The sequence below is a fragment of the Stegostoma tigrinum genome, chromosome 20 (genome assembly GCF_030684315.1).
Source record: "Stegostoma tigrinum isolate sSteTig4 chromosome 20, sSteTig4.hap1, whole genome shotgun sequence".
NCBI classification, from domain to species: domain Eukaryota; kingdom Metazoa; phylum Chordata; class Chondrichthyes; order Orectolobiformes; family Stegostomatidae; genus Stegostoma; species Stegostoma tigrinum.
In genome coordinates this window covers 2,820,310-2,964,488 of record NC_081373.1, presented here as the reverse complement: position 1 = coordinate 2,964,488, position 144,179 = coordinate 2,820,310, and the positions used below count along the sequence as shown (strand labels likewise).

Sequence of the window (144,179 nt, the reverse complement as noted above, 5' to 3'; positions counted from 1 at the left end):
GTCTATTTGACCTTACTGTGGGCTGATAAATCAATCGTATTTGAAAAGAAACTTTCTTGAGTCAAAGGACTGCCTTTGGTACCACATTGACAAGTCAGACCCAGGTGAGAGCAGAGTTGGGTTTTGCAGATTATGTGGAGACAGACAAGGCAGCACCAGGATATGTGTCATTTACTTTAAATCTGCATGACAATAATCTGTGTTGAGGATCTAACCACTGAACAGATCTCTTGCTGTGTGATGCAGTTGAGTAATGCATATACAATCTGCATGACTTGCTGTTTGCACAACTTGCTACATCTGCAAAGCTGCCACCATCTGTACTCATTGTTTCATTTACAACCAGCTGGTACAGTATGCTTAGCTGAATTTCCAAGCTTTTCACTTGGTGCTTGCCCCTCTGAAGAATCCCAGGTCTCATTCTGTTTCAAAGTACTTTTCAAATATGCCAATCATTTCCTTTGAGTGCAGTGAAGTGTCAAAAGAGGTACCCATAAAAATCCAAGATTTTTTTATTTCGCTCAGATGTAGTGGTCTATATCCTGTGAAAGATTTAAAGAGTTAACTTCAGGGTTTGACCAGCATTGTTTCCATGATGTTTCACTGTTAAACTGTGCAAATATAGCCAAGTGTGACATGGCATCTCTCCTTTGCTCCCGTTAATGCTCTTCCCCTGATAGAACAGGGAGCCAAATCCAAACTGCAGCTTGTACCCTAACCCCACACTCTTTACGAAGCTACAAATGCTAAATCCAGCAGGCTGATCAGATTGAAAGGTGTGACAGAGCAAAATCTGGTCTAGCATTTTGGATCTGTAGAAAAAGCAATTAAACCCTGCTTATTTTTAAAACATACTGCTCAGTCCAAGGGTACTGGAACATCAGGTGGAGTACAATGCACGGTTTAAAAGGGAACTTGCTGGATGCATTGCTGATATCTTTGGCTGGTGCCTCCTTTATAATCCTGGCCTCAGCACGAGAGGAACAAGTAATAACTTCATCTCCTGTTACAGTCCTCACTTCCCTAACTTAGCCGTGGTCTACAAACAGCAGCAGCAACGTGCTGATCGGTGGGACATTCTTCCTAGTTTCACTGCTGCTGTGGTTGTTAGAATTGTGCAGGTTGAAGATGGCAATGTAGAGTCCCATTTGCTGGTGAAGAATCCTCTCAGGCCCGGAGAGGAAACGAAAAACCAACATCTTGGGAATGAACATAACAACGTTCCTTTTGAGGTGCACAGATTAGATTTCTATCACAAATGCCCTGGTCTTTTTTTCCATGGGATCCCATTCTATACCCAAGATGAACCCTGGCCTGGAGTGTGGTGTTGGGACAAGGTCAGTGTGGTAGCTTGAAGGCCAGTCAGGGAGCAGCACCTTACAGGAAGTACACAGGACTTAGAGCTCTTGAATAATAATTACTGAAAGTCCCCTCAAACTTTTTTGATCACCTGGAAATTTACCAGAGCCTTTTTTTTCTAAGTTTTTGTTTGCCTCCTGTAGAGATTGTATGAACTGGCAGTGGAGCTGGAATAGCAGTGGTTGTATCACATTCGTACAGGGAATTTAATGAATTGACCAAAGGGTCTTTCCCTGCACTTTTTTCTACGCTCAACCAATTTGGTCGTGAGAATATCGCGAAGTGTAGTGACACAGGACCCAAAAAAAAAGTCTATTGTAAGTTCTGTTCGGCACCATGTGTACACTGACTGGTCTAGAAAGCACTGTTTGACAGTGTGCAAGTGTCCATTATGTAAGCAGCTACATATACATGGGTACAGACATATACACATATTCAAACACACATGCAAACACATCAGGCCTGTTAGAAAAAGTGCTGCAAATATCTCACATGATTTGATGGCTTATTGAAAAGTGAAACTATTTTCCAAGGGCAAACAAGGAAACAAAGTTTAAATATGTACTTCCATCGCAATAACTACCCTAAACACTGCATCACACACGTTGCCACATTCATCCTGGCACCCTAGACCCTTAGAGTGGAGTACAGTAATTTGCTAAGTGTGGGATTTAGGTAAGTGGAAGAGGAAGTCTTTCCTTTTCTCTGCTGTCTTGACTTTCCTAACTACTGTTGCAGGGGTAGAAGAAAAGCAAAGACCCAAGAACTGGGAGACGACTAAGGGATTAACTAAGAAGTAGCAGGGATAAGTAAAGATCAGAAAATAATAGGAGCCCACAATTAAGGTGAAGGGAGTGTTAAGACTTAGAGTAATTAGAAAAATTGTGAAGTAAGTTCAAGTTTTAATCTTGGCAGGTCAGGTCAAGCAAGTAGAATGTGTAAGCAATCATAGATGGGAAGTGCTGGACCCTACTGACATCCTAGAAGAGCATGACAGCAGGAAATGCTTACAGCTGCAGAAACTTGAGTTCACATGTTTTGGAGTTTGTGCAGCAGCTGTAGACATGGTGGCACATCCACGAGACTGATAGTTACAAGGATAGCACGTTTGGAGAGGTATCCAGTGCAGTGAAGGAAAGAAGGGAATGTGTGACCACCAGGTCGTCCAAGAAAATCAGGCAGGTAGTGCAAGAGTCCCCCGGGTTTCTGCTCATAACTCAACATTGCACTTGGGAAGTTGAAGGTGGTACAGGTGCCTCAGTGGAGTACAGACAGAGCCAGGTGTCTGACACCACAAGCATCCCAACTGTACATGATGGGAAGAAGAAGAAAGCAGGAGCGATGATGATTTAGTTTTCATTACTTAGGGAAACTGACAGGTATTTCTGCAGCTGCAGACATGACTTAAGGATGGTATACCACCTCACTATGTCAGGGTTGTCACTAAGCGGCTGGAGGGCAGCCTGCAGGATGAACGTGATGAAGCAAAAGCAAAGCTTTATATCGGTCCCAACAATTTAAAGAGATTGAAAGCGGAGGTTTTGCATCAGGAATTTAGATGCCAGGCAATAAATTAAAGAGTAGGACTTCAAAGGTTGTAATCTTAGGATTACTCCCGGTGGTATGCATTAGCGAGTGCAGAAATAGGAGAATAGGACAGATGAATGCATTGCTCAAGTACTGGTGCAGGAGGGAGGGTTTTAGATTCTTGGATCACTCCAACGATGGGTGAGACGGTGGCTCAGTGGCTAGGACTGCTGCCTCAGAGCACCAGGGACCTGGGTTTGATTCGACCCTCAGGCGACTGTCTGTGTGGAGTTTTCACGTTTTCTCCTGTGTCGGCATGGGTTTCTTCCCACTGTCCAATGATGTGCAAGCTGGTGGATTGGCCATGCTAAAATTGTCCATTGTGTTCAGGGATGTGTAGATTAGGTGGGTTATAGAGGGATGGGTCTGGATGGGATGCTCTGAGGGTCAGTATGGACTTGTTGGGCTGGAGGGCCTGTTTCCACACTGTAGGGATTCTATGATTTCTATGATGATATTCATGATGATGTGGACCAGGTGAAAACATTGAAAAACCCCAATCGAGCTACTGATTGGAGTTCTGAAGATGTAATAGGGCTGGGTGTGTTACTACTGACCAATCTGATTTTCAGCTAAATATTCTGTTGAATTTTACATTGTTCATGTTTGTTTTAAACAGCTGTAGAAGAAGCTATCATTCTTAATAGTCAGAAATATGAACGAAAGGATGAGATACTGCTTACACATCCTTCTAAATGTCTTCTTGCAGTTTGTTTGCAATTGGAAGTTGTGTACAGCCTGTGTGACAGTCTCAAATATGTACCCAGTGGTTGCTAGGAGAGACAGTAATCCCAACAGGTAAATCCTCAAATGATCACATGATGACAAATCATGGTCAGGTGTCTGATCACACCACTATTTACCAGAGCTTGTGCATAACAGGTACTTCAAACATTTCTGTGTATAACAGCAAGTGCTGACAAGTATGCTTGATGCTGTAATCCCATCCCTGGGGCCCACAGGCAATCGTAAGACGTCCTTGTAATTTTCTGATGTCATCCAAATCCCTGACTGAATTGTTGCACCATTACATACTGTCCTTCTGTTGCTGGCCTGTGTTTCCCGCTGGAAACTGGAGGGGGATCTTCATTCCTCCAAGAATAATACTGTGACAAACCTCTCCAAGCTACATTTTCTCAGGTTTGATATTAAACATAGCAATAATGTGCAATTGCACAAAATACTGGGATTTATGGATTCTCTCTCCAAACCTTTCACGCTGGACCTCTCTGTCCTCCTCTAAAGAAAGTCCTCAAAAGTTTTGACCTAGCTTTCTGTTACCTATCCTGATATTTATGGGCAGCACGGTGGCTCAGTGGTTAGCACTGTTGCATCACAGCACCAGGGACTCAGTCACCTGAGGCTAGAATTGAACCTGTCTGTGTGGAATTTGCATATTCTCCCCGTGTCTGCATGGGTTTCCTCTCACAGTCCAGAGTAGTGCTGGATAGGTGGATTGGCCCTGCTAAATTGCCAATGGAGTCCAGAGATGTGCAGGTTAAGTGGGTTAGCCATGGGAAATGCAGGGTTACAGGGATAGAGTAGAGGGTTGTTGAGACTCGATGGATTGAATGACCTGCTTCCACACTGTAGGGATTCTCTGATTCCCTTTGTTCAGTTTAAATGTTGTGTGGGATGTAGATACTGTTTAAAAGGTGCTGTACTAAATCATTATTATAAATGCATTCCAATGCAAGAGATTCTACAGGACCTGAATGAGGTCAAGAATAGTTTCAATTATTATAATTTGTTAAAAATTTCTAACAGTGGACTGTTCTGGACTGAGAAGACTAATGTAGACCACATGATGCCAGTGGGCTACAATTCTGGAATGTAACAACAGTGAGGACAAAGGGCAGAATGCAGAACCGAGCATTCTGGAAACTCACACCTTTCATTCTGTGGCCAACAAACACTAAAGGACAGCAGATAATGTCCACCCAGCAGGGCTGGTAACAAAGTGAACGGCAAACTCATTACATCTGCAAAAGGCCTGCCATCTATCTCACATCACAGTGTTTTTGGAGCAAAGCATAGAGCTTTACCTTGCTAACTGACCTGACTCATCCAGAGACCATGTTACTTGGGCAGGAGTCCTCTGGTCTCTAAAAAGGTTTAATTATAATTTCTGGACCCCTGTCTCAATTTAAGAATCTAAACACAAGAATTAAAATTCTCTAATACTACTCTCTGATCTCTCCTCTCTAGCTCATACTGTTCCCCTTGTTCAGCACAAGTAGGCCATCAGCTCTCAAAGCCTGATTGTAAATAAAACTCCAAGAAGCTTCATGGCTGAAATAAACCTGTGTACTCAAAACAGCAAATTGCAATATTAACTGAATAAACTTAGCAGTTAATAATACAGTAAGTATAGTACAAATTACTCTATTTTAAAAAATAGCCTCTGCATTTTTCATAGTTCTGCTAAATCTGGCTTAGCTGTTAAAGGCAGTGAGCAGTACATTCTCAGGTCCAAGTCCCTATCTCTGCAGCTTTAATTGCTCCATTCGAGATCAGCCATAAAGGGTCACTGCTTTTGATTTAATTCTTGCAGAGAGAGAGAGAGAGGACATTTTTGCCAGCAATCCTGTTCACTATCCAGCAACCCTGTGTGTGCACACGTTGATGGCAGGATTATGTGCAATCAGAATACTTATCATTGTTCAATAATTTGTTGGTGTTAAACTAGATTTCCAGTTCGCTTTGTTTTAGTGATGTCCAGAAAACCAAGCCTTCACTATGGGGGTTGTGTCTAATCCAGTCTTTCACGCACAGCTGCTTTATCATTAGAAGGTGCTGAGAGTTATTCTGAGCTAGTATCGGTTCCAGCCAAGCCTCGATTCCACTGATCAGAACACTTGTATATACAGGCAGACACAGATTTTCCCTCCTTTCTGATACATTAAAAATTTTTGAGAGTGTGCGCAGGCAAGTATATGTGCATCTTTTAATTATTAATAATTTTTGACACCTTTGAAAAGTGGTTAGAACTCTCAGCACAGTTTTTAAACCAGCTCTGACTGAAGTGGCTCAGGTAGACTTGTACACATGGCCAAATCCAAATTTGAGACCATCTCCTGAAAATGCTTTTAAGCTACACTTCTGTAGCTATTCTGTAATGTCGGCATTGCTGCTTCAGAAACTGTTACAAATGTACTTTGTCCTTCGATAATTACATACAAACAGCAGATTCGTTTTAAGGCAGCCTTCTGTACAATCATACAGTATCATAGTTGTATAGCATGGAAACAGACCCTCCAGTCCAACTTCTCCATGCCGAACAGATGCTCTAAATAAATCTAGTCCTGTTTGCCAGTATTTGGCCATATCCCTCTAAGCCCTTCCTATGCATGTACCCATTCAAATGCCTTTTAAATGCTGTAATTGTACCAGCCTCCACCACTTCCACTGGCAGCTCATTCCAAACACGCACCACTCTGTGAAAAACATTGCCCCTTATGTCCCTTTTAAATCTTCTCCTCTCATTTATTTCAAACCTATACCCTCTAGTTTTGAATTGAATGGAATCGACTTAGCCTTAATGTCACACATACTCAAATAAGTACAGCAAAATGTTTGTAGATCACCACTTGGGAGATCGCTGTGGAGCCACATGGAGACTGGGTGATGCTGCGGAGGCCACACTGGGCCAAGAGGATGCCATGTCATGCCTTGCCGCCATCCTAGGGAAAAGACCTTATCTATTCAGCCTATCTATGCCCCTCATCACTCTATAAACCTCCATAAGGTTATCCCTCAGCCTCTGATGCTCCAGGGAAAAAACGTTCCCAGCCTATTTAACTTCTTCCTATAGGTCAAACCCTCCAGCCCCAGCAATATCTTTGTACATTCCCAGCTGGCAGTAGCTCCAATAATGAGGCCTCTCCAAGGTCAGATGTGAAATTTCACTGTTTGTTTTTCTTGGTTGGAAATCCAACTTCCAGAGAATGCTCAAACTTTCACAGTCAGTCATCCGTGAAAGTTCATTGCTTGGTTTTTTTTGATGAACTCTCAGACCTGCCAAAACTCCTCTCTCTCTGTTTCCTCCCATTTAAAGTATCATTGATTTTGATCTTTTTTAAAAAAAGTTAAAACATCAAAGGAAAAAATACTGCTCCAATAATTTTGAGGAAATCAGCTCTAGCACTGAAAAACATAAAAAAAAAACAGCAGTCCTTACAGCCATTCTCTCCTGTCCACCACCTCGGCTGATCACTTAACCCGCTAAAACACTCTCCAATCTCTAAAGGTGTAGCCTGGACTTTCATCGGTCCCTTAGTTTGGCTACATCAGAATGTAAAAGAAAACCAGGAATAGGTCAGTCAGCCCCTCAAACCTGCTCCAGATTCAACAAAATTGTAACCAATCTGTCCCTGGCCTCAACTTCTTTCTCATGCCAACCAGGGGGAGGCAATGGCCGAGTGGTATTATCGCTGGGCATTAATCTGGAGGCCCAGACAACGTTCTGGGGACCCTAGTGAGCATCCCACCACAGCAGATGGTGGAATTTGAATTCAATAAAAAATTAAGAATCTAATGATGACCATGACAATTGTCGGGAAAAACCCACCTGCTTCACCAACGTACTTTAGGAAAGGAAACCGCCATCCTTACCTGGTCTGGCCTACTTGTGACTCCAGACCCACAGCAATGTGGTTGACCCTCACCTGCCCTCTGGGCAATAAATGCCGCCTAGCCAGTGACACCCTCACCCCATTAATGAATTAAAACAACTCCTGCACATATCAAATTTTTACCTCCTCTTTAAATATTCCTCGTATTCGAGTCTCTACAACTCTGAGGTAGGGAACTCTAGACATTCACTACTCTCAAAGAAGAAATTCCTTTGCATCTCATTTTTAAATAAATATCCCCTATTCTTATAACCATGGTCCTCAGTTTGAGATGCCCTCACCTTTGGGAACTTCTTTGTAACATGTACCCTGTGAAGCCTCTCAACCTTGTATGTATCAATCACCTGACTTCACCTGACAAAGGAGCAGCGCGCCGAAAGCTTGTGATTTCAAATAAACCTGTTGGACTATAACCTGGTGTCATCTGATTTCTGACCCTGTCCACCCCAGTCCCACACCGGCATCTCCACATCATGTATCAAATCACATCACACTCTCATTCTTCTTTAAACAAGCGAATAAAAGCCTACTTGTTTAGCTGTTTGATAAGATAACCCTTTCGTATCACAAATCAGTGTTGCAAATTTAATTTGAACTGCCTCCAATGCCAGTATATCCCTTCTTAAATACTGGGACCAAAGCTGTATGCAGTACAACAAGGAAAGCACACTGGTAACAAGACTAAACATATTTTTAAAGATAACAAAGTGTGAAGCTGGATGAACACAGCAGGCCAAGCAGCATCTCAGGAGCACAAAGATGCTGCTTGGCCTGCTGTGTTCATCCAGCTTCACACTTTGTTACCTTGGATTCTCCAGCATCTGCAGTCCCCATTATCTCTAATATATTTTTAAACTTCAGTGCTCAAGTAATACGACCATAATCCTACTTGCCATTTTAATTACTTTCTGCGCCTGCATGCTAACTTTGTGTTTCATACACAAGTATACTCAACTCCAAACTGTAGGTTTTTGGAGACAGTCTCACTAATGCTCATCATCTTATACTGAACGACAGCTGCCTAGATTGAAAATGGGCAAAGCCAAAGGAGGCAGACCCTTGCACTCAAAAAGACCCTCTCCCCGATCCCATTCCTCTCCCTGTTAGATTTGTCACCCCATTGGGCTCTGCTGTGATAGAAAAACCAGATTACAAAAGGAGCACAGAATAACTACAGAAGTGTAGCTTAAAAGCAGTTTCAGGAGGTGGTCTCAAACTTGGATTTGGCAGCACATAAAAGTCTACCTGAGCCACTTCAGTCAGAAGTGGTTTAAAAAACTGTGCTGAGTCACACAGGACAGGCTTTTCAACCCACATGAAAAATGGAGCAGCTCTCTGAGTTTTCACTTGCATTGTTACCAGCCAAATAATCTTTGAAAAGTAGTTTCTTCCCTCCTCCTGCACAAGCACTACCCACTCACTTTGAGCTCGATTAGAAGCTATACTCAAAACTCCTTTTATCACAACAGCGACTACACCTCTTTGGCTATTACGCAGCTATCCCAGTGTTGCGAAAGATTCTAAAAAAAAGTAGAAATCTTTGTTGAATGAACAAATTATTTATTGTCACTTGCATTTTAGACTGAATAATGCAGTAAAATACACAGTAAAAAGCTTCAACAGTGGCTACAGTCAGGCACCATTTTGAATAGTTTAAGAATAAAAAAGGATAAAAGATACAACTGAGAGAGACTCCTGAGCCAGCTCACTAATGACACCAGTGCAACCACCCTTCCTCTATGACCACCCACACAGAATCCACTAATGCAGGAGACACCATTCTTTGGATGCCAAGAGAGAGAGAGAGACAGAGAGAGATAACTGTGGATGCTGGAGAATCTGAGATAACAAGGTGTAGAGCTGGATGAACACAGCAGGCCAAGCAGCATCATGGAAGCAGGAAAGCTGATGTTTCGGGTCTGGACTCTTCTTCAGGAAAAAGCCTTTAGGTGCCATTGGTTTGCCTCTGGGCCCACCCCACCGACATCGGATCAGGGTCCTATGCTGAACTCGCACTCATCCTGCTACCAGCAGTCCCAGCTCTGGGCATACCACACTGCCAGTGCTGAACTCACCAAATGTCAGGAGTCCCAGCTCTCAGTTACTACAACGAGAACAAGTGGCTGCAATCTTAGCAAGAGTCCAACACCAGCCGCCATCCTTTGAGGTGTGTTTTGGGAAATGAGATTCCAAAGTGACTGTTTATAAATCCCAGTGACTGCTGAAGTAATGATCACAGAATGTCACACCTGACGAGATGTCAAAGGGAGCTTCAAAAAGGATGAGCTTCAAAGGGAAAAAGGCAAACAAACTGAATTTTAAATTCCTGGGAATCTCAGACTGTGAACATGATGGGAGAAAAGACAAGAATATGGGCAACAGACAGTAATTGTGCTTTTATCCTTTCAGGGATACTCAACAGGATGGTTAAAAGCCTATTCAGTCCTGGTCCAGGAAGATGGTGTGCCACTGGGATGAACCACTCATCTGAAAAATGTCTAGGCCCAAAACATCAGCCTTCCTGCTCCTCTGATGCTGCTTGGCCGGCTGTGTTTATCCAGCTCTGCACCTTGTTACCATCTGAAAAATAGCCTGGTACAATGGAGACAAACTGATGAAGGGTCTAGGCCTGAAACGTCAGCTTTTGTGCTCCTGGGATGCTGCTGGGCCTGCTGTGTTCATCCAGCTTCACACTTTGTTAGCTTAGATGTTTTTTGTTTTAAAAACGTACCTTAATTTCACAGTAAGGAAGTGTAAATTACACAAGGTTTAGAAACAGAATAATTAAAGCAGGCTAGTAATAGCCAAACTGAATCAGGTGCACCTTACTACTGCACCACTTTACATTTTTTGATTGAAACTATGGAATTCCTCGTCCAGTGAAGTAGTTGATGCTACTTCAGTAAACATTTTTAAAGCCAAGGTAGATTTTTTTTGAACAATAAAGGAATTAAGGGATAAGGTGATAACGCGGTTAAGTGGATGTGACTCCACGAAAAGATCAGCCATGATCTCACTGAATGGCACAGCAGGCTCGAAGGGCCGAACGGCCTACTCCTGCTCCTAGTTCTTATGTTCTTATGGGAAATAATTGTGGAAGAATACACAATAGGTAGCAAACTGAACAATCAGAAGTTTTCTAGTGTGATGAAATTTGATTGTTGGAAGACATCACAAGATTCTGGTAAAACTATACGCTAACATCTTTTCAACAAGATATTAAAAGGTAGAAAACTCAGCACAACTTGGAATCTTAAAACGTATAACACACAATGATGCATTCAATCTATCACACACCTGCTGGAGATAGTTGTCCCAAGTCCCATATCTCTGTTTCTCATTCATAACTCTCCAGGTTTCCCATCCACAAATAACCATTCAGCTTTTTTAAAGTGATTTATGGAATGGGCATCTCCATCTATTCAAGTCGAGTGTTCCAGATTACCACAACTCTTTGCACCAGTGACATTCACCCATTCACCAGAGGGAGTATTTCTGGCCCAAAGACAAAGACACTAACGGCTCACCACAAGAACCCTTACTATTGAAACCTCATCTTGAAAGCTTCTACTAGGTCACCACAGTCACAGCCCACCCATTCTCTCCTACTATCAGGCGTCATTATTGTTTATTCAGATTCTCTTCTGTCCTGGCCTATTATCAATAATCCGCTTCTCTGTGTAATCCTTTCATATCTCTCTCTCTCTCTCTCGCTGGGCTCTTGCCCCACCTTTCCACTCAATACCCACACTTGTGACGTGAATTCTGCTGCCACACTCAAATGAAGTATTTAATGCAAAGACTGGTGCTCAAATCATCTACATGCTCAGTGTTTCACAGTGATAGCGAGTTTTGAGAAGATTTGTAGCTCAGGTTGAGTTTCTGGATGTGAGTTTGCTCGCTGAGCTGGAAGGTTAGTTTTCAGACGTTTCGTCACCATTCTAGGTAACATCATCAGTGACAAACACTACATTGGACAAACGGGCAGAAAGCTAGCCACCAGGATACATGAACATCAACTAGCCACAAAACGACATGACCCACTATCACTCGTATCCTTACATACAAATGAGGAAGGACACCACTTTGATTGGGACAACACATCCATACTAGGACAAGCCAAACAGAGACATGCACGAGAATTCCTAGAAGCATGGCATTCCAACTGGAACTCCATCAACAAACACATTGACTTGGAGCCAATCTACCACCCCCTGAGAAAAAGAACAGGAAATGACATCACCAACCCAAGGAAACCTAACCAGATAAATAGAAAGCGGGACATAACACCGGCGCTTCGTCGGAGGCTCACTGGTGATGTTACCTAGAATGGTGACGAAACGTCTGAAAACTAACCTTCCAGCTCAGCGAGCAAACTCACATCCAGAACCTCAACCTGAGCTACAAATCTTCTCAAAACTCACTAACAACCCTGGTAATTATAGACCAGTGAGCCTTACCTCAGTTGTTGGTAAAGTGTTGGAAAACGTTATAAGGGATAGATGAGAGTAAACCGGTTGATGTGGTGTATATGGATTTCAGCAAGGCGTTCAATAAGGTTCCCTACAATAGGCTATTGTACAAAATGCGGAGGAATGGAATTGTGGGAGATATAGCAGTTTGGATTGGAAATTGGCTTGCTGAAAGAAGACAGAGGGTGGTAGTTAATGGGAAATGTTCATCCTGGAGACTAGTTACTAGTGGTGTACCACAAGGGTCGGTGTTGGGTCCACTGCTGTTTGTCATTTTTATAAATGACCTGCATGAGGGCATAGAAAGATGGGTTAGTAAATTTGCAGACGACACTAAGGTCGGTGGAGTTGTGGATAGCGACAAAGGATGCTGTAGGTTGCAGACAGACATAGATAAGCTGCAGAGCTGGGCTGAGAGGTGGCAAATGGAGTTTAATGCAGACAAGTGTGAGGTGATGCACTTTGGTAGGAGTAACCAGAAGGCAAAGTACAGGGCTAATGGTAAGATTCTTAGCAGTGTAGATGAGCAGAGAGATCTCGGTGTCCATGTACACAGATCCTTGAAAGTTGCCACCCAGGTTGACAGGGCTGTTAAGAAGGCATGCAGTGTTTTAGCTTTCATTAATAGAGGGATCTAGTTCCGGAACCAAGAGGTTATGGTGAAGCTGTCCAAAACTCTGGTGCGGCCGCACTTGGAGTATTGTATACAGTTCTGGTCACCGCATTATAAGAAGAATGTGGAACCTTTGGAAAGGGTGCAGAGGAGATTTACTAGGAGGTTGCCTGGTGTGGAGGGAAGGTCTTACGAGGAAAGGCTGAGGGACTTGAGGCTGTTTTCATTAGAGAGAAGAAGGTTGAGAGGCGACTTAATTGAAACATATAAAATAATCAGAGGGTTAGATAGGGTGGATAAGGAGAGTCTTTTTCCTCGGATGGTGACGGCGAGCACGAGGGGACATAGCTTTAAATTGAGGGGTGAAAGATATAGGACAGATGTCAGAGATGTCAGTTTCTTTACTCAGAGAGTAGTAAGGGAATGGAACGCTTTGCCTGCAACAGTAGTAGATTCGCCAACTTTAGGTACATTTAAGTCATCATTGGACAAGCATATGGACATATATGGAATAGTGTAGGTTAGATGGGCTTGAGATCGGTATGACAGGTCAGCACAACATCGCGGGCCGAAGGGCCTGTACTGTGCTGTAATGTTCTATGTTCTATGTTCTAATTTTGGTACTTTGGCGAGGCTGAGGTAATTTACCATTGCTTTCCTCAAAATGATTACTAGAAACTATTACAATTCTAACAAGGAATACAGTTCAGTTTTTAAGATAATAAAATGTGAGGCTGGATGAACACAGCAGGCCAAGCAGCATCTCAGGAGCACAAAAGCTGACGTTTCGGGCCTAGACCCTTCATCAGAGAGGGGGATGGGGAGAGGAAACTGGAATAAATAGGGAGAGAGGGGGAGGCGGACCGAAGATGGAGAGTAAAGAAGATAGGTGGAGAGAGTGTAGGTGGGGAGGTAGGGAGGGGATAGGTCAGTCCAGGGAAGACGGACAGGTCAAGGAGGTGGGATGAGGTTAGTAAGTAGCTGGGGGTGCGGCTTGGGGTAGGAGGAAGGGATGGGTGAGAGGAAGAACAGGTTAGGGAGGCAGAGACAGGTTGGACTGGTTTTGGGATGCAGTGGGTGGGGGGGGAAGAGCTGGGCTGGTTGTGTGGTGCAGTGGGGGGAGGGGACGAACTGGGCTGGTTTAGGGATGCAGTAGGGGAAGGGGAGATTTTGAAACTGGTGAAGTCCACATTGATACCATATGGCTGCAGCGTTCCCAGGCGGAATATGAGTTGCTGTTCCTGCAACCTTCGGGTGGCATCATTGTGGCACTGCAGGAGGCCCATGTCATCTAGAGAATGGGAACAGTTCAGTTTTTCCTTTCTTGATTCATGGAATGAGTGTATTGCTGGCAACATTTCTCATACTTTGGGCTGAGTGTGTTGCTTATCCACCTCAGAGGCAGTTTAGTGTCAATCACATTGGAATGAGTCACGAGTCATGAGTCATGCCACACCAGGCAGGATTTCCTTCTCTAAAGGACATTAGTGAACCAGATAGGTTTTTACATCAATGATAGTTATCATTACAAAGACTAGGTTTGCATTCCATTGTTATTGGTTGAAAAAAAATTCCACCAGCTGCCTGGGTGGACCTGCAGAGCACTGGCTCTGTGCATCTAGATAACAAACATTAAAACCACACCATCATCTCGCTGTGAATGTAGCCTGAATACAAACTGGTTAAAATCTTCGGAGAAAGAGAAATAAAGAATTGTAGTGGGAAGAATATAAATAATGCAGTAACTTTAAGCACAAAAACTCAGGAAAAAAAATCCTGACAAAAAAATAGTTGACATTTTAAGCTGATGAACAAAATGATACACAAGTACAACAGTCTAGCAGGCAAGAAAGATCAGCATCTTCATTTGTGGAACTAGCATTTATTGACCATCCCTAATTTCCCTCAAAAGGTCTGCCTCTTGAACAGAACTGAATGTTTGCTAGACTACTTCAGAGGTTGGTAATGAAATGTGAGGCTGGATGAACACAGCAGGCCCAGCAGCATCTCAGGAGCACAAAAGCTGACGTTTCGGGCCTAGACCCTTCATCAGAGCTCTGATGAAGGGTCTAGGCCTGAAACGTCAGCTTTTGTGCTCCTGAGATGCTGCTGGGCCTGCTGTGTTCATCCAGCCTCACATTTCATTATCTTGGATTCTCCAGCATCTGCAGTTCCCATTATCACTACTTCAGAGGTTGGTCGCCTTTGGTGAGACTTCAGAGTGATAAGTATGTCTCACCAGAAAATGACGACAGATCATTGACCCTGAATAACATTAGTCAGCCGATCTTTGTCATTTCTTTTAAAGAAAATACTAATCTGGTAGTTTCATGGTAAGCATTCATAATATTAATTTATTATTTCAAATGTAATTTAAATGCCCTAGTTGCGACAAAATTGAGGCATGCTTCCAAGTCATTAATCAATACCTCAGGATTACTAGCCACAATCCCATCTCCAACTGTCCAAACCCATTACTTCCTAGTACATCACCACGTAGCTGGCTTGCATATCCAAGATCAAACAATAGGTAAGCACATCTTATTAAAATATCCTGATGTTGCAATGTTGGTAAGGTTTGACTGCCAACTTTGACTTTCATCATCCAAAATAACCAGGATATAATAAGCAGAATAACAAAGTGTGGAGCAGAATGAACACAGCAGGCCAAGCAGCATAATAAAATGTGAGGCTGGATGAACACAGCAGGCCAAGCAGCATCTCAGGAGCACAAAAGCTGACGTTTCGGGCCTAGACCCTTCAGCAGAGAGGGGGATGGGGAGAGGGAACTGGAATAAATAGGGAGAGGGGGGAGGCCGACCGAAGATGGAGAGAAAAGAAGATAGGTGGAGAGGAGAGTATAGGTGGGGAGGAAGGGAGGGGATAGGTCAGTCCAGGGAAGACGGACAGGTCAAGGAGGTGGGATGAGGTTAGTAGGTAAGAAATGGAGGTGCGGCTTGACGTGGGAGGAAGGGATGGGTGAGAGAAAGAACAGGTTAGGGAGGCAGAGACAGGCTGGGCTGGTTTTGGGATGCAGTGGGGGGAGGGGATGAGCTGGGCTGGTTGTGTGATGCGGTGGGGGGAGGGGGCGAACTGGGCTGGTTTTGGGATGCGGTGGGGGAAGGGGAGATTTTGAAGCTGGTGAAGTCCACATTGATACCATTGGGCTGCAGGATTCCCAGGCGGAATATGAGTTGCTGTTCCTGCAACCTACGGGTGGCATCATTGTGGCACTGCAGGAGGCCCATGATGGACATGTCGTCTGGAGAATGGGAGGGCGAGTTAAAATGGTTCGCGACTGGGAGGTGCAGTTGTTTATTGCGAACCGAGCGGAGGTGTTCTGCAAAGCTGTCCCCAAGCCTCCGCTTGGTTTCCCCAATGTAGAGGAAGCCACATCGGGTACAATGGATACACTATTCCACATTGGCAGATGTGCAGGTGAACCTCTGCTTAATGTGGAAAGTCATCTTGGGGCCTGGGATGGGGGTGAGGGAGGAGGTGTGGGGGCAAGTGTAGCACTTGCTGCGGTTGCAGGGGAAGGTGCTGGGTGTGGTGGGGTTGGAGGGCAGTGTGGAGCAAACAAGGGAGTCACAGAGAGAGTGGTCTCTCCAGAAGGCAGACAAGGGTGGGGATGGAAAAATGTCTTGGGTGGTGGGGTCGGATTGTAGATGGCAGAAGTGTCGGAGGATGATGCGTTGTATCCGGAGGTTGGTGGGGTGGTCTGTGAGAACAAGGGGGATCCTCTTAGGGCGGCTGTGGCGGGGGCGGGGTGTGAGGGATGTGTTGCGGGAATTGTGGGAGACGTGGTCAAGGGCGTTCTCGACCACTGTGGGGGGAAAGTTGCGGTCCTTGAAGAACTTGGACATCTGGGATGTGCGGGAGTGGAATGCGTCATCCTGGGAGCAGATGCGGCGGAGGCGGAGGAATTGGGAATAGGGGATGGAATTTTTGCAGGAGGTTGGGTGGGAGGAGATGTATTCTAGGTAGCTGTGGGAGTCGGTGGGCTTGAACTGGACATCAGTTACTAGCTGGTTGCCTGAGAGGTCCAGAAAGGTAAGGGATGTGTTGGAGATGGCCCAGGTGAACTTGAGGTTGGGGTGGAAAGTGTTGGTGAAGTGGATGAACTGTTCAAGTTCCTCTTGGGAGCAAGAGGCGGCGCCGATACAATCATCAATGTAACGGAGGAAGAGGTGGGGTTTGGGGCCTGTGTAGGTGCGGAAGAGGGACTGTTCCACGTAATCTACAAAAGAGGCAGGCATAGCTGGGGCCCATGCGGGTGCCCATGGCCACCCCCTTGGTCTGTAGGAAGTGGGAGGAATCGAAAGAGAAGTTGTTGAGGGTGAGGACAAGTTCGGCTAGGCGGATGAGGGTGTCGGTGGAGGGGGACTGGTCGGGCCTGCGGGACAGGAAGAAGTGGAGGGCCTTGAGGCCATCTGCATGCGGAATGCAGGTGTATAGGGACTGGACGTCCATGGTGAAAATGAGGTGTTGGGGGCCAAGGAATTGGAAGTCCTGGAGGAGTTGGAGGGCGTGGGTGGTGTCACGGACGTAGGTACGGAGTTCCTGGACCAAAGGGGAGAAAATGGAGTCCAGATAGGTGGAGATGAGTTCGGTGGGGCAAGAACAGGGTGAGACGATGGGTCGACCAGGGCAGGCAGGTTTGTGGATTTTGGGAAGGAGATAGAAACGGGCTGTGTGGGGTTGGGGAACAATGAGGTTGGAGGCTGTGGGTGGGAGGTCCCCTGAGGTGATGAGGTCATGGATGGTGCTGGAGATGATGGTTTGGTGCTCAGGGGTGAGGTCATGATCGAGGGGGCGGTAGGAGGTGGTGTCGGAGAGTTGGCGTCTGGCCTCGGCGATGTAGTGGTCAGTGCGCCATACTACCACTGCGCCACCCTTGTCTGCGGGTTTGATGGTGAGGTTGGGGTCGGAGCGGAGGGCTGCCCATTCTGTGGGGGAGAGGTTGGAGTGGGTGAGAGGGGTGGAGAGGTTGAGGCGGTTAATGCACCTTCCCCTGCAACCGCAGGAAGTGCTACACCTGCACCCACACCTCCTCCCTCACCCCCATCCCAGGCCCCAAGATGACTTTCTACATTAAGCAGAGGTTCACCTGCACATCTGCCAATGTGGTATAGTGTATCCATTGTACCCGGTGTGGCTTCCTCTACATTGGGGAAACCAAGCGGAGGCTTGGGGACAGCTTTGCAGAACACCTCCACTCGGTTCGCAATATACAACTGCACCTCCCAGTCGTGAACCATTTTAAATCCCCCTCCCATTCTTCAGAGGACATGTCCATCATGGGCCTCCTGCAGTGCCACAAGGATGCCACCCGAAGGTTGCAGGAACAGCAACTCATATTCCACTTGGGAACCCTGCAGCCCAATGGTACCAATGTGGACTTCACCAGCTTCAAAATCTCCCCTTCCCCCACCGCATCCCAAAACCAGCCCAGTTCGTCCCCTCCCCCCACTGCATCACAAAACCAGCCCAGCTCTTCCCCTCCCCCCACTGCATCGCAAAACCAGTCCAACCTGTCTCTGCCTCCCTAACCTGTTCTCCTCTCACCCATCCCTTCCTCCCACCTCAAGCCGCACCTTCATTTCCTACATACTAACCTCATCCCACCTCCTTGAACCATCCGTCTTCCCTGGACTGACCTATCCCCTCCCTACCTCCCCACCTATCTTCTTTTCTCTCTGTCTTGGGTCTGCCTCCCCCTCTCTCCCTATTTATTCCAGAACCCTCTCCCCATCCCCCTCTCGGATGAAGGGTCTAGGCCCGGAACGTCAGCTTTTGTGCTCCCGAGATGCTGCTTGGCCTGCTGTGTTCATCCAGCTCCACACTTTGTTATCTTGGATTCTCCAGCATCTGCAGTTCCCATTATCTAGGATATAATAACCAGGACATTTTATGGACTGACATAACACCATCTGGAGATGGTGGAACACAGCGGGCCAGGCAGCATCAGAGGAGCAGAAAAGCTGATGTTTTCGGTCGGGATACTTTTTCAGAAATAACAGACTGAAACGCTTTTGAAATGGTCATCTGGTAAGGTTGTGCCAAGCTCATGAAACTATCAATTAACATTGTTATAAAAAGCACTGAGACTCAAATTTCTCTCTCCTGGTTAATTCCTACATTTCTACAAATTTCATATATTGAGATTTAAATTACCTGCAGATTATCCGATTTGAAAAATCGGTGAAGCCAGGCATGGGAATATGCAAAAAGAACTATATTTTAGGTAACAATTTTTGAGGGCGAGGGAAGGAAATGGATTAATAATTGGGAGACTGTCAGTGTATTTTCTTTCACATTCTTGAAAAGCAATAGCCAGTGAAAATGGGACAGAAGAAAGACCCATTCGCCATGGAGTTAAGGATCCACAAATTGTGTCATGGCTGATGATACAAGACAGCAATTAACCAAAAGTGGTCTCAGGTCAAAAACTTAATACCTCGTGAGCACTGAAGGACTTTTTGAAACTGCCTATTCTCCCATCTTCTACTAGAAGGCACACTTCCCCCTTTTAAAGGTTTTATCTGTGCGTTTGATTTTGCATTGTTCTCCCCACAAAATATAAAACAAAATTCTTCGTTTCACTCAAAAAAACTTTTTGTAACTGGTTTCTTCATTTTGACTCATCCAACATTTTAATTGAAATGTAATATCTCTGCAAGTTAAAAAAAATCTTTTTTGAGGCCCAGCCAAGCGAGTTAAAAAGTGGGCAGCAGATTCAGCTCTTCTAGCCTAGTCATTACAAAGGACAGAGTTTACAGCAGGAGTAATAAAACAATAATCAAAAGCAGGAACCCTAGCTTATTTTTCCTCTTTCTAGTCTACGGTCACTGAGCAACCTAGCCTCCAAACAGCCTTGATTCATCCTGATAAGTGACCCACATGAACACAAGAAAATAATCTTTCATCAGACAGCAAAATCTCAGAATAAGGAGTCACACATTTAAGAGATAGAGGAAGAGGAATTATTTTTCCCAGACTAGTGAATCTATGGAATTTTTTTCTCCTTTATTTGATAACGGGATGAGGACATCACTGACCAGGCAGCATTTATTGTCCATCCCTAATTTGCCCAGGGGGCAGTTATGAGTAAACCACATTGCCATGGGTCTGGAGTCACATGCAGGCCAGGGCCAGGCCAGGTAAGGATGGCAGTTTTCTTCCCTAAAAGACATTCGTAAACCAGACGGGGTTTTCCAACAATCAACAATGGATTCATGGTCATCATTAGACTCTTAATTCCTGATTTTTATTGAATTCAAATTCCACCATCTGCTGTGGTGGAATTCGAACCTGGGTCCCCAGAATGTAATCTGGACCTCTGGATTAACAGTCCAGTGATAATACCACTAGGCTATTGCCTCTTCATCACCTTACCTCAGCCATTCAAGACAGAGAAAGTCAGATTATTAATTAGTAATAGAATGAAGGTTGTGGAGAGAAGACAGGAAAGTGGAGTTGATCATTTAATCAGATCAGCCACGATCATATTGAAGGGTGGAGCAGACTTGACAGGCAGGATGGCCTACCTCTGCTACTACATCCTATCGTCTTAACTCGAATGGGGTAAGCCATTCAGCCCATCAAGCCTACATTCAATAAGATCATGGCTGATAGGTCTCTTGGGCCCATGCGGATAATAGTAGCTGGCACCAAAAGATAGCCCAGAAATCCTATGGCAATGTAAAGAGTGAAAGGAAGTCTGTGTCAAGAAAGGGCAAATCTGTTTCATGGTTTACAGTAATATTGAGGCATTTTTAGGCTGAGATATAACCAGCAAGGCCACTATTGTGAATTCTAATAGCAACTTCTATCCCTGGTGTATTGATTTTAAAATTCCACAGCAACTGCAAATTAGATTTTAAAAGATGCCTGTGGTAAGTTAGCTTCTGCTTTTTCAAAATAGTCTTTTGAAATTTTCAATTTCCTGAAATGGTTAGTTTGCAATTTAAGAAAGCTTTGCAGTGGCAGTGACTAGGGTTGGCAGCCATTCCTACTCTCCCCCAGGGCAGACTGTGAGATGGCACACTGTACCAGGAATTTGGAAATTGCAGAAGACCAAAAATATTGGTGGAGAAAAATTATCTGGTATATAATATATATATGAAGAAGTAATTCTAAAACAGTAACTGTTACAATGTTAAGGCATTAGTTTGACTTTGAAACATGTTTGTGGACACTAAATTCCCCTTTAAACGAAACAAAAAGTCATAAAACGGCAATGTTACGAGATTTTCATACTGGGGGTGAACTTCATAGCCAGATCCTGGAATTATTTCTTTTAAACAAAAACAAGAAATATTGTAACCTTTCATTTGGGGCTCACTGCCTGGATTTCCAAGGGCCAGCAGATAGCCCTCGAAGCTTTGTGTATAAAAGCTTAATTCCAGAAATTCAAACATGGGAAATATTTCTGTTCTTACATGCTGCCTTCAAAAGGTGTCACCTTTTGAACGAGGCGTTGAGCCCAAAGTCATTTTCTATTCTAAAAGACATGCAAGAGCTCCTGTGGAACTATTCTGAGGAACAGGGAAGTTTCCCTGGTGTTATGGTTATTATTTATCCGCTAATGAGCAGAAAAGACAGATTTCCTGGTCATCATGACAGTGCTGTTTGCAGGAGCTGGTCGTGTACAAACTGGCTTTCATGCATTACCAACAGTAAATTTTACTTAATTGGCTCTAAAGTACTTTAGCAGATCCTGAGATCATGAAATTCACAGTTATACATCCTTCTTTATGATCAGTTGGGTGAACTTTTGGGTACACGAATATTAGGGTAACTGCGTGGAAAGTCCCATTGTCAAAAAAAGACAGAAACCAAATGTGCCGAATTATGTTTGGTACAGTCGTGTGGGTAATCGCGGTGCAGTCGCTGTGTCCTTACCTCTGAACCAGGAGGCCTGGGTTCAAGTCCTGCGTGCTCCGGAGGTGTGTCATAACATCCTGACCAAAATGATTACAAATATTTAATGTGGTCTATTTTCCGGACATGGTTTATTGGGGGGGGGGGGGGGGGAAATCAGTTGGCCATCCCCTGAAGTTGCTGCTGAGTTTGACCAGCGATTTCTGTTTTCGTCTCAGAACTCAAGCACTCTCAGTTCTTGCTATCATTACGTATCCCAGTGTCCCTATTCCTTGTCTGCGGCAGAAACAGCAATTTCAGCTGAAGGTTGGCAATAGGCTTCCATCTCCTTCTCCAGCAGGCAGGGCTTTAGAATATACGTGATACAAAAAGAACTTAAAAAAAAGAGAAATGGAGGGATTTGTTTTAAGGGTGGGGAGAGGAGAGAACAGAAGCTCCCGATACAAAAACGCTTTCTCTGGATTTACTTTATAATGCAGACACACGATACGAATAAAAAACGAAGTGATGAGCTTGCTACAATGTGTACAATAAAAAGCCTGTTGTCGACAAAATGTAGAAGGTGAAGTGAGAATGAAGACAGTGGGGGCAAATTTCTTGAAGTTGAAACAGGTGTGTTGAGGTAATAAAAATAAAATCACCAATCCATTGTTTCACTTTAATGTGGGGGGAAAAGATATCATAGATTGTTCCGAGATTTGATACTCTTAAAAAAAAGCAAGAAAGCTGAGGGCCGCAATGATCCGAAGTTTTAATCCCAAACAAAGCCAGTGAGTGGGATCAGTTATCTGTTTTGAGGACATATCGGCGCTGAAATGACACAAAGTGGCGCGCTGGGGTATCTCATTTAAAAACATACGGAGGATGGCGTCCTGGCAATTTTTTTTGTTGGTTTGGAGCGGACGCTGAGAGCCGCGGGAATCACTTCAAACATCTATTCATTCCCCGGCAGCAGAACATAGGGCACACGTTTTGGGGGGGCGGGGGGGGAGAATGGGACAACGCGGAACACCCGGGAAAGACGTACAGTTGTCTGTCATTTCTCCGCTGCCCGGCTTTCATCAACACTGGAGTCGTCTGCGTCCGGCTGCAGCTTGTAACAATGTCGCGGTTCCTTCTCAATAATAGCGTGCACACAAAGGAGGAGGCCGTGCATCAGGTCAACACTTCCCTTCATAATGTCCAAATGTTGCTGGAAGCGGCTAGTTACATAGAAAGGATCGAGACCGAAAACGAGAGTAAGTGTGGGCATTCCTGAATATATGCATGGAAAGATATAAGCGTTAGCCTCTAGGGCCTGGGTTTTTAAGTTGTAATTGGATTGTAGAAAACAATAGAAATTGAAGTTAACCGTTTAGTTATCGAACAAAACCCTAACCTCTCTGCAAGAGTCTTTTATTGTAAGACCTCCCAGAGGTGTTCTACAGAGCAACTGAATATTTTAAAATAGTTAAGAAAATATTGCATTGTACTTTGTTTATAATTGCGAACCATTTTCTGAAGAAAGGCTTAGGTTTAGAGGTAAGAGGTGTCGATAATTGATGGGTAATATACAGAACATGTATAGCGTTATGACGACGTTAGAATAAAATCAAGATACTGAGAAAGGAAAGACCAATTTCAGACGCTGGTGTATCTCGTTGTTGCGTTTAGTTTCGAACAACTCAAAAGGTGAACAGTGTTCTTTGTTTCATGATTACACTGGTCGAGGAAAGGGAGTAAAATCAGAGAAAAGGCATTCGCCTTAGACTCAGATGTGTTCCGAAGCGAGCAGCAAAAATATTCATAGTGCACAGTAAAATCCCTTTTGCTTTTGTAAATGCAAAATAAATCACAATGTATTGTTAATGCCCTGTATTCTTTCATCTCTGCAATGTATTGGAGATGATGTCTTCTCTTTCGCAGACAACTGTGTGACCAACCACACAGACGAAACTATGTAAAGTGCAGTTCTGCAAGTTATCAGTTTTTATTTTAACACGTTCAATGTCAAGTAATGTTTCAGTTCAACAGCCCATGATTTGTTACTCCGCCACGTGCTTTGAAAACTACAGAAAAAAGTGATGCATAAGCCCCAACCAGGCATGTGTTGTATCGTACAAATCACCAGATGTCTGGAACTCTCTGCCACATCACTTTCCCACCGCGCCCCCCCATCACTCTCCTTCCCCCCTCCAAAAAAACACCACGATAACAATGCCCCATAAACGCTTGCATTTATGTATAATCCAGCCGATTGTTTTTCCGGGAATAAAAATCTAATTTGATTTGTTGCTTCGCAGTAGGACGCTGTGTTTTTCAAACGTCATGCCCGAGAACAGGCATTAGCGCTTTTGTGCATCGTTTAAAAGTGATGCATGGGGACGTCTTTACCAGACTAACTAAACAGATCCAACCTAGTTATGAACAATCTGGGAATTAGCACTTTGTTTCAGTTAGCCTCTGAATACACAACAATACACAGGTCGCTATATACACCCAAGAGGAATATATCTTTCAAGATTTAACAGGAATGTACTGTGAATTCTGAAATAAAAACATAACGTGTTGTAAGTAAAAGAGAAACAACAGTTAACGTTTCGGGTCGATGACCTTTTGTCGTAATAGTTTAAATTCGACATCAGCCGAATCTACTTACAATTGGTCTCCGACTAAAGAGTTTTTACATAGTTTCAAAATGAGTCTGCATGACTTTAAAACGTCAATAAATTGACGAATTGTATTCATCCAGAGAAGAATTTTTTCAGGATTGTTAATGCAAATAAAGCAGTGATAAACACAGTTGTATGACGGCCAGTTGAGGGAAACCATCTTTTTCATATTTGCATTTAATTCTTACAAATGTTGCCTTCCCCACTTCATTCACACCAGGTACTTTGCAGTCATCTCGCCAAATCATATTTTTAGGTCTCTGGTAGTTTAGGTTATGAAGCCGCACAACTTGCAAATAAACAAACAGGCCAACGTTATATTTTTTTAAAAAAGAAAATGTATATTCCAACTGTTTTTCAAACAAATTCTGGCCAGCACAGAACTCACTTCGGCTTTACAGGTTTATAAAGGCTGATCTATGGCCACCTGATCACAAAAGAAAAATGGAACTAGGGCAGGGCATTTCTTACTCTCTTTCATTTGTCCCTACTGCCTCTGTCTGCCGTTACCCCCGCCCCATCTTCAATCTTGGTGTTCTCCTACACAAAAACACTTAGTTCTCATTCAGTTAATGAAAGTTTGCCATAGGTGAGGTGATTTTAAAAAATAAACTTGAACAATGCAAATCCAAAGTGAAGCATAGTGAAATTGTCTTTTAAGATTTGGGCCATATCTTTGCGTGGGCTGCATATTTACATCTGCAGTGCTGAATAAAACTGTAGTGTATTTGTAATGCAAGTTCATTTGGTTTTCTCAGTTATATATTCTCATTGGTGCCTGTGTAATAACTACTTCTGGTCTCCACTCAATAAATGTTGTTAAGATAATCACCCAAAGTAAAAACTGTCTCCCCACAGAACTAAGAAAATGGAACATATCAATCAAAACCACTTAAAAACACCTTAAAGTCACAGCTGAAGATCTATAGCTGATCCCCCCAACTGTCTGCATAATTTGAAAAAAAGCAATAAACATCTACTTTAAATGTGAGAAATAGGTTGAACTAGTGCTAATGAATCAGCATTAATTTTTATTTCTAAATTCTCCTCCCTCTTGTTTGAAATATCAGCAGATGGCCACATGGGGGTAATTGTGAATTCAGAAGCAGATAATTGCATTTTTAATGCACGTGTAACAGACAGACAATCTTCTGCATGTGATCTTAATTCCCATTTAGTGCACACGTGAGCATGAGGGGGAAGTTGTCCCAACCCCTGAACCAAGACCAATGGGTTCAAGCCACACCTGCCCCAGGGATGTGTAACAATGTTTGAACAGGGTGATTAGGAAAATATCTGTATGCTCTTGGAGGTAGGGCACTTGCTGAAAAGAGGTAGTGTCTGGTCTGTAGGCCAGAGGCCTAGGTTCAAGTCATACTTCCCTGGATACAGTGGGGGCCAGGGCTCTTGTAGTGCATTGGTAGATTCCCTACCTTAAACCAGGGTCTCCTTGCTCAAAGTCCCACCTGTTCCAGGAGTGTAATAAAGCCTCTGAACAGATTGATTAGAAGATAGTTGTGCACTTAAGGGAACTACTTCAAATACGAAGAGCTGGACCCTCAATTCTGAGCCAGTAGGTCTGCATTAAAGTCCCACCTGCACCAGAAGTGCATAATAACCCCAAACACATTTGTTGCAAAAGTATGCATGCACCCGGAAACTAGTGCTCGAGATGCAGTTGTAGAGCTCTCCGCTCTGGACCGAGATTCCTGGGTTCAAGTCCTGTGTGATCACATCTCTGAACAGGTTGGGAAGAAAATATTTTTGTATGCACTTGGAAAGGGTTGTTTGGTGCTATGGTACTGTCCCAATGTGGGACCAAGGGTGTGGATTGAGTCCCACCTCCTGCAGAGGTGTGTCAAAACTGTTTGGTTTATGGTGCTTATACTTGCTTTGTGGGGTTTGGGGGTGGTAATAGTCTAGCCACAAACTTAGGCTATTTTTGTAAATGTATTTACAGTAGGAGCTCTTTGGGCACAGTTGTAGTGTATCTACCACTGATCTAGGTGGTGTGGGCTCAAGTCCCACCTGTTCTAGCAGTGGGAAGTAAGATTTCTGGACTCGTTAGTACCATGAGGCCACACTTTCTATCATTAGACTATTCAGAGATCCAATAATGTTCTGGGTTTGAATTCCAGCATGGCAGACAATGAAATTTAAATTCCACAAAAAGCTGTATGCACTTCAGTCTTAGTTAATCCTAGTTCACCCATTTGCCAAAAAAAACAGAGCTATTTGCTAGGAATTTCTAATCAGACTACTTTATCCCCATAGTTAAATGATGGTGGTGGATGTTATTTATACAAGTTTTAGGTGTTTTGTACTAAAGTGAAATATGGCTAGATGGTGTTGCTATCATTTCAATCTTTGGTTAGCAAACAGTTTCTTTTGGACAACATTCCCCCAGGCTACATTCACAGGTGCTAGCAGTCACTCATTACTTCAGACAGTTGCTATTCCCTTCTGTCTGAAATGGGTCGTCTGGCACAAGTGGTAGTATTCCTAGCTCTGGGCCCAAAGGTGTAGATTCAGGTCCACACCTCCACAGCAGGTGGATAGAACATGTCCAAACAAGTTAACTTTCTTTTCCTTGTGATATGCTACCAGGTGAATTTGACTGAGTTTTGAGAAGATTTGTAGCTCAGGTTGAGGTTCTGGATGTGAGTTTGCTCGCTGAGCTGGAAGGTTAGTTTTCAGATGTTTTGTCACCATTCTAGGTAACATCATCAGTGAGCCTCCGACAAAGCGCCGGTGTTATGTCTCGCTTTCTATTTATCTGGTTATCTACCTATCCAGAATTTGACAGTGCATTTAACTGGAAGGCAAGTACAGCATATTCACACCCATTGTTCATTTACTTGTAACATTTAGAGTTTACTGGGTCTGTTTTCATCTTTCCCCACCCAAACCACCTCTCCTACGTGGAGGACTCAGTCCAGTCCAATCCAATTAGTATTCTGTTTAGTGGTCAGTTAAATTGTAACATTAACATGCAATCACTAAAGTGACACTTCAAAATTGGAATTAAGCACTTACTTTCACATCCTTTCAAACCGCTAGTGTAAGTGCTTATGAAGCAGCTCTGGAACTTTGTCTAACCCTGCAAATAGGTGGTCTCGATAGGAGCATTGCATTGTTTATGAGCAGCTAATTGGGGACCAAATTCTGTAGATAGCCCAGAGTGGAGAGTTTAAGCAAAGTCAATACAACCAAGGTGACTACAGCCATACTCATCTGAAAATGTCCAATCTCAAACTCAAGCTAGTTAGCATTTTGATGGGAAGAATGCCTGGGAACACCAAGTGCAGTCAGCCAAAGTCAAAGAGATGTCAGTAACTGCAGATACTGGAGAATCCAGCGATAACCAGGTGTACAGCTGAATGAACGCAGCAGGCCGAGCAGGAAGGCTGATGTTTCGGGCCTAGACCCTTCAAAATGGGTCAAAGTGAACTTCATTGGTTCTCAGTTTTGGTGTGAAAAATTGACACAGGCTTTACACCACAAAAAGAAACCAATCATCTTGGCCTGGGGTTGTCCCAGCGCAGAGGCATGGGTGTGGTCAAGGAAAAAACAAACAAACAAGTAGGCTATGCTCCTGAGAAGCCGCTGGGCCTGCTGTGTTCATCCAGCTCCACACTTTGTTATCTTGGATTCTCCAGCATCTGCAGTTCCCATTATCTCAAGCCATATTCACTTGTACTTTATAAAAGATCAGGGAGACAGAGGGGAGGGAGAAGTCCAGAATAATCAGATCAGCCACTCATTGAAAACTGCAGCAGACTCAGACTCAATGGGCCAAGTGGCTCTCTTCCATCTTCTGAATCTCATTACTAATATTTATCCTCCATTTTGCTTGAGCTGAAAAATTTACATGCTACTTTTGAAGAATACTATTTTAGTTATTCTTATAAACTAAGAATTGTGACAGTGTATTGGAATAGCACAAAAATTGAAAAATTGAACATCAATTAGTGATCCTACTGAAAAACATATGTATAGTGGACAGTCAAAGAACACACAAAAAAATTGAAAAATCATTTAATTCCAGCAAACAAAACATTCCATGTTATACTAGGTGAAATTAGGATCGACAGTTTAATTTCCAGCTGAAAACACTTTCAACAGATTTGACTTTCTAAATACTTCAGCTTAAGAGTTGAAAATATCTTTGTCTTGCACAAGGAGGAAATCAGTTTTCTTGAGGTATGAATAGGCATGGATTACATAGTTTAGTTTTTATAGCAAACAATGCTTGAAGTTGCCATACACTAGAACTATTGATATTGTTCTAAAATTAAATTTAACATTAAATATTGTAAAGTTTCTGCCTTTAAAATATTCACAACCATATTGTATGCGATGTTCTTTTTAAAGTCAAGTTATCAACTGCACAAAGAGCACTGAAGTTTCTTTTGTAGATATCTTGTACATCAGATCATGCATACAGCATAAAAGCAATAAGTTGCCCAACCAATTAGCATTTCTGAAGAAGGGCCTCAGCCTGAAACATCAGCCTTCCTGCTTGGCCTGCTGTGTTCATCCAGCTCTACATCTTGCTAGCTCAGATTCTCCAGCATCTGCAGTTCCTACTATCTCAACCAGTTAGCTTGTTTATTTGTGTACTGTTTGAAGATGGCATCTTGGTTTATAGCCAAAAAAAACAAGGATTTTTAAATATCTAACCTGAATCGCTGTAACAGGCAGGAGGGCCTCAGTTTCACAGCTCAAAATGCAAACTTTCTCTCTCAAAAACAAAAAAAAGATGAGTGCTACAACCCAGCCAAAGTACCAAGTAGGCACCACTTTTGCTTGACCCACGTTTGTGTGAAGTGGTAGATCTGACTAGGCATAAGTGGGGAATATTCAATTTTTAAATAACTTGCACATCGAGGATGACGCCAAAAAGCAATGGCTTGAGACTCAATTCTGAATGAAAACCAAAAGAACTGTGGATGCTGTAAACCAGGAACAAAAACAAGGGATGATGAAGGGTCCAGGCCCAAAACACCAGCTTTTGTGCTCCTGAGATGCTGCTTGGCCTGCTGTGTTCATCCAGTTCCACACTTTGTTATCTTGGATTCTCCAGCATCTGCAGTACCCATTATCACTGACACAAAAACAAGAGTTGCTGGAAAAAGCTCAGCAGGTCTGGCAGCATCTGTGAAGAGTAAATCAGAGTTAACGTTTCGGGTCCAGTTCTGAGGAAGGGTCACCGGCCCCGAAATGTTAACTCTGTTTTGTCCTCCACCGATGCTGCCAGACCTGCTGAGCTTTTCCAGCAACTTTGTTTTTGCCCACTTTGAATGGCGCTCCTATTGACGGAACTAAAACTGAAGCAATGCAACAAGGTCTTTTCGATATAACTCGATAGATTCTCTTGGGTAACACATTGTATTGAGACACGGATTTATAACGTAAGTGAAAGGAACACAGTTGAACTTACTACCAACAAAATGTTACACTCACCACTGCGCGCGCCCGTACGGGAACGTGCCCACAAGCCCGCCGCCTTCCCGACATGTGCATGTCTCACGGGGGTGTAACCACCCTTTGGCCAGCCCCCAACGTCTCTCCCCCAATAACCTTGCTAGTGGCGGACCTCCACCAACCAGAAGCCGGCAGATCTTCGTGACGTCACTTGTTACCGGGTCGTCTCCCCGTCCCCATCTCCGCCCACGACGGCCGGGAGCGCGTGGCCCGGCGGGAATTGTAGTCCGCTCTCTCTCTCGTTCATGTGGAGTGGGCGCTGGCAAGGACTCCGTCTCCCATCGATCGGTGCGCACGGACCTGGGGCTGCGGGGGAGGGAAGGGGGTGAAATTGGCGCAGGCGCAGTGGTGTGGTTGTGTCGGAGCCGTCCTCCTCGATCTATCCTGAGGTAAACAAACTTGGACTGAGAGAGTGAGGAGGGTCGGCTGCTTGCAGATCGCTCGTTTTTCCTCACCCCCCCCTTTTTACCTTTCATTTTTTATTTTTAAAACATTTTTTAAAAAAATACTAATTCCATCCCTTTTACTTTTTAATTTTTTTATACCTTATGTATATATAATAATTATATATACACGACCAAATACAAATAAAATAATGAACTCAGTGCAATCAATCAACATCCAGAGACTGTTAGAAGCAGCTGAGTATATAGAGAGGAGAGATCGAGGTAAAACCGGACGGCGACTAAACAAATCCGATAAAAATTATTATTTATTTATAAAAATTCAAATCGTCCAAGTGTTCCAACTGCCACTAACCGCAGTGGAAGGAGCAGCCAACAAAACCCCCGCGACGTTTACAAATAGATCTCTCTCCCTCCGGATCCCCGTCGGCGTGAAACTTCAATCCTCAACAATAGTGCAGTCAAAACAAAAATACCGAACGTTGAACTTTTGTTTTATTCCTGTGTTTTTTGTTTGCTTCCCCCCCCCCCCCCCTTTTCAGAAGCTGAGCACGGATATGCATCGACGTTACCCCGCAATGTCGAGCCAGGGACGAGGAAGAAAATGAAAACCAAAAAGAATTCGAGCAATAGGTAAAAAAAATGAAAAAAAAAGCGCCTCTCACCTTTATATCTATAAGTACGTTTTTAAAGCAAAAGGAAAGGTGCGTTAAAGTCGGGGTAAGTGAAAACGAAACGGTTAAAGAGCGCTGTTTATGTGGTTGCCACTGACTGTACCCGCCATTTTATGTGTATTTTTAATTTTTAATTCTCTCCCCCCCCCCCCCCCAACAAACGGCCGCAGTTGTGACTGGAAAGTGCATCAACTTTCTTTCAGTATATACCGCCCGGGTTTCCCTCGGCAACATTTTTGTTTTTTGCCTGTGCGCCGAGAAGTGCAAACTGTTGGAGGGGAAAAATAAATGCGAAGCTAATTATGTTTTTTAAGGGAACGAGGAGTTCGAGCGCCATCTGTAATCAGCTGATTGTCAGATTTACAGTTTAAACACACACACAGTGATGTGAAATTAAAAGGGGGCACGGAATTATCTGTATATTTGTCTCTGAATTTTGACTGTCGTTATTTTACGCTTGATTAGTTTCTTTGGTGGAAGAACCCGTAGTTTACAGTTGAATAAAAATCTAATACGTTATCAGTTTAAGGAAACACCTAGCACTAATTATGTCGGTTGTGTTTTCCATATCAGAAATGCCATGATTGTTGAGGAAATGGTGCACGATCCCTAGGCCTTTCATTCAATTCTTGTTTTTACCCATTATTGTGGTCTTACTGAGATAGACAGTTTCTGGTTGAGCTGTTGGAAATCTGTGACTAAAGTTTAATGAACTTTAGTCATTATTCACAAAACTCTTTTATTCCCACTAATAACTACAGTTTCATTAAGTCCAATTTAAAGACAGGCTTTGAAATGTTCATGTTTCTTACCTGTTCAATATTTGTTTATATTTTGGATTCAGTTTTATTTTCAGGATGGTATAGCATTGAAAAAATGCCAAGTTTCTGACTAGTTATTCATTACTGTGTGGTATGTAGGTTATAGAAATGTTGTGACTATAAGTTCAAGATAGAAAACACTTGAAATTGAAAATAATCCTTTCTTTAAAAAAATGAGGTTATAATTTTGAATTTGCAGTACAGTACAAACTCTGAATGTCAAAACTAGGTTGTTGCATGTGTGTCCCCTGTCCCACCACCACCACTTCCAGTAGAGCAGGAAGGGGTAATTTAGTGTAAAGTTAATACTTTCAAGTGCAAGGATAGACACATGAAGAATCTCACTAGTCAAGTAACATGCAAATTGTGCATCTTGAGGAAGGCATTAACCATCACTATTGTACAGTTCTGTGGGGGTTGGCAGAACTTACCATCACCTCATTTCCATCTAAATTAGCTTATTAGCCTGTTCATTAGGACAATAAATGCTTGTAGTGTACTCAACGTGACTGATGTCATAGTTGAGATCCATCCTGTCCCACCGGATGTCTACACCTCCCACCATCCAAACCTATACTTCTCAGCGAAAAACCTGGTAACAGCCAAAAGCAGGAGCCACAAATGCATTTATTCCTGTCACTTTTCCAATCCAATTGTAGCACACCTTTGAACGGCATTGTTAAATTAGTCAATGCTGTTATCAGCATTTAGTCAACAACAGAAACTGGACCTGGGATCATCTTATCTGTATATGTTTGACTAAATGCAGTCACAAAGTTGGACATAACGTCTAATTATTTTTAAGTGCCAACTAGCAAGTGTTAAAGCTCATTGCTAATCAATAAGAAGGAAAATCTGATGATTATTCAAAGATTATTAGTCCATAATGGAATTCTTCTGTTTTGATGATATATTAATATGTTTTATTATATGCTTAGAAGCTTTGAGGTGTGCATATATACCATTCACTATTGGCATGTTCTGTTATGCTGTTGTCTTTGGTTCTAGAATACAATTCATCTTCTTATCATGGACCCCACCCATAAACCTGGTTATTGTCTAAGACCGAACCACACTGTTAATTACTTTTCCATCTTACTTGTTCCTGCATTCTGCTTCTGATCCCATGTCCACATCTCTGTAACATTGCCCTGACTTTAACGCAGCTCCACTCACCTGCTGCTGAAACATTTATTCATTGCGTTGTTACCTTAGACTCTACTCCATTGCTCTCCTGCCTGGTATCCCACTCCCACCTTGCACCCTCTTATAAACTCTGCTGCTGCTTCCCTATTCTGCATCAAATTGATTTTCAGATCGACCTGCACTGGCTACTTCTTCCTCCAGTCTACAATTTACTAATTCACTCTCATAAAAATCCCTTCATAACCTTAGCCTTACCCTTTCCCATCCAATTGTGGCCTCAAGTACAACCCCACATCCTTGAAACATTTATTGCTCGACTTTAAAGTAAAACCAAAATATTGCAGGTGCTGATAATCTGAAATCTCACTTCACAGATGCTTCAAGACCAGCTATGTTTCTCCTGCACTTTGTTTTTATTTGCTGCTGCACCTTTCTGACTAGGCCGAAATCTCTGGTATTCTGTTGTAAAACTCTTTGCATTTCCACCTTTCTCTCCTCCTTTAAAACACTCACTAAATATATCTGAAGGACTCAGCTTTTAATTGGTTTTGTTTGTATCTCTATTTTTCAGTCATTGTTGATTTTTTTTTGCTGAGAACTCAGTTGAGCTGTTTTACAGCATTGGATGCAAGTAGTTTTCCTTGACGTGTACAAATGATAGTATATTTTAAAGTGAATTGCAGACATTGTTTTGGAGAATTAATAAAGAATAAAAATAAAATCTATTACCTAATTTACCATGTATACATCTTCTGAAGAGTAGTTGTGGATTGGGTAGCTGATACTTGTTTGTTACAAATAAGGAAATGTTGATGTATAAATTCAGTAGCATTGCACCCATTTATACCATAAACTAATTTAATAGAGCAGAAACCGGTACCTGATGTATACTTTGGGACCAATGCTAAATTGATAGACTCTTGCTTTGGGTGGCCTAACTCAATATTGATTTGAGGCCTTATTGGTTGAACCGTTAGCCAGTAACTTCTGTGTCTTGAGCAACTTTGAGTGGCCTCCTGTGGTTCTATTAAAGTTTTTTAGCATCTTTCTCATAGAATTAGAAGGAGTTGGACTGCTGTACATTGCTAGTCAATTATTTTACATCTGAACTTACCTATGGGTCTCAGCACTGGCTGAAATTGGTCAAGACCCAATGGGAAATGTGCACCTTGGAAACAGATGGACCCTCCTAATTCTCCTTAATTAATGACATAGAACATAGAACATAGAAAAGTACAGCACAGTACAGGCCCTTCAGCCCATGATGTTGTGCCATGGAATATTCCTAATCCAAAAATAAAATAACCTAACCTACATTCCCCTCAATTCACTGCTGTCCATGTGCATGTCCAGCAGTCACTTAAATGTCACTAATGACTCCGCTTCCACGACTACCACTGGTAAACTATTCCAATAGCTCACAACTCTCTGGGTGAAGAACCTCCCTTTGACGTCTCCTCTATACCTTCCTCCTAACACCTTAAAACTATGACCCCTCGTGGCAGTCAATCCTGCCCTGGGGAAAAGTCTCTGGCTATCGACTCTATCCGTGCCTCTCATTACCTTGTACACCAGAGAATGAAGCTAAGATTGATCTCTCTCTTATGTAGTACCATTATTGATTGCGTCCTGAACCGCGCCTGAGGTTTGGGTGTGAATGAATTTAGATTCATTCATTTATTTACTCAATTTTCGTTCACTTGAAGAATTTGAATGGTCTCCTTCGACTGATTCAGTAACTAAATTTACATTTTGTTGTTGTGTTAATTAATGGTGGAGAGCAGGAAGATTTCATATTTCCAGAAAAAAATTTTGGAATGAGAAATTGGCAAAATTTAACACTTTTCCTGTACTAAACCACAGTTGTAAATTTCTACTTTGATGTAATCTTTTTGATTTAGATGACTGTTTGGCTTAGGCTGCTTAAATAATTTGAAGAAATTTATTCATTGTTTTGTGTATAAAGACTGCATTTCAAATTATGATATTGTGGTCTAACTTGAGAATGTACAGTAGAGATGGTGGCTCTGTTATAGGGCCTGAAAAATAATCTCTAGTTGCAGAGAAAATGGTGGAGCAGTGATAATCCAGGAGTACAGGCTAATTTTTGGAGACACAAGTTCACAACCTATTATGGCAGCCGGTCAAAGTGCATAGGAATATTGGACTTAGAAGCAGGAGAAGTTCCTTCTCACCTATCGTAAAAGGGAGATCTCTGATTCTTCAGCTGTGTCCCCTAATTCAGGCTTTCCCGCAAGAGGAAACAACCTCCCAGTATTCACCTTTCTAAGTCCCCTTGGGATCTTACCTGTTTTGAAAAGACCACCTCTCATTCTTCTAATCTCCAATGGGTATGTGCTTGATCTGCTGAACCTATCTTCATAAGGTAAGCCCTTCATTCCAGGAATGAGTCAAGTGAGCCTCCTGTAATCTGTTTCTAATGTATTTGCATTTTTTTCACTTATGGAAAGCAAAGCTGTGCGCAATTCCCAATGTAATGGCACATCTCTGCAACTGTGGTAAGACACCCCTACTTTTAAGTTCCGTTCCTGTTTTCCGTAAACACCAACATTGCATTTTCCTTCATACTCACTTGTTGCAGTGGCATCTTAACTTTGTGGTTCATGTACCAGGGCACCCAGATCCCTCATACTGCCAAATTCTGCCGTCTTTCTCCATTTAAATTGTATACTGCTTTTCTATTCTTATAAAGGTGGATAAGTTCTCACCTTATATACTGTATCAGCCAAATTTTTGACTGCTCATTTAATCTAACTATACCCTTTTGTTAATTTCCTCTGTACATCACAACTACTTTCCGACCAACCTGGTGTCATGGGCAAATATAGAGACAATACAATTCGCTCTTTCTCTAAGTCACTGGTATACACTGTAAATGGTTAAAATACCAACATAGATCCCCATGACACAAGTTGCAGCTTGCCAACCTGAAAATGATCCATTTACCCCCACTCTGTTTCCTGTTAGCTAAATAATCCGTCATCTATACTAATACATATCGTAAAGTGTGTCATAAGCTTTAATGTGGCACATTGTCAAAATGCCTTTTGGAAATCAAAGCACCCCACATCTGTAGGTTCCTCTTTATTCATCTTACTTGTTATATCCACCAAAACTAATAAATTAATTCAAACAAAAATTCCCTTTCATAAAGCCGTTTGATTTTGCTGACCATGTCACAATTTTCTAAATATTCTGCTATATCCTAAGTAATGGATTCTAACAATTTTTCTGTGACAGATGTTAGGCAGACTAGCTTATAGTTTAATGTTTTCTGTCTTCCTCCTTTCTTGAGGAATGTTTTACATTAGTTATTTTCCAATCTACTGGACCATTCCAGAATCTTGTGAATTTGAAAGAAAACAATCAATACTTTGTCTGTGACCATAAAGATAGTTATAATGGGAACTGCAGATGCTGGAGAATCGGAGATAACAAAGTGTGGAGCTGGATGAACACAGCAGGCCAAGCAGCATCTATGGTCAGTTCTTTTAAAATTCTAAGGTGCAGACCATCTGTTCCTGGAGATTAGTCACCATTTAGGTCTGATAAGTTTTCCAGCCCCTTTTCTCTGTTGATGGTGATGGTTGTTTTAAGTCCCTCTTGTTTTTCAGGTATTCTTGCAAATAGTTGTTTAGTGGTATAGAACACAAGTGTTGCTGGAAAAAAGGACACACTTTGTTGAAGCATTTTTGTCTTGCACTTATCAGGATAATTCACAAGATTACCAATGTAAAACAGAACACTGTTAGTGAGTTTTGAGAAGATTTGTAGCTCAGGTTGAGGTTCTGGATGTGAGTTTGCTCGCTGAGCTGGAAGGTTAGTTTTCAGACGTTTCGTCACCATTCTAGGTAACATCATCAGTGAGCCTCCGACGAAGCGCTGGTGTTATGTCCCGCTTTCTATTTATCTGGTTAGGTTTCCTTGGGTTGGTGATGTCCTTTCCTGTTCTTTTCCTCAGGGGATGGTAGATGGGCTCCAAATCAATGTGTTTGTTGATGGAGTTCCGGTTGGAATGCCATGCTTCTAGGAATTCTCGTGCATGTCTCTGTTTGGCTTGTCCTAGGAGTGATGTGTTGTCCCAATCAAAGTGCTGTCCTTCCTTATCTGTATGTAAGGATACGACATGACCCACTATCACTCATATCCTTACATACAGATAAGGAAGGACACCACTTTGATTGGGACAACACATCCCTCCTAGGACAAGCCAAACAGAGACATGCACGAGAATTCCTAGAAGCATGGCATTCCAACCGGAACTCCATCAACAAACACATTGACTTGGAGCCCATCTACCATCCCCTGAGGAAAAGAACAGGAAATGACATCACCAACCCAAGGAAACCTAACCAGATAAATAGAAAGCGGGACATAACACCAGCGCTTCGTCGGAGGCTCACTGATGATGTTACCTAGAATGGTGACAAAACGTCTGAAAACTAACCTTCCAGCTCAGCGAGCAAACTCGCATCCAGAACAGAACACTGTGTTTATACTGTGTTAGAAGGGAATGCTGATTGGTGGAGGCATTGCCATGGAAATGCACCAGTTAAATCGCTGACAGTTAACTGCCTAGCTTTGTTAAGATTTAAATGAGACAGATTGACTCTGACTGGTTAAGGCATTGCACTGAGGAGTGAATCAGAGAATGACTGTGGCTTATTTTGCTTAGCTAGAGCAGGTGCAGTATGTGTACTGGTTCTTCTGTCTGCAAGGAACAGGACCGCATGCATTAATATATTTTCCTTCCAGTATGCCCAAGAACACGATACTGTAAGCCTGCCTTTCAATCTCAATTTGGTTATTAACAAATAATACTGTTGTGGAATCACCCCTAATGTTGGCCACTGTATTTTGAGTTTTGCTAACACGCCCTGGTTAGGCAAGGTCGGTACCTCGTCTGTTTTATAAGAACATATGAACCAGGAGCAGGAGTAGGCCCTTAAAGTCTGCACCGCCATTCAATGAGATCATGGCTGATCTTTTCGTTGCTTTAGCTCCACTTACTCACCCTCTCACCATAGCTTTAATTCCTTTACTGTTCAAAAAATTATCTATCTTAGCTTTAAAACTTTCAATGAGTAGGCCTGAACTACTTCACTGGGCAGGAGCATTCTTTTCCAGTTTTTATTGCCCATCCCTAATTGCTTTGAAAGGAGTGCTTGCTTGTCAGTTTCAAAGGGCAGTTAGAGTCAATCAAATACTGTGGTCTGGAGTCACTTGTAGACCAAATCAGGTGAGAGTCAAGATTTTCCTTCCCGTAAAGGACATTAGTGAACCAAATGAGTTTTTATGATAGCAAGAACTGCAGGTGGTGGAGTCAGAGTCAATACAATCTGGAGCTGCAGGAATGCAGCAGGTCAGGCAGCATTAGAGGAGCAGGTAAGTCGACATTGCAGGTCGGGACCCTTCATCAGGACCATTCGCCAATGGTCTCGCAGTTACCATTAGACTAGGTTTCTTTTATTTATGCAATATTATTACTTGAATGTAAATTTCAACGACTGTGTTTCCCTAAAATATTAACCTGGGTCTCTGGAGTACCAATTTGATACATTTGTTATGACCCACTGGCCTTTGGGATAAAGAGCCTACTAGTGTAGCATCACAGTGGTGTTGAAATTCATATTCTACATTACTCATTTGTGCAAAAAGTAGAAAGTCTTTTTAGTTCGATGGCAGTATCCTTTACGTGATAAACACTATTTGTTTTGCTACTGCATAGTAGTAGTGTAAACAGCTGGCTTCACCTGATGCTTACATTTTTAAGATACCTTGTCCTTCAGAGCAATCTGAGGTACACTGTGCACTATACATGGTATTCATGAAAATTGTCCTGATGAAGTTGAGACAAAAAGCTGTGTCACTTTTCAGTAACATCATTGGGGAGTTTTCTATGTCTTCTACAACGAAGACAGGCACAAAATACCTGTTCAGTGCCTCTACTGGTACCCTGTATTTCATTCACAATTCCTCAGTCTCACTCTCTAAAGGGCCAACACTAGCTTTATTTACTTTATTCCTGTTTAATCATTTGTAGAAACTCAAATACTGTCTGTTTTTATATTATTAACCAGCTTCAGTTCAGATTGTACACTTCTCCTTTTTCCTCATTCTTTGCTGATTCTTAATTTTATGTTCTCTCATGGGATGTGGTCGTCCCTGTTAAGTCTGATGTTTGTTGCCCATCCTTAAATTGTCCTTGAACTAAGTGGTTCGCTGCACTATTTCAGTGATCACCTAATGAACATCCTGACTTTGGCTCTGGAGTTGCCAGATCAGGTAAGGACAAAAGATTTCCATAATTAAAGGACATTAGTGAATCAGTTATGATTAGTGAAACTGATCCCATTCTAGCACCAGTATTGAGGCTAGCTTTCAGTTCTAGATTTGCATGTATGAATTGAACTTGAATGCCATCAGCTGCCGTGGTGAGAGTTAAATGCATGCCATCAGGGCCTCTTAATTTCTAGTCCAGTGATGTTCACACTACAACAGCACCTTCCCAGATCTGACCAATTAATCTTTTCAGATTTGTACATTGTTTCTTTCAATTTGATACTGTCCTTAGCTTCCTTATTTAGCCACAAAGGATGTATTCTTCTGGTGGAGACTTTTTTTATTGGAATAAATTTTTGCTGAGTTATTAAATAGCCCCTTAAGAGTCGGCATTGGCATCTCTACTTTCCTACCTTTTAACTGAGTTTCCCAGTTCACTTCTGCCTTGAAACCCTAGTGATTAACGATAATCAAATTAGAAACCATGTTTCTCCTCATCAAACTGAACATGAAATTCTACTGTGTTATAGAGCCATAGAGCTGTCCATCATGGAAACAGATGCTTTGGTCCAACTCGTCCGTGCTGAACAGATATCATAAATTAATCTAGTTCTATTTGCCAGCATTTGGCCCTTATCCCTCTAAACTCTTTCTATTCGTGTACCCATCCAGATGCCTTTTAAATGTTATAATTGTACCAGCCTCTACCACTTCCTCCGGCAGCTCATTCGGTGCTTGCACCAGCCTCTGTGTGCCCCTTAGGTCTCTTCTAAATCTTCCCCCTCTCATGTTAAACCTATGCCCCCACATTTGGACTCCCCCACCCTGGGGAAAAGACCTGTTCACCTTATCTGTGTCCCTCATGATTTTATAAACCTCTATAAAGTCACCCCTTAGCCTCCAACGTTCCAGGGAAGAAAGCCCTCGCCTATTGAGCCTGACCCAATAGTTCAAACCCTCCAACCCGGGCAATACCCTCATAAATCTTTTCTGAACCTTTAAAGTATCACAACATCCTTCCTATATCAGGGAGACCAGAATTGAACATAGTGTTCCAAAAGTGGTCTAACCAATGTCTGTACAGCCCCAACATGACCTCTGAACTCCTACACTCAATGCATAGACCAATAAAGGCAAACATATCAAATGCCACCTTCATTATCCTGTCTACTGGCAACTCTACTTTCAAGGAACTATGAACCTGCACTCTAAGGTCTCTTTGTCAGCAACACTCCCAGGATCTTACCATTAAGTGTATAAGTCCTGCTTGATTTGCCTTTCCAAAATGCAGCACGTCACATTTCTCTAAATTAAACTCCATCTGCCACTGCTCAGCCCACCCGTCCATCTGATCAAGGTCTGATCGTACTCTAAGGTAACCTTCTTGATGTCCACTACTTCACCAATTTTGGTGTCAAATTCTTACTAACCATACCTCCTATGCTCACATCCAAATCATTTATATAAATGAGCCAGCACTAATCCTTGTGGTACACTGCTGGTCACAGGCCTCCCATCTGGAAAGCAACCCTCCTCCACCACCACCCTGTTTCTCCTACCTTCGAGTCAGTTCTGTATCCCAAGTGGCTAGTTCTCCCGTTATTCCATGTGATCTAACCTTGCTAACCAGTCTACCGTGAGGAACCTTGTTGAAAGCCTTAGTGAAGTCCATATGGAGCACGTCCACTGCTCTGCTTTCATCAATCCTTGTTACTTCTTCAAAAAACACTACTCAGTTAGTGAGACATGATTTCCCACACACAAAACTATATTAACTATCCCTAATCAGGCCTTGCCCTTCCCAATACATGTAAATCCTGTCCGTCAGCGTCATCTCAGCTGCTTGCCCCCCAATGGGGAGGTGATGGCTTAATGGTATTATCGCTGCACTGTTAATCCAGAGACCTATATAATGTTCTGGGGACCCAGGTTTGAATCCCACCAAGGCAGATAATGGAATTTGAATTCGATAAAAATGTCTGGAATTAAGAATCTGATGATAATTTTGAATCCATTGTTGATTGTCTTCTCACCAAGTTCTAGGGTGCAAGTGAGTTTTGAGAAGATTTGTAGCTCAGGTTGAGGCTCTGGATGTGAGTTTGCTCGCTGAGCTGGAAGGTTAGTTTTCAGACGTTTCGTCACCATTCTAGGTAACATCATCAGTGAGCCTCCGACGAAGCACTGGTGTTATGTCCCGCTTTCTATTTATCTGGTTAGGTTTCCTTGGGTTGGTGATGTCATTTCCTGTTCTTTTTCTCAGGGGATGGTAGATTGGCTCCAAGTCAATGTGTTTGTTGATGGAATTCCGGTTGGAATGCCATGCTTCTAGGAATTCTCGTGCATGTCTCTGTTTGGCTTGTCCTAGGAGGGATGTGTTGTCCCAATCAAAGTGGTGTCCTTCCTTATCTGTATGTAAGGATACGAGTGATAGTGGGTCATGTCGTTTTGTGGCTAGTTGATGTTCATTCTAGGGTGCACCTGATCAGGCCCTGGGGATTTATCCACCTTCATATGTTTTAAAACGTCCAGCACCGCCTCCTCTATAATTTGGACATTTTACAACATATGATTGTTCTCACCTAGAGGCTCATTTATCATAAGGTTATTGACCAGTCCTGTCTCATTGTTCATTATTGGGTCGAGAATAGCCTGTTCCTGCAGAAGGGTCCCAATCCGAAACATCAACTTTCCTCCTCCTTTGATGCTGCCTGCCCTTTGTGTTCCTCCAGCTCTACACTGTGTTATTTCAGACTCCAGCAACGACAGTTCTTACTATCTCTGAGGCTTTACAATATACTGAAATAAGAAATTGATTCAAACACACATTTTATGAACTTATTTTCCAGGCTCTTTGCTAATCTGACTGACCCAATCTACATAGAAATTAAAGTCACTTATGATTATAATTTGCAAGGCACAAAATAATTTCCTTTTTTGTGGGCTTTTCCTGAAATTTTCTTGAAGGCTACTTTTTGATTATTGGATGCCAAATTTTTGTTTTCATGGTCTCCTTTTTCATTCTCACTGACTCTTTTATTCAGTGATGTACTCACTTAATAACAATATTTTTGTACTGTATTGACATATATGGATTTGTACAGAGACGGAATTAAAAGAATTAATCAAGACCCTCAATTTAAACCTAAAATCATAACAGATAAGGTAAACATTAATTTCCTAGACACCACAGTATCTAAATTAGCACAAACCAAACAGCCATAAGTTAATAAAAGTTTTTTTTTTCAAAAGTAACGAAGATATCACACTAACCACAATGCGTCTCTGGATTAACATTTCAGCGATAATACCACTAGGCCATCGCCTTTCCTTAAAGCAGCTAGTTAGAGATTTCATATAAGTGCAGCCTTAAATTAGAGCTTTCATATTCATTTGCAAGGAAATTGTTACCTCACTGGTTTAATGTTTTCTGGCTCCTAGTAAGCAATGTATTTCTTTGTTGACAGGTTTATCACTGTTTTTATCTGTTACAAACTCCATGACTACCCTTCTGATAAAGGGTCTAGGCCGAAACGTCAGCTTTCCTGCTCCTAAGATGCTGCTTGGCCTGCTGTCTTTAGCTTTAAGAATGACCCCTTGAACAAAATAAGGGCAAGTAGCACATATGAGTCAACATCTTTAAGGGAGGAAGGAAGGTTATTGGAAGATCAGAAAAGAAGCATAACATACTTAAGTTCATGTACGATAAGTTTGTTTCTCAATGATTCTGACAGAGATGTTTTAAAAAAGCTTTCAGAATAACTGCTAAATTTCTGTCTTACAGATCTACACACAATGAATTAGAAAAGAACCGGTAAGTCACTTGCATGAGAACTGTTACTTGATTATATAACCTGGTAATGGCTGTAAACGTTTTATTCTCACATGCTTGTTAAATTGGGTATAAGTTTTTAAATACGATTTGATTCCTAAAATTTAACTTTTACAATAAAATAGAGAAGGCAGTTAGCAATTTTAAAATTGGTTCACGATTGATAATAGCTTTTAGTTACCCCAAAGGAGAAAGCAATGTTTTTGTAAAGTGTAAGTAGATGTTTGACCTACTTGAAGTAGAATATTGGTTGCCTTCTTTTCCTCTAATGTACTGAACTGTCAGCGGGTCATGTGGTGGTAGTGTTGTTGTTGCTAAGGTGTCAGGTTACTGTGGCACTGTGAGCAAGATCATATGAAGTTGGGGGGAAAATCCCTGAATAGAGATATCATTCCAGAACTGTTATTTACATTACAGGAACAATTAATCAATGAAAGGTTAGAACAGTAGACATGAATTAATGCAAGTAGAATGTTACACAATATTGTAGCATTCTGCCGGGGGGTGGGGGGCCATGTTGTCCTCAGAAAACTTACTATTTTCACCATAGATAATAAAGTGTGAAGCTGGATGAACACAGCAGGCCAAGCAGCATCTTAGGAGCACAAAAGCTGACGTTTCGGGCCTAGACCCTTCATCGGAGCCACAAAAGCTGACATTTTGGGCCGAGACCCTTCATCAGAGGGGCCCATCATGAGCTGCCCTACTTTTTAGTCTTCCTAACCAGTCCACGAAGGCCAAATCTATCCTCATGTCCACATAATCATCTCATACAGAACTTGAAATTCTAGCATGCAATGATCACTCTTCCCTTTACAATGAGATCCTTAATTAATCCCAACTAATTACACAATACCAAATCTCCAGCATCTGCAGTTCCCATTATCTCTTATTACTGTTTTCACCATTTTGTTTAACTGATACTTTATAATGTGTTGGTTCAAACAACTTAATGGTAACATTTTCTTTCAAATTTTTGTCTCTAAGATTTGATTTTTTTTCTTTTTATGCTGATGGTAGTTCAGTATCGGAACCAAGAATTCCAAAATTGAAGAGTAACCAGACTAATTCTGGGATGACAGGACTGATGTAGGAAGAAAGAGACTGGATTGATTAGGACAATATTCACTGGAGTTGAGAAGAGTGAGGGAGATCTTATAGAAATCCATGAAACTCTAACAGGACTAGACAGAGTAAATGCTGGAAGGAAATCAGGGGTCAAAATCTAAGAATATGGGGGTAGACAATTTAGGATTAAAATGAGAAATTTTTTCGCTCAGTGGTGAGATTTTGGAATTCTCTTCCACAGAAAGTGGTTGTGAGCAAAACATTAAGGCATAGTTCTCTATGGCCAAGATCAGGAGTCCCAAAAGCTATGTTGCCTCTCTGGCACCACCATTCAGGATATCTCACCTGGGTTTTTAATCCAGGAGAAGCTTGGAATGGGAAGGGAAAGATCCTGTTATCATGGGTCCATGTAGGAACTGAGGATATAGGTAGAATGAGGCAAGAGGTTCTGCTGAGGGAATATGAATAGATAAATGCTAAATTAAGAATCAGAACTCCGGATTACTACCTCAACCATGAGCTACCCGTTCAGTAATATTAAAGATATAAATGAGTGGCTCAAAGGTTGATTTGGGAGAAATAGATTTGTATTCATGGGATATTGCGACCAGTTCTGGAGAAGGAGAGAGTTGTTCCAATGAGATATCTTCCATCTGAATCTTTGCTGTGGCCAGACTTCTGGTGAGTTACTAACTAAGGCTGTAGATAGGACTTTATACTAAACATTGGGGGAAGGGTTCAGCTGAACGGAAATTTTTTTTCAAAAATCAAAATTAAAGGAGATGGTTAGGAGTGCAGGTTAATAAGGAGGCTGATTTGTTGCCAGGGAATAAAGGGAAGGGACAGAATGTGTGAATATCATATTGCCCCAAGGAATTGTACAAGAGTTGGGAAATTTGAGAATAGAATAATTTGAATGTTTTGTATCTAAAATTCACAAAGCAATTGGTATAAAATTAACCAATTAACAGTGCACATAGACAAATGATATGCTTTGTTGGCAATTACTGAGACATGGTTGCAGGGAGACCAGGTTTAGGATGAATAGGTGATGTAGCTCTCTTGGAAAAGGAAGAGATCAGTACTGCAGTGGGAAGTGATATAGGCACTGGAAATCAACATGTGGAATCAGTCTGGAGAAATAACAAGGGAAAAACATCACTGGGAGTAGTAATCTGTAGGTTCCCAAAAAATAGTCGTGCGTTTTTATACAGAATACTGTAGTTCGTAAGAAAGGCGAATAAGTAATAATCATGGATGATTTTGATGTGCAAAAGGACTGGATTAATCAAATTGGCAAGGGTAACTTCAAGGGAGTGTTTGATGAATGTATTAAGATTGTTTTTCAGAACAGTATTTTGGGGACCAACCAGAGAGCAATCTATTCTGGATTTGGTATTATGTAATTAGGTGGGATTAATTAAGGATCTCATTGTAAAGGGAATCATTGCATGCTAGAATTTCAAGTTCTGTATGAGATGATTATGTGGACATGAGGATAGATTTGGCCCTTGTGGACTGGTTAGGAAGACTAAAAAGTAGGGCAGCTCATGAACAGTGTCAGATGTTTATGGAGCTGTTTAGTTCCTCCCAGCTAAAATATATTCCAGAGCAAAGGGTGAGTTGTAAGCGAGGGTGGAGGGGAGAGAAAAAAACACGTAATTAAGCAAGGAAGCTAAAGAAAACATAAAGACAAACTAAAGTATACCATTATTGCAAAGACCAGTGGCAGACTGGAAGATTAGGAAACTTTTTAACAATCAACAAAGAGTTCCTAAAATAGTACTTAAAAAGTACAAAGGTAGATTATAAAAATGATAGCTAGACTTTCTCTAATTATATAAAAGGGAAGAAAGTAACTAAAGTGAATGTTGACCCCTTAGAAGATAAGAATGGAGAGTTAAAAGCAGGGAACACAAATGGCAAATCAATATTTTGCTTCAGTTTTCATGTTGGAGGATGCAATACTATCCCAGTAGCAACAAGTAATGCAGAAGCTACAGAAAGGGAAGAACTTAGAACAGTCATCATCACAAGGGACAAATAATGAGTGAACTATTGCAATTAAAGGCAGACAAGACCCTGCTCCCTAATGGCCTATATCCTAGGGTCTTTTAGGAAGTGCCAGCAGAAGTAGTGGGTCCATTGATTATAATATTCCAAATTCCTTGGATGCAGGAAAGGTTTCAGTGGTTTGGAAAAATGCTAATATAACACCCTCAAAAAGGGAAAAAGGCAGAATCTGTAGACCATTGGTTTAATATCTGTCATTGGGAAGTTGTTAGAACCCATTATTAAGGAAGTAATAATAGAGCATTTGGAAAGTCAAACTACAATCCTTCAGGTTCAGCATGGTTTTATGAAGGGAAAATCATATATGATCTTGTTTTAAGAGTTTGTGCAGGTTTTGGTGAGGCCTCTTCTGGAATAATGTATACTGTTCTGGTTGCCCATCTATAGGAAGGATATTCGGAAAAGACTTGCCAGAACATTGTCAGAAATGGAAGGTTTGAGTTTTAAACCTAGGTTGATAGGCTGGGATTTTTTTTCACTGGAGCTTGGGACATTGAGGGATGACCTTATAGAGATTTATAAAATCATGAGAGGCATAGATAAGGTGAATAGAAAGGGCCTTTTCCTTCGGGTAGGGGAGTTCAAAACTAGGGGGCACATTTTTAAGATGAGAGAAGAAAGATTTAAGAAGGACATAAGGGGCAACTTTTTCAACAGAGAGAGTGTTTTGTTTGCGGAATGAACAGAGGAAATGGTGAATCCAGGTACGGTTACAACATTTAAAAGACATTTGAATAAGTACATGAATAGGAAAGGTTTTGAGGGATGTGGGCTGAACACAGGCAAGTGAGAATAGTTTGGTTTGGAAAAAGGATCAGCTTGGATTAGTTGGATCAAAGGGTCTGTTTCAAGGCTGTATGACTCTGTGACTGTGACTCGGTATAACCAGAAAGTTGGATCATTGGGATCCTTTATATGTAGTGTATCTGGACTTCCTAAAGGCATTTGATAAGGTGCTGTATATAAGATAAGGTCACATGGGGATAGCTCAGACAAATGATTGTGTATCTATCAGAAAGCAGAGAATCCGGTTAAATGGATCTTTTTCTTGTTGGCAAGATATAGCTAGTGGGATGACACAGGGTTCGGTCCTCAGACCCAGTTATTTATAATCTATATTAATGAGTTGGATGCGGGGATAGAAGGTACTGTAGCCAAATTTGCAGATGACACTAAAATGTGTGGGAAAGTCAGTTACAAGCACAAAATAAGAAATTTACAAATGGATATGGGTAGATTAGGTGAATGGGCTAAAATATGGGGTGGATGGAGTTTAATGTAGATAAGTCCATTTTTGTCAGGAGAATAGAAAGGCACCTTACTCTCTAAACGGAGAGAAACTTTAAAATACTTTGGTGCAGAGGGATCTGGGTGTCATTGTGCATGAATCACAGAAAACTAGTATGCAGGTACAGCAGGGAATGAGAAAGGCAAATGGAATTTTGGTATTTATTGCTAAAGGAATAGAGTCTAAAAGTAGTGAAATGTTGCTGCAACAGTTTTGGTCCCTTTACTTGAGAAGAGATGTAATCGCATTGGAGGCAAGTCAGAGGAGGTTCACCAGATTGATTGCAGAAATGACGGATTCATTTTATGAAGAAGGATTGAGCAGATTAAGTTTATGCTGCCCAGAGTTTAAAAGTATGAGAGCAGATTTAATTGGGGTACTTAAGATGTAAAGTAATTAAGACGTTAATGGGAATTGACATAGCAGACATAGAGAGGGTGTTTCCTCAAATGTGCAACCCAGAACAAGAGATCATTCTTTTAAATTTGCTACACCTTATCCTAAAACACAGATGTGAAAAAATTACTTCTCTCAGAGGGTCATGAATCTTTGGGATTTAGTACTTCGGAGTCTGGTGAATGTTGAGACATTGGCTAAATTTAGAGAGGGGATTCACAGGTATTTAATTAGTAATGGTTGCAGGATTATGGAAAGTAGGCAGGAGAGTGGTGTTGAGGCTGAAATGAGACCTACTGTGATCATATCAAATGGCAGAGCAGGCTCAAGGGCTGAGTTGCCTGCTCCTGCTCCTAGTTCCTATGTTCTTATTACATAAAAGCATTTTTTCTTGGATTTTTCCTTCATTTTTAGCAATCATCTTCCGTCTCTGAGTGCGATGTTCAATTTATTCCTTATTACTGACATTCATAATGTGGATTCGGTTCAAACCTGGGTTAGGACCATCCAGTCGCATTTTAGTTATTGACAATATAACTATGGAAGAAATAGATTTTCCCTCAGTTAGACTGCTTGGGCTTGGTATTCTGTCCTGATAGTGAAAAGGCAGTAAACAACGTGATTGCTTTTGGTTTTCCTAATTTGATTAAAAATAGCCTACTATGTGAATGCTCTTTTAAGAATAGAATCGAACCCGACAGTGTGGAAACAGCCCATTTGGTCCAACAAATCCACATCTACCCTCTGAAGAACATCCCACGTAGACCCATCCCTCCGCCCTATCCTAGTTACCCTGTATTTCCCATGGCTAATGCACTTAACCTGCACAACTCTGAACACTAGGGGTAATTCAGCCTGGTCAATCCACCTAACTTGCACATCTTTGGACTGTGGGAGGAAACAGGAGCACTTGGCAGAAACCCGCAGACATGGGGAGAACGTGCAGACTCCACACAGACTGTCACCCAAGGCTGGAATCCCACCTTCGGTCCTTGGTGCTGTGAGGCAAAAGTGCTAATCACTAAGCCATCTTGCTACCCATTCATTCCCTTTGAAATAACTTTACTCATATTCTTTAAGATTATTCAATGCTGAAATATTTTGTAGTGAAGGTACAGGTAATTGTAAACCTGTCTGTTTAATTGCTTTTAGTAAGCATTTATTTAAAGATTCCACTCTTGCAAGTCTAAACTTTTAAATCTAGCATCAGCCTTCACTTTCCAGAATATTGGCAGAAACCCACAGTTAGATTTTGTCAACAGTTATTCGTATAAACGTGAGACAGAGATTCCCTGTATAGGGGTCTCCATTTCAACTATATTTCAATTCCACAGCAGTACCTTTCGGGAATCTCTGATTTGTCAATTTCAGATAGATCAACCTAGAATTCTTTATTATTGAAATTGAAAGTGGCTTTATTCCTGCCTGTAAAAGGCATTTTGAACATGTGAATTATCAGCTTTAGTTTAAACCTGATTGGAAACTAAATAAGTTGAGGGAAATTTGGTTTGAGAAATAAACATATTATTAGCACTGATTTTAATTTTGTGAAGGAAAATGGTTCATAGTGGATCAGCCATGCTTTATAAAGCTTACTTCGGTTCAATTGAAAGGAATTTGAGTGTGGGAGGCCAATCTGCTAATATTTGTTTTCCACTAACACTAGAAGTTACACTCATTTCTAATGAATAACTGTTTAATCCTTGGAGTGCAGGCTCATAGTTCCTTGAAAGTGGAGTTGCAGGTAATCAGGATAGTGAAGGTGGTGTTTGGTATGCTTGTCTTTATTGGACTGCATTGACTATAGGAGTTGGGAGGCTATGTTGTGGCTGTACAGGATGTTGGTCAGGCCTCTTTTGGAATACTGCATGCAGTTCTGGTGTCCCTGGTATAGGAAGGGTGTTGTGAACTTAGAAAGGGCTCAGAAAAGATTTACAAGGATGTTGCCAGGGATGGAGGGTTTGAGCTATAGGGAGCGGTTGAATAGGCTGGGACTATTTTCCCTGGAGCGTCGGAGGCTGAAAGATGACCTCGTAGAGGTTTATAAAATCATGAGGGGCATGGATAGGGTGAATGGACAAAGGATTTACCTCAGGGTGGGTGAGTCCAAAACCAGGAGGCATAGGTTAAGGTGAGAGGGGTAAGATTTTAAAGAGAACTAAGGGGCAACTTTATTACACAAAGTGTGGTGCATGTATAGAATGAGCTGTGAGAGGAAGTGGTGGAAGCTGGTAGAATTACAACATTTAAAAGGCATCTGATTGGGTATATGAACAGGAAGGGTTTAGAGGGATATGAGCTGGCAAATGGGACAAGATTAATTTAGGATATCTATTCGGCATGGATGAGTTGGACTGAGGGGTCTTTTCCATGATGTACAACTCTAAGACCGCATGACTGAATGGTGATTGTAAATTGTTCAACGTTGTGGAGAATTGGAATGGTTGGTGGATTGACTGAAATGGTAACTATATTCTGATGTGCGCTCAGTCCAATGTGACATATGACTCTACAGTCCAGTTTAACTCCTAATCTGGGCTGACATTTTCTAGATATAATCTTACTCCTTACCATTTAAGGGTAGGTCACTCCTACAGGTAAAAATCAAAAGAAGTGCAGATGCTGTAAATCAGGAACAAAAATAGAAGATGCTGGAAAAGCTCAGCAAGTCTGGCAGCATCTGTGAAGAAAAGATCAGAGTTGACATTTTGGGTCAGGTGACCCTTCCTCAGAACTCCGGACCCGGAATGTTTACTCTGATTTTTTTCTTCACGGGTACTGCTAGACTTGCTGAGCTTTTCCAGCAACTGCTGTTTTCGCTCCTGTAGGTGTAAATTGACCGCCAAACTTCCAAATATTCTTCTTGAGGTGGGTATAGAATTTACGATTTTATTTATTCGGTAGCTGATCATTATATATGTTAATTATTCACATTTTGAATAAGTCAGTTTCATAATCGTGTAAAGTGATGGTCTGGCTTTCTGTAATAAATTTTGGTTCAATTTTTAGCTCCATTACAGAAGGTCATTAAAATTCCTTGTTATGCGTTATTGAAACAATTTAAGTTTTTTTTAAATAGTACTCTATCAAATAAGGGCCTGATGGGTTTCAAAGAAATAGTGGCTTTCTCTCAGCATCATGATGATTGCTTATTGTCATTTGTGAACATTTGTAAATGCAGACTTGTCATCTCTTTGCTTAGGGATGTATATTCAGTCAAATTAACTCTGTTTATTGCTATATCTTGTAATCTGATCAAAAGCAGGATTGTGCCATATAGTCTGTCTTTGGTGAGCGCACATGCCTATCATTGTATAAAAGTGATTTTAACTTTCCACAGACAGTTCCATATATCATTCTACTGCCAATTTGTAATTTTACGGCTGCAGTATTATGGAGTTAATAAATACAAATTTGGGTCTCGTGAGATACATGCTTTCCTAAAGGGCACTCGACAATAGGTTTTTATGACTATCTGGTTTGTTTCATGAGCATGGTTGAGAATTGTTTTCTTCTGGGAAGACCCACCACCTCTCATTTCCATTCATACCTGTGACAGCAGGCCTTCCCCAAGGATTCGGGGCTCTAGGGGCAGAAGTCCCAGTCATGGAGAGCTGTCAGCCAACCAGAGAGATTAATTGAGATAACAACCTTATTTGGGAACGGGGAAAGCCATCCATGAGCTTTCCCATTAAGACTTGATTGGAGTGGAGATGTACAGTGGCAGGGTACTTACTTGACACCGTCCTGCCTGATTAAATGTCCCATTTAACCAAACTCGCTTCAAGATAGCGCATAAAATTCTGCCCTTTTTTAATTCCAAATGTATTAATTGAATCTAACTTGTTCTAACTACTGAAATTGGTTCTGGCTTGGTAATTACATTCTAAATACATGCTTATTTTAAAGAAATGGAAGTGTTCTGATGGATGGAGGATTTTCTTTGGTTGAGATGAAGGCAAAATAATAGTGAATAGTGGATTAAAGGTCATCTTGCATGACGCCATCTTATGTGGAAATTTCACACTAGTGTCCACAGTTGAAATGCCTCTTGCCTGAAAAAAATGTTATTGCAAATCATAGATAACAAGGTGTAGAGCTGGATGAACACAGCAGGCCAAGCAGCATCAGAGGAGCAGGAAAGCTGACGTTTCGGGTTGAGACCCTTCTTCAGAAATGGGTTTGGGGGAGTGGATTCTGAAATAAATAGGGAGAGAGGGGGAGGCGGATAGAAGATGGATGAAGGAGAAGATAGGTGGAGAGGAGATAATCAGGTCAAAGAGGCGGGGTTGGAGCCAGTGAAGGTAGGTGGGGAGTTAGGGAGGGGATAGCTCGATCCAGGGAGGACGGACAGGTCAAGGAGGCTGGATGAGGTTGGTGGGTAGGAGATGGGAATGGGGCTTGAGGTCGGAGGAATGACTAGGGAGGTGGGGACTAGCTAGGCTGGTTTTGGGATGCATTCACGGGAGGGGAGATTTTGAAGTTTGTGAAGTCCATTCAGCCTGTTAGGTGTACTCCTTTGGCTACGATGTTCACTTTGAGCTGCAAGTACTTTTTTGTTTAAACTTGTAATCTTTTCAGCTTTTTGTCTTTAGATATTAATTTATAACTTTTCCCCTTAACCAGTGTGGAATTTTATCTTTACCCACAGAGACCTGTGGATGCAGATCTTTACTCCTTCAGATCTTATTATCCCCTTATCTGCCTAATCCCCACCCAAGCAATAATGACATCATTAGATTCCATAATAACATAAGACTTTGGAGCTGAAGTTGGCAATTCAGTCCATTTCGTCTGCTCTGCTATTCAATGAGATCATGGCTGATTCATTTTCCTGCCTTTTCACCGTAACCCTTGATTCCCTTACTGAATCCAAATATGTCTGTCTCAGCCTTGATATATTTAATTATTCCGCCTCTAAAGCCCTCTGAATAAATAAATTCACTGCCCTCTGATAGAAGAAATTTCTCCTTATCCCTGTCTTAAATGCATGGTCCCTTATTCTGTGATTATATCTTCTAGTCCTAAACTCTCCCACATGGGGAAATAACGGTTTTGCATCGATCATGTCAATGAATCCTATCCTGAGACTCTCTTGCATGTTTCAATAAGTTCTCTCCTTATTCATTAGAGGTAAACATAGTCTACAACGTTAACAGAGTGGTGAATCTATGGAATTCACTGCCGCAGAAGTCTGTGGAGGCCAGGTCATTGAGTATATTTAAAACTGAGATAGATCGGTTCTTGATTATCAAGGTGATCAAGGGTTACGTGGAGAAAGCGGGAGAATGATATTGAGGAACTTATCAGCCATGATTGAATGGCGGTGCAAACTTGGTGGGCCGAATGGCCTAATTCGTGCTCCTAAGTATTATAGTCTTACTGTGTAACATTGTACGACATTTCCCACTCTGAGGGCTCTAATCCACATTTGACCATATTGGCTGTGTTCTGAAGCTTGTGGGGAAAATTCTACACTTGGAGTTTCCCCATTCATTTACATTTGAATTACATGGAATCTCCTTCTCCTATGAATATGTCAGTCGAAAGATGATAATCTTTTATTTCAGAGACCTGTTTGTAGCCAAAAAGCTGAATTGCAATGTAACTTGCATCATAAAATTCAGAGAATTTCCAAGCATATTTTAGAAAGTTAAATATACTTGTATTTGAATCAGTCTGAAATCCACCTGAGAGTACTGCGTCTGTTTTAATTTCATACTTCAGCCAATTCTAGCCCTTTGAGCTCTCAGTCCATTATAACAGTTGAGGATAGGAAATCTTTGCCTGAAAGAGGAGCAGCATACTTCATAATTCCTGTACCTTTAGCAGCTAATGCAAAATTAACTGGTTTAATTTCGTTTGTCTGAACAAGGAACAAGAAAAGGCCTCTTAACCCTTTGAGCCTGCTCTGCCATTTAATAAGATCTTGGCTGATCTGATTTTAATTGAAAGTTTTGGAAAAGGTGGAGGGTGTATGTTGTGTCACAATTTTCCAAAACATTTCTAAAACTTTCAGTTTCCTGGCCCCCAGCACCTCATCTTCAGCATGGATGTACAGTACCTGTACACTCAATCCCCCACATGGGGGCACCAATCAGCCCCCCTGCACTGACAGTCTCATTCTCTTAGTTTGACTGGTTCTCATCCTCAACAATCTTTCCTTTGATTCCGCCCACTTCTACAAACCAAAGGGGTGGCCATGGGCACCCGCAGGGGCCCAAGCAATGCCTGCTTCTTTACAGTATTTGTGGAGCAGTCCCTCTTCCACAACTACACCGGCATCATCCCTCACTTGTTTCTCTGCTATATTGATGATTGCATTGGTGTGGCCTTGTGCTCCTGCGAGGAGCTTGAGCTGTTCAACAACTTCAGCAACACCTTCCACTCAAATTTAACTGGACTATTTCTGACACCTCCCTCCCCTTCCTGGACCTCTCCATCTCCATCTTTGGAAACTGACTCACCATCAACATCCATTTGAAACCCGCTGACTCCCACAACTACCTCGACTAACCTCCTTGCATCCACCCTCTGCAAAACACTCTCCCATGCTCTCAATTCCTCTGCCTCTGCTACATCTAATCCCAAGATGAGGCATTCTATTCCAGATATCCTCTAACTTTAGGGACCGTAATTCCCATCACTCTGTAATTAAGGATACCGTTAACCGCATCTCCTCCATTTCCCCCACCTTTGTCCTCAAACCTCCTTCCCCCAACCTCAATAAGGACGAAATTCGCTTAGATCTCCTGTGCCACCCCACAAACATCTGAATCCAATGCATCATCCTCTGACATTTTGATACCTAAAATTAGACCCCATCACCAAAAAGATATTTCCTTCCCCACCCTGTCCACTTTCTGCAGGGACTGTTCGTTCCACGCCTCCCTCGTCAGCTCTGTAGTCACCACCAATTTCTCCAACAAACCTTGTACCTCTCCCTGCAAATGCAAGAGGTACAACACGTGCTCCTACAGCTCCCCTTTCACCTCCGCCCAGGACCTCAAAGAACCCTTCCAGATCCGGTAGAGAATCACCTGCACTTCATCCAACCTGATTTATTGCATTTGTTACTCCCAATGTGGCCTCCTCTACATCAGGGACACCAAATGCAGACTCAGGCACTGGTTCATGGAACATATGCGCTCTGCATGCATCAACCATACCAACCTTCTGGTTCCCATCCATTTTAAATTCCCCCTCCCACATCCCTGACGACATGTCCATCCTTGGCCTCCTCCTCTGTCAGGGTGAGGCCAAACATAAACTGGGGGAACAACGCCTGATATTTCGCCTTGGGAGCTTACAGCCCATTGGCCATAACATTGGTTTCACAAGCTTCAAAATCCCTCCACCCCGAGCCTTCTCACATGTCCAGCCCTCTCCCTCCTCCTAATCTCCCTGACCTGACCTAACCTGCCCATATTCCTGCTCACCTATCTGCTCCACCCTTCCCACGGACCAATCACAATAACCCCTTACCTGCATCCACCTATCACCATCTCCCCTATCCTTACCCCCTCCCCAGGCACCACCCCCTATTATTTCTGGACTCCTCTCCACCTCTCCAGCCCTGACAAAGTGTTTTGGCCCAAAACGTTGACTTGCCTGCACCTTTGAAGCTGCCTGACCTGCTGTAATTTTCCAGTCTCACACCAACAGACTCTGGCTTCCAGCATCTTAGAGGTCTCCAAACTTGTAAGAGAATTTTTGTTTACCTCACCTCTGTCTTAAATGGGTGATTTTTAAAACTTTTACTTTTAAATTATGACCCCTAGTTTTAGATTCTCCCACAAGAGGACATATACTGTTCACATCTTCCCAGTCAAGTCCCCTCAGGTTCTTATATGATGTTTCAATTATATTTCATAAGGCAGTCCGCTTCATCTAGGTGTTAGTCTAGTAAACAACCTCTGAATTGCTTCCAACACATTAACATCCTTTCATAAGTATGGTGACCAGTACTATGCACAGCTTTAGAGGATTACAGGCTTGCTCGGAAAGAACTCAAAAGTGGACTGAGGAGGGCCAGGAGGGGGCACGACAAAGACTTGGCAGGAAGGAGTAGGGAGAACCCGAAGGCATTTTACTCATACATGAGGAATAAGAGAATGATCAGGAAGAAGGTAGGGCCGATCAGGGAGAGCATAGGTAACATGTGCGTGGAGTCTGAGCAGATAGGGGAAGCCCTAAATGAGTTTTTTGCTTCAGTTTTCACTAAGGAAAGGGACCTTGTTGTGAATGAGAACTTTGAGGAGCAGAGAAACAGGCTTGAACAGATCAAGATTGAGGAAGTTGATGTGCTGGAAATTTTGGCAAACATTAAGATTGTTAAGTCCCCAGGTCCAGACCAGATTTTTCCTAGGTTGCTCCAGGAAACGAGAAAGGAGATTGCTAAGCTGCTGGCGAAGATCTTTGCTTCCTCACTCTTCACGGGAGTCGTACCGGAAGATTGGAGGAACGTAAATGTTGTTCCTCTTTTCAAGAAAGGGAATAGGGAAATCCTTGGAAATTACAGACCAGTCAGTCTTACGTCTGTGGTTAGCAAGGTTTTGGAAAGAATTCTGGGGGATAGGATTTATGACTATTTGGAAAAGCATAGCGTGATTAAAGGGAGTCAGCATGGCTTTGTGACGGGCAGGTCATGCCTTACAAATTTTATTGAGTTCTTTGAGGAAGTCACGAGACAGATTGACGAGGGTCGAGCAGTGGATGTGGTGTACATGGACTTCAGCAAGGCACTTGATAAAGTTCCCCATGGCAGGCTCATTCATAAAGTCAGGAGGTATGGGATACGGGGTGATTTGGCTGAGGATTCAGAATTGGTTGGCTGACAGGAGGCAGAGAGTGGTTGTAGATGGTATGTATTCTGCCTGGAGGTCAGTGCTGAGTGGTGTCCCACAGGGCTCTGTTCTTGGGCCTCTGCTCTTTCTAGTTTTTATAAATGACTTGGATATGGAGGTTGAGGGGTGGGTTAGTATGTTTGCTGCTGACATAAAGGTTGGAGGCGCCGTTGATAGTATCGAGGGCTATTGCAGGCTTCAGCGAGACATTGACAGTATGCAGAGCTAGGCTGAGAAATGACAGATGGAGTTCAACCTGGATAAATGCGAGGTGATGCATTTTGGAAGGTCGAACTTAAATGCTGAATATAGGATTAAAGGCAGGATTCTCGGCAGTGTGGAGGAACAGTGGGATCTTGGTGTTCAAGTGCATAGCTCCCTCAAAGTTGCCACCTAAGTGCATAAGGTTGTTAAGAAAGCATATGGCGCTTTGGCTTTCATTAACAAGGGGATCGGGTTTAAGAGCCACGAGGTTATGCTGCAGCTCTACAAAACCCTGGTGAGACCACACTTGGAATATTGTGTCCAGTTCAGGTGGCCCTATTATAGGAAAGATGTGGAGGCTTTGGAGAGGGTGCAAAGGAGGTTTACCAGGATGCTGCCTGGACTGGAGGGCTTGTTTTACGAGGAGAGGTTAACTGACCTTGGACTTTTCTCTCTGGAGAGAAGGAGGAAGAGAGGTGACCTGATCGAGGTGTACAAGGTAATGAGAGGCATGGATAGAGTCGATAGCCAGAGACTTTTTCCCAGGGCAGGATTGACTGCCACGAGGGGTCATAGTTTTAAGGTGTTAGGAGGAAGGTATAGAGGAGATGTCAGAGGGAGGTTCTTCACCCAGAGAGTTGTGAGCGCATGGAATACTTTGCCAATGGTAGTCGTAGAAGCGGAGTCATTAGTGACATTTAAGCGACTGCTGGACATGCACATGGACAGCAGTGAATTGAGGGGAATGTAGTTTAGGTTATTTTATTTTTGGATGAGGCGTATTCCACGGCACAAGATCGTGGGCCGAAGGGCCTGTACTGTGCTGTACTTTTCTATGCTCTATACACAGTACTCATATTTCAGTCTCACCAATGCCCTGTAAAATCTTGCCACTCTTGCATTCAGTTCCCCAATGCAATAAAACACAACATTCATTTAGCTCTTCTGAGTACTTCTGTCACTGCATGCTAACTTTCTGTGATAGGACATCTAAATTTCTCTGCAACCTTTCCCCATTATAGATGCATGTTTTTTTACTTTCCGACAATTTCACACTTTCTCAAGTGATACTCCATTTGCTAGGTCTGGCCCATCCACCGAACCTGTCTATATCCCTCTGTGGGCTCCTAATATACTCGCCACAATTCACTTTCCTACCTGTCTTTATGTCATTAACAAATTTAGCTACCATATCTTCAGCCTGTTCCTCCAAATCAGTTGTATTGTTAGTTGTTTAGGTTCCAGCACTGACTCCTGTGGTATATCAAATTGACATCCTGCCGGCTTGAAAAAGACCCATTTATTCCTGTTTTCTGCTTCCTGCTTCCTGTTAGCTAGCCAGTCTTGCATCTTTAATGACCTCTTGTCAACTGCCATCTGGAAATCTATGTGCAATACATCCACTGGTTCCCCTTTATTTACTCCATGAGTTACTGTTTTAAGCTCTGTAATAAATTAGTGAAACATAATTTATTTTTGACAAAACCATGCTGCGTCCACCTGATTACCTTGAAATTATCCAAGTGTCCTGTTATAATATCTTTAACAATAATTTCTAATATTTTACCTCTGGCAGTTGTTAAGCTAACTGGCCTGTAGTTTCCTACTTTTTACCTCCTCTTTTGAATAAAGTAGTTACATTAGTTATTTTCCAAACTAACGGACCCTCTCCCAAATCTAATGAGTTTTGGAAAATTTCAAAACTTAAAATTTAAAGTTTACTTTAAAAAGATAAACAAAATATTCCCCCCAATATTTAATACTCTTCCTTGGCTACTTCAGAAAGTTGCACATGGAATGTGTATATAGTGTATGAGCATACAGTCATTTTCTTTTTCTTGGCCCTCCAAATTCTAGAGTCTGTTTTGCCCCTCAGAATGTCCCTCCTTCCACAGTCTTGAGACTTTTTTGTAAACTAAAATGCTTTGCATCATTAATTATTCGCTGATATAAAATGTTATTATGTTTCAATCACGTTAGTATTATTACCCTGCAGGCCTGGCCTTTCACCTTGCCTTCTCAGTTTTATTTAACCTATTTTTCTAATCAGCCTGTTCAGAGAGCAGGTGGGTCTTGAACCTGAGCCCCTTTGTCCAAGGGTAGAGGCACTACCACTGCGTCCCAAGCAGGTTCAATCTTCTAGGTTTTAAATTTAAGTCATAAATTGAGGTCAGGAATACTGAATCATTTGGAAAGGTACTTTCTATTCCTAGATGCTGTCACCAAATTTTTTTTAGGTGTTAAGTGATAGAACCTGAATTCTCACTCTTTAGCTTGGAAATTGAATCCTAAACTACTACTACTATGGCACTCGTGTAGCTGAAAATTATACTCCTAGATCAGAAACTATTTGTATTAATAAAAAAATGCTATCTATGTTAAATTATGTTCTGAATGTTAGCTTTGAGAATAGCTTATGATGTAAATATTGCTGCTGTGTTACTATGAAGTTGATATGTAAATTTGAAGTATTCAATTAGAGATGTGGAGATGCTCAGGATTATGAGAAGCCATCAGTGGGTATGTTAGCTTATAATTGAAAGAAATTGGAAGATTTAGATTTTGTCCAAGCAACAAAGAAATGAAACTGCAATGGATTTCCCTATTTTGCCTGAGACCAACTTCACAGGCGCACGTTCAGAAGAATTGTTGAAATTGACTGAGGTTCTACTTGTCATCACTACCTACTGACCCCAAGTATGGGTATTGCTTGTATGAAACTCAGCGGTTTTTTTGACTGTTGTGTTCTGCAGAGTCTAATAAACATAGTTTTTTATTGCACAAAAAATTTTATTAAAAAAGGATCATCTATAAGGATGAAAAAAATTTTCACCCTATTCTGTACAGTTTTTCCGAAGAAGAAACCCTAAACAATACAATACATTATAATTTTACATCCTCCAGAGCTACTGTACGGTTGCAAATAACAAAGACATTTTAACTCATGGAAGAAGAAAATATTTACATTTTACGGCAAGAACCGGGTCTAACAGCTGAACAGACCCTGTTTTATGTTGCCAGAAAGACCTTAGGAGTGCTGAGGAAGAGTCACTCAGCCTGAAACGTTAACTCAGATTTCTCTTCAAAGATGCTGTCAGACCGGTTGAGCTTTTCCAGCAATTTGTGTTTTTGTGTCCTATAATTGTTTATGCTCCAAGCTTACACTTGAAGAGTGATCAAATGTGCAAGGTACTAGTGGATTACCGATGTCAAGCCCTGATTACGCAGTCCGAGTCACTACGTTCCAGAATAGGCAGTGAGAGAGGAAAGTTGAAAGAAAAATATTTGTTGGCTGGAAGTATAACTGTGCAAGTGTTTCAAAGTTTATATTTGTTTCTCAAAGTATTTTCTTAAATTTGCTCTAATTTAGCACACCTAAATGAGGCATAGAAACAAAACTAAGTAGCTTTGTGTCTGTAGCTGTTTCCAGGATGTGGCCATTGTGGTGTATACACAACAAGCAACTTAGCCCATATTACTTCCTCTTTTAAGTCTTAAAAGTGGGTATTTTGGTAGACCAGAAGAACGCAATTTTAAAAATATACTGCCAATACCACGCACAGTTGGCAGGTTGAATTAGTGTCCCCTAGAGGCCTTTGGCAATTACATCAGTCAAGATGCAGTCCAGATTGAGAAAAAAACAGAATGCTCAGAAGACATGACATCCACCATCATGGCTGCATTGATAAATACTTGTAGTTATGACAATGCTAGTGGTATATGAAATAATTCCACCAAGGCTGGTATCCAGTCACCAAGTCACCCTTTATTTACATATGCAGAGTACAAGACACTAACCCAGCTTGTTCAAAGCCTGCTCCTAGAGTGAGCAGAGCCCCTGACACTCTGTTATTATCTGTCAGCCAGGACTCCCTGATTGGATCAGGTTAACTCATCAGGGAATTCATATTCCGTGACTACAGTCTGGTTGACGTTGTTCCGATTTCCACATCCCTCCCCCTCTAAGACCTGGAAGTAGACCCTTGTCCCTCCTGTAGCTTCCCCTGGGGTGTTTTCACCCCAGGTCCAGTTCCTCCAAGTCTGTTCTAGATACCGGCAGTGTGTACCGGACCATTGCCTGCCTCTTGCACCTGGAGCATCTTGGCTGAGACTCATCTTCAGGCAGTAATGGTATCAAGGCTGTGACATCTGCTGTGTTCATCTCATCCTCAGAGTTTTCTTCGACACTAGGCAAAGGGGGAGAATTCATGGGTTCTGACATCCTTGCCGGACATTCAGAGGGGGCATGTATGTTTTGCTGCTGCCCCATTTGCAAGTTTGCAGCTTTCATGTGGCCCACATGCTTGTTCACGACCACCTTTCCTGATCAAACTTTGTGTGTCATGGGACCTGACCATGTCTTTTACCCATACAGGGCCATCCACATGGTTTTGACAACAAACTTCGTCCACTGAAGTAAACAGCCTCTCTCACTTAGAGGAGTCGTATGTCCAGCCCGGGAAGATCAAATTTATCTGGTGCAGAGACTTCTCCCTATTAGCAACTCTGCCGGAGTTGTCCATGTGAGGGGTGATCCTGTAATCAAACAGGAACCACGACAGTTCGGTATCAAACGAAGCTGGAGGCTGTTTCTTTAAGTCTGCCTTCAAAGTTTAAACTACTCTTTCCACCAGACCATTGGATGATGGATAGTACGGAGCTGACCTTACGTGCCAAATGCCATTCGACTTTGGGAAATACTCAAATTCGCTGCTGGTAAATGATGGCCCTTTGTCGGTGACCAACACCTCCCAGGGTCCATGTGTTGCAAAAAAATGTTCACATCTTTACACTCGTTGTCCCCGTGTTTGACAAGTGAACTGTGCATGTCTAAGTACTTCGAATGGGCACCCACAATGATGAAAAACATAGTGCCCCCAAAAAGACCGGCATAGTTGATGTGTAACTGAGTCCAAAGTTTTACCAGCCATTTCCACGAGTGTGGTGGAGTTGCTAGTGGTAATTATTGTCCTTTTCGGCACTCTGGGCACTGCCCAACCAACTTGGCTTTGCCACTGTCCAGTCCTGGCCACAAAACATAACTTCTGACCAACATCTTCATTTTGGAAACCCCTGGATGATCCTGGTGAAGTTCAGCCAGTATCAAGTGGCAACCTTTGCTTGGGACAATCACTCTTGCTCCCTGTAATAATATGCTATCCTCTGTTGTGATCTGGTCTCTCCAGATCCAAAAAGGTTTGAGTTCTGGTTGTGTTGGCTCGTGCTGTTTTAGTTTTGCCAAGATGGAATTGTTTTGTGTCCCACAGTCTGCTGTTTTATCTTTATTCTTTAATGGGATGAGGGCATCATTAGCTAGGCAGCATTTATTATCTAATAATCCCTAATTGCCCAGAGGGTAGTCCAAAATCAACTGCATTGCTGTGTCACGTGTAGGCCAGACCAGGTATGGATGGAATTTCACTTCTCTAAAGGACATGAGTGAACCAAATGGGTTTTTTTCTGACAATTGGCAATTGAATCATGGTCATCATTAGATTCTTAATTCCAGATATTTTATTGAATTCAAATTCCACCTTCTGTCTTGCCAGGATTTGAACCCAGGTTGCCAGAACGTTATCTGGGTCTCTGGATTAACTGTCCAATGATAATACCACTCGGCCATCACCTCCCCCTTGCTGATATTGTCACCAGAAGGGTATCCAAAAAATTTAAAACCAGAATGGACTGTTCTAGTGGCGGCACCACCGTTGGTGTATCCATCAGTGGAAGTGGCTCAAGGCATCCATATTTGCCTCTTGGTCTCCAGGACAGTGTTCCAACTTGTAATTGGACACACTCCAAATAAAAGCCCACCGCTGAATTCAACCTGAAGCTATGGGTGGCATGGCCCTGTCCTCTTTAAGTAGCCCTAACAGTGGTTTGCGGCCCAATATGACACATGTATGTCCATGAAGGTATTGGAGGAACTTTCTTACACCAAAGCTGACTGCCAAACCTTCTTTCTCTATCTGGGTGTATCTTTGTTTGGCATCAGCTAAAGTCCAGGAAGCATACGCTATCGGGTGTTCTTCTCCAGTGAACTACCAGTGAGCCACCACTACCCTGATACCGTACAGGGGTGGTGCATCATATGTCATCACCACATCTTGCTTGGGATCCCAGTGTGCCAACACCTTAGATAACATAGCTGATTTTTCACTTCCCTCATCTTGGCTACAAGACCATTTCCAAGCTGACTCTCTTTCCATGGCAGATGTAAGGGTGCCAGGATGGAGGCTAGATTATGAATAAATTTTCTGTAATAATTTGCCAACTGAAGGAAAGACCTATTCTCTGGTACAGACATGGGAGCCGGGACATCTTTGATCACCCTTGTTTTATCTTCGAATGTGTGCATCTGACTCTTTGTTGCCATTGAAATAACTCCACTAAGGCCGGTGTCCCATTCCCAGGTCACCCTTCATTTCACGTGCCTAGTACAGGACAGTGATCCAGCTAGCTTAGAGTTAGCTCCTAGACTGAGCAGAACCCCTGACACTTGTGTGTTTATATCTGTCAGCCAGAATTCTCTGATTGGATCAGCTTAACAGCCCAAATTTAAGAAACTCATTTGATATGAAGTCCAAATAAAAACCGAAGGAACTGTGGATGTTGTAAATCAGAAACAAAAATAGAGATTTCTGGAAAAGCTCAGCCCATCTGGCACTATCTGTGAAGAGAAATCAGAGTTAAAGTTTCGTGTCTAATGACCCAAGGAAGGTTTCTGAGGCAGGGTCACCGGATCCGAAATGTTAACTCTGAATTCTCTTCACAGATGCTGCCAGACCTGCTGAGCTTTTCCAGCAATCTCTACTTCTGTTTCTGTGAAGCCTATCTGGCTGACCTTGTTCACATCACTGCATTATATGTAAGTGCATATCAACTCTGATGAAAATCACTCAGGTTAGTTTCGAAAAGTTGATTTGATACTTTATATTTTAATGAAGGTCCAGCTATTCTGCTCGATCACAAACCTGGTTAAGCTGTGGATGCTGGGCATTAAACAAACCAGATTAAACTATGCCACAAAACTTGATGAACGGACACCTGTTAAATTGGTGTTATATATGCTGGTTACTAACAATATCATTGGCAAAGAACGATTGGTTTGGGGGTGGTGGACAGCATCTAGGTATTTCCTCAGCAGGAAACTTAGAGTGGGAAACTTGTGCCAGAAGCAACTGTGTTTAACTTAAAGGGAAGTACAATGAAATGAGGATAGAGTTAGCTAAAATGAACTAGGCGGATCGATTAATAAGAATGACAAAAAGCAAGGATATAATTCATGACTTAGCAAAAATGCATTGCAGCAAGTGAGAAAGATTCTAAAGCAACTATGGCTAACCAAGGAAGCTGAGTAGAGCATTTAGTTGTAAAAGAAAGCATATTAAGGAGGCCAAAGTCAGTGATAGCCCCAAAGACTGGGATAAATTTAGATTTTAGCAAAGGGGGACTAAATAGATAATAAGGATAGAGAAGGTAAACTATGAGACCATAAGATATAGAAGCAGGATTAGGCAATTCAGTCCATCAACTCTGTTCCTTAATTTGATCATGGCTGCTATGTTTCTAAGCCATGTAGACTTGCCAGAGGATTGAAAAACTGCCAATGTGACACCCCTATTCAAAAAAGGAGGAAGGCAAAAAGCAGATAACTATAAGTCAATTAGCTTAACATCTGTAATTCGGAAAATATTGGAATCAATTATTAAGGAAGTAAAAGCAGAACATTTGACAATTATAATCCAATAGAACATAGAACATAGAACAATACAGCACAGAACAGGCCCTTCAGCCCACAATGTTGTGCCAACCATTGATCCATGTATGCACCCTCAAATTTCTGTGACCATATGCATGTCCAGCAGTCTCTTAAATGACCCCAATGACCTTGCTTCCACAACTGCTGCTGGCAACACATTCTATGCTCTCACAACTCTGTGTGAAGAACCTGCCTCTGACATCCCCTCTATACTTTCCACCAACCAGCTTAAAACTATGACCCCTTGTGTTAGCCATTTCTGCCCTGGGAAATAGTCTCTGGCTATCAACTCTATCTATGCCTCTCATTATCTTGTATACCTCAATTAGGTCCCCTCTCCTCCTCCTTTTGTCCAATGAAAAGAGACCGAGCTCAGTCAACCTCTCTTCATAAGATAAGCCCTCCAGTCCAGGCAGCATCCTGGTAAACCTCCTCTGAACCCTCTCCAAAGCATCCACATCTTTCCTAGAATAGGGCAACCAGAACTGGACGCAGTATTCCAAGTGCGGTCTAACCAAAGTTTTATAGAGCTGCAACAAGATCTCACGACTCTTAAACTCAATCCACCTGTTAATGAAAGCCAAAACACCATATGCTTTCTTAACAACCCTGTCCACTTGGGTGGCCATTTTAAGGGATCTATGTATCTGCACACCAAGATCCCTCTGTTCCTCCACACTGCCAAGAATCCTATCCTTAGTCCTGTACTCAGCTTTCAAATTCGACCTTCCAAAATGCATCACCTCGCATTTATCCAGGTTGAACTCCATCTGCCACCTCTCAGCCTATCTCTGCATCCTGTCAATGTCCCGCTGCAGCCTACAACAGCCCTCTATACTGTCAACGACACCTCCAACCTTTGTGTCGTCTGCAAACTTGCTGACCCATCCTTCAATCCCCTCATCCAAGTCATTAATGGTCATTATTGGTCCCCTTATGTAAGGAAAGACATCCTTTCATTGGAGGCAGGTGAGAGGAGGTTCATTAGATTGATGGAGGGACTGTCTTATTAGCAAAGATTGGACAGGCAGGCACTCTGCTCGCTGGAGTTTAGGAGAAACAGGTGATGAAACAGATATGATTCTTAAGGGGCTTGACAGGGTAAATACTGAGAGGATGTTTCCCCTCATACAAGAGTCTAGGACCAGAGGGCAGAATCTCAGAATAAAGGGATGCCAATTTAAGACTGAGATGAGGACAAATTTTTTCTTTGAGGTTCGAGAGTCTTTGGAAATCCTTGTTACAGAGAGCTGTGGGAGCAGAGTCCTTGTTTGTATTTAAGGCTGAGATAGATTCTTAACTAGAAAGGGAATTAAGGATTATGGGGAAAGGCGGGAAAGTGGACATGAGGAATGCCAGATCAGCCATAATTATATTGAATGGTAAAGCAGGCTTGAGGAGCCAAACAGCGTATTCCTGTTCCTATTTCTTAGCGTCTTCTGGAAGCCTAGAGAGAAAATTAAGAATATTGGTAGAGCCAGTGTATTGATAAACGTTTTATGTGCAAAAAAAATTGTGAGGGATATCAGTACTTTGAGCATTTTACAACTCTGCGTCTTGGCTGTTGAGTTAGTGTGATGCTTATAGGTTATAGAATCACGGAGTAATATAGCATGGAAACAGGCTCTTCAGCCCAAACTGGCTCATGCTGACCTTGATGCCCATTCAGCTAGTTCCAATTGCCCACATTTGGTCCATATTCTGTACTATCCGTGTACCTATCCAAATGCTTTTTAAATGTTGCTATTGTATCTGCCTCAAACTCTTTCTCTGGCAACTCATTCCATATACGTACCACTCTCTGTGTGAAGAAATTGCCCTTCAGCTCACTCCTTTCACCTTAAACCTGTGCCGTCTAATTTTCAATTCCCACCACTGGGAAAAAGACTATAGGCATTCATCCTATCCATGCCCCTCCATGATTTTATATATATCAATAAGATCACCCATCATTCTCCTATGTTTCAAGGAATAAAGTGCAATGCTGGACAAACTCTTCCTCTAACTGATGCCTACAAGTCCTGACAACATCCTCGTAAATCTTCTTTGCATGCTTTCCAGTTTAGTTATGTCTTTCCTATAACAGGGTGACTAAAACTGTACACAATCCAACAAATACAGCCACACCAACAACTTGTACAACTCTAACATAATGCCCCAACTCCTATACTCATTGCCTCAACCGATGAAGGCCAGCATACTAAATGCTTTCTTCACCACCTTGTCTACCTGTGATACCATTTTTAATGAGCTATGTACTTGTACTACTAGGTCCTTCTGTTCTATAACATCTCTCAGGACCTTACCATTTACTGTGTGAGCCCTACCTTGTTTTGACTTTCCAAAGTGCAACACCTCACACTTAGCTGTATTGAATTGCATTTGCCAATCCTGAGACCATTTCCCTATCAGATTGAAATACCTCTGTAATTTTTGATAACTTGCCTCGCTATCAATGATACTTCCTAATTTTGTATCATCCATAAACTTACTAATCATGCCTTTTACACTCCCATCCAGATCATTTATGAAAATAACAAATAATCAAAGTCCAGTGCCAGCCCTTGTGGCACACCACTAGAAACAGGTCTCCAGTCGGATAAACAACCTTCAACCATTACCCTCTGTTTCCTATCATTGAGCCAACTTTGGATCCAGTTAGCTAGCTCTTCCTGGATCCCATGCGACCTAACCTTCATGACTAGCCTGCTATGCGGGACCTTGTCAAAGGCCTTACTAAAGTCCATATAGACAACATCCACTGCCCTCCCCTCATCTAGCCTCTTGGCTACTTCTTTGAAAAAGTCTAAAAGGTTTGTCAGACATGGCTTCCTGCTCTCAAATTCATGCTGACTATCTCTAATCAGACCTTGACTATCCAAATGTTGGTTGCTCCAATCCCTCAGTATCCTCTTCAGTAACTTGTCTACCATTAATGTCAGGCACACTGGTCTGTAGTTCCCTGCCTTGTCTTTGCTACCTTTCCTAAACAATGGAACAACATTAGCCACCCTCCACTGTTCCAGAACTTCACCAGTGGCTAAAGATGAAGCAAAAATCTCTGCAAGGGCCTCTGCAATTTCTTCCCTAGCCTCCCACGATGTCCGAGGATGGACTTGATTGTGCCCAGAGGATTTATCCACCTTCATGCACTTTAAGGCTGCAAACACCTCCTGTTTGGTGATATGCATGTGTTTGAAAACATCCCCACTTGTTTTCATTGTGTAATAGTTTAGTTTACAATGCACTGTACTATGAGTTCTTAAATGCATTATTCACAAAAAAGAAATGTTTTTAATCTGAGAAATGTACATGTTCACTGTTGTAAGTTTGAAAAGTGAACCTATGTTGCAATTCCATTTTCTGGATTTGTAAATGAAGATGAGAGGCATGACTGTTTATTTGTCAAGGGAACATGATCTGTAAGCCAACTGTAGTACCAGCAATGGTTGGTTTGGATTCATTGACCCCCGGTTCAAGTCTCACTCCAGGGCTTGGGCAAAAAACATTGATGCTGACACTGCACTGGAGCACTGAGGAAGTGCTACACTACAGAGACATCATCTTTACGATGATTAAATCAAGGATCCACCTTTCTGCATGAGTGCGTGTGAAAACTCTCAAGGCAATGTTTCAAAGAAGATCAACTGAATTACTCTGTATTCTTTTTATCTATCTATCTATTCATCTATCCGTCTGTCCATCCATCCTTCAATTAATATCACAAAAGAAAAATTGGTATGATCGTATTGCTGTTTGTGGGAATTTGCTGGATGCAAATTATCCGCTGTGTTTCCACATTACATCAGTGGTGCATTTCAAAAAGTAACCATGCAAAGTAAAATACAAATGCAAGATAACAAAGTGTGGAGCCGAATGAACACAGCAGACCAAGCAGCATCTCAGGAGCACAAAAGCTGACTTTATGGGCCTAGACCCTTCATCAGAGAGCTGCTGTGTTCAGCCAGCTTCACACTTTGTTATTTTGTGAACTTAGTTTCTTCTTTTCCCATTGTGTATGAATGCAGTGATGGATTTCTGGGAAATAAACAGTGGCAAAGTCTTTTCTGTAGGATAGAATACAGCTATCTTCTGTTTCTTTTTAGATTTTACCACTTCTGTGTTCTATAAAGGAAGGACATGGGTTTCAATGGGCCAAGAATGAGCTAAAATAATCTAAACAATGGAATGTGTAGTTTTCTTTTCTTTTGCCTAGCTTTTTATAATTCATTGCTACTATTTAGTAAACCATGATCATCAACAATATATTTATATTGTGTTCTTAATATAGTAAAACATCTCTTGGTTATTTGAAAGAAAGAGGACTCTTTTGAGAACACAGTATGTTCTGAGTCTTTGGTGCGACACTGTGACCTCACAGCACCAGGGACCTGGATTCAATTCTAGCCTCGGGCAACTGACTGTGTAGAGTTTACACATTCTCCCTGTATCTGTGCTGGTTTCCTCCAGGTGCTCTGGTTTCCTCCCACAGTCTAGAGATGTACAGGTTAGTTTAGGTTAGGTGGGTTAGCCATAATAAATTTCCCATAGTGTCCAGGATGAGTAAATTAGGTGGATAAACCATGGGAAATCCAGGGTCGCAGGGATAGGATAGGGGGCTGAGTCTGGGTGGGATACTCGTAAGAGAGTCGGTGAGGACTTGTTGGGCTAAGTGGTCTGTTACCACACTGTGGGGATTCTATGATTCTGTAAACTTTTTTGAGATTTTTTGATGGGGGTTTTCATCTGCTAGAAAAGCAAATTGAGAGTAGCTGTTGGTGAAGGTGGATCTGTGGTGGTACAGGCATTTCAAAGATCAGTATTTTGCTACAAACTCCAGCAAAATAAATGGAACTATTAAGCTTAGAAACTTCATTACAGCATTGATAAAAATTTCAAAAACTTTTCTCGGAATTGCAAGTCTAATGATTTAAATAAAAGCTCCCTAAATTAGTTCTACTCAACAATTTAGTTTTTACATTGCCTTAAAATACAGTAATTAGCCTACAGTTTGTCTACAAGTAGGTAAGTAAATTGGTTTTATAAAATTGGATTAACCAACTGTCTAACAAATCAGAACATGAAAGACTTTGTTTCTGCACTTCTGGTGGATTGGTTAGTTCAGTTAGTTAGAAAGCTGCTTTGCAATAAAGAGTAATGTCAACAGCATGGGTTCAATTCCCACACAGGGTAAGCTTACCATGAGTGATTCTCCATTACAACATCTCCCCAAGCCTGACGCATGGTGACCCTTGGATCAGACCACTACCAGTGTCTCTGTCTCTTTTTCTTTTTCTCTCTCTCACGTAATGACGACTTTACCTGTAGCTTATAACACTGTGGTGACCTGTAATATATCTGTAATACATAAATTGAACTCCAACCAACTACATTTTAAGTTTTTTTTGAACAAAATGAAGAGATACAGCTAACTGCAAACTACGTGCAATTGTGCAAAATGTTGCAACTGGTGTTATTAAGGTGTCTTCATTACAAAGATCAGAGATCAGTAAAGTCTCAGCTATATTAGAAATGGAATGTAGTCTCATAGACCAGGCAAAGTTGGCAAGATTCTTTCTCTAAAGAATATTACAACTTTGTCTAGAGGTTTTTATAGCAAGCCAACAACTTCATAACTTCTAGAAACACCAGATTCTTAAAAACAGAATTAAATTTCTCAAATAAACACAAACTCTGCTGTATGCAACTGGTTTCTCATCTTCCTGACCCATAGACCACAATCAGTGAAGATAGACAACAGCACCTCATCTGTGATAATCCTCAATGCTGGCACCCTGCAAGGATGTGTTCATAGCCCCGTACTGTATTCCCTGTACACCTAAGACTGTGTGGTCAAATTCCATATGAATACTATCTACAAGTTCACTGACGACACCACAGTGGTAGGACAGATATCAAACAATGATGAGCCATAATGCAGGAAAGAGGTAGAGCGCTTAGTATTATGGTACAATGATAACAACCTCTCTCTCAATGTTGGCGAAACAAAAGAATTCATCATTGACTTCAGGAAGAAAGGAGGAGGACACACGCCATCTACGTCAATGGATTTGAGATGGAGGGGGTCGAGAGCATCAAGTTCCTAGGAGTGATGATAACTGGCAGTCTGTCCTGGAGCTCCCATATAGATGCAGCGGTCAAGAAGGCACAACAATGCCCCTTCTTCCTCAGGAGGTTTAGGAAATTCAGCATGTCCATAAGGACCCTCACCAACCTCTACAGATGCACCATAGAAAGCATTCTATCCCGGTGCATAATGGCCTGGTAAGGCAACTGCTCTGCCCAAGACTCTAAAATACTGCAGAAGGTTGTGAGCTCAGCCCAGACCATCAGGGAAGTCAACCTCCCATCCATGGACTCCATTTACACTTCTCATTGCCGTGGAAAGGCTGCCAACATCATCAAAGACCTCTCCCACCCGGGTAATGCTCTCCTCTAACCTCATCTATCGGGCAGAAGATACAGAAGCTTGAAATCACGCACTAACAGGTTCAAGAACAGTTTCTTCCCTGCTGTTATTAGACTGCTGAATGGACCTTTAAAACATCAAATAATGTTGGTCTTGCTAATGTTGAAGTTGCTTTGTGCACTTCCTGCATGGCCATAACCTTGTATGTATTGCTGTGTCTAAACACCCTATGATCTGTGTGTCCTTCTTCGCTATGATCTTGCAAAACTGCTTGCAAAACAAAGCTTTTCACTGTACTTAGGTACATATGACTACAATAAATCAAATCAGATCAAATCAAAATATCAAATCAAAAATTCAGCATGTTTGTCAGCATCTGTGGAAACAAACAAGTATCATTTCAAGTCCTGAGTCTTGCTCAGAACTTTAGATATTAAAATTCCCAAGCTGAGTTAATGACCTGGGAGATTGTGTTCTCCAGATTATTGAAGCATTTGGTTGTACAGCTGCAGCCATTCCTCAAGAAACTATCTTCACTTTTCCTTCAAGGGTTTGTGTCAAGTGGTTACTTCTGAAAAAAATATGGACCTATTAGTGATGGACAGCTCAACTTCGTGCAGGGAAGGTCATCTGTCATTGATTAAGTATTTTGAGGAAGTGAAAAAAATGATTGATGAGGGCATATGGCAGGCTTGTATAAAAGGTGCCATCACAGAGAGATCCACGGTGAACAGGTAAGAATAGATTCTGAACTGGCTTAGTTATCGAGAGTAGCATTTGAAGGATATTTTTCTGACTGGAAATCTGGTGTTCCACAGGAATCTGTGATAGGACCCCTGTTGTTTGTAATATACATAAATGAGATGGAAGAGAATATAGGTGTCCCTATTAGTAAGTTTGCGGATGACACAAAGAATGGATCAACTGTGGATAATGAGGATTGCCGGAGGACACAGCAGGATATGGATAGGCTGGAGACTTGGGCAGAGAAATGGCAGAAGCAGTTTAGTCCAGACAAATATGAATTTGTGAATTTTGCAACATCTAATGCAGGAGGGAAGTATACAATTAATGGCAGAGCCCTTAGTGGTATCAATATAGAGAAGGATCTGGGCATACGGGTCCACTGGTTGCTGAAAGTGACAACGCAAGTGGATAAGATGATCAAAAAAGCATATTGTTGCTTGCTTTCATCGTTCGGGACATAGTGTATAAAAGTTGTTGTCATGTAGCAGCTGTATAGAACTTTGGTAAGATGACGTTTGCAACATTGTGTACAGCTTGGGTGACCACACCACCAGAAGGATGTGGACACTTAAGAGGGGGCGCAGAAACAGTTTATCAGGATATTGCCTCGTTTTGTTTTTATTCATTCACGGGATGAGGGTGACGCTGGCTAGGCAGCATTTATTGCCCATCCCTAATTTACAGTTAAGAGTCCACCGCATTGCTGTGGGTCTGGAGCCACAAGTAGGCCAGACGAGATAAGGATGGCAGTTTTCTTCCCTAAAGGACATTCGTGAACCAGATGGGCTTTGCCGACAATCCACAGTGGATTCATGGTCATCATTAGATTGTTAATTCCAGATATTTATTGAATTCAAATTCCACTATCTGACATGGTGGGATTTGAACCCAGGTCCAAAGAACATTATCTGGGTCTCTGGATTAACAGTCCAGCGATTATACCTCCAGGCCGTTGCCTCCTCTCATTTTTAAGGCATTATATTTGTATTTGGAGGCTATTAGCTATGAGGACAGATTGGATGAACTTAGTTTGTTCTCACTCGAACGTCGAAGGATGAGGGGTGACCTTGTAGAAGTTTACAAAATTAAGAGAGGCTTGGATAGAATGGATAGTTGGAGTCTTTTTCCCAGGGTAGGAATGTCACTTATTAGGGTCCATAATTTAAAGTTAGGACTTCATTCAGTGTGGACACTCAACAGAAGATTTATTCACTGTTGAAAACATGTATTTTCAAAGAAGATTACTATGTCTACATACTGACCACTGATACCTGGTGATCCTGTGTGTAGATTCCACAACCCAGTCAAGGAATTCATTTGGTGCTTCATAAGGACAAAACTGCATTTCAGCACACAAGGTATTAAAGGTATCAATTATACATAACTGAAAAACTATCAAAAAGCATCCCAAGTTGAAAGAATCTTTGTAAGTTTTGGAAATGCTGAAAATCTGAATTGGAAAAAAAAGTGCTGAAGAAATTCAACATATCTGGCAGCATCTGTGCAAAGAGAATCAGCTTTCATTTCCCAGTCCAGTGAGACAATTTGTAGAACTGGAGGTGGAAAAGTGATAGTTTTTATCATGTAGAAAATCCTGGAAGAAACAAAGGGTAAGGTAAGTTTGCCTTAAGGGTAAGTTTAACGAGGACTGTTAAAAAGTGAGGGCGATTGTGGATCATGGGTGTTACAGAACGAAGAGCAAAGAGAGTGACATTTGAGAACAGAATATTGGTTCCTCTGAAAGAGAACCAGACACTGGGACTGTGGAGGAATAAAGTAGAGAGCACACTTTATGGTTCAAAATGCTTTTGGAAATCCAGATATTCTACCCGTTCCCATTTTCTACCATCCGGGTTACGTCTTCACATCTGGCATTAAGTAAAGATTCACATGATCTATTTGTAATCTAATTTTGTATACCTCAATCAAAGTGTCTAGGTCACCTCTCAACCCTCTCTGCTCCAGATGAAACAAATCTAACCTATCCAGTCTATTCCTTATAGCTGAGACATTTCTTCCCATGTAACATCTTGGTGAATCTCCTCTCCAGTGCAATCACATCATTCTGATGATGTTGCGACCAGAACTGCACACATTACTCTATCTGTGGCCTATCCAATATTTTATACAGATGTAACCAGATTTGCTTTCTCCCGTATTCTTTGTCTCAGCTAATGAAGACAACCATCTTGTATGCCTTCTGTACCACCCTGTCTACCTGACACCCTATACTTTCACCTTCAGGGATCCATGGACTTGTACATCCAAGGTCACTTTGTTCCTCAGTACTCTGTAGACACCTTCCATTCATTCCATCTACCTCTCACCCACAGCCTCCAACCTTTTCATTCCCCATCCCCGCCCCGCCCCGCCCACTTCTGTCTCCTTCCCAAAACCCACAAACCTGACTAGCCTGGTTGACCCATTGTCTCTGCCTGCTCCTGCCCCACCAAACTTATCTCCACCTATCTGGACTCCATTTTCTCCCCCTTGATCCAGGAACTCCCTACCTATGTCTGTGACGCCACCCATGCCCTCCACCTCCTCCAGAACTTCCAACTCCCCGGTTCCCAACACCTCCTCTTTACCATGGATGTCCAGTCCCCATACACATGCATTCCCCATACAGATGGCCTAAGGGCCCTCCGCTTCTTCCTGTCCCACAGGCCAATCAGTCCCCCTCTGCTGACACCTTCATCTGCTCAGCCGAACTCGTCCTCACCCTCAACAACTTCTCTCCCAATTTCTCCCACTTCCTACAGACAAAGGAGGTGGCCATGGGTACTACATGTGCCCAAGCTATGCCTGCCTATTTGTAGGTTACGTGGAACAATCCCTCTTCTGTACCTACTCTGGCCCTAATTCCCACCTCTTTCTCCGTTACATCAATGACTGTATCGGACCTCGTGCTCCCACAAGGAGCTCGAACAGTTCATCCACTTCACCAACACCTTCCACCCCAACCTTAAGTTCACCTGGACCATCTCTAATACTTTCTCTCCTTCCTGGACTTCTCTGTCTCAATCTCCAGCAATCACATAAAAACTAATATCCATTTCAAGCCGACCAACTCCCACAGCTGCCTAGAATACACCACCTCCCACCCACCTTCCTGCAAAAATGCCATCCCCTATTCCCAATTCCTTCTCTTCCGCCGCATCTACTCCCAGGATGAGGCATTCCACTCCCGTACATCTCAGATGTCCTCGTTTTTCAAGGACCACAACTTCACCGCCTTCAGTGGTCGAGAACGCCCTCGACTGTGTCTCCCCGCATTTCCCACAACTCATCCCTCACCCCCCCTCCCCGCAATAACAAAAAAACAGAATCCCCCTCATCCTCATGTACCACCCTACTAACCTCCAGATACAATGCACCATCCTCCGACACTTCCACCATCTGCAATCTGACCCCACCACCAAAGACATTTTCCCCTCCCCACCCTTGTCTGCTTTCTGGAGGGACCACTCTCTCCATGACTCCCTTGTCTGCTCCACACTCCCCTCCAGCCCCACCTCACCCAGCACGTTTTCCTGCAACTGCACAAAGTGCTACACCTGACTCCCACACCTCACCCCCATCCCAGGCCCCAAGAAGACTTTCCACATCAAGCAGATGTTCATTTGCACATCTGCTAATGTGGTATATTGCTGTTCCCGTTGTGGCCTCCTGTACATTGGGGAAACCAAGCGGAGGCTTGGGGACCACTTTGCAGAACACCTACGCTCAGTTCGCACTAAATAACTGCACCTCCCAGTCGCGAACCATTTCAACTCCCCCTCCGACTCTGCAGACAAACACATCTATCCTGGGCTCCTTGCAGTGCCACAACGATACCACCCGAAGGTTGCAGGAACAACAACTCATATTCCACTTGGGAACCCTGCAGCCCAATGGTATCAATGTGGTTTTCACAAGCTTCAAAATCTCCCCTCCCCCTACCGCATCCCAAAACCAGCCTAGCTGGTTGTATTGTCTGCTGAATATATGCCTGCCTCCCTAACCTGTCCTTCCTCCCACCTATCCCCTCCTCCGACATCAGACCCCACCCCCATCTCCTACCTACTAACCTCATCCTGCCCCCTTGACCTGCCCGCCCTCCCTCGACTGACCTATCTCCTCACTTCCTCCCCGCCTACACTTACCTTTACTGGCTCCATTCCACCTCTTTGACCTGTCTGTTTCTTCTCCACCTATCTTCTCCTCAATCCAACTTCACTCCCTATTTATTTCAGAACCCCCTTTCCCTCCCCCATTTCTGAAGAAGGGTCTAGGCCCGAAACGTCAGCCTTCCACCTCCTCTGATGCTACTTGGCCTGCTGTGTTCATCCAGCTCTACACCTTGTTGTCTCACCTCACACTCATCAGGATTAAATTCCATCTGCCATTGCTCTGCCCAATTCATCAGCTGATTAACAGCAGACTGTAGCCTGAAAACACCCCCCCTTATTGTCAACAACTCCATCAATTTACATGTCAGTTTTAAAACATTATATCTGTGTTATACAAATGTTTGCCCTATTGTATATATAACAGGCTTCACAATTGTATTGATTTTAATTCCCTTGTACCCCTGGTGATATATTGGTATTTAAATAGATGTTGTCGTTAACATAAAACCTCATGTTTGAACAGCATATTCTTGCCGTGATCGCGTAGAAGTACCATTTCCAGCAAGTCAAAATTAATTCGACTCATTAACAATTAAAAAGGGAGGTTTATCAAAAGGGAGGGTTTTTTAAAAGTACAATGAAATTGATACAGTTACGGTTTCAATATTTGGTCTCCAACATCTGGCTTGACATAGACTTCCCAGTGAAGAGAAATGGGAAGACAAAAAGGGTGATTGATGCTGGGCTGTCCAATACATTCCCTAGTAACTTGATCAAGAGCTCAGGATCTGCATAGGCCTGGCAATGAGTTACCGTTTTTTTTACATAGAACATAGAACATTACAGCACAGTATAGGCCCTTCAGCCCACGATGTTGTGCCCACCTGTCATACCGATCTCAAGCCCATCTAACCTACACTATTCCATGTACGTCCATATGCTTATCCAATGACGACTTAAATGTACCTAAAGTTGGCGAATCTACTACTGTTGCAGGCAAAGCATTCCATTCCCTTACTACTCTCTGAGTAAAGAAACTACCTCTGACATCTGTCCTATATCTTTCACTCCTCAATTTAAAGCTATGCCCCCTTGTGTTCGCCGTCACCACCCCAGAATTAGTTATGGCCCAGAAATACTGAAAGCGATGGAGGAAATATTTAGAGGAATAATGAACTATAAATACATGCAAAATTGATTGGAAATCAACTTTGACATTGCATTGTTTATTGATTTAGTTTTATCGAAATTATAAACACTTTAATATTACTAGGAGAATAGATGAGTTTCTGAATTTGAGCTGTATTATGCATTCAGGCAAGATAAATTCAGGCAAGCGCTTGGCAATATTTTTAGAGAACTGGCCCAACATTCCTTTGACCACTTCACCATTGGATCAGAAGTCTTGAAGGTCCGAGGGATGTGGTTCATATGAGTCAGGGTGTGTGCTAAAAACAGAAGAGTGCGTGTAGCTATAGCAAATAAAAAATGGGCATGTGGAAGTGGCATTTCCTTTCCATTGTGGATAATAATCCAATCATCAGGTGTAAGACCTGTGTTGCTAGATGTGGGTCATGTCAGCCCCATAGTGATCATCCAAGACATCTTCCACTTGGTCTGGAGGTCAGAAATGGACCACGTTTGCAGAAACTCTGTAAAGCCTCCAGATAAGGGAGGAATATACATACCTAATATTGCTGTCATCCTGGTGGACACCTTTGTGGGTCCCTTCTTAAGCTATATGTGCTCTCTGCCTATACACAAACATCAAGTATCACTACATGCAGAGGTTCTCACTGTTGTAAAGGAAGACTCTGCAGAATACACCAAGTAGGTGGACAATACCAGACAAACATATAAACAACATTTCTAACAAAAACAGAAACTGCTGGAAAAACTCAGCAAGTCTGACAGCTTCTGTGGAGAGAAATTAAGGAAAGTTTTGGGTCCAGTGACCCTTCTTCAGAACAAGATCACTGGATCCCCAATAAACAAAATTGTTTCTTTTACAGCAGCATGAGAATCCATTTAATGCTTCAAAGCTTCCACACTGAGTTCTTTGGCAAACTAATTAGCTACACTTCCCAATAGGCAGCTATCAAGTGTGAGAGATAATGGGAACTGCAGATGCTGGAGAATCCAAGATAATAAAGTGTGAAGCTGGATGAACGCAGCAGGCCAAGCAGCATCTCAGGAGCACAAAAGCTGCCCTAGGACCTTCAAGACTTCCGATCCAATGGTGAAGTGGTCAAAGGAATGTTGGGCCAGTTCTCTAAAAATATTGCCAAGCTCTTGCCTGAATTTATCTCAGTATCTGTGATCAGCTGACAGAGTCTAGGCCCGAAACGTCAGCTTTCGTGCTCCTGAGATGCTGCTCGGCCTGCTGTGCTCATCCAGCTACACACTTTATTATCAAGTGTGATTTTTGAGGACTTTTTATTTACAATTAAAGCACCTAAACATCTCTTCAGCAAAATCAGTTTCATACTTAAATTTCCTATCCTGACTTACCGTGCTTCAGTGTGACTAGACTTTGAGACTTCATTCTTTCAAACTATTAAAATCAGTCACCAGCTATCACAAGAATCACAATTTCTCATATGTTGAGTCAACCTAAAATTAAAGCTCCATACCTCCTATGCTAGAATAAGTGGAATGAAAACAAAGTGCTAGAGAAATTTTAACAGGTTGAGCAGTATATGTGGAGAGAGAGCATTAACATTTTGAGTCCAATATGACTCTCAGTTGGAATTCGTAAGCTGCAGTTTTATAATATGTGGAAACCAGGTCAACCAGTTACAGTCGTGCAAGCTGAACAAGTAGCCAGGGTATGGTCATAGAGATGACTATTCAACAAGGTTTGAGTGCTGTAGGAATATTGCTGGTTTAAAAGACGTTAACCTTTCTAGTATTTGTAATGAGGTTGTTTCTGTAGTTTTTGTATAGTATAATTTATGTTCTGTCTTGCATGATAAGCTTTTTATGTCATTATTGCTAAAATCAAAAGAACTTTAAGAAATAACTCCACCTTGTTGTCTGGACTTCTGAGCAAAAGAAATTGTTTTCCATGGTTGCATTCTTCCACCCATAATATATGTCAAATGATCCATTTTGTCTGCCTTATTTGTTAACAAATTTCTGTTTGTGGCATTTAAAGGGGTGTACTTTAAGTAGCGTAGAAAATAATAATCTTCCCCATTTTGTTAAACAAATGTTTATTTAAAATGAACGCGTTTCCATGTTAATGATAAGTGAGTGCTTACACAGTTGTGACAGCTTGCGAGTATTGGGGCTTAATTATTTGAACTTTTGTCCCTATTGAATTGTTGTAGGCTATAACAATGTGAAGGAGCAAAGAATGCAAAAATTGTCATCTGGGACTGTAGCGTTTTCTTGATCTGGCTGCTTGCAATTACATGACATCCGCTGCTTGGCTTTGCCTCAAAAGTACTCAATTTTCATGGTGACTTGCAAGATTGTTTCCAGCAGGGAAATAGATTTCATTCTTATCATAAATAACTACAGCTAGCAGTAAAAGCAGCTGTTCAACTAATCTCTAAATGTAAAGTGTTCTCAGTAGCAAAAGTAAACTACTGTTGCCAATGCCACTTGTAAGGTTTGCCAATTTAATTGTAACCAAAAGCAAGTGAGTATTTTTTCAGCTTGACAACGTTGGTCGTCAGCTTGATGCTAAGAATAACCTACTGACCCTATATCTTCTGTATTACCACGATGACCTACTTTCACCTCCGTAGCATCATCCAGTTCTGCCCTTCCCTCAGCTCATTTGCTGCTGAAATCTTCATTTAAGCCTTTGTTACCTCACAAAAAAAGTAAAAGAACTGTGGATGCTGAAAATCAGAAACAGAAATTCCTGGAAAAACTCAGTTGGCCAGGCAGCATCTGTTTGGAGAAATCAGAATTAATGTTTCGGGCCCAGTGACCCTTCTTCAGAACTGATGGTAGTGAGGAAAAGGTTGGTATTTATGCAGAAGTTGGGGTGATGAAGTGGGGGGAGGAGTAAACCTTTGTTATATCCTGAGCCCTTCTGGCCTCCCTCTTACTTTGCACCCTGATCCAAAACTCTGCTACCTATATCTTAAATCTAAATTCCTGTTCACCCATTACAGAATGTTTGATTAGTCTAGCATCTCCATTTTAAAATTCTCATCAGTCAGTTCTGAGGAAGGGCACTGGACCCGCAACATTAACTCTACTTTCTTTCCACAGATGCTGCCAGACCTGCTGAGCTTTTCCAGCACTTTCTGTTCTTGTTTAAAATTCTGACCCTTGTTTCTATCCACAACCTCATTCCACCTTAATCTTTTCTCATCCTATAACTGACTTGAGATTTTTCTGCTCCTTCAATTCTGCCAGTTACACTTCCATGGTCTTCTGGTGTTGAGTTAATGCCTTGAGCAATTTAACCATCTATCTACTTAAGATTTCCTTAAAACATACAACATTGGCCAAGATTTTGGTCTATATTTGTCACATTTCTTTGATACTGTGTAGGAAGTGGCTTGGAAAAATTTACCCTGTTAAATTTGTTATTTAAATGCAAGTTGTTTAGTTGTCAGTACACCTATTTAGGACAACAATACAACTTTTACATCTATATTTTTGAAAAAATCAAACTGTTCAGATCTGTCATTGGGTTTCAAATGGAACTCGAATCTGGGCCTTCTGGTACTGAGGTGGGGGCACTACTGCAACCCATATCTGCACTGATATCCTGACATTAAAGGTTTGTGCCTGTAGCAATTGTCTTGAACCTTTATTTATGTCTTTGACAGAACCGATTTCCTTTACAGAAAGGTTAGTGTTTATTTCAAGTAGACTTGCTTTTATAAGCAGGTTGGCAGGTTGGATTGACACAAGGCTTCACTGTTTCAGTAAATCAATATAAACACTTCTTCAGTTTAATTTATAATATGGATGACCTTTAACTCAAGTCCTAACCTACTGCTTTGGCTGATGATGTAAGATTTATTGCTATAGCAACATACAGCAAGGAAGCATACATTTGCTTCTTTAGGAAACTGCAAATGTTTCAGCAATCCTCAATTATAAGTGGAAGAATGGAAGAGATTTGTGTGCCATTCTGGCTGCTGCACTGTCGTGTGCTGTCCTGGTCACTGCACAATAGGAACAATGTGGAGGCTTTGGAGATGGTGCAAAAGAGGTTTACCAGGATGATGCCAGGATTGCAGTTTGTTAGCTATAAGGAGAGGTTGGACAAACTTGGATTGTTTTTGCCAGAACATTGGAGGCTGAGGGGCAATACAATAGAAGTATATAAAATCACAAGAGGCATGGATAAGATAATCAGAGTCTTTTTCCTAGGATGGGAATGTTAAATGCTAGTGCACAGGTTTTAGATGAGATAGGAAAGGTTTAAGGGTGATAATGTGTGAAGAAAGTTTTATACACAGAGGGTGGTAGGTGCCTGGAACTCGCTGTCGGGAGGTGTTATGCATCAGTACAGGCTTGGTGGTCCAAAGGGTCTGTTCCTTTAGAACTCGCAAGTCCCTTTGTGCTTCAGATTTCTGAAGCCTATTTCCATTTAGAAAATAATCTACGCCTCTTAGTACCAATTGCTTAACCTCACAGTAAGCTTCGCACAGTCAGGAAGGAGAGTATATAAATTTGGGAAGACCGAAAGAACTGCGGATGCTGTAAATCAGGAACAAAAACAGAGTTGTAGAAAAGCTCAGCAGGCCTGGCCACATCTGTGAAGAAAAAAAAGTTAACGATTCGAGTCCAGTGATCCTTCCTCAGTTCCGAGTTCCCGAAACGTTAACTCTGTTTTTTCTTTCACGGATGCTGCCAGACTGCTGAGCTTTTCCAGCATACAAGCTTGGAAATTTGGAGGCAGAGTGGGAATAGAACTTGTAAATCTTTTCTTCCTCCATTTTAAAAGATTAAAATTAGGTAGTCTGGTGAAAAGGTTAATAAGGAAGCTGCCTGAGGGACAGTTAACACTCAATCACCTGAAGCTGAATAGGGCCTTTAATAGGTGTTAATTACTATTGAAGCTTAACTAGTGTGAGCCATCTCAGTACACCTCATCTTTATTTAAGAGAGGGTCTGTTGAAAGTACAGGATCAGTAAGCTCCGTACCATCTGAAACGAGAGATCACATTGGGATCACTTCACTTGATGAAGGAGCAGTGCCCTTAAAAAATTGTGATTCCAAATAAACCTGTTGGACTATGACCTGGTGTCATGTGACTCCTGCCCTTGTCCGCTGCAGTCCAACACCAGCACCTCCACATCGGGAGTGAGACATAGCCCGAGTGAGTATAGTTTGGAGAATTTAGAAACAGCATGGGAATTCAGTGCAGAGGAGATTAGGTGCTTTTTGATTGCACTTTTTTGGTTCCTCACTTGTAAGGTTTTTTAACAGAATAAATTGAAGCCCCGGATCAGGGCACAGCACAAAAGAGTGACATCACAGGTAAACTGCAAATTAATTTGTCAGTGATATCTCCTAACTTAACTATCTTTTATACATTTCTTACAAAAATCAAATGAAGAACTAAGTAAATAAAATAAAGATAGAGGACCAGGCAATGCATTGTATCTGCAAGATGTGAGCTTTCATAGCGACCACATCTGTAGCAAGTTGCTTGAGGAACTCCGATCTAGAGTTGACGAGCCAGCGCTTCAAACACTGTGACACATCAGGGAGGGGGAGAGTTACCTCAACTCTGTTTCAGGAGGCAGTCTCACCCCTTAGATTAACTACCTCAAATTTGGTTAGTGGTCAGGGATAGAAGAGCGCGACTATGAGCGATGCAGATGGAGGGATCCGGGAGGTAGTGCTGAAGGAGTCTCAGCTTTTAGAGGTAGTAAGAACTGCCAGTGCTGGAGTCAGAGATAACACAGTGTGGAGTTGGAGGAGCAGAGCAGGTCAGGGTGCACCAGAGGAGCGGGAAGGTTGATGTTTTGGGTTGGAACCCTAAGGGTGTTATCTCAGTGTCATCTCTAACACTGTGTTCTTTTAACTCTTTGAGCCTGCCTAAGGTTTAAGATTCTTACGCCCTATGTGGACGACCATGGGACTGTAGGGAGCGGGACTGTAGGGAGCATGAGCAAACTGACCAGAGCACTGTGATACAGGGAGCCATTCAAGTTGGGGGAGAAAAGAGAAATGTAGTTGTAAAAAGGATAGTACAGTCAAGGGAATAGATACTGTTCTGCTTGGTCAGGATCAAGAGTCCCGAAGGTTATGTTACCTGCCTGGTGCCCTGGTTCAGAATATCTCATCTGGGCTGCAGAGCATACCAGCTTTATTTTTGGAAGTCAGTATATGCCCAAATTCTGGCAGCATTCTGTGGTGGATTTGCCAGTTAGAAATTGCATCTGTTAGTGCTAAGTTCCTAAGTTTGATCAAAAATGTGCTCCATATTGTAGTAGACAAGCGTAAACAATAAGTATCCTTTACCCACATCTGAAAGAGGAACTGGGCCATTTGGAAATTAAAACAAGCAGTCTAAAACCTGCTACGCATAGTCTGAGGTAGCCTAATTCTGAAGGGAAAAAAAAATCAGTAAAACTTGCAAATGGCACATATATTGGCTTTCTCATCTTTTCTACTTCAAAATGGAGCCCCAGTACATTAATTTCCAAGTATTACTGATTTCTGACACAAAAAATAGAAATTGCTGGAGAAGCTCAGCAGGTCTGGCAGCATCTGTGGTGAGACAGTGGAGTCAGTGTTTCGTGTTCAGTGATCATCAGAACTAAATAGACTGGGGCATTTTGCACTGGAACATAGCAGTTTGAGAGGAGACTTTATAGAGGTTTATAAAATCATGAGGCGTGTAGATAAGGTGTCTTTTGCCTAGGATGGTGGATTTCAAGACTAGGGGATATTATTAAGGTGAGAGGAGAAAGATTTTAAAAAGGACATGAGTGGCAACTTTTTACACACAGCGTGGTTTGTGTTTGCGGTGAACTACTAGAGGAAGTGGTGGATGCAGGTACAGTTACGTGTTTAAAAGACATTTAGATAAGTACATGGACAAAAAATATTTGGAAGGATATGGGCCAAGTCCAGACAGGTGGGACTAGTTTAGTTCGGGATAATGGTTGGCATGGACTGGTTGGACCAAAGGGCCTTTTTCTGTACTGCGTGACTTTGTCACTAGTAGTCGCCAGGAAAAGGTGGTGTATATGCTAAAGACAGGGTAGTAAATGAATGAAAGGTTAGGTGGAGATGGAGCCCAGAGGAAGAGAAAGACAGGCGAACAAAGAAGGAGCAAGTTACTGCAGATGCTGGAATCTGTACTGAAAACAACAATTGCTGCAGATCACAGTGGGTCAGAGAACATTCATGGATAGACAGCAAGCTAATGTTTAGCGCCTAGATCACTCTTCATCAAAAGTAGGGAGCATAAAGCGGCACCAAAGCAGTGGTTGATGTACTGAGAAAAGAGTTGTGGGAAGGAGCCAGTGTAGGACTGGAACATGGATTGTTACACATAACCTATAAAGAGACTGGCATAACTGGGACCCATGCATGTGCCCATAGCCACTGCTTTGACTTGGCAGAAGTGAGATGAATTAAAGGAGAAATTGTTCAATGAGAGAACAAGTTCCATCAAGCAGAGGAGAGTGGTGATGAATCGGGATTGTTCAGGCCTCAGGTCGAGGTGGAAACCAAGAACACTCAGACCGTCCTGTTGGGGAATGGAGATGGAGAGGGAACGGACGTCCGTGGTGAACAGGAAGCAGTTAGGGCCCGGGAGCTGGAAATTGTCAATATGGTGAAGGGCATCAGAGGAATTGCAGGTGTAGATAGGGAGGGTCTGGACAAGTGGAGAGAGGATTGAGTCAAGCTAGGAGGAAATGAGCTCAGTGAGGCAGGAACAGACTGAAACGATGGACCTACCGGGGCAGTCTGCTTTGTGGATTTTGAGAAGGAGGTAGAAGTGAGCTGTCTGGAGTTGGGAAACTACAGTGTTGGAGGCAGTTGAGGGAAGATCTCTGGAGGTAATAAGTTCGGTGACAATTTTGGCAGCTCTGATGAAGAGTTATATAGATTCAAAACGTGAGCTTGCTCTCTCTATGGATGTTGTCTGACTCACAGTAATCTCCAGCATAATTTGTTTGACAGACAAAGGGATAAATAATGGAGAAAAACTGATTAGGGGGCCTTAAGTAGGTGAAAATGGGTTGGCTGTGCTGAAGGGAGATAATGGGAACCGCAGATGCTGGAGAATCTGAGATAACTGGATAACTAGGTAGACTGGAGTGTTGGGCAGATAAATGGCAGATGGAGTTCAATCCGGGCAAATGCGAGGTGATGCATTTTGGACGATCAAATTCAAGGGCGAACTATACAGTAAATGGAAAAGTCCTAGGGAAAATTGATGAACAGAGAGATCTGGGTGTTCAGGTCCATTGTTCCCTGAAGGTGACAACGCAGGTCAATAGGGTGGTCAAGAAGGCATATGGCATGCTTTCCTTCATTGGGCAGGGTATTGAGTACAAGAGTTGGCAGGTCATGTTGCAGTTGTATAGGACTTTGGTTCGGCCACATTTGGAGTACTGTGTACAGTTCTGGTCGCCACATTACAAAAAGAATGTGGATGCTTTGGAGAGGGTGCAGAGGAGGTTCACCAGGATGTTGCCTGGTATGGAGGGTGCTAGGTATGAAGAGAGGTTGAGTAGGTTAGGATTATTTTCATTAGAAAGATGGAGATTGAGGGGGGACCTGATTGAGGTCTACAAAATCATGAAGGGTATAGACAGGATGAATAGCAAAAAGCTTTTTCCCCAGAGTGGAGGACTCAATTACTAGGGGTCATGAGTTCAAAGTGAGAAGAGGAAAGTTCTTTACACAGAGGGTGGTGGGTGCCTGGAACGCGTTGCCAGCAGAGGTGGTAGACGCAGACATGTTGGCGTCTTTTAAGATATATTTGGACAGGGAGCAAATGGACACAGACCGTTAGAAAATAGATGACAGGTTAGACAGAGGATCTTGATCGGCACAGGCTTGGAGGGCCAAAGGGCCTGTTCCTGTGCTGTAATTTTCTTTGTTCTTTGTTCTTTATAACAAAGTGTAGAGCTGGATGAACACAGCAGGCCAAGTAGCACCTTAGGAGCACAAAAGCTGACGTTTCAGGCCTAGACCCTTCATCAGAAAAGATTTTCTGATGAAGGGTCTAGGCCCGAAATGTCAGCTTTAGTGCTTCTAAGATGCTGCTTGGCCTGGCTGTGCTGAAAGCAGCCCATCTGATTGCAAGGCTTGGTGTGGATGAGTAAAGGACATGAGGAAGAAGGTATTCCAGGCAGTAAAATAATTGAACCCAGTATTGAGCCCTGAGGGCTGCAGGGTGCCCAAGTGGAAAATGAGTTGTTCTGCCACCTTGTGCTGAGTCTTGCTGGAGGTCTGAGACAGCAATGTTGGGTGGGCAAGTGGTAGATTAAAGTGGGAGGCAAATGGACATGATTTCCAGCATCTGCAGTTCTTGGTTTTATATTTTTGATTGTTACTGTTTTTATTGACTTCAGATGTCAAACCTTGCCTGGAAAAAAAATAAGTCTTCCAATCATCACTACTCCTGGTCTTATGACCCTGAGATTTCCTTGTTCAGCTTCTGACCATCTTCCTATGACCCTTGATAACAAAGTGTGTAGCTGGATGAACACAGCAGGCCAAGCAGCATCTCAGGAGAACAAAAGCTGACGTTTCGGGCCTAGACCCTTCATCGGAGAGCTCTCTGATGAAGGGTCTAGGCCTGAAACGTCAGCTTTTGTGCTCTGAGATGTTGCTTGGCCTGCTGTGTTCATCCAGCTACACACTTTGTTATCTTGGATTCTCCAGCATCTGCAGTTCCCATTATCTCTTCCTATGACCCTTGTTTACTTCCCAGATGGTAGCAGATTGCCCCTAATTCCAAGACCTCAATCTGTCCCCACCCACACAACTCCTCCCAAACAATGTCCTCAATCTCTCTCCTGGTTGCAGATAGCAACTGTGGTGCAAGTCGTTTGATTGTTTATCTATGTGACTGCCTCTCACAGTGTTTCTTCAGGCTTTTGATGCTCATTTTGTCCCCCTCTCCACAGATTAGTCATCTTCAAAGAATCATTAGCTGACTGTTTGATCACTTCATGTTTGCAGAGGCTAAAACATGTGAATGGAGTCGAATATTTTTCTTTGTTAATCATTGCCAATACATATCTTACAATTACGGATATCGTGGTCTAAATTTTCAGTCTTCCAGTGCTGATTTTACAATAAGTCAGCTTAAGTAGAAAATTGGGCAGGGATATGCTGCATTAAGTCCTCCAACTGCTTACCATCTCTTTCCCTAGATATAATGTCCAAATCGGTGGAATATGTTCTCGGCTGTATGTTCTGGCATTGATGCCATTTAAGTACCTAATACAAAAGCCTCCTGAAAGGTTCAAGTGCTCACCATGAAGAAATTGGAGAAGAGGTCCTGAAAACCGTTTGACTACAAGGCTTATCAAAGTACTGAAGAATACTACTTTACACAATAATAGGAGGTTTTATTCATTGTCATCTGCATGGAGGCTAGTGACCTTACCTTGCTGCAACAGCCCTACAATGTTTTGTGCTACAATGTCTTTCACCTTGTTTTAATGAGACTGTTTGATGGAGGGACACCAATTCAATCTGTAGGCAATCATGGAATCAAAAATGGAACTGGTCAAGGGTGCATCTGTGTGGTAACCAAAAGTCACGTCTTAGGAAAAGGTACCCAAATTAGACCAAGTAGAAAATCTAGATGCTGTATTTAATTCTGGTTTATATTTGCACCGCAACATCATAGTATAGTAATACCTCCAATCTAATACTGTAATTGCTTCCCCAACTAATCGTTGATCTTTCCCACCCTGAGGCCAACCACTTCCTCTTTTTGGCCTGTGATCTTTCTCCTTCTAAATAATCATTCACTTGTGAGCCACCATGTTGAAAGGAGCTCCATGATCTGATGCTGCTCATGGCACACTGTTCTACATTTCTAGGAATTTAGGTGATAGCTTAGCCATATAGTGTTAGTAGAGTGAGGTCAGAGATTGTGATGGAATATCATTTTCTTGCTACTGATGTCTCAGAACTCCAAAATATGACCCAGTTTTGAGCTGTTAGATTTATTCTGAATCTAATCATTTAGTGTGGAATCAGGTTGGACAAAACATCAGAGCTTTCTCGGTTGTATAGGCTCTTGGTCTCCGAAAGAACTGTGCATTCTGTAACGCATAGATGTATCGACAGCAGCTAGTTTGCTGAGAATAAGATAAAGTGAGGTTTTTTTTTATTTTAGTAGTTCTGTGTTTAACTGCTGCACGTTCAGTATGTCAAATATCTCCTTCAGAATTTAGATGGCTCAGTCAGTAGTAGCACTGCTGAACCACTCTTGAAAGTGGAAATCAGTGTTGCCATATGGAGTATGTCCTTTACTTTTGCTATCTTCACTGCTTTGTCCAAGTGTTGCTCAGCATGAACAAAGCAGAGGGAGGGCATCAGGTGGTAATTGGCAGGTAGTTTACTTATCCATGCTTGTTATGAGACTTCATAGGACATGGGATCAACGTGGACTCTCAGGGCTACTTTTTCCTTACTATGTACCACTGTGCTGGGAGGTGCATTCTGGCAGCAGTATAGGACATGCCCAGCGATGATGACGATACACAAGCATCATGTGCGTACTGAAGCTCAGTGACTGACGTTGGAGTGATTGTCGTTTTGGACTGATGGCATACATGAAAAAGTTGTCAAGTTGTCTGCCTGTTCTTATTCCATGTGAGCAATTTGCTAATAATAAAATGGAGTAATACAGTGAGGGAAATGGAGAACATAGAACATAGAACATTACAGCACAGTACAGGCCCTTCGGCCCTCAATGTTGTGCCGACCTGTCATACCGATCCGAAGCTCATCTAACCTACACTATTCTGTGTATGTCCGTATGCTTCTCCAATGACGACTTAAATGTACCTAAAGGTGGCAAATCTACGACCGTTGCAGGCAAAGCGTTCCATTCCCTTACTACTCCCTGAGTAAAGAAACCACCTCTGACATCTGTCCTATATCTTACACCCGTCAATTTAAAGCTATGCCCCCTCATGCTCGCCGTCACCATCCTAGGAAAAAGGCTCTCCCTATCCACCTTATCTAACCCTCTGATTATTTTATATGTTTCAATTAAGTCACCTCTCGACCTTCTTCTCTCTAACAAAAACAGCCTCAAGTCCCTCAGCCTTTCCTCGTAAGACCTTCCCTCCATACCAGGCAACATCCTAGTAAATTTCCTCTGCACCTTTTCCAAAGCTTCCACATCCTTCTTATAATGCGGTGACCAGAACTATACGCAATACTCCAAGTGCGGCTGCACCAGAGTTTTGGACAGCTTCACCATAACCTCTTGGTTCCGGAACTCGATCCCTCTATTAATAAAAGCTAAAACACTGTACGCCTTCTTAACAGCCCTGTCAACCTGGGTGGCAACTTTCAAGGATCTGTTACATGGACACCGAGATCTCTCTGCTCATCTACACTACCAAGAATCTTACCATTAGCCCAGTACTTTGCCTTCCGGTTACTCCTACCGAAGTGCACCACCTCACACTTGTCTGCATTAAACTCCATTTGCCACCTCTCAGCCCAGCTCTGCAGCTTATCTATGTCTGTCTGCAACCTACAGCATCCTTCGTCACTCTCCACAACTCTACCGACCTTAGCGTCGTCTTGCAAATTTACAAACCCATCCTTCTACGCCCTCATCCAGGTCATTTATAAAAATGACAAACAACAGTGAACCCAATACCGACCCTCGCGGTACACCACTAGTAACTGGTCTCCAGGATGAACATTTCCCATCAACTACCACCCTCTGTCTTCTTTCAGCAAGCCAATTTCCGATCCAAACTGCTATATCTCCCACAATTCCATTCCTCCGCATTTTGTACAATAGCCTACTGTGGGTTACCTTATCGAATGCCTTGCTGAAATCCATATACACCACATCAACCAGTTTACTCTCATCTACCTGTTTGGCCACCTTCTCAAAGAACTCAATAAGGTTTGTGAGGCACGACCTTCCCTTCACAAAACCGTGCTGACTATCCCTAATCAATTTATTTTTTTCTGGATGATTATAAATCCTATCCCTTATAACCTTTTCCAACACTTTACCAACAACTGAGGTAAGGCTCACCGGTCCACAATTACCAGGGTTGTCTCTACTCCCCTTCTTGAACGGGGAACCACATTTGCTATCTACCACTCATCTGGCACTATTCCTGTAGACAAAGATGAGTTAAAGATCAATGCCAAAGGCTTGGCAATCTCTTCCCTGGCTTCCCAGAGGATCCTAGGATAAAACACATCCGGCCCAGGGGACTTATCTATCTTCACCTCTGTAGGATTTCTAATACCTCTTCCTTGTGAACCTCAATCCCACCTAGTCTAGTAGCCTGTATCTCAGTATTCTCCTCAACAACATTGTCGTTTTCTAGAGTGAATACTGTTGAAAAATATTCATTTAGTGCTTCCCCTATCTCCTCTGACTCCACACGCAACTTCCCACTACTATCCTTGATTAGGCCTAATCTTATTTCGTCATTCTTTTATTCCTTAAATACCTATAGAAAGCCTTAGGGTTTACCCTGATCCTATCTGCCAACAACTTCTCATGTCTCCTCCTGGCTCTTCTGAGCTCTCTCTTTAGGTCTTTCCGGGCTACCTCGTAGCCCTCAAGCGCCCTAACTGAGCCTTCACATCTCGTCCTAACAGAAGCCGCCTTCTTCCTCTTGACCAGAGATTCCACTTCCTTCGTAAACCACGGCTCCCGCGCTCTACAGCTTCCTCCCTGCCTGACGGGTACATATTTATCTAGGACACACAGGAGCTTTTCCTTGAATAAGCTCCACACTTCTAATGTGCCCATCCCCTGCAGTTTCCTTCCCCATTCTGTGCTCCCTAAATCTTGCCTAATCTCATCGTAATTGCCTTTCCCCCAGCTATAACTCTTGCCCAGTGGTATACACCTATCCCTTCCCATCACTAAAGTAAACATAACAGAATTGTGATCGCTATCACCAAAGTGCTCACCTACTTCCAAATCTAACACCTGGCCGGGCTCATTACCCAGTATCAAATCTAATGTGGCTTCGCCCCTTGTTGGCCTAGAAGAGCGTTAGTTTAAAAAGAGAGAGACTTGTTCTACTGGGTAGCAGTGATCGTTTGCTCCATTATGATTTGAAGACCTGGACAATCGACAGGAAGTAGCTTCAAAGCTCTGGAGCTGGATCATCATCAATGTCTTTGCAAGGTCCTTCAAAGCCAGTGACAAGGAAATGATTCAACAGCCACAGTCCCTCCCAAGGCAAATGCCCAGCCCATCAGCAAGGCATTATTACTCAAAACCAGCTCTACTGGACAGGACATCTCGTTGTGATTCTGAATGCAGCTGCTAAATTCAGAAGGCCATTGTGACCATTGATTCACAGGAGCGTAGCATATATGCTTTGGAAATGTTCTCAAAGCATCCCTTAAGAGATTAAACATCTCCACAAACTCGTGGAAGTTAATTAGATGAACCAAAAACGAACCATATGATTTATTAGAAAGGCGCCAAACACATCAAAAGACTTCAGGAGTACACTGGTAAAGTTGAAGGTCAGAGGGAGCACCTTGAAACACATCATCAGTTGAACCATTCAAACACCAAGCCTACAAAGTCTGCATTCAACTTGCCATCCATCTTGAACTTATTGATCTAAAGTCTGATTGAGCCTGAGGGACTGCCGTATGACTCTGACCGCATAACAAGTGCAAAAGATAAGGCTACTATATTTGCAGCAATCTTCAGCCAGAAGTGCCAAGTGGATGATACATCTCAGCCTCCTCCAGTGGTCCCCAACATCGCAGATATAAATCTTCAGCAAATTTGATTCACTCCATATGATATTAAGAAATAGTTGGAGGTTGCATATTGCAAAGGCTATGGAACCTGAGAACATTCCAGCAATAGCATTGAAGACTTGTGCGCCAGAATGTGCTGCTCCCTTACCCAAGCTCTTCTGGTACAGTTACAACATTGGCACCTACCCAACAATGTGAAAATGGCACAGGTATCTCCTGTACACAAGAAAACAGGACTAATCCAACCCAGCCAATTGCCACCCTATTAGTCTACTATCAATCATCAGTAAAGTGACTGAAAGTATAGTGCTAGCAAGCAGCGTACACTCAGTAATAACCTGCTCAGTGACGCCCAGCGTGGGTTCTGCCAGGGCCACACAGCTCCTGACGTCATTGCAGCTTTGGTTCAAACATGGACAAAAGAGGTGAGGTGAGAGTGACAGCCCTTGAGATCAGGGGCACATTTGACAAGTGTGGCATCAAGAAGCCCGAGCAAAGCTGGAATTGGTGGGTATCAGGAGTCAAACTCTCCAATGTTTGGAATCAGTTCTGGAACATAGGAAGATGGCTATGGCTATTGGAGGTCTGTCTTCTCTGCTCCAGGATATTGCTGCAGGAGATCCTCAGGGTATTGTCTTCAGCCCGGCCATCTTTAGCTGCCTCATCAATGACCTTCTGTCATCAGGCTGGCTGATGATTGTGCAGTCAGTGTTCAGCACTGTTCATGACTCCTCAGTTACTGAAGTAGTTCATGTTCAAATGCAAAAAGATCTGGACAATATCCAGGCCTGGGCCGACAAGTGGTAAGTAGCATTTGGCAACGACCATTTCCAGTAAGAGATAATTTAACCAACATCCCTTGACATTCATTGGTGTTACCATCATTGAATCCTCCACTATCAATATCCTTGGGGTGACCTTTGACCAGAAATCCAACTGGACTCACCCCATAAACATAGTGGCTACAAGAGCAGGTCACAGGCTGGGAATGTGTCTGCATGTAACTCACCACCTGACTCCCCAAAGTCCGTCCGTCATCTCAAGGCACAAGTCAGGAGTGTGATGGAAACTCCTCATTTAGCTGGATGGGTGCAACTCCAATAACACAAAAAAAGCTTTACATCATCAAGATAGAATAGCCTGCATAATTGGCACCACTCACTCCACCACCAGCACTCAGGGGCAGCAATGTGTAATATCTACAAAATGCACTGCAGAAATTCACTAAAAATCTTTAGGCAACACCTTCCAAACCCAATGACCACTTTCATCCAGAATGGCAAGGGCAGTGGGTATATGGGAAAACCACTGCCTGCAAGTTTCCTTCCAAGCCACTTACCATCGTGACTTGGAAATAAATTGCTGTTCCTCCACTGTTGCTGGGTGGGAATCCTGGAATTCCTTCCCCAGGGCCATTTTGGATCAACCTACAGCACATGGACTGCAGTGGTTCAAGAAGGCAGCTCACAACCATCTTCTCAAAGGCAACTAGGGATGGACAATAAACGCTGGGCGAGCCAGCGATGCCGATATTCCATGAGTCCTGGGAAGTGTTGCTGAACAAAGAGACCTTGGAGTTCGGGTTCATTGTTCCTTGAAAGTGGAATCACAGGTAGATAGAATAGTGAAGAAGGTGTTTGGCATGTTTCCTCTGCTACATCAATGACTGTATCGGCACTGCCTCAGGCTCCCATGAGGAGCTTGAGCAGTTCATCAACTTTATTAACACCTTTCACGCCAACTTCAAATTCACCTGGACCATTTTCAATACCTCTCCTTCCTGGACCTCTCTGTCTCCATCTCTGGTGACCGCCTTGAAACCGACATGTATTTCAAGCTCACTGACTCCCACAGTTACCGAGACTACACCTCCTCTCACTCACCTTCCTGCAATGATGCAATCCCCCTGCTCCCAATTCCTCTACCTCTGCCACATCTGCTCCCAAGATGGGGCATTCCACTCCCAAACATCCCAGATATCCTCATATTTCAAAGACTGCAACATCTCCCACCTTGGTGGTCAAAAATGCTCTCAACTGCATCTCTTACATTTCCTGTGCCTCTGCGTTAACATGCCCTCCCTCCAACAAAGACAAAGAATCCCTAGTCCTCACGTATCACCCCACCAACCACCATATCCAACACTCTGTCACTTGCACCACCTACAATCTGAACCCACAACCAAAGATATATTTCCCTCCCCACCCCATCTGCCTTTCGTAGGGACTGCTCTCTCTGTGTCTCCCTCGTCCGTTCCATTCTCCCCACTAGCCCTACCACCCTGATACCTTTCCCTGCAACCGCAGGAAGTGCTACACCTGCCCCTGCACCTCCCCCCTCACTGCCGTTCAAGGCACCAAACAAACCTTCCATATTAGACAGAAGTTCACCTATACATCTGTCAATTTGGTCTATTGCATCTGCTGCTCTCGATGTGGCATCCTCTATGTCAGTGAGACTAATTGGAGGCTTGGAGACTGCACTCTGTTCATGACAAATGACAACGCCTTCAACTCTCTCTCCCACTTCATGGGTGACATGTCCATCCTGGGCCTCCTCCAGTGTCACAATGATGCACCTGCTAACTGGAGCAACAGCACCTCATATTCCACCTGGGGAGCCTACAGGCCAGTGGCCTAAATGTGGATTTTACCAGTTTCAAAATCTCCTCACCACCGGCCTCATCCCCTGACCAACCTTCCCACTTTACCCTGCCTCCTTGACCGGCCACAATCTGTCCATCATCTGTCCCACCTATGTGCTCCTCCTACCTCACTGACCAATCCCCACCACTCCCTACCTGCACTCACGTATCACCATCCCACCTACCTTCCCCAGCCCCACCCCTCCTCTATTTATTTCTGAGTTCCCTTCACCCCCCCAATTTCCGAAGAAGGATCCCAACCCAAGACGTCAACTTTCCTGTTCTTCTGATGCTACCTGACCTGCTGTATTCCTCCAACTCCACACTGTTATCTCTGACTCCAGCATCTGCAGTTCTTACTATCCCTGAGTTTGCATGCTTGCCTTTATTGGTCAGTGCATTGAGTATAAGAGTTGGGAGGTCATGTTATGGCTGTACAGGACATTAGTTTGGCCACTATTGGAAAGCTATGTGCAGTTCTGGTTTCGTTGCTGCAGGAAGGATTTTGTGAAACTTGAAAGGCTCAGACAAGATTTACAAGGAAGTTGCTAGGGTTGGAGGGCTTGAGCAAGAGGAAAAGGCTGAGTAGGCTGGGGCTGTTTTCCCTGGAATGTTGGAGCCTGAGGGGTGACCCTATAGAGGTTTATAAAATCATGATGAATAAGGATTGGGTACAAGGTCTTTTCCCTGGGGTGGATGAATCCAAAAGTGGAGGGCATAGGTTTAGCGTGAGAAGGGAAAGATTTATAAGGGACCTATGGGGCAACTTTTTCACACAGAGGGTGGTGGGTATGTAGAATGAGCTGCTAGAGAAAGTGGTAAGGTTGGTACGATTACAACATTTAAAAGCCATCAGAATGGGTACTTGAGTAGGAAAGGTTTAGAGGGATATGGGCCAAATACTGGCAAATGGGACTACATTCATCTAGGATATCTAGTTGGCATGGAGGAGTTGGACTGAAGGATCTGTTTCTGTGCTGCACATCTCTGGTGCTGAATGCATTTTAAAAGAAGATCCAGGATTGGCAGTGGAGATGTTTGAGACATTGTAAGGTATGATTGCTGGTGTATGACTTTCAGCTGGTTGCTTGTCTTGTCTGTGGGAGAGCTCTTCCAATCTTGCTACAAGCCACAATCATTAATGAGGATCTTCTAGGTCAACTGGCTGGGCAAATCCTTGTCTAACTCAGTGCTGTGTGGTTCATATGGTGTTACGCTAATTGTTCGTCAATTAAAACAATTATTATAACAGAGTAGCCAACTAGGTCATTTTAGAAGAGAATGTAAAAGCCTGCCACATTGCTAAGTCTGAAGTCACACACAGACAAGTTAAGGACAGCACACATTGCTCCCTAAAGTACATAGAGAGAGGAGATGGCCTAGTGATATTATCACTGGACTGTTAATCTAAAGACCCAGATAATGTTCTGAGGACACTGGTTTGAATTCAATCACAGCAGATGGTGGAATTTGAATTTAATAAATATCTGGAATTAAGAATCTAATGATGACCATGAGTCCATCGTCAATTGTCGGGAAAAACCCATCTGGCTCACTAATGTACTTTAGGGAAGGAAACTGCCATTCTTATCTGATCTGGCCTACATGTGACTCCAGTCCCACAGCAATGTGGTTGACTGTTAACTGCCCTCTGGGTGATTAGGGATGGGCAATAAATTCCGCCTTGCCAGCGACACCCTCATCCTGTGAATGAATAAAGGAAGAAAAAATTAGTGAATCATATAGGTTTTTGAGGACAACCTCTTTCTTTTATTGTCACCATTATTGTGAGGAGCTTTTTATTGCATGTTTATTACTTTACAGAACTTGTGTTCCCCAGCTGCCTGTGTTGGGATTTGAACTCTTCACTGGATCAACAGTCTAGGATAACTACTCCAATAATTACCCACAGTATTATTGTACTCAAGCGTACATTGATGCACAACATGAGTCATATCTTTCAAATACAGGCACTCTGAATGAGATTTTCCTCCTGTTGATGTTATGGCAGTTTTGGACAAGTGAATGCGGAAACTTGCCAGGGTGTATTCCACTGTACCCCTACAGCTGTCAGTCAGCTAGATATGCATGTCCAAAGTACATGAGCTTCTGGCTTCAAAATTTCAATATAAAAAAACAATATAAGTAAAATCAAGGCAACGTGGCAGTTGTTACCATGAACAACTATTTTATGCTAAGTCCAGAGATTACTAATTAATTGAATGCTTTAAATGTAATTATAGTATCATTGAGACATACAGCATGGAAACAGACCCTTCGGTCCAAACATAACCCCAAACTAAACTAGTCCCACCTGCCTGCTCCTGGCCCAGAATCCCCCAAACCTTTCTTATTCATGCACTTATCCAAATGTGTTTGTAATTGTACCCATGACCAACACTTGCTCAGGAAGTTCTTTTCACACATGAACCACCCTCTGTGTAAAAAAAAATTGCTCCTAATGTCTTTTTTGAATCTCTCTTCTCTCACCTTAAAAATGTGTCCCCTAGTCTTGAAATGCCTCAGTCTAGGGAAAAGAAAACTACCATTGGGGCGGCACGGTGGCTCAATGATTAGCACTGCAGCCTCACAGTACCAGGACCTCGGGTAACTGTCTGTGTGGAGTTTGCACATTCTCCCCATGTCTGGGTTTCCTCCAGGTGCTCCAGTTTCCTCCCACGGTCCAAAGATGTGCAGGCTAGGTGGGTTGGCCATGTTAAATTGCCCATAGTGTTCAGGGGTGTGTGCGTTACAGGGCGATGGGTCTGAGTGGGATGCTGTAATAGGCGGTGTGGACTTGTTGGGCCAAAGGGCCTGTTTCCACACTGTAGGAAATCTAGTCTAATCTAATCATTAACTCTTATCTTTAACTGTCATTTTATGAACATTTATAAAATTTGCCTCTCAACCTCTTACACTCCAGTGAAAAAAGTCCAGCCTATCTAGCCTTTCATACCCAGCAACCACCTGGCAAATCTCTTCTGAACCCTCTCAGGCTTAAAAATATCCTTCCAGGAGAGGCCTGACCAATGTCCTGAAGAATATCAACATGACTTCCTCCACTCAAAAGAACTAAGCCACGGAGGCAGGCGTGCCAAGTGTGTTTTTAACCACCCTGTCTACATGTGATGCAAACTTCAAAGAATTATGTACCTGCACCCGAGGGTTCCTCTGTTCCAGAACATTACCCAAAGCCCTGTCATTTATTGTATAAGCCCTGTTTGTTGTGCCAATATGCAGTATGTTGCATTTATCCAGATTGAACTCCATCTACCGTTTTTTTGGCCTATTCACCTGTTTGATCAATTTCTCTTTGAAATCTTAGAAGTCTACTATGCCACCAATTTTGATGTCTGCAAACATACTAACCATGCCTTCTATATTCTCACCCAAATCGTTTATATAAATGACAACCAAAAGTGGACCCAGAGCCAATCCCTGTCAAACACCACTGGTGACAGGTCTCCAGTCCAAGAAACAACTCTCCCACATTACTCTCTGTCTCCTGCTATTAAGCTAATTATGTGTCCAATTGGCAAGCTCACCTTGAATCCCATGTGACAACTTTGCGAATTGAATATATGATGCTTCTTATTTTAATAAATCTGTCAAAATAGGTTGTTTAATTCACCACTTGAGGTACAGTGTGCCTGTTTCTATACTTAAACCACATTATTGTTGGGAAACATCGGCAGTTTTATATCCATTCAGTGGGAGTGGCCCATTCAAGCTTCATAGTCTACATTTAGGGTAACTAGATGATGATCTTTGTTTAACGAAAACAGTTGTTATTTCCACCCCTCTAAGGATTTCCCCTACTGCTATCAAGCAGCAAGTCTGCTATTCAGTAAAGACTGAGTTTAAATCTGGAATCTTTCAAGTCTCCAGTAAATGAAGTTTGTCAGTTGAGTAATCATAAGCACATTTGAATGTTGCTGCTTGGTACTAAATGTAGGTATATATCAAGCGGCTTCTTCACAATAAACTGAACAGTGACCAATCAAAGTAAATAAGTCAAACTGTTAGGATTTGTGTTCTATCAGTTGGGAAATACAAAAGAGTAGACAAAATTGAACCAAGTGTTTCGGATTTAAAAGTCAATTTACACATTTGAAATTACCTCTCAGAAATCTGTAGGAAAATGTTTGGAAACAGGAATTAGAACATAAAAACATAGAACAGTACAGCACAGTATAGGCCATTCAGCCCACTCTGTTGTGCCTATATTCCTACTCTACAGTCAAACTACCCTCCATACCCTACATTTTGCTATCGGCCATGTGGCTATCCGAGAGTCGCTTAAATGCCCCTAATGTATCTGACTCTACTACCACTGCTGGCAGCGCATTCCATGCACCCACCACTCTTTGTGTAAAGAATCTACCTCTGACCACCCCTATACCTTCCTCCAATTGGCCTTAAAATTATGCCCACTCGTAATAGTTATTTCTGCTCTGTGAAAAAGTCTCTATCCACTCTGTCTATGCCTCATCATCTTGTACACCTCAATCAAGCCACCTCTCATCCCTCTTTGCTCCAGTGAGAAAAGCCCGAGCTCCCTCAACCTTTCCTCATTAGACCTATTCTCCAGCCCAGGCAGCATCCTGGTAAATCTCCTCTGCACCCTCTCTAAAGCTTCCATATCCTTCCTATAATGAGGTGACCAGAACTGAACACAGTATTCTAAGCGTGTCTAACCAGGGCTTTATAGAGATGCAGCATAACCTTGCAGCTCTTAAACCCAACTCCCCTGCCAATGACAGCCAACATACCATTTGCTTTCTTAACAATGCCATCAACTTGGGTAACAACTTTGAGGGATCTGTGGATGTGGACCACAAGATCCCTCTGTTCCTCCACACTGACAAGAATCCTGCCATTAACCCTGTATTCTGCATTCAAATTCAGCCTTCCAAAATGAATCGCTTCACACTTCTCTGGGTTGAATTCCATCTGCCACTTCTTTGCCCAGCACTGCATCCTGTCAATGTTCCGTTGCAATCTGCAACAGCCCTCCACACTATCCACAACTCCACCAACAGTACACAGTCTTTAGACAGAGTGAAGCTCAATTTGAAGAAACAGAACATTAGAGGCCATAAGATGTAGGAAAAGACTTAGCCCATTTGTCCAATTTAGTCTTCGCCATCATCTGAACATGTCTGATATGTTTCTCAACTGTATTCTCCTACCTTTTCCTTGTAATCCTCGATTCCCTTACTAATCAAGAACTGATATCTCTCTCTCTCTCTCTCTCTCTATCTTAAATACATACAATGACTTTGCCACAGAAAGCTGTGAAGGCTAAGTTCCACAGATTCACTAATCACCATCTGAAGAAATTCCTCGTCTTTGCAACTTTATTTGGTGGAGGTGACAGTGAGGCTGAGGGTGGACTATCTGCCCCCTCCCAAATTGATGCCCTTTACTAGCAAATTATTGAGGTTCATTTCTTGCCTAGCCACAGTTTTGGGGCCAAAGTAGGAATTTGGAGATGGGGTGAAGCCCAGCAGATCACCCTTCTTGAACGTCAGTTGAGAAAGTGAAGATAGAATTTCCATCAGTGGCTTCCTTTCTGGACCTCCTTCTGCATCCACTGGATATTCCCTTCCATCTTTGCCTTATTGTAACCTCACTCCCCCCTTTTTTTTGGCACAAGCCATTCTCGCACCTACTTGGCCCTGTGGGCTCCAGCTCAAGATGGTGTAACTTCAGATATTCGCAGTGCTGGTCAGCGTCTTAAGTGGGCCTTGCTGCGACCTCAGTTGGGCATTCTCCGAATATGGGCTTGGCCCTGTAGTTTGGCACAGTCAGCCTGCAAGATCTCAGACCTCTATCTGCTCACTAGCTCTCTTTTGGACTCGAGAAAATGAACCTGCTCTTGATATTCTATGAAATTGTAAGAAAGCTTGTAACCTAATCTCTTAATGGCCTCCTTTGCACCTTTCCAACTTGGATCCTGAGAAGTAACCTGCAGATTATTTCAGAAATTACTATATTGTAACTAAAATAAATATTGATTTGAAGGCTATTCATGATGGATCACTGAGTTGGAAATGAAATATTTGATGTGGGCTTATTTTGTACAAGGGAAGTTCCACAAAGAAAGAAAGCTGCTGATATATCAGCAAAGAAAATATTGACAACAAAATGTGAGGCTGGATGAACACAGCAGGCCAAGCAGCATCTCAGGAGAACAAAATGCTGCTTGGCCTGCTGTGTTCATCCAGCCTCACATTTTGTTGTCTTGGCTTCTCCAGCATCTGCAGTTCCCATTATCTAAGAAAATATTGACATTTTGTTTTGTTAGGTGGACAATTAACATTAGATGTCTGAAGTAAACTATTATCTGTGTTATTGTATATTTAATGTCAGTGAATATTTCTGGCTTTTTGTTGGTTGAGTACTTGACAAGTTGATGTATTTCTGTTTACAGACGAGCACACCTTCGTCTCTGTTTAGAGCGATTGAAGGAACTTATACCACTGGGATCAGAGTGTACCAGACACACTACTCTTGGTTTACTCAACAAAGCCAAAGCACACATTAAGGTAAAGCACATCTGTATAACTGCATTTTTCAATGTCAGAAGCCAATAAATTCTTAACATCTTTCAATCTGTTTTGCAATTACAATGGTCATTTAGTCATGCTATGAATAAATTATTAGGGAATGTTACTCCCTTGGACCCATCATAGAAGATGAGAAAATTATGAACTAATACCGAGTCCCAATTTCTAAAGCATTTGATTAAATGCAGTTTTTTTTTGTTAACAGCTTTCTCTGAATCATAGTGATGGAATTCCCTGTATTGGATGTTGACATACGTGTACAACATGTGTTAATGACCTGTCTAAACTACTGCTGTGAATTCTGATGTTTAACCTGGCAATTCAGTCCTTTGATTAGCTTGCTCTGTTAAATCAAATTCATTTTGTGTTTTATCTGTAGAAACTTGAAGAGCTGGATAGGAAGTCACTGTACCAGATTGAACATCTGGAAAGGGAACATCGTTTTTTAAAGAGGAGACTAGAACAGCTACAGGGTCTGCCAGAAAATGAACGAATACGAATGGATAGCATAGGGTCCACTGTCTTCTCTGATCATTCAGATTCAGAACGAGGTAGTATTTCGTAAACTGTTTGTGTCCACAATCATTTTCTATGTAATAGTGATGTATTTTATCACATCTAAAACCCAGAATGATCATGTCTGCTCATGATAATCATAATCTATAGCATAAAAAGATCAACATGCGTGTGCTGAAGTTTATAATGAAGCCTTTTTTAGAAGGATTAGAAAGGATATATCCCCAGCAATGTTGGCAAATGGCTGTACTTCGTCACACAATGGAATGCCTCTTGGCTATTTTGTGAAATAATAACACTCAGGTGGTATACAGGTTTTTCAAGTCTATAAACTCCATCATTTGAAATCTAATACATTAGGAAGAGTACTGATCTCCATGAAGAAGGTTATCTAAGATTACAAAGGTATCTTAATAACTTGGGCCAATGGACTGAGAATTGGCAGATGGAGTTTAATTTGGATAAATGCAAGATATTGCATTTTACTAAAATGAACAAGAACAGGACTTGAGATAATGGGAACTGCAGATGCTGGAGAATCCAAGACAACAAAATGTGAGGCTGGATGAACACAGCAGGCCAAGCAGCATCTCAGGAGCACAAAAGCTGACGTTTCGGGCCTAGACCCTTCATCAGAGAGGGGGATGGGGTGAGGGTTCTGGAATAAATAGGGAGAGAGGGGGAGGCGGACCGAAGATGGAGAGAAAAGAAGATAGGTGGAGAGAGTATAGGTGGGGAGGTAGGGAGGAGATAGGTCAGTCCAGGGAAGATGGACAAGTCAAGGAGGTGGGATGAGGTTAGTAGGTAGATGTGACCGAAGATGGAGAGAAAAGAAGATAGGCCTACACAGGCCCCAAACCCCACCTCTTCCTTCGGTACATTGATGTATCGGCGCCGCCTCTTGCTCCCAAGAGGAGCTCGAACAGTTCATCCACTTCAGCAACACCTTCCACCCCAACCTTCAGTTCACCTGGGCCATCTCCAGCACATCCCTCACCTTCCTGGACCTCTCAGTCTCCATCTCAGGCAACCAGCTTGTAACTGATGTCCATTTCAAGCCCACCGACTCCCACAGCTACCTAGAATACACCTCCTCCCACCCACCCTCCTGCAAAAATTCCATCCCCTATTCCCAATTCCTCTGCCTTCGCTGCATCTGCTCCCACGACCAGACATTCCACTCGTGCACATCCCAGATGTCGAAGTTCTTCAAGGACCGCAACTTTCCCCCCACAGTGATCGGGAACGCCCTTGACCGCGTCTCCCGTATTTCCCGCAACACGTCCTCACACCCCGCCCCCGCCACAACCGCCCAAAGAGGATCCCCCTCGTTCTCACACACCACCCCACCAATCTCCGGATACAACGCATCATCCTCCGACACTTCCGCCGTCTACAATCCGATCCCACCACCCAAGACATTTTTCTATCCCCACCCCTGTCGGCTTTCCGGAGAGACCACTCTCTCCGTGACTCCCTTGTTCGCTCCACACTGCCCTCCAACCCCACCACACCCGGCACCTTCCCCTGCAACCGCAGGAAATGCTACACTTGCCCCCACACCTCCCCCCTCACCCCTATCCCAGGCCCCAAGATGACATTCCACATTAAGCAGAGGTTCACCTGCACATCTGCCAATGTGGTATACTGCATCCACTGTACCCGGTGTGGCTACCTCTACATTGGGGAAACCAAGCGGAGGCTTGGAGACCGCTTTGCAGAACACCTCCGCTCAGTTCGCAACAAACTACTGCACCTCCCAGTCGCAAACCATTTCCACTCCCCCTCCCATTCTTTAGATGACATGTCCATCATGGGCCTCCTGCAGTGCCACAATGATGCCACCCGAAAGCTGCAGGAACAGCAACTCATATTCCGCCTGGGAACCCTGCAGCCTAATGGTATCAATGTGGACTTCACCAGTTTCAAAATCTCCCCTTCCCCAACTGCATCCCTAAACCAGCCCAGTTCGTCCCCTCCCCCCACTGCACCACACAACCAGCCCAGCTCTTCCCCTCCACCCACTGCATCCCAAAACCAGTCCAACCTGTCTCTGCCTCCCTAACCTGTTCTTCCTCTCACCCATCCCTTCCTCCCACCCCAAGCCGCACCCCCGTCTACCTACTAACCTCATCCCACCTCCTTGACCTGTCCGTCTTCCCTGGACTGACCTATCCCCTCCCTACCTCCCCACTTGTACTCTCCTCTCCACCTATCTTCTTTTCTCTCCATCTTCGGTCCGCCTCCCCCTCTCTCCCTATTTATTCCAGAACCCTCACCCCATCCCCCTCTCTGATGAAGGGTCTAGGCCCGAAACGTCAGCTTTTGTGCTCCTGAGATGCTGCTTGGCCTGCTGTGTTCATCCAGCCTCACATTTTGTTGTCTAAGAACAGGACTTGTGCAGTTAATGGTAGGGCACTGGGTAGTGTTGTCAAAGAGAGAGACCTAGGGATTAAGGTATATAGTTCTTTGAAAGTTATGCCACACATAGACAGAGTGGTTAAGAAGGCGTTTAGCATGCTTGCCATCATTACTGAGACAACTGAGTGTAGGAGTACTGTGTGCAGCTCTGGGTTGTCCGACTTTAGAAATAATTTATTATTGAATTGGAGAGGGTGCAGAAAAAGTTATCAGGATGTTGCTGGGTCTGGAGAGTTTGAGTTATACGGGGAGGTCGGGTAAGCTGGGAAGCTTGACAGGTGATCTTTTTTAAGGTTTATAAAATCTTGTGCAACATAGATAAGGTGAATAGCAAAGGTCTTTTCCCTAGGTTGGGAGATTCAAAATTAGAAGACATATTTTTAAGGAGAGAGGAAAAACCATTTAAAAGGAACCCGAGGGAACAACATTTTCACACAGGGTGATTTGTATATGGAATGAACTGCCAGAGAAAGTGGTAGATGCTGGTGCAGTTAGAACATTTAAAAGGCATTTGGACAGGTAAGTGAATAGGAAAGGTTTACAGGGAATTGGACCAAATGCAGGCAAATGAGACTAGTTTAGTTTAGGAAACTTAGTTGGCATGGATGAGTTGGAATCGTTTCTGTGCTGTCTGACTCTATTACTGTATATGTATATACACAGGAATGGAGCAGGAGTTAGGCTGTATTTTAAAGGGGGGAGTTTTTGAAACATGTGTAACTGAGCACTATTGGGTGAAGACTGAGGTCATATGGTTGGTAGTACGATATCTTACATTTGCCATGTTTTTTTTAAGTCAACTCTTGAGCATAGCCTCTCAAATTATAATGCAAACGTATGGGTCTAACTAACTTAAACCTCAAAATAAACCAATATGTTTGACAGTATTACCTGATACAGTACTAATGATTTGCCATTGCTTATTTCCAGAAGAGATTGAGGTGGATGTTGAGAGCACAGAGTTCTCCCATGGAGACATGGACGATATTAGCACTTCCAGCATCAGCGACCTTGACGACCACAGCAGCCTCCAAAGTGTTGGTAGTGATGAAGGCTACTCCAGCTGCAGCATAAAGCTGTCCTCGTCAATTTAAAGAGGACAACTGTGAAGCTACCTGCAAATATGTTTGAGGGATCACAATATGACTGGCTACTTCAGCTTTGGACTTTGTGGAAAAACAATAGGTTAAGGGCATGCACTTGTACTACAATACTTTATGCACAAGGCACTCACCTAGTACTGACCTACATTGCATTGTTTTGAGGAAATAGCACATAGTGCATAGCATTGTGGGTACAAAGCATGACCACTATTCAGATTGTTTCTTTGTGTATTCGCAGATAATCCATTAGTGTCAATGTAGTTGGAAGATACAAGCCTTTTTTTAAAAAAATGCACTTTTAAGCTGAAGAGCATCTTGTTGTGTAGCCCTGAGTTCTGATGTGATTTGAACAATGTCAGAAAGTTTATGACTTCCTGACAGATTGTTTCTAACCTGCACTTGGAGGTCTTCATTTCCATTATAAAAACCGGAAAAGATGTTCTCTTTATGGAGACCTCACCAATCAGATTGTTTAAAAATCTGTTTACTATAGAAAGAAAAAACTACCCCAAATAGAGATCAAAAAACATTTTACCAAATTGGTAATTTATGGCTGATTTTATTTGGTGTGAGCAAAACAAAAGTCTCAGTCCCTTTTTGATGCTCCAAGTTTTATGAAGTTACATCTTGGGGACTGTTTACTTCTTTTGTTTATTTTTTGTGCTAATGTTGTGCCTTCTAAGTTGTGCATTGTGTTGTCATGAAGTTAGTGTCTCTTATCTAGTTGTCCCTGCATGTATTCAAGAGCAGCTTAAAAATAGTTTAATCTTAATCTTTTTTCTGCACTGCACTCCAATCTTAGTTCTATAATAGAATGGCCTGATTACTATAAGCATAACCCTGACCTCTCCACCTCCTTCATAAGCAGGAACTTGAAGCCGTCAAACCGATAAAGTTATTAAATTAGCTTTGCAGGAATAGAAACCTATGAGCTTTGTATCTGTTGTAGCTGTTGACATATGTGCACGTTGCAGCACACTGTTAATGGTGTTTTTATAGAGAAGTGAAAGGTTCTATTGTTGCTATTGTAAAATATGTTGGTGTCAACTATTGGAGCATCAGAGAGAGATTCAGGTCTACAGCCTGCATATTTAGTATATCATCTTTAACTGAAATTTAAAAACCACTAAGTTTGATTAGGCCCCAGGGTCTTTATGTTTGAATTTAAATTTTGCCCATTGAAGTTCTAGTAAGTCAAATATTTCAATTTGGTTTTAAAAAATGAAAAATTAGGCCTCCCTTTTATCTCGAATATCCTGGCAATTACTTTAAGAATTGTGGCTTGTTGTAATGCCATTGCCCCAGAAAATAATCACCACTCCAAGACTCCTAGAGTTGAAGTGCTTATCAGGATATTGTAGTTGTGTTACACGTTTCACCCATTAAATTTTTTGACCAAAAAATCATGGGTAGTTACTCCCATGATTTGCCGATGTGTTGTTGATGAGTGAGATTCTGTGCTAGAAATATGCATTTTAAAATCAACCAGTAAACAATTTGGGAAATTAGTACTATTTCTCAAAATTAAATACTTTTAATTTCAGTTGATAAGAAAGCACTTGCATACACTCAAACAACCCTTCAATTACACACTAGTATGAAGCATTTCAGGTCAGAAACCAAGCATTGGGTCTTTGTGTTGGGTCTGGCTTACATAATTGGAAGTGGTCTATTTTAAGGAGATCTAAACTTCAAGTAAATCTGGGTCATCCTTGGTACATTTGTTTGCCTCTTTGTGGGAGGAATTGTTACAGGTTACAGTTTTAACTGGGCTTGTACAAATATTTACAAACGCAATGTTGCTAAAATGCTTCAAATTTCACTAAAGGCAATGACATATTACCTACTGCATGTGTTTTCTATAGAGTTTCTAACTAAAACTATGAAAGGAAGCCAAAAGAATTTCATGCTCTGAGAAACTCTGAAAATTTTAGAATTTTTTTCACATTAAATAAGTTAAAACAGATAAGAATTTAATTCTGGTGCTACTCAGTGACAGTTATTTGGGACACAATTGTAACAAATTTGAAACTGCTTACTTGGTAGATTATATTTACCTTCTTACCAGCCCTAATTGGTTTAGTTAGTTATCATATGGTCAGTACGTTTACCTGGCAGCTCTGCAATATATTTTAAACATCCTCACTTTTTTGTTTCCCTCTGCCACTTATCTTCTAAGTGAGCAGAACTTGAATGTAAAACAAAGGCAGCTTTTTTAAAAAAAAATCAGAGCACTCGGCTACAGAATCCTGTGACTGATAAACCAACAGATTCCTTGTGTATTTCTAGGATTACACTTAATAATGTACAGCAACTTCCATAGGTCTACATGAGACATATCCTATAGATATTATCTGAATCTGATTTCATTGATGACCAAAATCCAGTAAGTTGTATGCTTTTTCACTTTCACTTAAGATCATTTAGAAGTAAACCTGGTTATCATCCAAGCTCCTTGCAATTGAAGTCATACAGTACCTTAATCTTCTTAAAGGGTAAAGCAAATTAGCCGGGACTGGCAGATTCAGTTAATATTACTAGAGTTCTTGGTTTGACTTTAGTAATATGACTTAACAAATTTGAATGTTGAGCATTCAGTAAAGCTGAAGCAGTTCTTTGAATTTTGTCAAAAGCCACTTTGGATGCAGCAGTTACATGTTTTAATATGTGTATTCAAATCTCCCACTTATTCAGATCTGGTTACTGCATACTTGCAAACAACTGTTGCAATAAAATCATGAGTAACAGGAATTTTGTGTACAGAAGATTGACAGGAATACAGGCAGTTCAGAAATGTAACAGTAGGTTGAAAAAAAAACTCAGTTGCGGGTGAGAACACAAAAGTCCAACGAATGGCACAATACTACCAAAAAAGCCTTAAATTACATCATTACAGTGATAGTGCAAAAAAATGAACCTATTTCAACACAGTATTTTGATGCTATTAAAGTTTGATATAATGCGCAGAAATGTGTGATATCTTTCCCTTTACGTTCAGCAGTAACAGTCAGCAATAAATATTTGGCAACAATTAAAATTTCCAAGCGCTTTGTGGGTTTTGTTATAGGTTATTTTTATGATGGATTAGCTTGATTAGCTCTTTAAAGAAGCAGACGTGAAAAAGAAACTGGTTAATGGCACTAACCAGAGTTTAATACTCAAAGTATGCAGAGCTTTGTGTTGCTCTTGATCATAATCTTCATACTTAATACAGGTAGTAATGCTTTGTATCAGTTTTACTTCAGATGGATAATTTGGAAATCCTCCCCACCCCCCCCATCTTAATTGATGCCACTGCATAATATCTGGATTTTAAAGTACAAAAACTGGGCTGCTGGTTTTACAGCAGTCCTGTGCAACTATCATCCTGCTCTAAGTCTGTGCGAATATGCACTGAATTGATGACAATATCTGGTTACATTCAAGCAACATTTACATTCCTGTTTGTAAAGCATAGTCCAAGCCTCACTTCCAGACACGGTGTTGAGTATTTTTCATTTGTTATACCTTCCATGCCAGAAGTTAAATTGTTCAACAAGGAATGTTGTATATATGCACACTTTTAGGACAGACCTATAATCATCATGTACCTGTATTATGTAAAGGCAGCCCAACACACATCTTTCTCCCCTCTCCTATAGTATACAACACAACTTTTGTAAATTTATGCCAGCTGTTAACTTACATAGTGATATCTTTCACAGATGAACTTCCAAGTGCATTTGAGTGTAACTTTGTTTTAAATATTAAGTAAAATTAAACTGACCTGTATGTTCTTTTAAACATGAAAAGGATGGTTAAACAAAAGGATTGAAAAATTCCAGTAACCTGATTCCCTCCCACCTTCAAACGAGCTAAGGCCTACCCGAGTACTATTCTCAAACTAAACATGTAAATCAAACAAAAGTTGGAGACGATCTAAGTATTGGAGCCCAGTTACTTAATGATAGTTAGCTCTGCTTCATGTTAACAAAATGCAAGTCCATAGTGAATTTAAAACCTTTCACACCAAATTTGACATCCTAGTATGATAGACCGTAAGACATAGGAGTGGAAGTAAGGCCATTCGGCGCATCGAGTCCACTCCGTTATTTAATCATAGCTGATGGGCATTTCAACTCCACTTCCCTGCTCTCTCCCTGTAGCCCTTGATTCCTTTTGAGATCGAGAATTTATCAGTCTCTGCCTTGAAGGCATTTAATGTCCCAGCCTCCACTGCACTCTGTGGCAATGAATTCCACAAGCCCACCACTCTGGCTGAAGAAATGTCGTCTCATTTCCGTTTTAAGTTTACCCCCTCTAATTTTAAGGCTGTGCCTATGGGTCCTAGTCTCCCCATCTAACGGAAACAACTTCTCAGCGTCCACCCTTTCTAAGTTATCTAGTAACATTTAGTGCTCAACAACTTACTGCAATTTCATTAGTTTTCCTTCCCACTTACAAATTTGGTAGATTGTAATTTGTTACTTGCAAGTCTGTGACCACCAGACTGGTCTGTCATCCAACACAAGTGTACCTCATTGTCTGTTAAATCTTTTGAATGTCCATAAGTCGCAAATCCCACTATATTAATGTAAGTTCTATCATCCAGACAAAAAAAAAGTGCGTTCTTCATCTTTCAGTTAGGAGAAATAAGACTACAGAAACTCTTCCAAAATACTACTGTAAGTCATTTTAAAATTGATGCAACATTGGTACAGGAACAAATTTCTATAAAATATCAATTCTTAGAATTCTGAACACCAAATGTGACAGGATCAGTCGTGTTTTATATTCTAACTGATCAAAGCAGTTTGTTGCAATTCAGTTCACTCCTAGCCCACTTGACTTGAAGGCAAAGTTTGCAAAATGTGAAATGCTTGCTAATTATTTAACCTCATTTAATCTCAACTCAAACAACTAAAATTTTCCTTAGTTATTTGTTATTTTCTGATAACTTCCTGGCTAAAAGTCAGCTCATGAGAAGTAAGCAATAAATAATAACCTGAATAGTAAGCACAATAAAAGCTATAGTTTAATTACTCATCTCGATGCCACCAAGCACATCTGAGATTCAATATTTTGCCCAGATTTGATTGATTATCCCTATCAATATACCTACACAAATATGCCAAATTTCTGTTGACAAGTTCTCCCCCAAAGTTATACCAAAATCAGTTGCAATCAAAATAACTGTAGACAGCTACTAAGTTGTTTACTGTCTGCATAGGAAGAATGGTTGCATCATACTGTCTTAAAATTGAAATAATTTAAGGATCAAAAATAATTATTATGCTCCCATCCCTCCAAATACATGATTAATCTGCCATAGTTGGAATGTAACAAAAACAGAAGTTGCTGAAAAAAAATTAAGTAGGTCTGCCACCATCTGGAGAGAAAGTAGAGCTAATGTTTCTGGTCCAATGACTAGTCAGAATTTAGACCTGAAACATTAACTCTGTTTTCTCTCCACAGATGCGGCCAGACTTGCTGAGGTTTTCAACCAATTTTTGTTTCTGCTTCTGATTTCCAGCATCTGCAGCTCTCTATTTTTTATTATATAGTTGGAATGTACTTTGAGGAACAATGTGTAATTCTCTTGATTTAGTGATTTCTACACAGCTTGTCACAAATTTTCAACAGCTTTCCCAGTTGATATTTTCTATAAGTACTGAAATTTAGTAAAATACTGAACAAGTGGATAAAATTTCAGTCTACGCAAGTTGCATTTCTTGCCCCTTCCATTTAGTTTTCTACCATTTATCACTTTTTATCTCACCCAAGATACAGATTGCATTTGCATCTTTTGAAATGGTACAGTCACAAGAGTTTACGCGCTAACACTGTCAGTTATGGTGAACATAATCTTATAAAATATTTACCTTCCGCCACTGCCCAATTCCAGATTAAGAACTTTCATGCAGCACCTACAGAAACTTGCAATATTTGCAGCAGAACTTGAAACCATTGTGTAGCACTGCCAGCCCACTATATCTTAACTTGCTGGAGCATGCACATCTGCCAATTACAAATAAAGGCCTCAGGCTACCTAGAAAATAGTACTTCATCTTATGGAAGTGGGACGCCAATACATAGACTTAAGAGTTTTCGTCAACACTGAACTTTCATAAAGAGACAAATGTTTAAAAATTAAATCAGACTTAATGAACCATACCAAGATTACATTACTGTTCCTACCTACAGTAACTTGGCACTTGCTATTAAAAATTCAACTTAGAAAATCCTAGTTTTCAAACTACACGAACATAAAAATATAGTTAACTTTTTTAAAAAATGGCTTTTGTCTCAGCAATAGGTAATTGAGGCAAGTGCTGATGATTATATACAGCATAGTTAAAAACAGCAAAACTCATTGCATTATATTCCAGTGAAAGCATCTGGATAGTGCTATTCTTTGTCCTTCTCTGTTCTTCCTCCTCCTATTCCCCGCTTCCCTCCTCCTCACAATTAGCAACTAGTATTTTTGATTCCAAAAGCCAGCATTATTTGACCGTAAAGATCAACGCTGACCAAGGCCCTCCCGCAGTAACTGTAGGACATGTGAGGTAGTGCCCAAGTCTAGAATTTAGCATATCTATTCAGTTAGCAACACAATTTAACAGCAGTGGCATACATTTATTGGTTGTAATCAAAATTGCACTGGTGTCAGTATGGGTGCTATTTATAATTTTAACATTGTTTTAACAGAATTATTGATAACCATTTATAGCCTGAATCATCATGCTGCAAAGTGTACAAAATGAGGCTTGTAACAAGTCTCAAATAGAATGCAGTGATGGGGAAAACAGGATATATCATTTGAGGTAGACTGTCTGTTCCCAATGAATACTCAATATATGTGTGTAAAGACTCAATTCATGCTGGTTCAAGCTAATAGCACACTTGTCCCCAAGCTACCCTAAAATTGAAATATTGCTTTAACTGTGTTTGTAGATAAACCTCTTATTTACCTCTTGTATAAAGCATAAAATAAAACTTCATTTTGTGAAATACCGTATTACTTGTGCCACCTGCATTAAGTTCGTTAATTTCCTCCCTAATAGCATTGTGGGTCAACCCACAGCAGGACTGCAGCGGTTCAAAAAGGCAGCTAACCACCACCTTCTCAAGGGCAACAAGGGACGGGCAAGAAATGCTGGTCAGCCAATGATGCCCACGTCCTACAAATGAATTCGAAAAAAAATGTATTGAGTGGACAATGATCAGTGCAAGGTAGTCTGAAAGTAAATGTAAACACACCTAAAATATGACTGAAAAACAAATCTCAACACTTCCTCTCCAGATTCGAGCTCATATCACTCTTGTTGATTCTGACTTCAATCTTAAATTCTCAAATTAATGATATAAAAGGTGTTTCTGGAACATGACAGATTATACATCACTAGTGCAAATTTTCAACACTGACTTCTTATTAAATATTTCTCCTAATTTACTGAATGAGTTGACTTTTTTAATGAGTGGAATACACAACCTGTTCAGCAGCTGCAAAAGTAAATGATTACTTTTACAATTATGGTAATATATCAATCGGTTATAAATGTTAAACACAGCACTTAAGGCACCCAAATTTCACCAATTCAATTGTTTTTACTTCCAACAGTTATTTATAAATAACACCATTGGTTTGATTAATAAATCCAATCAAAGGGGTCTCTAAGTAGTAACATAACACGAGAACAGTAAGAACCAGGAGCAGAAAAAGGCCATCTGACCACCTCCGCTATTCAATAACATCATGCCTGATCTTTTTATGGCCTCAGCTCCACTTACCCACCTTCTCACCATAATCCTTTATTCCTTTACTCTTCAAAAAGTTATCTACCTTAGCTTTAAAAACATTAAGTGAGGAAGCCTCAACTACTTCACCGAGCAGGGAATTCCACTGATTCACAACCGTTTGGGTGAATCCTCCTCAATTCAGTCCTAAATCTGCTCCCCCTAATTTTGAGGCAATGCTCCCTAATTATAGTTTCACCACCAGTGGAAACATCCTCCCAGCTTCTATCTTACCTATTCCCTTAATAATTTTACATGTTTCTATTAAATACTCCCCTCATTCTTCTAAATTCCATGAATATAATTCCTCAGTCTCTCCTCATAAGCCAACCCCCTCATCTCCAGAACCAACCTAGTGAATCTCGTGTGCACCCATTCCACTGCCAAGAATCATTAGATTTTGCAATAATTTTGTTATGTGAGCTAGTAATTCGGCTGTTCAGCAAATGAATAACCAGGTTTCTTTCCTTCCACCCCCATCCTAAAATTCAAAAAAGAATTTAATCATCTTGAACAGATATTCTGAAATTAAAATTAGCAGTACTTTCAGTAGTAAGGAAGTTTAGAATTAATTGGAACAGCTCTAAAATTATAGAATTTTACACATCTCAAATCTTTCTCATTTCTATAAAGACTAACATCAAATTTCAATTTATCTTCTTGAATTATAAATCATGACCCTTCAGTCTAACAATGAATGAAATAATTTAAAATATCAACTTTGCATGGTTATTGTTCATTGGGATAATATATTCTCACTTCAGTGTCCATTGGAGAGAAATATTTATCCAAATAGAATTTTTTTTATCCCTGTGGAAGTAATGTGGGATGGAAGAAGTTTTACCCGTTGCCAACTAACAGTAGATTTGGAAATGTAACAAACATGGGACAGTGCAAGCAAAACGTTAATTTTTAACGGCACAAAATTGCTCATCTCACCTCATTCTGAATTTGAAAATTTCATGCTACAAAATACACAGGACAGGAGTAATTTTACATTTTTTATTTGTTAAAATTGCCCAATTATACATACAAAACAAAAGACTTCAATTTGTAAAAATTACACTTCCTCAAATAGGAAGATTGATTTATCAAAGCCTCCACCTGCCTCCGTAATGGATAACTATACACAATCAACTTTTTCACAGCTACAATTTTTGTGCTGATAGACCAAATGAACTTGGCAAAAAAAACTATTAAAAGTGCACTAATGTAATACGGCATCCACGAAAGAAAACAGGAAGAAATACATAATCTTGGAAATACTTTACAAGGTGCTAGCTACTGTGGCATAAGATGCCGCACGTTGTATTTAGATGTGTCTTGGTACTGAGTCATTGGTCTGTCGGCTATTCCGCACGTGCCAACTCCAACTTTTCCAGTCACGCTCTCCGGTGAGGCAAAAATGCTTTTCTTCACCTTTTTAAAACAGAATCTGACATTAGTCCCATTGCCTTTCATGTAGCACTTTTCTGTTGATAAGAATGATAAATCTATCCACTAGAAACACATTTTTGCTTATTTGCATTTTACACTGACTACTTTGCCTGAACACAATTCTTATCATAAACAACTTGTATATTACATATTACATAGCTATGCTCACCCAAAAAAGATTAAATAAGTCTTAAAAAAAATTTGAGAACGAGATAAACACAATACGCAACTCAATTGACAGTATTCAAATTAGTGATGCAAGAGAATTTTTTTACCTGGTGATTTTTGATCACAGTATTTAGCATGACTGAACAGCAGCTTAACTACAAAGTGGGAGAAGCTATCCTGTGTACAGTTTGGTATTTGATGAATGTCATGGCAATCTACCATTTAATAATAGGGTGCTTCTCAAAGATATGAAAGAGGCAAATATCAAAGTAAGTTCCACATTTCCAAGTGTAAAGCATATGCCAATATATTACTAAAGTTGTAGATGCCAGTGGTATTATAGCCAAGCGTAATGTGATGAAATCAGGCAGATTCCCACGCAGCACTATGGAGAAAGCACCTAGCACCACATGAAACAAAAAATTTAGGCACGAATTCAGGCAAATCCTGAATAGCAGCTGGAACTAAAAATTGATTTGATGTTGCACAATGAGAAAAAAATGACATTCACAACAAAGTCAGTGATAGCATCCCAAAGTAACAAGCAGCCAAGAAATCTCAACAAAGAATAATTTTTTAAAATTTGAAATATACTACAACCAGGCTTAAGTAGAAGTTTTTGTTCATACCATCCCACATCCCCCAATATGAACTTCCATTTACCTAAAAGAATGATAACCAAAATGTTATCAAGATGGAAACAGACACGAGCAGATGTTTTTCTACCGCTACTTCAGGAATATAAAAAATTCCTATTTCATAGGGTAATGTGACCGTTTACTTCAGTGACATCACCTTCGAAGTTCATATGACACAGCAAAAACAATAACAAAATCAGACACCAGGAGATGACAAACAAACTTAGTAAAATAGACAATTAGGGTAATAAATAGAAAATAGTACAACAGAACAGACGAGAAGGCTGAAAGCACTGAATATGAATACAAATACAGCAAACTTTTTATTAACCATCACCTTTGGCACCAGAAGTGAAATGGTGATCAAATATTTTGGATAATCAAGAGGTCTACATACTCTATGTAAAAACACATACTAAGCAACAGAAACATAATGCAGGGGTTATACATATCACATACATTATTTACAGCATAAATCACTTAAATAATATTGCAACTTGCCTTAAAGAAAGCTTACCAACAGACAGCTTTCTCACTTACACTCTCAACCCACTACGAGGATATCAAGTTTGGGTACTTGAGGAGAAATTGACTCAAAACTGAATCAACTATTTCATGGGCCATGGAACTAAACAAGTATATTTACAATGAGGTAAATAAATTTTTAAAAAACTTATGGTAAACTCTGCAGTACTTGAGGTATATAATTTTTGCCATTTATTGAGTGTGTAAGTCATGAGGGACTGGTTAAAACAAAGTTTGCTATATTTTAAATGAAAAATAACAGATTAACACATCACATCAGAGGACACAAAAACAAAACTTGCTGGAAAAGCTCAGCAAGTCTGGCAGCATCTGTGGAGGAGAAAACAGAGTTAACATTTCGGGTCCAGTGGCCCTTCCTCAGAACATCAGAGGATCCCATGTTTGATCACGTCTTAACTCATTTAAACACAGGAAACCAGTGAGGTGCAACAGTCAGTCTGGTGCCACTGCATTAAGGAAAAATGAAGTACCACACCCAAATGCCATCCAGTGATTCCTGAGTGAAGGATATTTGACGAAGATAGAATCATGCTTTGGAAAGATCATGATTTAAATTTTTTCGAAATCATTTAAATGTCATGCCACAAGTTACTAGCACCCTTGCAATCATTGTCTGTCAGTATCTCAGGGACACAGAGCCAATAACTGGCAAAACAGATAGTCAGAAATAACTACTATTGTGTACAATACACACCTGTCCTTTCTTGTTCTTGGAATAGGCTCTGTTATTAAACTGCTGCCATTTTACTTTTTGTTCCTCGCGCTCCTGTTCAAGTTCCTTCATTCTTTGAGCTTTTTTCAATGCTTTCTTCTTCTTATATTCCCTCTGTTGAGCAACCATTTCCTTCCTGTAAATAGTCAAAATCAAAAATCACCAAGAAAATGTTACAACTTAAGACGCACTATCCTAAACATTAGAAACAAGAATAAAACAAAGATCTGCAGATGCTGGAAATCTAAATCAAAACTTGAAATTGCTGGAGAAGCTTAGGTCTGATAGCATCTATGTACAGAAAGCAGAACCCTGAAGAAGAAAGGACATTGGAATCAAAGGAAAACATTCACTGCACTAGAAACAGCACTGGAGGTGTATAATTTTTGCCATTTATTGAGTGGGGAAAGTCATGAGATACCGGTTAAAACAAAAAGTTTGCTGTATTTTAAATGAAAAATAACAGATTAACTACAGATGCTGCCAAACATGCAGAGTTTCTCCACCAATTTGTTTTGTTTTTAGAGGACTGACTGACAGTACTCACTTTGATTTGGGTTTGTCACCACCCAGCTCTTCAGAATCATTTCCTTCTTCAACAGGTTTCAGGTTGACCAAGGGAAGCACATCAGCATTACCGTATCCAGAAAAGGTGATGGCAGCCATACCATTTTCTTGGTCAATCTCTTCAATCTCCGCTTCATACAATCTGCAAGGAAGTTAGGGCTGTAAGCATGTGAGTAGAGGTTTGACAAACAGGCCCTACAGCCCTCTAACAGTTAAAAATGTGATGTATTACATTTCATAAAACTGCTGTAATAACTTATTGAGAGCTGTTTTAAAATTATCAACACGTTTGTGAATGGACTTCTGGATTTAACAGTTCAGCAAAATCTATTTAATATGAACGGTTTCAACCACTAATTGACTGTTAATGTGCTAGACTTCCACTTGAATTTTTTATGATAATAAATTAAACAAAGGCTTGTATTTTGAGAGGGTCACGATAATAAAACTGACAGTGGTCACACTCATAACAACTCTGAAAGGCACACACTTTGAGACCACGTGTACAGTTAAACATGGAAATTCAGGATATGCTATCAGTAATCTATGCTTTCCCAAATTGAATTGGTAAACATCACCCAGGCTGTAATTAACTTGAAATCACGAAACTGATGAAAATCTGTCATGTAACAATTGTTTGTAAAAGCCTTTGGAAGAAATTATACTTTTTTGGGATGAGATGTAAGTAGGTTTTTTTGAAGGTACACCAAGTCACAATTGTTATATTTTGTGAAATGTTAAGCTCTAAGATAATATTAAGAAGTGTTTTTTTTAAAGTTTATATTGCCTTTATTTTATTCTAATTTTGCATGTGTCCACATCAAGATAAAATTGAAAAGTTTTCAGCGTTTAATTTCCTAATTTGCAATCTGATAGAGTACTTCAGTCTGATTGGCTGCTAACTGTTTACTGGCATCACTTGCTAGATGCCTAGTGATCTTCTTGACACGGGAATCAATGTGGTGGGGGATGGGGGGGTAATCACAACACTCAGATTTCCTCATCTTTCAGGATTACTTTCTATGGGATCAGCAGCAAGCACTTTGCCACTGATCACAAAAGGTGGCCTAATACGTCCACAGTGACCATTTTAAATAAGCAGATATAAGGCACCAAAAAGTGCCCAGGTAAAACGTTAATGCTGCTTATGTTGGCAGAACAGGTTAGAATGAGAATCAGAATATACTGGTGCTTGGGAGTCCATGAAAGAAACACTTTTGTAACCTTCCAGAGATAGCTTAAAAAGATCTCTCAAACTGTTTCGGCTTCAGGTGTATATAGATAATCAGACATCTCCATCAATCAGAGGTGCCAGACTTCAGTAACAGTTCTGAAGGAAAATGGGTTTTGTGCTTTTGTTGGTGAAGCCTGTGGTTTGGCCCGCTGGAGCTTTTTAAAAAAGTCATCGGTGCACCCACGGAATCAGATGCAATCAGTAAAGGTAACAAAGTAATTGGTCTTACTAGCCATTCTCAGAAGTAACAGATGATTACCATAATATTGTTCCTAAGTTTACAGGTCTTGGATTATGAACAAACTAGCAATAAGGTTACAAAGTCAGACATGATTGGTGAGCACCTTCGGCAAGCAAAAGGATTACAAATTCCCCCACCGTAACTGTATCATTGCAGGTCAAATATGACTGATCCAAGCCTGACATTTCAGAATAAATCTCAAAGAATTTCTTACCATTTGCTACTGCTCTATTGATGTACTGTTAGAGAGTTCTACACTTACTGTCCATCTTCATTCCAAACAGCCATACACTTGTCACCAGTCTTCCATTTATGACTAGGCATGGAATTTGCTGAGCTGTCTGCATTAGTTGCAGCAACAGAAGGTTGATTTGATAACAGATCTCTGGTCAGCTCTATAACTTCCTGTAAGACATGCAAGTAAATAGAGAACTTAGTGTTGTCCTTTTTTTAAAAAAGTATTAAACCATAACTTACGTGCTCAGATCTACTTTCAACAGCAGTCAACATTTTACTCAAATTGGAAAACATAAAACAAATTGTTACATTAATGTACATGACTTCGAACTAATTAAACTTTATCTCTCCTTCCACAGTCAATACTATCTTATCATTTGACAGAGATTAAAACCAGGGAATGTATTGACCGTATGCCAACAACTAACCCACGTCTCAGTGGCCTCGCAAAGTGGTGAGAGCAAATTAATTAGTCAACAAGCAAAGGAAAGCAGTATTTGAGCATTCAGTTTCCAAATCATCACAGAATGTGTTAAATATAGAACTTATGACGTACAAATTTCTCATAAAATTGTTTATTTACCCTTTGGTTAAAGATGCCATTTTGACAATGAATCAAAGGAGACTCAAACATTGAAGTTTGTTCTAAATCCTGTCGATCTTTAAATGTAGATGGAACTGGTTGAATTATTTAATATTGATTTGATTTGTATTTGTTAGTATTGATTCACAACAGATCTCAAAATTGTTTCTCCAAGTCAAATTATTAAGGCTGCACAACACTCAAACATTTTAACTTTAAATTGCCATGGTCAAGGTTGTTTTACAAAATACTTAATTAGCAACCAGTTACATCTGGGACAGCTGTCCCTGTCTCAGGTTATTATGGGTATTCCACTCCGATCTAAAAACCTATTCAAAATTTTCCATTTATACCTAGAGCAAAATTAATTCTCTTTTATGTGGTATTACAATGACTTTGTTTAAGTGCATGGACCTTTTTGCAACATTGCACGTATCGGGTAAAGTAAAAAGGGACCATTTAATACATGCCCTGTGGACCCCCTTGTGGTGCAGTGAACGTCCCTAATGCTGGACCAAGAAGTGTGGGTTCAAGGTACACCTGCTCCATCGGTGTGTACTGACATCACTGAACAGGTCGATTAGAAACGATCTGTACTCGTCCTGCTCTGGAAGTTGTGTGCTGTGCCAGACATCTATTTGGCACAGAAGACGCCCTTCTGCCAATCTGACCTGCACCAAACTATCTACAATAATCCAAACCTCCAGTACTTGGCCCATAGCCTTTAATGGTAGAGCACTTCAAGTGCTCACCTAAGTATTTTTTTTAAAGGGTGTGGGGTTTGCTGTCTCAACCATCCTCCCAGGCAGTGAATTTCAGATTTCCACCACATGGAGTGAAAATGTTTTTCCTCAAATCCCCTCTACCTCCCGCCTTACACTTTGAAATTACTTCCTTTCGTTATTCATCTTTCAAATAGGTGTAATTCATCCTGTCCTTGCTCCCAAATCTTATACACCTCGACTAGGTGCCCTCCGACTTTACAGCAGAGGAGGCCAAAGAAAATGGAGTCTATCCAGCCCCTTTTTGTGGCTAAACTACTACATCCCACACAACATCCCGGTGAATATCCTCTGCACACTCTCTAATACAATCACATCGTTCTGACAGTAAGTGACTAGAACTGCACACAGTACACCAAACCAAAATTTTGTCCATCACCAACTTTATCTCCCTGCTCTTACAGTCTATGCCATAACTGAACGGCATGCCTTCTTAACTACCGCATTAACCTGCCCTGCTGCCTTTAGGGATCTGTGGTCAACTACCTCAACGGCGCTGTTCCTCTGAGCTTTACAGTGTCCTACAAATCACTGAATTAATCCTTGTCTTATTCTTTCTTCCAAAATGCATTCCTTCACACCTTCCAGGGTTAAATTCAATATGCCACTAATCAGCCAGCCTACAACTTCCTGCAAAATAAGACTTGCTTCATCCCTAATAACTGCTTGGCCAATCATCAGATCATCCACAGATGTACTTAGCATCTGACCTACAGTCTCAAAATATCATTTATATACATACCATGAGAAATAAGCAACTCAGCACTGCACACTAACACTCCGTCTCCTGTCACTAAGTCCACTTTGGACCCATTTTGCCAAGTTTCCCTGGATTCCATCTACTTTCACCATGATCAGTCACCCATGTAGGATCCTGTCAAAGGCCTTGCTGAAATCTGTATGAACCACATCAACTTCACTAACTTTATCTACTCACCTGGCCACTTCTTCGAAAAATTCAATTAGGTGTGACCTCTCTCTGATAAAGCCATGCCGACTACCCTTGACCCAACTTTACCTCAGCAAGTGGAAATTAATTCCCCGTTCAGAATTCTCTCCAACAGTTCCCCTACCTTTGATGTGAGACTCACTGGTCAGTAAGCTGTGTAACCACACAATTTAGAACATATCTATGTAGCCTCAAATCACATGGGAAACTATTCTAACTGGAAAGGAGTCAGCTTCCAGCAACATTCCAATATTGCATCACTAGTCTTACAAGTTTTGACCAACTTAAGCTAGGCAGAAGAATTGCAAATCAATAGCTGAAACTAGTCAGAAGTGAGAAATGTCATGTCGTGTTTTGCCTTCATTTATGCAATCTTCAGACATCAATATTGTGATGATCGCTTCTCTTGTGCAAGACCTGCAGCCCAGCTCACAGACAGAGTGCTGTTCTTTGCATCTAATCATCTCAGCCTGATGAACCTGTACAGTACTGGGCACCACACTATGGGAATAATACGAATACATTGGCACGTGCAGAAGAGACTTACAAAAGTGGTTCCAGGGATGAGAAACTTCATTTATAAGGATATACTGGAGAGAAGGCAACAAAGAGAAGATCTGGTAGCTATCAAATTCATAAGGGGACTGGGGATAGAGTAGAAAGGGAGAAACTGTTCCTGCTTGTGAAAGGTTCCTTTAAAACAGACAGGGCCCAAGTTTACATTGATTTGCAATTGTTTGGGTCTAGAATACACTACCTGAAAGTGTGGTTCCATTAAACATTCGAGAGAGTATTCAACAGAAACAATGTGCAGGTATTAGGAAAGACTGTAGAATGGCTCAGTCACGATGCTTATTTAGCGAGCCTGGGCAGAGACGACGCTCCAGCCCTTTGCCATCGTCTATAAATTCTGCACTCCTGCACTTCACTGATTTTCATTCCTCAGCTGTCAAGAACTTCCAAAAACTGTCTATTTTAGATTGTGTTTTAAAACCAAGGCCTATGAGCATGCTTTTGGTTCCTAGCTCTAATATCCATTCATATGGCTGAGTTTCAAATGATGGGTCCTCATGAAGTGATTTAGGATGTTTTACAATGCTAAGAACGCTATAGAAATACAAGGTTCAGGTAGCAATGAGGTAATGAAGAATCTACTGTCCTCCTCCGGTCTGGCCTACATGTGACTCCAAACCCACAGCAAAGTGACTGACTTTTAACTGAGGTAACACACAAGAGGGAAGAACACACTCAACCTCACCCTCACCACAATCTGTGGGCTGCAAATGAATGTCCATGACAGTATCGTGGAGAGTGACCATCACACAGTCCTTGTGGACACAAAGTCCTGCCTTCATATTGAGAATAACCTCCAGCATCCTGAGTGGCACTATCACCACGCTAAATGGGACAGACTTCAAATAGATCTAGCAGCTCAAGACTGGGCATTCATGAGGTGCTGTGGGCCATCAACAGCAGCAGAACTGTACTCCAGCGCAATCTGTAACCCCATGGCCCAGCACATCCCCCACTCAACCATTACCATCAAACTAGGGGATCAACCCTGGTTCAATGGAGAGTGCAGGAGGGCATGCCAGAAGCAGCACCAGATACACATAAAATTGATGCATCAGTCTGGTGAAGCTACCAAACAGGAATACTTGCATGTCAAATACACAGAGCTAAGCGATTCCACAACCAACGGGATCTGACCTGAGCTCCACAGTCCTGCCACATCCAGTTGTGAATGGTGGAGGACAATTAAACAACTCACTGGAGAAAGTGGCTCCACGAATATCCCCATCCTCAATGATGGAAGAGCCCAGCACATCAGTGCAAAATGTAAAGCATTCGCAGCAATCTTCAGTCAGAAGTGCCGAGTGGATGATCCATCGCGGCCTCCTTCAGTGGTCCCCAGCACCACAGATACCAGTCCTTCGCAATTCATTCCACATGGTATCAAGAAACGGTTGGAGACACTGGATACTGCAAAGGCTACGAGCCCTGGCAATAATATTGACAACTTGGGCTCCAGAACTTGCAGCTCCCCTTGCCATGCTGATCCAGTACAGTTACAACACTGACATCTACCCGGCAATGCACAAATTTCCCAGGCATGTCCTGTACACAAAAAGCATGATAAAACTAATCCGGCCAATTACCACCCTATCAGCTTTCTCTCGAACCTCAGTAAGGTGACTGAAGGTGTCATCAACAGTGCTCTCAAGCAGCACCTACTCAGCACTAACCTGTGACGCCTAGTTTGGGTTCTGCCAGGGCCAACCAGCTCCTGAGCTCATTACAGCCTGGGTTCAAGCACAGACAAAAGAGCTGAACTCAAGAGGGGAGGTGAGAGTGATTCTACTTGACATCAAGGCTGCAGTCAACAAGAGTGTGATTACCAAGGAGCAAGGCTAGAATCAATGGGTATTACGGGGTAAACTCTCTGGGGGCTGAAGTCATATCTTCACACAAAAGAAGATCGTCATGATTGTTGGGGGTCTGTCTCCTCAGTTCCAGGACATCTCTGAGTTCCCCAGGGCAATGTCCTTGGCCCAACCATCTTCAGTTGCTTCATCAATGACATTCCCTCCATCGTGGGTCAGAAGTGGGAATGTTCGCTGATGTTTTGCATTGTTCAGCAACATTTGCAAATCCTTAAGATACTGAAACAGTCTATATGCAAACAGATGATATCTAGACATGGGGTGACAAGTAGCATTTGCACCATACAAATGTGAGGCAACAGCCACCACCAATAACAGACAACCTAACCAGTGCCCCTTGATGTTCAACTGTGTTACCATCACCAAATCCCCCAATAACACCATCCTTAGTGCTGCCATTTACCAGATACACAACTACACTCACCATGTAAACAAAGTAGCTACAAGAGGAGGTCAGAGGTGATGAGTAGATCACCTGACTCCCCAAAGCCTATCCACCAACCACAAGGCACAAGTCAGGAGTGTGAGGGAATGCTCCCCACTTGTCTGGATGGGTGCAGCCCCAACACTCAAGAAGCTTGACTCCACCCAGGACAAAGCAGCCGCTTGATTGGCACTGCATCTACAAGAATTCACTCCTTCCACTACTGACGCTCAGTACATACTGCTGCTACTAACTACAAAATGCACTGCAGAAATTCAGCAGCAATTCCCCTTTGGCAGTAACTTCCATCCCACAATCACTACCATCTAAAAAGACACAGGCAGCAGGTACATGGGAACACCACCCTCTGCAAGTTCTCCAAACCACTCACCATCCTGACTTGGAAGTACATCACTGTTCCTTCAACGCTACTGGGTCAAAATTCTGGATTTCCCTCTCAAAAGGCAATATGTGTTTACATACAGCATGCAGACTCCTGCAGTTCAAGAATCAGCTGATCACCTTCCTAAAGGTAACCAGTGTTGGCAATAAATACTGGCCAGCCAGTGACACCCACATCCCACCAGCAACTAAACTGAAAGAGAAACCAAGATATGGACATCTCTAGTCCACTGTCACTGTCTTGTATAAATTTTATAGCTTACACTTTAGGTTGTTCTGAAACTGGCTACTGTTACAGTACACAGCAAATCAACTTTGCACCCCTTCAAGAGTGTCATAATGTGAGAATGGAAACGTGCACCCACGAGGGGTGACAAATGGAATGAAGGCAGCACTGCATCACAAAGTGGAAGGATGTATTAAAGACTGAAAGAGAGACAAGGAGAAGCGATAAAGGAAAGCAGTTAATTTCAAATAATCATAACTGGAGGGTTGCTTGAAAGAAAATGAGAGACAAGATGGCTTCAAGTTATCACAGATCCTAATCCATCCTGTTTTGCATCAGTAATCCCACAAAGCGTTGTTATGAATCACGTGTGTTGAAGACACAGAATGAGGCCATTTAACCCGTGGCTAGCTGTCAGATGAAAGAACGATATCCAGTTTAATGGTTATTTCCTGCTTCGTCATGAGCCCTGTAGGGTATAGTAGCTGTATGGAAGATTTCTGCCTTTCCAGCCTTGACAACTTTTCAGAATACCAGCCCATTCAAGGTTTCTTTTCAACATTTCTCTTCCATTCCCTTATCAATCTTGTACCAATTATTTTAAATTTCAAGCTAATCCATCTCCAATTATTGACCTATGTGTTAATAGAACTAGGTCAATCCTATCTAATTGTCTGGGCCCTTCAATTTTATACCCCTTAAACTGCCCTTGAGTACATGTCCCAAAGATAATCGCCCCAATCTAGTGAACATTTCCTTGGTGCTAAAATTCTCCTGGTAGCATCCTCTTCAAGTTTCTTTTGTGCCCTCTCCTGAATACTCATATTTCCTGTAACGGAGTGACCAGAACTACAAGTGGTACTCTAGCTGTAGCCTAACTAATGGTTTTATATTTTAGCATAGCCTCCGTGCTCTCATTTTTGATGCTTGGTCAATCATGCAAAGTATCTCTGTATGACTTAACGCCTCAGGGATCTGGGGACACGCTCTCCAAGGTTTCCCTGTTCCGCTCAACTTCACAGGATAACCCCCAGCCCCCCACCCCTCCAGCATTTACTATGTATCACTTTGTTTAATCTCAAAAATGAATTCTCTCATTTCTCCAGGCTCTGATTCCATTCAGCACTTTTCTGCTCAGCCGATCAGTCCAATTACACTTTCTTACTGTTCTCAATATTGACCACATTGCCAATTAACATCTGCAAAGTTCTTAATTATGCTCAAGTCTAAATCATTGCAATATATACCATGAAAAGCAAGATACTCAGTATTGAGCACTACAGAACTCTGCTGGAAATAACTTCCCAGTCACCTTTTCTTAACTTTAGATCCAGCTTCCCATGGATGTGTGCCTACTGCATGAAACCACATCAATCATTTAATTGTAAAACTGAGCCTTCTTGTTTCCTCATCAAATAATCCTCCCTAAATAATCCATACATTTCTAAATAAGGATTAATACTTCTCCAGTTCAGTAGCCAAAAAGAATAGGAAAATGAGGTACAGATCCTCTGCTCCCTTATGTTCCTTAACAGCGAGGTCATGTCATCGAGGTCTGGTGTCTAATTTTAAAGAAGCTAAATCCATGAATATTACCTTTTTCACAGTCTAATCCTATCAAATATTTCACTATTCTCCTCAAACACTAATTGCACTGTCCACTTGTTTCTTTGGAGAAAAGGTACAAGGTCTTCACCAAGAACCAGGCTTGTGTTTTCCACCCGACCTCCCGCCATTTCTACTAATGGCCTCCAAGAGGAGCAGTTCTTTCTTTAATTAAGCTGTTGTTCTGAAACTGCCCTTCTCCATGGTTTTGTCGCTTAAACTTCTGTTCCTGTTTTGTTCTGTGTCCCCACTGTACATTTTCTCAAATGATGTCAATATCTCAATGATCTGCTGTCATTCAAATGTGGATTTCTTCTGTAGTATTCTTCAAACCTTTAAGCCAGTTATGATTTTGCTTTGCTCACTTCCCCAACGTCAAAATGAAATTCTCATAAAACTACATTGGATGTATTATCTACCACTGGAATTCTGTTATTAACAATAATGTCTACTCTGTTAACACTCTACCAGTCCTAGGCATGTGGATTTGTGAATGAATAAAATGACAATCCTCGGAGATGGCAAGAACTGCAGATGCTGGGATCAGAGTCGATACAGTGTGGAGCTGGAAGAACACGGCAGGCCAGGCAACATCAGAGGAGCAGGAGAGTCGATGTTTCGGGCCAAGATCCTTCATCAGGTCAATAAATGATCGAGGCCCAAAACACTGACTTTCCTGCTCCTCTGACGCTGCCTGGCCTGCTGTGTTCCTCCTGTGTATCGAAAATGACAATCCTATTAATAGTAGATCTTAAGTGACAAATGTTTCGGTAATTTGTTTGGGACGGCATTTTCTGCTGAGGCTGTGAGGCACCTCCTGCTCCCACTTCACCCACTGGGATGAAGGCTACAGGAAATATGGAGTATTCTCTTTCCCATTAGCTGCAGTTTACAAAGTGACACTGAAAGATAAAATTTCCCCGAGGGTAAAATAAATATACATCCCAACTTTAATTAAACAGAAGTATATATTTTTTTTAAAAGAAAGCAAGATCTAGCGCCTCTTCCACAAGCTCCAAGCAGCCAGCTTACCAAGGAACCAGGAGGCACTGAGTTTGAATACTGCTGACATCCAATTGTCAATCTCTTCAGTCCTGCATTCCAATCACTGCTGTAGTCACTTGTTGGCTAATCTCATGGCGAATATTAGCTTTCCGGTGAGTTGGAGACCTGGAATAGCAAGTTTCCAAAGGAAAATGGAGGTGGAGTTGTGGAGGAATGCTTTCAAAAAAAAAATTCTCCGAATGTGGTGGGAAAGTGAAGAAATATTTGCTCTTACGTTCACTTTCGCCTTGAAGACCAGGACCTGACAGTAAAAGTTTACCCAGTTTGGACAGTAACAGTATATTTACAGGCCAGGGAATGGCAGAGACCATAGTTCAAGCAGGCCACTTCACTACCTTCCAAATCATCCTAACCTGATCTACTGCCTCTTAGTAAAAAGAATGACAGCAAGAAAATCTTCAGTCATTCACAATATGTGGAAGCTCCTGGCAAGGTCAGCATTTATTGTCGATCGCTAATCACCCTTTCAATGATGGTGTAGAGTTACCTGTGTAGTTGCAGTCCAGGTGGTGTAGGTACCCTACTGGGCAGGGAATGCTGTTTTTAATTTGTGCAAACTATGTGGGCACCACAGGATAGACCAGCATTTACTGCCCATTCTTATTTGGCCAGAGGAAGTTCACAGTCACCACATTCTTGTGGATCTGGAGTCGCATATAGTTGCAGACCAGATAAAGGTCAATAGGTTTTTACAATAATCAAAAATAGTGACCATTAGACCAGATTCCAGATATTATTGAATTCAATTTTTACCATCTGATATGAGTACTAGCCTGGGATTCTGAATTCCTAGTCTGGGGACAATAGCATTAAGCCAGTGTCGTCCCTGCACAGGAGTTGCATCCAGTGGCAATGAAGGAACACGATACAGTTCCAAGCTAGGATGGTGTGACCAGGAGGGGAATTGAGGTGGTAGTGGTTCTGAAGCCCTTCTTGGTGATAGAGTTCACTTATTTTGTGGATGTTTTACTGTTGAAGAAGTTGGTGCAATGCACCTTCTGGATGGCATATACTAATGTCAGTGTGTGTCAGTGATGGTGCCATTAAGTGGGGAATATCCCATTACACTCCTGACTTGTGCTTTACGGATGTAGGGAAGGCTTGAAGAGTCAGGAGTCACTCAGAGCAGCAGTCCCAGCTTATGAGTGTTTTAATATCTAAAGTATTTACATGGTTGGTCTCACTGCATTTCTGATCAATGGTGATCCCCAGGATACTGATGGTGGGTATTTTAATTTTCTTAATACCAGCAAATGTTATAGGAAGAAAACATTCTCTCATTGGGTATGGTCATTGTCTGGTATTTAACTGGTAAAAAATATTTATGCCAAACATCTGCCCAAGCCTGTCTGTCTCCCAGATCTTGCCATGTATGGGCACAGGCTACTCCAGTAACCGAGGAGTTATGGGTGATAATGAATACTCTGCAACCATTAACAGGCATTCCCACTTCTCAGCTTGTTATGGAGCAAAAGTCATCATATGATGCAGTTAAAGATGGCTGGGCTAGGATACTACCCTGAGGAACTCCGACAGTGACGGTCGAGGGTGGAGATAATTCGCTTAAAATAACTACCTTCCCTTGTGCCAGGTTTGGGCCCAGCAGGTGAAAGATCTCTACCACACTTCCATACCCCCATTTCCATGGGCTCCAATTTTACCAGGTGGCCTTAATGGCAACCTCTTTATCAAACAGGACTTTGACTTCAAGACCAATCATTCTCATTTCACTTCTGAAATGGGACTTGGAGTAAAGTGGGCCTGGCTACACTTGAACCAAACATCTATGAAGTGATCAAGTGCCACTTGTAGCACCGTCAACGAAAAGCTCCATTGCTTTGTTGATGGGACAGCAATTGGTCCAACTGGATTTAGCTTGCTCCTGTGAACTGAAATGGTAATGACTGGCTTCAGGTTAGATTGGGACCTCAACAGGATGCTGAGATGGTTCTTCCACTCAATATTTCTGAAGATGGCTAGAACAAATTTAGCCTAATCTTTTGCATGTAAATGCTGAATTTGTTCATGGACCCCTCCATCATTCCCATTCATGACTTGATGTGGCGCGAGTAAAGATGGCTTTGATTTGACCTACTGGTTTTGGGGCTGTACGATTCTGCTTTCGAGGCACTGTTCTACATTCCTCAATATACTAAGGTCCATTTCCTGGTTTGATGCTATTGGCAAAAAGAGAATGATAGACCAGGCAATGAAATTATAGGCTGTGGCAGAATATAATTCTGCCGATGACCCATGGCACCTGATCAAAACCTAGTTGGGAGCTGTTAAATCTGTTGTGAATCTCTCCTGGTTCAACATGGAGGGGGCACTTGCTGTGAAATTAAGAAGGTGACATTACACAAGCAGGAAGGTGGTCAATCTTACCAATACTGTCATTGATAGATGCATCTGTGACAAGTAGTGTGATTTGGAAGAGGCCAAGTAAATTTTTCTCATGTTGGTGCCCCTACAACTAATCCACCTATGATTGTACTGTTATACTAGCCAGCCATATATTCTCACATTGGAGAAATTAACAAATGCAGAACAGAATTCATAAAAACCAAAGACAGTGGAAGAAATATCAGACCCAGGATCAGAATTAGTCTGACTGATCAACAGCAAATTCAAGAGGTAACAATGGGTTCTTTATCCCTGTATGTGCAGCAATGCCTGGACGATAATTAAGCTGAAGGTTGGGTTTTATTTAGCAAAAATAGTCAATATATGAATATGTAAAAATTATTGGGCACTTCCCTCAAAAGCCTCTGTTAAACAAAGGTTCACTTTCAGCAGGACTGCTACAAGCATAGTTTAATTGGCAGCTAAATTTAGCCCATACCGAATCTACTACCGCCTTCAGGAAGGATTGTATTGTGTCTCGACCTCTGGACAGCACCATCTTGTGGTACGAAAGAAATTTCAAGGCGGATACAAATAAAACTAGGACTTCACAAGTCAGACAAAAACAGCAAAGAAATGCTGCAGGCATGGTGGAACCAACTAAAATCTCCCAAAATGTGAGAAACAAACATGTCAGGCAGTATCCAAAGGAACAGACAAGTTAATGCACAGACTTTCACACAGAACATTAACTTGTCTATTCTTTTTGCAAATCTGCCACAGTTGGATACTGGTTTAAACACTAGATTGGTTGCTTACCATTACATGGCTACTGTCTTATTGATACCCGCAGGATCCTTGACACTACTTTAGCATCAGAAAACTTTTCATTTGTAGCATTACCAATCTTTTGGTACTGAAAATTACAATAATAATGAGGTGCCTTACCCAGTATTGTACATTTAGCAGCTGGTATGGGACCGATCCACATTAGGTGCTATTGGAAAGGTTTTGCATACATGTGGCTGAAAAATGAGTTCCAATCAAGTGAGGTCTGGCAAGGTTTTGCTGACATTTATCCAATTTCTCTCTTTATTTAATACTTTCAACTTCAAAGCATTGCCACTCTTTTGACAGTCACCTGACCACATATGTCAAAAAGTGCCCAAGGGAAATGAAACCAAATGTAATTGGGAACAGCTACTAATAACACACTTGTGATAATTAATATCCAGCTACAAGCATATTTTATTTTTCTGTGGTATTCTGAAGAAACAGATCTTAGTTCAGTTAAACTGGACTGTGAAAGCAGACTAGAAATCAGGAGGGCAAATAAAGACCTGCTAACTAATTTTAGCCAATTAAATCTATTTAAATCCGTGTGCAACTGGTGACAAGGATTAATACTTACTCAGAACAAGATGCAGAGTCCAATTCCACCTGAAATCAAACATGGCGTGTATCAACTGTGAAAAAAAGATGTAAAATATAGAAGTACTACAGTCTGATTTCCCCTGAATGCGATAGCATGGTAGCTTGGGTTATGACGGATTGCAACAGGCCTGACGTTTTGTTTATACAGTAATATCCAGAGTATGTTAACGTAAAATAAAATGAGGGGTAGCAGAGGGAGTGGAATTAACACATCCCTGCGAGTTTCTTCACTGTGTGACCCCAACAGCAAATATATACATGAACATAAGGGTTTATCTGCGCATACTGTTTATCTAATTAACCGAGCCACAGGAGTGAAGGACATGTTGAGGTTTCCCACAAAGCAAGTTACACATGGCAGCAGTGACGTGTCAAATACTTCCTCATAGGGTCAGGGAAAACACGGGCACTATACCATAGATGACATCTGCCTACCTCACTATGCACATTTAAGTGCCAGACATACGGAAACCAAGGGAGGTGTTCCTTTTAATTTAGCAATTTAACTTTCTTTTTCATTCCCCACATAGTGGTACATTGTGGAATCCTCTATCCATCTTTCAGACCACGCACAGAGTGAAGTACCTCAGACAAGCTGATTCACTTCCAGGGTACTGATGGCATAAGCCCTCGTTTATCCCACAGTATCCAATCTCTACGGTGAATTTACAATTCCCAGCAGGATATAATCATGTAGTGCTTATATTTCTGGACTACTTTTCCAAGCTGGGGTTGGAGGTGTATCCAGATACAAACTGTTCAACCCAGCTCAGGAGTATGAGTGTTTGAATTTAGTTTACATCTGAAAATAAGAGGCTATAGGTGAAAATGAAGTTGTCAGATTGTCCCAAAAGCCCAATATGTTCACTGATGTTCTTTAAGATAACCTGCTTTCCTCTGCAGAATTATAGGAGGCTCATGATTAACTGAAGTGAAGTGGAAGCTAACTGTACCAGAAATGGGAAATAAATACCTGCCATACAAATGCTGGAGGATTTTTAAAAAATGGATGAGATCAAAGCAGGATTCTGCAAGTTAACTTTAAGAACGAAGTGCTGAAGTTGCCACTAGAGCAGAACGAGTATTATGGCTAAAAACATGCAAAACCACCAAAAGGAAACTCAAATTCAATTTTATGGTTTAGGTTGTCCAAGTTCTACAAAATTCAACATTCTGTTTTTTTCCTGCCAAATTAAACAACTGTGTGCAAGGAAGGATTTTCTTTTCAAAAGGGGCCCATTGCAACATATCCGACAGGACATGATAAAGGGAAAGGTGGAGTAGCTCAGCAGTCGCACACAATCAAACCTAAGACATTAATCCTTAAAAACACAAATGGATTTGGACACAAGGTGACAATATCGAATCAAAAGCACTGAATGGGAGTCTAACAGATTTCAGGTTACTTTAATGGTGCCTCAGGCTTCAAACAACCCACCATACTATACACAGCAGAAATAAACTGTCACCAAGCACTTGTATAAGATTACCCTGCACTGTTCACACTCAGAGCCAAGTCGAGAATTCTAGTGGACTTAAGATGTTTCTACACTTGAACTGTGAGTTTCCATTGCTGAAAGCTGGCATTTGAGAACCACATTTATGCTAAATTTGTCCTTCTTATCCCAATGCCAAGCACAATCACAGGGTATCAATAGTCAATTCCTCTGTCGTTCTGATACGGGAACTGAATTTAACAGCGTTAATCAATCTGGACTCTAAACTAACAATGATGCAGGGCTCTCCTGTGGCACAGTAGTCGTGTCCCCTGAAACCCCCAGGTAAGGTTAAAAAAAATCCCAGATGCAGTAGGGCTGTTGTAGTGCAGTGGCAGTGTCACTATCTTTGATGGCAGCCATGATGCGGAGATGCCAGTGTTGGACTGGGATGGACAAAGTTAGAAGTCGCATGATGCCAAGTTAAAGTCCAACAGGTATTTTTAAAATCTCAAGCTTTTGGAGCACTGCTCTTTCGTCAGGTAAAGAGTTCTTTGAGGCAGAAGGCCTGTGTTCAAATTCCACCTGTTCCACAGGTGTATCATAACATGTCAGAACAGGTTGATTAAAAATTATCCAACCAATATACTGGGTTCATATGGTGCACTAGTAGCATCCCTAATTCTGGACTAGGTGACTCAAGTAAGAAGCCCCACCTGCTCCAGAGCTGTGTCATAACATCTCTGAACAGGTTGATTAGAAAATATCAACAAAAATAAAACGCCGATGCAATCCAAAACCAGTTTCAGAGTATCAAAAAGTCTGAAGATATGGATGACCCAGACTGAGGCTATTTACACCAAGACTTATGGAACAATTCAGACACACATACACTCCCAAATTACTCAACTCAAAGTACATACTTCAAAATTAGTAATGTGCTGCATTCAATCCAAGAAAAGCTAAATCAAGAACATATAGAACATAGAACATTACGGCACAGTACAGGCCCTTCGGCCCTCGATGTTGTGCCGACCTGTCATACCGATCTCAAGCCCATCTAACCTATACTATTCCATGTAAGTCCATAGGCTTGTCCAATGACGACTTAAATGTACTTCAAGTTGGCGAATCTATTACCGTTGCAGGCAAAGCATTCCATTCCCTTACTACTCTCTGAGTAAAGAAGCTACCTCTGACATCTGTCCTCTATCTTTCACCCTTCAATTTAAAGCTACGTCCCCTCGTGCTCGCCGTCACCATCCTAGGAAAAAGGCTCTCCCTATCCACCCTATCTAACCCTCTGATTATTTTATATCTTTCAATTAAGTCACCTCTCAACCTTCTTCTCTCTAATGAAAACAGCCTCAAGTCCCTCATCCTTTCCTCGTAAGACCTTCCCTCCATACCAGGCAACATCCTAGTAAATCTCCTCTGCACCCTTTCCAAAGCTTCCACATCCTTCTTATAATGCGGTGACCAGAACTGTACGCAATACTCCAAGTGCGGCCACACCAGAGTTTTGGACAGCTTCGCCATAACCTCTTGGTTCCGGAACTCGATCCCTCTATTAATAAAAGCTAAAACACTGTACGCCTTCTTAACAGCCCTGTCAACCTGGGTGGCAACTTTCAAGGATCTGTGTACATGGACACCGAAATCTCTCTGCTCATCTACACTACTAAGAATCTTACCATTAGCCCTGTACTTTGCGTTCTGGTTACTCCTACCAAAGTGCATCACCTCACACTTGTCTGCATTAAACTCCATTTGCCACCTCTCAGCCCAGCTCTGCAGCTTATCTATGTCTCTCTGCAACCTACAGCATCCTTCGTCACTATCCACAACTCCACCAACCTTAGTGTCGTCTGCAAATTTACTAACCCATCCTTCTACGCCCTCATCCAGGTCATTTATAAAAATGACAAACAGCAGTGGACCCAACACCGACCCTTGCGGTACACCACTCGTAACTGGTCTCCAGGATGAACATTTCCCATCAACTACCACCCTCTGTCTTCTTTCAGCAAGCCAATTTCCGATCCAAACTGCTATATCTCCCACAATTCCATTCCTCCGCATTTTGTACAATAGCCTACTGTGGGATACCTTATCGAACGCCTTGCTAAAATCCATATAGACCATATCAACCGGTTTACTCTCATCTACCTGTTTGGTCACCTTCTCAAAGAACTCAGTAAGGTTTGTGAGGCACGACCTTCCCTTCACAAAACCGTGCTGACTATCCCTAATCAATTTATTTTTTTCTGGATGATTATAAATCCTATCCCTTATAACCTTTTCCAACACTTTACCAACAACTGAGGTAAGGCTCACTGGTCTATAATTACCAGGGTTATCTCTACTCCCCTTCTTGAACAGGGGAACCACATTTGCTATCCTCCAGTCATCTGGCACTCTTCCTGTAGACAATGACGAGTTAAAGATCAATGCCAAAGGCTTGGCAATCTCTTCCCTGGCTTCCCAGAGGATCCGAGGATAAATCCCATCCAGCCCAGGGGACTTATCGATCTTCACCCTCTGAAGGATTTCTAATACCTCTTCCGTGTGAACCTCAATCCCACCTAGTCTAGTAGCCTGTATCTCAGTATTCTCCTCGACAACATTGTCGTTTTCTAGAGTGAATACTGTTGAAAAATATTCATTTAGTGCTTCCCCTATCTCATCTGACTCCACGCACAACTTACCACTACTATCCTTGATTGGGCCTAATCTTACTTTCGTCATTCTTTTATTCCTTAAATACCTATAGAAAGCCTTAGGGTTTACCCTGATCCTATCCGCCAACAACTTCTCATGTCTCCTCCTGGCTCTTCTGAGCCCTCAAGTGCCCTAACTGAGCCTTCACATCTCATCCTAACATAAGCCTTCTTCTTCCTCTTGACCACAGATTCCACCTCCTTCGTAAACCACAGCTCCTGCACTCTACAGCTTCCTCCCTGCCTGACAGGTACATATTTATCTAGGACACACAGGAGCTTTTCCTTGAATAGGCTCCACATTTCTAATGTGCCCATCCCCTGCAGTTTTCTTCCCCATTCTATGCTCCCTAAATCTTGCCTAATCTCATCATAATTGCCTTTCCCCCAGCTATAACTCTTGCCCAGTGGTATACACCTATCCCTTTCCATCACTAAAGTAAACATAACAGAATTGTGATCGCTATCACCAAAGTGCTCACCTACTTCCAAATCTAACACCTGGCCGGGCTCATTACCCAGTACCAAATCTAACGTGGCTTCGCCCCTTGTTGGCCTATCTACATACTGTGTCAGGAAGCCCTCCTGCACACTCTGGACAAAAACTGACCCATCTACAGTACTCGAACTATAGTGTTCCCTGTCAATATCTGGAAAGTTGAAGGCCCCCATCACAACTACACTGTCTCTCTCACTCCTACGAGAATCATCTTTGCTATCCTTTCCTCTACATCTCTGGAACTATTTGGAGGCCTATAGAAAACTCCCAACAGGGTGACCTCTCCTTTCCTGTTTCTAACCTCAGCCCATACTACCTCAGTTGACGATTACCCAAACATCCTTTCTGCAACTGTAATACTGTTTTTGACCAACAATGCCACACCTCCGCCCCTTTTACCATCTTCTCTGTTCTTACTAAAAAATCTAAATCCCGGAACCTGCAACAACAATTCCTGTCCCTGCTCTATCCAAGTCTCCGAAATGGCCACAACATCAAAGTCCCAGGTACTAACCCATGCTGCAAGTTCACCCACCTTATTCCGGACGCTCCTGGCATTGAAGTAGACACACTTTAATCCAACTTCTTGCATGCCGATGCCATCTTGCTTCCCTGAAACTTTATTTCGGACCACCCTACACTCAACCTTTTCTATAGTCGAACTACAATTCCAAGAACCTATCCATGGTTTATTCCACCCGAAGCGCAGACATTAAAGTTACGAAATCAAATTGGATACTTTGTGGAATTAAGAGTTCTGTTCTATTTTAATTTTCAGTTGCAAGGCTGAGTGACTCATTCTACTGCTGAATGCTGTGAGTGTGAAGATGAAAAGCAGGTTTCCCTTTGTGATAGAATCTAGACTTGGGAGTGACTATTTAAAAATAACAGGGGTTATCCACTTAAGAGGAGGGGAAAATATTTTTGTTCAGAGGCTCATGAGCCTACTTTTCCTCAAAAGGCAGTTGAAGCTAACTTTTTTTTTTAAAAGGCAAAGGTCAAATTTATTCTCAATGAGCAAATGGGGTTAAAGATTCTGGAGACTGGATGAGAATGTGATGTTATCAAATGAGCCATGATTCTACTCAATGGTACAAAAGGTTCAATGGCTGAGTGACCTATTTCTGTTCCCAATTCACATGCTCATGTGACTTTGGAAAAGGGATCCTACATGATATCGATTTTATTTTGAATGTTCCAACTGTTGCTCAATATATCCATATTCCAAATATATTATTCTCTCAAGTTCAGATGGCTTGCACTAATCATATGCTTCTAATCTGGAAACTTGTAGCAATTTATAATTTTCACTCTTTGTTGTGGAAAGATAATGAAAAACTGACTCAATGCAATGTCAAGAACAGCTACCCACAGTGCATACTACATGTAATATTGGAAGAAACAGCTAATTAAAAACTATTTTCCATAGACAGAAACACACGAGATTGTTGCAAAGCTGAATACTTCCTGTAAGTGACTTAATTTCTTTCCTGGTGTTTGTTTCTGGCTCCCAGTGATACATTGGAAACACAGGGTTCCTAATGCAACACATTCATCCTGCCCACCAGACGATGTTCTGCAGTTTGCTCTTATTAATAAAATGGGTATAGCTTATTGCTACAGTTTACCAATCACTAAAAACAAAATTTGTTCATTAATAAAGTATGGGAGGAACCTTAACAGAATGCAAAACTTGTATTAAAAAAATAGAAATAGAACACCAACCTGCAAATCCTTTTGTAATTTAAGGAGATCTTCATTTTCTGCATCAGTAGATAATGCAGCTTCTACTTGTTGAAGTTGTGCCTTATAACTGGCCAGCTGCTTTGCCAGCTCATCTGACATCTACAAGAAACAATAATTCAGTTCAGCAGAAAGACTAAGCCAAATAAAAGATTAACATAGGTCCAGTCAATTTTATTGCTGATACCAAAGCCCTGATCAAAAGGTGTGAGAGCAACATACGAATATACCCTTCAGACCAAGTCAGTGTTGTGCTCCACGAGCATCCTCCCTACTTTATCTAATCGATTAGTATATCCTACTTCCTTCTAACTCAATCATTTAAACCCACCCCCCCTCCATTAAATACATCAAAGCTATCGGTGTTTACTTCAAATATTCCATGTGATGGCAAGCACCATATTTTTACCTCTATTGATATTATGAGTTCAAAACTGATGAGTTAAAACAAAGAAAATGCATCATTCTTTTTACGAAGGCAGAGTTAAGATCACAAGCTTAAAATATGTCTTTAAGATATATTACACTGATATGTTTACTGTGCTTTTCAAGGAAGTTAAAAAGGTAATTCATTCCCCTGCCCCAATAAAGGAAGTGCTTGTTCTGAATAAAAAGTGCCATGTGCACAATATGAGAAATATCTCAAAATCACCTCAAATTTGCATCGGATTACCAAAAGAAAATATTTTCACTATTTGGTGATATATTTCACCATATAGATCAAATTATATTTGATTATAATGTTTTGAAAGTTATTTGGGAGTATAGAACTTGCTAAAAAAAAGCCTTTTTTTAAAACAGTTTATACCAATGTTTTGTCAGCACAACTTGCAAGAACAACAATTTAATGGTCAAACTAATACTTAAATGGCATAGAAGATAGTGTTCAAAAACAAAATTGCTGGAAAAGCTCAGCAAGTCTGGCACCATCGGTGAATAAAAAAAAACAGTTAACGTTTTGGGTCCAGCTACCCTTCCTCAGAACTCAGGAGATGCTGCCAGACCTGCTGAGCTTTTCCAACAATTTCATTTTTGTTCCTGATTTACAGCATCCACAGTTCCTTCGGTTTTTACTTGGAAGATAGTTTTGATTGATTGGTCAGGAATTTTTCCAGCCAGACACTTGGATAAAACCTGACAGGTTCATATTTAAACAACAGGTTCTCCTGCTTCCTCTCAAATTGCCGAAACCTTCCATACTTCACAAGTATATCCAGTCACAGCCAGAGTAATTTCTCCTTGCTTCTGCACGACTACCTGCAGTATTCTGAAAGGATCTACTCTTAACTCTATCCCTCTGTGTGGCAACTGGCTGTTCACAATTTCGATCATTACACTTGACCTTGAGGAGAGCTTTCAGGTCATCAATCAGGATGCCCAACTTAACTCTTTAACACTGGTCATTATTGCCCCTGCCTTAACTCATCCGCTGCTGAAACTCTTATGCGCGACTGTTACTTCCAGACTTAACTGTTCTAACACCTGCCTTCGTGGCCGATCCCCAACATCCCATCGATATAAATATGAGCCCGTGAAAAACTATGCCGCATTAGTCCAAACTTGCACCAAATCCCAATCAGCTCCATCGGCTTCCAATCGAACATCATGTCAACATTAAAGGCCCGACAGTCTTTTCACGAAACCGCTCAAGAGCCTCGCCCCCTGCCTTTCCCCAAAGCTGCTGAGCTCAGGTTCCTTTCGTACAATGACCACGACAGGCCGGGTCTTTCCGATGCCGCGGCCTCGGGCCTCGCTCCAACCCGCGAAGTCCCCGAGTGGACGTGTCAGGCTGGGGGCGCTACATAAATGCAGATTGTCAGTGTGGCGCGAGGATCGCTGTCGGACCGACCTCACCACCCCCCCCCCCCCCCAAACAAGGGATCGCACATTCCCACCGATCTCCTCCTGGGAATCAGACGGGACTTCGATTCCAGGCTCGCCCCCCCCCGACACAGCGGCCTCCAGGCCTCGGCCCGGGATCCTCAGGCCTAGTTACGCAGCGGAGAGGGAGGCCGGTGTCCCTCGAGCGCCCCACCCAGGGCTTGTCGGGCTCCCTCTCTCCCCACCCCCGCCCTCCGGGGCGGGACTCACGGTCTCTCGGTCTCGGTGCAGCCCCGGGGCCTCGCGGCGGTTTTCAGAAACTCCGAGAAATCGACTGGATCCCGCCGCCCGCTACTTCCGGTCCCCAACAGCCACTTCCGCGCCCCGCGTCACATCCGCAGGAAGGGGCGGGGCAGGCTCCAGGGAAACGGAACTCCGCCCATCAGAGACAGAGCCCACTCCATTTACCCCCTTCCCCCACCCCCAGGGGACACACACAGAGACAGAACCCTCTCCATTTACCCCCTTCCCCCACCCCCAGGGGGACACACAGAGACAGAACCCTCTCCATTTACCCCCTTCCCCCACCCCCAGGGGACACACACAGAGACAGAACCCTCTCCATTTACCCCCTTCCCCCACCCCCAGGGGACACACACAGAGACAGAACCCTCTCCATTTACCCCCTTCCCCCACCCCCAGGGGGACACACAGAGACAGAACCCTCTCCATTTACCCCCTTCCCCCACCCCCAGGGGACACACACAGAGACAGAACCCTCTCCATTTACCCCCTTCCCCCACCCCCAGGGGGACACACAGAGACAGAACCCTCTCCATTTACCCCCTTCCCCCACCCCCAGGGGGACACACAGAGACAGAACCCTCTCCATTTACCCCCTTCCCCCACCCCCAGGGGACACACACAGAGACAGAACCCTCTCCATTTACCCCCTTCCCCCACCCCCAGGGGGACACACAGAGACAGAACCCTCTCCATTTACCCCCTTCCCCCACCCCCAGGGGACACACACAGAGACAGAACCCTCTCCATTTACCCCCTTCCCCCACCCCCAGGGGGACACACACAGAGACAGAACCCTCTCCATTTACCCCCTTCCCCCACCCCCAGGGGACACACACAGAGACAGAACCCTCTCCATTTACCCCCTTCCCCCACCCCCAGGGGGACACACACAGAGACAGAACCCTCTCCATTTACCCCCTTCCCCCACCCCCAGGGGGACACACAGAGACAGAACCCTCTCCATTTACCCCCTTCCCCCACCCCCAGGGACACACACAGAGACAGAACCCTCTCCATTTACCCCCTCCCCACACCCCCAGGGGGACACACACAGAGACAGAACCCTCTCCATTTACCCCCTTCCCCCACCCCCAGGGGACACACACAGAGACAGAACCCTCTCCATTTACCCCCTTCCCCCACCCCCAGGGACACACACAGAGACAGAACCCTCTCCATTTACCCCCTTCCCCCACCCCCAGGGGACACACACAGAGACAGAACCCTCTCCATTTACCCCCTTCCCCCACCCCCAGGGACACACACAGAGACAGAACCCTCTCCATTTACCCCCTTCCCCCACCCCCAGGGGGACACACACAGAGACAGAACCCTCTCCATTTACCCCCTTCCCCCACCCCCAGGGGATACACACAGAGACAGTACCCTCTCCATTTACCCCCTTCCCCCACCCCCAGGGGACACACACAGAGACAGAACCCTCTCCATTTACCCCCTTCCCCCACCCCCAGGGGGACACACAGAGACAGAACCCTCTCCATTTACCCCCTTCCCCCACCCCCAGGGGACACACACAGAGACAGAACCCACTCCATTTACCCCCTTCCCCCCCCAGGGGGACACACACAGAGACAGAACCCACTCCATTTACCCCCTTCCCCCACTCCCCCCCAGGGGGACACACTCAGGGACAGAGCCCTCTCCATTTACCCCCTTTCCCCACCCCCCGGGGGGACGCACTCAGGGACAGATCATTTCCCAGACATTCTCCCACTGTGGGGAAGGGGTTATTCCTCACCTCCTTTCCCCTCCCCCAGGGGCAGTTCCCATCCCCATTAGTGGTGCCCTCCCTCCAGTCTCCGTCAGGGACAGCTCAGCCCTGTCAAACTCCTTGAGGGTTGATGGTTGTTGCCAGCTACACCAAAGCACCAGGAGGGTCTTATAGTGTGGCAGTAATGTCCCTGCCTCTGGGTCGAGGCTTCGGTTAAAGTCCCACCTGCGCCAGACGTTTGTGGTCAGTGGGAGGTACCGAATGACCGGCATATAAAGAACATAAGCTTTATTGACCTTGAGAATGTGGTGGTGAACCATGGTCTTGAACCACTGCAATCCGCGCGCTTCAGGTAGATTCACAATATCATCTGGTGGAATCTGAATCTAAATAAAAGTTGGGAATTAAGTGCTTAATGATGACCATGAATCCATTACCGGTTGTTAAATTCTCATCTGGCTCGTGGAGTCCTTTAGGTAAGAAAATTGCCATCTTTACCTGGTCTGGTTGTTATGTGATGGAGAGTTCCGATGTTTTGACCCAGACAGACTGAAGGAACCGCGATATTCTTCCAAGTCAGGATGGTGAGTTGCTCGAAGGGGAACTTGCAGGTGGTGACATTCCCTCGTACCTAAAGTCGTTTAAGAAGGAGCTGTTTCAGGAGCCTTGGTGAATTTTTCTCATGCATCTTGTAGATGAAACACTGCTGCTACTAAACACCAGTGGTGGAGGGAGTGGATACGGTGTAAAACCCTGGAATTCTGTCTCTGATAGCATTTAATTCATTCATTCGGGATGTAAGCATTGATGGCTAGGCTAGCATTTTGTACCCATTCCTAATTCATCTGAGGACAGTTAAGAATCAACCACATTGTTGTGGATCTGGAGTCACGTATCAACCAGACCAGGTAAAGATGGTAATTTTTTTACCTAAAGGACTTCACGAGCCAGATGGGAATTTTCAACAATCGACAATGGGTTTGTGGTCATCATTAAGCACTTAATTCCCAACTTTTATTAGATGCACCTCCCAGTTGCGAACCATTTTAACTCCTCCTCTCATTCCTCAGGCGACATGTCCATCATGGGCCTCCTGCGGTGCCACAATGATGCCACCCGAAGGTTGCAGGAACAGCAACTCATATTCTGCTTGGGAACCCTGCAGCCCAATGGTATCAATGTGGACTTCACCAGCTTCAAAATCTCCCCTCCCCCCACCGCATCCCAAAACCAGCCCAGCTCGTCCCCTCCCCCACTGCATCACACACCCAGCCCAGCCTGTCCCTGCTTCCCTAACCCGTTCTTCCTCTCACCCATCCCTTCCTCCCACCTCAAGCCGCACCTCCATTTCCTACCTACTAACCTCATCCCACCTCCTTGACCTGTCCGTCTTCCCTGGACTGACCTATCCCCTCCCCACCTACACTCTCCTCTCCACCGATCTTCTTTTCTCTCCATCTTCGGTCTGCCTCCCCCCTCTCCCTATTTATTCCAGTTCCCTCTTCCCATCCCCCTCTCTGATGAAGGGTCTAGGCCTGAAACGTCAGCTTTTGCGCTCCTGAGATGCTGCTTGGCCTGCTGTGTTCATCCAGCTCCACACTTTGTTATCTTGGAACTGCAGATGCTGGAGAATCCCATTATCTCTTTTATTAGATTCAAATTCCCCACTTTGCCACTGTGGGTCTACCTACAGCACATGGACAGCAGTAGTTCAAGAAGGGAGCTCACCACCATCATCTCAAGGGCCAGTGGGGTTGGATAATAAATGTTGGCTCAGCTAGCAATGCCCACATCCCATAAACAAATGAAGTCAAATCAAATGGGCTGCTTTGTCCTAGTCAGTTCATGAGTGTTGTGGAGTTACGTCCATCTAGGCAAGTGAAGAACATTCCATCACACTCTGGATTTGTACCTTGTAAATGGTGAACAGACTTTGGAGAGTCAGGAGAAGAGTTACTGCCTCTGACCTGCTCTTGTAGCCACTATTTGTATGGCTAGTCCAGTTTAGTTTCTGCTTATTGGTAACTCCCAAAACATTGATTGTGAGGAATTCAGAAATGGTAATATTAGTAAATGTCATGGGGCAGTGGAAGGACTTTCTGTTGTTAGAGACGATTGTTGCCTGACTGTACCCTGTAGTACTTGTTCCTTTCATCTATCTTTTCCTTAATATCTACTATTAGCTCCCCACTCTCACCCTCTAGGGGATCAACACCCACTTTAGTTACTGTTTTGCTTTTTAAATACCTGGAGAAGCTCTTGCTATCCATTTTTACATTTCTAGCTGGTTGCTCCCATACTCTAATTTCTGGATCTCTTCATTCACTATCATTCTTGGTATTCTAACCAATCCTCTGACCTGCCACTCATCTTTTTATAATTATTCTTTTTCCCTCTAATTTAATGCTTTCTTAAATGTCTTTCATTAACAGATGGTGGACCCTAGCCAGCAATTCCTCTTCGTTGGATCAATGATGTTATTCCAAGTATTCTGAAATATGCGTTTCAACATCTGCCACTGCTCCTTAGTTAACCTATCCCCTAGCCTAGTATCTCAGATCAGTAGCTAGCTCAGATTTATAGAATCGTACAGCACAGAAACAGACTTTTCAGTCCAACCAATCCATGCTGACCATAATCTCAAACTAAACTACTCCGACCCATCTGTACTTGGCCCATATGTTATGTTCATATCATTGCCTTTATTTAACTTTGAAATGCTAGTCTTAGACCTGTTCTTCTCCTTTCAAGTTAGACATGAAATTCAATCATATGTGTCACTGCGATCTAGAGATGCCTTTACTCTGAGGTCATGGATTAATCCTGCCACATTGAACAATATCAACACTGGTGTAACTTACTCTCTGCTACATGCTATTCTAAGAAACTAAATGAAAAGCACACTGTGACTCCTCATCCACGTTACTACTTCCAATTTGACTGTTCTAGTTTATATGTAGATTAAAGTCATGTGTAATTATTGTTATAACTTCATTCCAACATTCAATATTCCTTCTTGTATAATTTGTCCTACATTGTGGTTACTGTTAGGAGCATGGACACCAGTCTTGATAGTGACATCTTTCCCCTTCCTCGTCTTTATGCAAACTGATTCTATATCCTATTCTGAACCAAAGTGATATGCCTCTAA

The 144,179-nt window shown here is 42.2% G+C and overlaps 2 protein-coding genes across 2 annotated transcripts; one reads left to right on the top strand and one right to left on the bottom strand.

Moving 5' to 3' along the window:
- The first annotated feature begins 30,088 nt into the window (after positions 1-30,088).
- On the top strand, positions 30,089-111,955 carry mxi1 (max interactor 1, dimerization protein). The gene is made up of 6 exons (XM_059652943.1): positions 30,089-30,357; positions 30,636-30,726; positions 42,819-42,848; positions 100,783-100,897; positions 101,298-101,469; positions 104,786-111,955. Exons 1-6 carry the CDS (start codon positions 30,285-30,287, stop codon positions 104,947-104,949), a joined length of 645 nt encoding a protein of 214 aa, XP_059508926.1. The 5' UTR covers positions 30,089-30,284; the 3' UTR covers positions 104,950-111,955.
- A 1,767-nt stretch (positions 111,956-113,722) lies between these two features.
- smndc1 (survival motor neuron domain containing 1) lies at positions 113,723-139,373 on the bottom strand. Its single transcript, XM_048551168.2, has 6 exons — positions 139,261-139,373; positions 137,152-137,271; positions 118,540-118,682; positions 116,783-116,944; positions 116,218-116,371; positions 113,723-114,153 (listed from the first exon to the last, which is right to left on the bottom strand). The coding sequence occupies exons 2-6, from the start codon at positions 137,269-137,271 to the stop codon at positions 114,016-114,018; spliced, it is 717 nt and encodes a 238-aa protein (XP_048407125.1). The 5' UTR covers positions 139,261-139,373; the 3' UTR covers positions 113,723-114,015.
- Positions 139,374-144,179: the final 4,806 nt, after the last annotated feature.

Coding starts and splice junctions, on each gene's coding strand:
- smndc1 (XM_048551168.2), bottom strand. CDS start 137,271: ATGTCAGATGAGCTGGCAAAGCAGCTGGCCAGTTATAAGGCACAACTT. Junction 116,945..118,539: donor GTTTGGAATGAAGATGGACA/GTAAGTGTAGAA, acceptor ACTTCCTTGCAG/ATTGTATGAAGCGGAGATTG. Junction 114,154..116,217: donor CCAAGAACAAGAAAGGACAG/GTGTGTATTGTA, acceptor TGTTTTAAAAAG/GTGAAGAAAAGCATTTTTGC.
- mxi1 (XM_059652943.1), top strand. CDS start 30,285: ATGAACTCAGTGCAATCAATCAACATCCAGAGACTGTTAGAAGCAGCT. Junction 30,358..30,635: donor TATAGAGAGGAGAGATCGAG/GTAAAACCGGAC, acceptor CCCCCTTTTCAG/AAGCTGAGCACGGATATGCA. Junction 101,470..104,785: donor TCATTCAGATTCAGAACGAG/GTAGTATTTCGT, acceptor GCTTATTTCCAG/AAGAGATTGAGGTGGATGTT.